At 43.0% G+C, this 118863-nt stretch overlaps 2 protein-coding genes across 4 annotated transcripts; both read right to left on the bottom strand.

Annotated features, from left to right (window-relative positions):
- Positions 1-657: 657 nt before the first annotated feature.
- On the bottom strand, positions 658-24498 carry CPLX4 (complexin 4). The gene is made up of 3 exons (XM_060119587.1): positions 24332-24498; positions 19264-19351; positions 658-885 (listed from the first exon to the last, which is right to left on the bottom strand). The coding sequence occupies exons 1-3, from the start codon at positions 24496-24498 to the stop codon at positions 658-660; spliced, it is 483 nt and encodes a 160-aa protein (XP_059975570.1).
- Positions 24499-27083: 2585 nt separating this feature from the next.
- LMAN1 (lectin, mannose binding 1) lies at positions 27084-63138 on the bottom strand. 3 transcript variants are annotated; one of them, XM_060118725.1, is made up of 14 exons: positions 62886-63138; positions 59534-59688; positions 59343-59450; positions 58517-58578; positions 57441-57540; positions 51632-51755; positions 49765-49823; positions 49230-49362; positions 47618-47811; positions 47417-47487; positions 32297-32450; positions 30609-30730; positions 30241-30303; positions 27084-29840 (listed from the first exon to the last, which is right to left on the bottom strand). In XM_060118725.1, exons 1-13 carry the CDS (start codon positions 63121-63123, stop codon positions 30267-30269), a joined length of 1557 nt encoding a protein of 518 aa, XP_059974708.1. In that variant the 5' UTR covers positions 63124-63138; the 3' UTR covers positions 27084-29840; positions 30241-30266. The 3 variants fall into 3 exon arrangements, with proteins under 3 accessions (XP_059974708.1, XP_059974709.1, XP_059974707.1); XM_060118726.1 differs by having other exon boundaries at positions 27084-30303; positions 47618-47808; XM_060118724.1 differs by having other exon boundaries at positions 27084-30303.
- Positions 63139-118863: the final 55725 nt, after the last annotated feature.

Raw genomic sequence — 118863 nt, forward strand, 5'->3', positions numbered from 1 at the left:
CCACCCAGATCCATTCTTCACGTGCTTCTAGAATGACGGTCTACAATGCAGATGCAGGCGAAGTCTAGTCTCTGCCTCCTTCTCATCTGCTACCCCATCCCTGCTCCTTGGCTTCATGCACAACTTGATGAGAAGCATCAACAACACCAAGAAGCCTGGAGTGAGAGGTGGTGTGATCTTTGACAGCCCTTGAGCCTGCAGCCTGGGCTCCCCCGTGGGCACCCTGACCTTCCACATCTTTCTCTGAAGGGACCTGGAGTCCTGCTAATTTTTGGACAGGGTGAGACCTTGCCCTCTAAGAAGGAAGTCACAGATGAAATGCCCTTTGCTTTTGTTTCCTCCTGGCTATCCTGAAGATCTTTAAGCAGAGGTATGTTCTACATCATTCACAGCTGAAAGGTCATGCTTCACCACATCTATAACTAAAAGGACAGTATGATTCCTGCTGTAAGGTGCTGGCTAATCGTTCTACCAGGAACATTGAGAACAAGCAAGCTATGTGTTTGTAGAGAGCTTTTCATGATGGTTTTCCTAACGGTTCACTGCGTTAAAGCCTATGCGGTTTGAAATGCTCCACGGGGGAGTGGCCACCTCCACCTGGACCTGGCCCCCTCCTCCACCCGGACCTGGCCCCCTCCTCCAGGCCTGCCCTGCCCCTCACATCACAGAGCACTTCTGCTCTGCTGTCTGCCTGATTTCCGTGAAGGTGGCCTGGGCTTTTTCTTTTATGGTGTCCAAGTCCATGTTCTGAAGGTTCTGTAACTGCCCGAGAATAGAATCCTTATCTTCCTCCTCTTCCTCATCCTCATCTACCATTTTCCGGAGATCTTCAGGCAAATCCACATCATCTCCAGCCATCTGGATTTGGTTCTCATCCATTTCACTCTGTGTGGCAAAACAGACACGGAGATAGAGAAGCCGTTCTAAAACAAACAAACAAATCCTGAAGGCAGCAGGGAGATAGAGGCCTGTTGCGGATGGATGGATGGATGGATGGATGGATGGGTGGATGGATGGATGGATGGATGGGTGGATGGATAGGTGGATGGATGGAGTGAATGGCACATTTGGCCATCTCGCAGCAGAGCCTGGGCCTGGTGCCAGTTATGGAGGCCAGACATCCCGGTTGAGATCCCTCCCCCCACTTTCACTGCACTTGGGTCGATTGGAACCTTCTAGCACAGGGGTTCTCAAAGTGTGGTCCCTGGACAGGGCAATATTAGCATCATCCAGGAACACGTTAGAAAGACAACTTCTCCGGCTCCACCCCAGGCCTACTGAATCAGAAACTCCGGGGTGGGATCCAGCAACCTGCATTTTAAGAATCCCTCTCCTATCCCGCTGATGCCCAAAAACTTTAACCAACTCCGCCTCAGGGCAGCTCTGCAAGCTTTGTTGTCTATCAGCCCCAGGCTGTTGTGACCCAGGGACCCCACTCTGGAGGGTGGGGTTTGGGTTCACAGGGCCAGACAGTGCTCCCTCGATCCAGCCATCTCTCTTCAGGGGCAACGTCTGTTTAACCATCGCCCCTTCCCTCCCTTCTACTAGATGCAGAATCACCTCAAACTCAGCTTTACATCCTTGTCACCTGGAAGCGAGCCTGGCGCACAAACCAGCTTATCAAGTGAACCGTCCAGCACCGTCTAGCCTTGCGTGTCGCCGATGCCTTACAATTTCCTTTTGTGGTCCTAGTTGTGGCTGTCCCACGATCTCTTAGTTCCTGCCGCCTGGCCTCTGAAATCCCTTTACCCTTAGGCTGCAGAACCCTTTGTTTTGTAACAGAGAAGAATCTAGAGAAAACGTTTCTCTGGGAAAGGCAAGGGTTTCCTTTCTCAGATGGCTGCTCTCGGATATAATTTTCTGAGAGGTCTCAGATATAAATTTCTGAGGTTGTAACGTGAGGCAGACTGGGCTTTGGGGACACAGAAGATTAAAAAGAGCACTAGAAAAGCGAGTGATGGGAAAGATCTAAGTGACCTTGTGGTCTAAGTGGTGGGAAAGATCTAAGCAGACTGTAGGGCCCCCCTCAAGGATGTAGTGACCAGCCTGGAATTTGTTACCAAAGGCATGAAAAACCACACAAAGGCAAAACGATCATCTTAGTCTTTTTTTTTTTTTTTGTGGTACATGGGCCTCTCACTGCTGTGGCCTCTCACTTTGCGGAGCGCAGGCTCTGGACGCGCAGACCCAGCGGCCATGGCTCACGGACCCAGCCGCTCCGCGGCACGTGGGATCTTCGCGGACCGTGGCACGAACCCGTGTCCCCTGCATCGGCAGGCGGACTCTCAACCACTGTGCCACCAGGGAAGCCCCGATCATCTTAGTCTTAATCAGACTGCACTGATTTGATTTGAGAAAGATTTGGGCACCTGCCAAGTCCCCATTTCTGATGCTCTGTAGCTCCAGGCTTCTCCAATGGCCTTCGAGAGGCTGGAGGCCACAGCCTTTCCCCAGAGCTCCTTCTTTTATTTGGTTCTCTGGGTAAAGTGACAGCAAGCCTGGCTCCAGAAACAGGTTGAGAGGCCGACTTTTTTTTTTTTTTAACTCAAAAAGATGTATTCTAAACATTAAAAGTTGACATAATTTGTTACAAAATGCAGCAAAGGGCTTTTGACATTTTCCCCCAAACCAAACTTCAGTTTAGGCAAAACCAATGTGAACTTCACTCAGGATGAGGTTGTAAAAACCCCCTCTGGGCAGGGTATGCCATCATGTTGGCGGCCCCAGGGCACCATCGGCAGGTGAGGGTGTGAGGCACCAGGGTGGATGCCTCAGCTCAGCCGTGATGGACAGGTTCCCCCATCGTGGCCCCTGCTCCGTTATTTTCCTTTTGCCAACACAGTTGAGCTAGCTTCACAGAGGCAGTTAGCCAGTCAAAGAGAGAAGTCTCAGTTTTGTCTGGAATGATCTGATGTGATATCTCTGCTGATCCTGTCCACCAGCTCTGCGCTCTTTTTTTGTGTTGTCCACACACGGTCGTGGAGCTCAGCGGCTCACCTTCCAACGTGAAACTTCTAGATTACCTGCCCTGCCCTACACAGAGTTCCCTCTTCGTATTTAACTTCGTTGCTTTCTTTCCCCACCTCGGGAGGCAGACTTCTGATGCTGAGAAGACGAGGATGCCTTTGGGCGGCGTGGTTCTCACCAGGCCCTCCCTGGAGACCCCTGGGAATGGCGACTCTCAGTGTCGACTCCCCAGGTGAGAGAAGCTTCTCTGTGCACTTGGCCAGGCCTCTTCCCTTCAAGGCGCTTAACGGATTAATTAGTTCCTCGTCAAACTGGTGTGGGGATTAATTAGTTAATCCCCAGGGGCTCCCAGCCAATCCTCCATTTCTGTTTATTTTTTATTTACCTACCCTGGAGGTTGCCTCCCTTTGAGGATGGACCTCGGGGCATTTTTACAGGGACGGGAGGGAAAGCAGGGCCTCCTGGCGATTCTCAGTCCACGTAAATGCGGGACCCCTACCCACACATACACGATTTGCAAAGGCATTGCTGAGAACTCTGGCACCTCCGCCCCTCTGGTTTGTAATAAGATCTCTGCACATGTCACCAGGTTCAAACCTGGACAGAGTAGCTGCTGGGGGCCTGGAGGGCCAGGCAGCTAGAGGGGCCAAAGGGCCAGCGAGCCAGCCAGTTGGTGCCCAAAGGGACCCGACGCACTCAGGAGGGCTCCTGGGCCGGTGCTCCCCAGCACCCTCTCCACCAGGCAGCTCAGTGCCCGGCCTCGCTGCTTTGGACCAGGTCGGGTTTATTTTTACCTCCTTCCACTGGCCCAGGGAAGGGAGGGTAGTGGGGTTCCACGTTGCCTCCCAACTCAGAGGGGATCTGGATCGGCACAACTTCTAGCCAAGTGGTTCTCAAAGTGGGGTCCCGGGGCCAGCCACAGCAGCATCTCCTGGAATCTTGTTAGAAATGCACATTCTCACCCAGACCTGCTGATTCGGAAGCTGGGGGCGTGGGCCGAGCCATCTGTGATTTAGCAAGCCCTCCTGGTAATTCTGGTGCTTGCTAAAGTTTAAGAAGCCCCGCTCCACACTCCTTGAAGACGGGGGCTGTAACTTACTCATCAGTAAGTCTCAGAACCCAGCCGAGTGTCTGGTGTGTCGCCACAGACGATAGATGTTTATTGGTGAGCCCGTTGTCAGGGACTATAGCAGCCTTAACAAGACTTGAATGTGCAGGCCCTCTTTCCTGTCAAGAGCTCTGTTTCATAGCTACTGACTTGTTTATCTTTACACTCCCGTGGAGGCAGTGCAGCCTAGAGGTCAAGCGTTGGTTTGAGAATCAGATTACCTGAGCATGAAGGTGACTGCCACCACTTACAGGCTGTGTGACCTGGGGCACCTAACACTACCTCTCTGAGCTTTATTTCCTTATTTATAAATTGGAGTTATGTTATTTGCCTAAGAGTTACAGAAGAGTAATTCAATGATAACTGAATTATTTGGAATAGATTAAGCACATATATAATTATATTATATATAATTAAAGGTAGATGCTCCCGAATGTAATAACCTTCAGAGGGAGGGGGAGGGGGATGTGCACTGGATAGTCTTGACTCTGCACGTGGTGCTCAGCCCTGTCAGAAGGCCTCGCTCTCCTGGCCCCTTACCTCTGGCCTGGGAATGAATCCTCCCTCCGTTCACTCCAGAGGCTCAGCGTTCCTAGCAAACTGGGCCTATTCATTTCCCTTTTAGCACTAGGCCCTCAGTTTTGGGAGAAACCTGCCCAGAGGGTCCAGCTCCCCTCACCCCTTGTCAGGCTCACCCTAATGTTTGTGGGACACAGAGGATAAATACTGATAGAGGTCCCTGGCTTAGACCTGTACCTCTTTTTTCCCCAGTCCCTGGCTCCATCCTTCCATGGGAAGCTTGTGTGTATGGTTCCCCGTATGCAGACCGCCACCCTACTTTTCAGGCCCAGTGGTACTCAGGCCAGCAGCTCAGCGTACCCTCAAGAGGACAGACCTGGTGCAGAGGCCTGGGCAGGCCCCAGCATGCATTTAGGCAGGCGGTTCAGGGCATTGGGCAGCCAGGGCCCGGGGCAGGTGGTGCTGTTTGTCCAGTCTAAGGGCGGCACTGGGTGTGGTCAATGGCTGTGGTCAGAGAGTCCTATGACCACCAGCCTTCTAGAAGGACAACGCTACTGACTGTCCGTCAGAAGCGCCATTGCTGCAAGTGATGATTCTAGTACTGCAATCAATTTTCTTGGCCTGCCGCCTGTACCCTGGGCACAGTGTAACTAAGCGTAGGACAACCAGGCAGGGCTAGTGAGTGGCTAGACGACCAAACGAAGTCCTCTGGAACCGAACCTGAACTCCCGGACTCGTTAGCACTGTGGGTCAGCTGCAGACCTAGGACAGGCCAAGGGTCCGGGTCCCTCCCATTTGCAAAAAGCTGCAGCCACCCCAGACCCCTATCCTGCAGAGTCGGCTATGACAGTGGGAAGACTGTGGGATTTAGAGTCGGGAGACCGCTTCTGTCTTTCGCCCCCTGCATGACCTTGGGCAAGTCACCTTACAATTTGATGCCCACCAGGAGGGACCCTCAGAGGATTACTGAGCAGATTGAACGAGACATATTGTGAAACGGCCTTGTAAGCATCTCAGCTCTGGACAAACAGTAGCTGTGGTTATTAATATTTTAGAGGACAGCACGGCGTCAAGATCCCTGCTGAAAGGATCCCTGGGAGAAAGAAGGCGTGCACAGTGAAAGAGAGGGTGGGAGAGTACCAGCCCGGGACAGAGCAAGCAATTCAGGCCCGTCTATGGGATTTATACAGGGGACCCTGGGCCTTGTCTCTCCTTTGCATGACAAGCCACCCTGCTGATAGGACCTTGTCTGCAACCCACACAATGAAAGTCTTTTCCTAACTTTCTGCTGCTCCAGGTTGGGAATGCTAGGAATATTTTGACAGAGTTGACGCATCAAGAAAAGGCAGCAATAACTCATCACAGCCCACGAGCACAAGTGCGGTTACAGCCAATACAACTCAGCTCCAGGGAGGGAGGGGAAGTTTGGCGCTGAGAACCGTGGTGTAGGTGAATAAGGGAATGAATGAATGAGGGAGGGAAAAAGTGAAGTGAACCAGCATATAAAGAGGAACTTACAGGCTATACTTCATTCTTCGGGGCTCTGTTTCAGAAGTCTTCTCTTTTCTAGAAAGCTGATCAACTTGCGATATTGTTTAATGCAGTTAAGAACTAATTATTTTTATGCTGGCTGACCAGAATCAGTTTTAATCTCCTGCTTTTTAACCAGATTTATAATCTTAATTGCCAGTGCTGAATGCCCCATTATTTAAATAGCCCCAAAGCCTGCATTGTTATTCCCTGTGACTGATTTCTGACCTTTCTCTGAAGGGTTAGCATGACCCTGGATTCAGACTTCCTGCATCCTAATCTTGATAAACTGGCCTTCATCTTGTACCAGACTGGAGATATGATGATAAACTATCTTACATGGTTATATGATCAAAAACCTGAGTATTTACCACTTAGAGTCCAGTCAGTCAAGCTTGGTGTACAAGCACACACCAGTTTGTTTGATACAAGGTAGATTTGATTTTTTTTTTTTTTTTTTTTTGCGGTACGTGGGCCTCTCAGTGTTGCGGCCTCTCCCGTTCCGGAGCGCAGGCTCCGGACGCGCAGGCTCAGCGGCCATGGCTCATGGGCCCAGCTGCTCCTCATGTGGGATCTTCCCAGACCGGGGCACAAACCCGTGTCCCCTGCATCGGTAGGCGGACTCTCAACCACTGCGCCACCAGGGAAGCCCGGTAGATTTGATTTTGGTTTTGGTTTGTTTCCTTATTTTTGGTCTACAGGATACCAAACAGCTGGGTTAATGGATTTCTTTCCCGTGGACGAGTTGATCTAATATTTGATGTTTTACCTATTTCTGAGGCTCACCCATGTGAGCAGTCACCTGTTTGCATAAACCACCCCTCAGTGTCCTGGTGATGAGTGAGGCAGCCACGCTGGCCCCTAGGCAAGGTGACGGCACCCCCTGGCTCCCATCCTGCCGGAGCTTACAAGACATTGGGAGGGTGGGGTGTCGATCGAAGGATACAGCCAGTCAACAAACACCTCTATAGAGAGGAAAAGGGGGCATGGCCTGCTTTGCCGAAAGTAAGGAGGAATTCGGGCTGGACCAGGAGGGAGGTGGGTGTGAGGCCCTTGGGGGCTCGGCTTCAGCAGAAAGCCTCATCCTTGCTCTGATCAGATGCTGCTGAAGAACTGAGTTTATGTTTTCTCCCCGGGGACAGTGGTTCTCAACCCTCTCTGTACCTCTGAATCCTATGTAAAGTGTCGAAAAACACGATGGTCAGGCCCCACCCCCATATTTGGCTCTAGGGATCTGTGGCAGAGACCCAGGCAATGGAGTTTTTAAAAAGCTTTCCCGGGACATTCTAACGCATGAGTTGGTGTTGAGACCTTGTCCCGGGCTTGCTAGCTGCAACTTCTGCTACACCACACCGTCTTTCCCTCTTTAGCTACTTAAAGAGCCCTCAGCACACCCAGAATGGGACAGAGGCTGTGGATTTGACTCCTCGAATACAGTTTACAGTTTTTTTAAAAAATAATTAATTAATTTGGTTGCGCCAGGTCTTAGCTGCAGCAGGCGGGCTCCTTAGTTGCGGCATGAGAACTCTTAGTCGCGGAATGCATATGCGGGATCTACTTCCCTGGCCAGGGATCAAACCCGGGCCCCCTGCACTGGGAGTGCAGAATCTTAACCACTGCGCCATCAGGGAAGTCTCCCAGCCATCAGCGTTTAATGTTTGATTGAGAGGGTGCACACACAGGGCCCCTCGTGGGATGAAATGTTCCCACTGTGTCCATCTTAAACTTCTTTCCTTTATGCAGACGTTCCAGAGGGACTCAAGAAGCTCTTAGAGGCTGGTTGTCCAAGCCTCTCCTTTACAGATGAGGAAACCGAGGTCCTGGGAGGCGAAGATACTTGCATAAATGTCTTTCTGCTTGTTAGGGGACAAGAAACCAGCCCTGCCGCCAGGTCTCGCAGGAAAATGTGGCCAGTGGGTCGGATTGGCTTGGAGTTGAATCTTGCCACTTACTGGCTGTGTGACCTTGGGAAGTGCCATTCCCTCTCTGAGCCGCTCTTCTTATCTATGAAGAGGAAATGATATCTACCCACCTTCCAGGGTGGCTGTGAGGACTAAGTGAGAAAGTGCGGCTAAGCGACACATCCAAATCCAATGACTCTTTCTTCCCTTCCCAGGCTCCCCCCAGGATCTTCAATCCACGGCTCTTTCAAGGGTGTGAGTAGAAGGAGCAACTGAACGAGGGCAGCAAAGGGAGGAGCGGGAAGGCACGGCCCCTAACGGGCCTCTGATGGCCTCCCCGTGCTGCCACCAGAAACAGCTGTTCAGGAGCAGGAGGTCTCAGTGTCTGGGACCCTGCCAGGCAGCCCCGAGAGCTCCTGATCTGAAGGAGGCGGGCGAAGAAAGCTTCACAAAATCGTATCTGTTTGTAAGAGGCAACTTTCAAATTCAGTTCTAATGGAGCTTTCAATGTACTACATTTAAAGAAACTCTACTGATAGATTTTCTTCTGTCTTCATCTTTGTTCAAAGTGAACGATGCCCTTAATACAGCAGACAAACACCAGGTGTAACTAAATCGTATAGCTCAGCAGGGAGCATGACATTATTTTTCAATGACTAACCTAGACTGACAATTCTGTTAATAGGATTAGGGTTCATTGTGGAACTGTTTTCTCTTATTAATTTGGCTTGACTTACATATACATTTTGAATAGACTAGAAAGAGGGGCACCTTTGTTTTTAGAGAAAAATCTTGTGGCTTTATTTAAAATGTATTACTTGTTCTATTTGCAAAAAAATATGACATCTTAATTATTATATAAAGTAATTCTGTATTTTATACAAAATCATAATGTCGAATCCAGTCTTGTTCTTTTCATGAAAATTGATTTTAATATAACTCTTATGGCTGATAGATTCCTTCTGCTATTTTTTGTTTGTTTGTTTTTGCTTTTTTTTTTTTTTTTTGCGGTACGCGAGCCTCTCACTGTTGTGGCCTCTCCCATTGCGGAGCACAGGCTCCGGACGCACAGGCTCAGTGGCCATGGCTCACGGGCCCAGCCACTCCGCGGCATGTGGGATCTTCCCGGACCGGGGCACGAACCCGTGTCCCTGCATCGGCAGGAGGACTCTCAACCACTGTGCCACCAGGGAAGCCCCCTTCTGCTATTTTCAATACTTTGTTCTTTGTTTTTCTTTTTTCCCAATAACATCGATCATTCAGCAAACCTTTTATGTGTGTGTGTGTGTGTGTCTATGTGTTTGTGTGTAGTCTGTGCATATGTATGTGTGCGTGGTGTGTGTGTGTGCATGCATGTGTGTGTGTGTATGTGCAGCTTCTACATGTCAGACACCATGCAAAGCCCTGATGACAGAGACAAAACCTCAGCCCCTTTGTTAAGAAGCACACAATCCAGCAGGTGAGAGTATTCAGGTTGGAGAGATGGCATAAGAGACATGCACTCAGGTATTACACGAGCACGGAGGAGGGGAAGGGGAGGGAGGTCATGGAAGTTTCTGGAAGAAGTGGCACTAGACCAGCATCTTACAGGAAGGAAAGAGGTCACAAGGAGCAGGGTGTAGGGGATGCGAAGCAGGAGAGTAGTATAGTCCAGGCAAGGGGTAGCAAGAAGTGAGGTTGGAAAGTTGGGAGCCACATCATGGTGTACAGGCCAAGGGGGCTGGACTTTATTCTGAAAAGTCATGGTAAACCTTCGTTGTTTTTTTTTTTTAATAAAAACGGGAGGAGGGGACTTCCCTGGTGGCACAGTGGTTAAGAATCCGCCTGCCAATGCAGGGGACACGGGTTTGAGCCCTGGTCCGGGAAGATCCCACATGCCGCAGAGCAACTAAGCCTGTGCGCCACAACTACTGAGCCTGCGTTCTAGAGCCCATGCGCCACAACTACTGAGCCCGCGTGCCACAACTACTGCAGCCCATGCACCTAGAGCCCGTGCTCCACAACAAGAGAAGCCACCGCAATGAGAAGCCTGTGCACCGCAACGAAGAGTAGCCCCACTCGCTGCAACTAGAGAAAGCCCTCACGCAGCAACGAAGCCCCAATGCAGCCAAAATAAATAAATAAATAAAACAAAAAATAAATTAATTTAAAAATATATTAAAAAAACGGGAGGAACAGAATCAGTTTGCATTTTGGAAACCTCACTCTGCAATTTTGAGGGGAGCAAGACAAAGTCAACAATCTACTTGACGTATTGTAGTAAAATTGCTGAGAAGTGACGAGCCCTGCACTTGGGGATGAGCTGAGAATGACTTATGAGTTGAAATGACAGTGACCTGGTGATTTGCTCCATGTGCAGCTGGAGGAGGAGGGACGAGGCAAGGGTGATTCCAGGGGGAGTGCTGGGGGGAGCCCTCGGTGGAGGTGGAGCCTGCAGGAGGCGCAGGGCTGGGGGAGGATCGGTGTCTGTCCTGGATCCAAGCTAAGAGGTGCCCGAGCAGAGGTGGACGCAGCGGTGAAATTTAGGGAGAAGATCTAGGAAGGCGGTATAGATTGGAGTCATCAACTCACACCTAAGTGGCAGCTGAAAGCAATATAAGACGCAGCCATTCAGGGAGAATGTGATGGCTTGAGTGGGACAAAGAGCAATGGAGGAAACACCCTGGGATATTCAGAAATTTGGGGGCAGTCAAGGGAAGGGTAACCCTTGAAGGAGACAGAGAAGGACCAGTTTCAGGAGAAGGAGAAGGAGAAGGATAGTATCCAGAAGCTGAGGAGGAAGCAATGAGCTAAAGGAGGCAAGGAAATTTCTGCCCCAGGAAGAACTGCTCCAGGAGGAGGTCCCCAAAGGAAAGAGCGGAACCATCTACCGCACTGAGACCGACCGCCGAGCGTCGGCAGGAGGAAGCCTTCGGCAGAGCAGTGGGAACAAGTCATTTAGGAAGATGCCCAGAAAGCCGCGTTCAAAGTGCTGTTTGCTTTAGTTGGGAGAGACTTGACCTCTTTTATAAAGGAGAGGCCCAGAGGGAGGACACGCTGAAGATACAGGACAGTCGATAATTAGTGGAATGAGACCCAAATCTAACATGAGCATCATGGGTTACTTTAGGCAGTTGAAGTCCCCTGATGACCTGGAATTTGAAAAGCAGAGGAAACCAACATAAGAGTGGACGTGAACGTCCTCATGACGGAAATACTTTCCTACACACGCGTCCGATTACTGTGATTTGATGCTTGCGCTTATTTGACTCCTTATGTGATGACTGCAGTGAAAAGTGGTCATCAAAAGACAAGGGTATGACCAACGGGGTTGACCTTGACGGTGCACAATGAACCCGGAGAGGCGGAGGCCTGTGCTGTTTGCCGGACACCAGGGCTACACTCCTCCTTTCAGAGGCCACATTTCCTTTGCCTCGTCGGCAATTGACTGAAACTCTTTTTTCACAGGAAACACCAGCCAAATAATTTCTTTAGCAAATACAGTTCTAATTCCAAAATGTGACATAGTTATCTTCATTAGACCTGACAGCTCCTGGGAAGACATTTTCCTCAAATCCGCTCTCCGTTGGGCCTGGGTGAGGGGACGGGCCCAGAATCGCCTCCTGCCGGTTATGTAACCGCTGTGAGTGACTGTGAGGAACTGTGAATGAGGCCCCCAGGGGTCCCCCCTCGTTAGCTGGAGGACCTGTGAATGTGTCCAACTGCCTGTGGGCTGTTAATACTATTAGTTCGGCTGTTTACCCAACATGGATTTTATAAGACGGCACCAGCGCTGAGGATTCTGCAAACCACGAGGGGAGGGAAGGTTGTTATCAGGAGCTCAGTAAGGTCCTGGTGAGCCTTGCTTTCTGCCCAGCACCGTTTTCTTTGTTAGACGGTTGTGTTCAGTTCTCAAGTCTGCCATCCTGGGTGGAGACACACGGTTTGGAGGGGGTGGGGGAAGAATGGAGCATGAGGAAGTACTGGGAAAAGACCAAAGAGGCTCAGAGGAACTTTGAGGCCTTGGGCAAGTCCCTTGATTTGCACGAGTTTCATGATGATGCATTGAGTGTACACCTATGATATGTGCTTTTCTGTATATCAAAAATGTTTAATAAAAAGAGAAATGCAGGGCTTCCCTGGTGGCGCAGTGGTTGAGAGTCCGCCTGCCGATGCAGGGGACACGGGTTCGTGCCCCGGTCCGGGAAGATCCCACGTGCCGCGGAGCGGCTGGGCCCGTGAGCCATGGCCGCTGAGCCTGCGCGTCCGGAGCCTGTGCTCCGCAACGGGAGAGGCCACAACAGTGACAGGCCCGCGTACCACAAAGAAAAAAAAAAAAAAGAGAAATGCAGCTCAGACCCTGGGACCAAGCAGCCAAAGCGCTGCGGCAGCGCAGGAACCCACACCTGCCCTGGGAAGAGTTTAGAGAGGCCAGAGGAAGGGGCGGAGTGTGTGCTCTCCCATGTGCCCGCCTATCCTGAGGTCATGCTCGTTGCTAATGACGATACCATGTCTGTCCTACTCATGTCTTTTTTTTTTTTTTTGCTGTATGCGGGCCTCTCACTGTCGTGGCCTCTCCCGCTGCGGAGCACAGGCTCCGGACGCGCAGGCTCAGCGGCCATGGCTCACGGGCCCAGCCGCTCCGCGGCACGTGGGATCCTCCCGGACCGGGGCACGAACCCATGTCCCCTGCATCGGCAGGCGGACCCCCAACCACTGCGCCACCAGGGAAGCCCCCTACTCATGTCTTTTGATGACCTTTTAAAAAAATAATTAATTAATTAATTAATTAATTTTTGGCTGCGTTGGGTCTTCGTTACTGCGTGCGGGCTTTTCTCCAGTTGCGGTGAGCGGGGGCTACTCTTTGTTGCAGTGCGCGGGCTTCTCATTGTGGTGGCTTCTCTTGTTGCAGAGCATGGGCTCTAGGCGCTCGGGCTTCAGTAGTTGTGGCTCACTGTCTCAGTAGTTGTGGCTCGTGGGCTCTAGTGCGCAGGCTCAGTAGTTATGGAGCACGGGCTTAGTTGCTCTGCGGCATGTGAGATCTTCCCGGACCAGGGCTCGAACCCGTGTTCCCTGCACTGGCAGGTGGATTCTTAACCACTGCGCCACCAGGGAAGTCCCTTTTTTTTTTTATTTTTAAACAGTCACCATGCTATACATTACATCCCCAGGACTTATTTACCTTCTAACTGGAAGCTTGTATTTTTGACCCTCTTCACCCAGTTTTTTCCACACCCCCCCCCACCCTCTTGCTTCTGGCAACCACGAACCTGTTCTCTGTATCTATGAGCTTGGATTTTTTAGGTTCTCCGTATAAGTGAGATCTCCACTGATCTTTCTCTGTCCGACTTATTTCACTTAGCATCGTGTCACCAAGGTCCATATGTGTTGTCGCAAATGGCAGGACTTCCTTCTTTTTTATGGCTGGATAATAATCCATTGTGTATATATATATATATATATACCATGATGACCATTTTTTAATCATGGTAATCAGATGAGTAATCCAATAAGTGCAGTAATCAAGACGGCGAGCCCCATGAAGGGGACACAAGGAATGACTGGGGAATCTGTTGCCCCACCTCCTCGCTGGCCCAGGCCTCCCTCAGCCCTGTCCAGGCTGCCATAAGGGTCCAGTACTGACCAGCCAGCCCCTCATCCCTTTCCCTCCAATTCACTGTACACATTGCCATGGCCTTGGCCTTTCCCAATCACAGTGATGCCCATGGGCACTGCCTGGCCTTCTTGGGCCTTTTTGCTCCTTATTGGAACAACTAGGAGATGAAAACCTACCCCTTATATTCCAATCATGCTTTTAAGAAGGCTTCCTAAAGGTTCCACTGTGAAGCGTTCCTCTGAATAATTAAAGAAAGACCTAAGAGTTACAGGCGGTTCCATACCAGCCAGCAGCATGGGCCCCTCCAGAGAAGCTGGCTTGATACAAATATTAGAACCAAAGCATGACATTCTGGGCCTGGGAAATGACTATCCCCCATGGTTGTCATTTCCCCAAAGTCATCTCCTCTCAAGGCTGAATATTCCAATTCCTTCAATGCTTCCTCGATCACAGTCAGTCGTTTTAAAATCTCTCACCATCCTGGCTGCTGCGGAGACAGCTACAACGCTTGGTTTTCTAGCTGTTTCCCTGCGTGCCAGGGGAGGATCCCGCTGCTCAGACGCTGCCCTCCCAGCCTGTACCCGTCGCTGTCCCGCAAGTGTGCTGCCACCTCCTGCTTTGTGACGGGGGCTCAGAGCAGAGCCCACCAGGCCTCTCCAGGCTCGCTAGTGCAGCGACCGCTTTAGAACAAAATGCACAATCTGGTCCTTAATATCAAAAGAATGGGCTTAAAAAAAAAAAAAAAAGTCGGGCTTCCCTGGTGGTGCAGTGGTTGAGAGTCCGCCTGCCAATGCAGGGGACACGGGTTTGTGCCCCGGTCCGGGAAGACCCCACATGCCGCGGAGCGGCTGGGCCCGTGAGCCATGGCCGCTGAGCCTGCGTGTCCGGAGCCTGTGCTCCGCAATGGGAGAGGCCACAACAGTGAGAGGCCCACGTAATGCAAAAAAAAAAAAAAAAAAAAAGTCACGTCCAGAAATTTCTTTCTGTTCCTCAGCACCACCATGGCCCTTGCTACAGCACACAGTCCCCGGGGAAGAACTGAGAACATCTGAGGGGCGGTTCTTCTGGGGCAGCCCGGGTGCATTTCCCTGTGGCTGCGTCTGGGGACACCAGGGAGCTGGAAGGACCCAGATTCCTGTCCCTGTGCAGGCAGTGGCTCCTACCATGAGTACCACACAGTCAGAACCTGGCTTGGACAGGAGTGGCCTGTCTGCACAGACAGGAAGCTGCCACCCTCGGGCTGATCTTGGCCTGGGAAAAGTGTCTGTCCCTCTTTGTCCCTTTCCAGCCATGGGCGCTGTTGAAGGCCCCCTGCACCCTGTGCCTCAGTGGGTGGGAGGAGAGCATGTAACCTGTGACAGCCACTCAAGGCAAAGGAAGTGGGGCAGGTCTGCACTCCAAGCCCAAGGCCTGCATTGAGGTTGGGGTGTCGGCCACATCTGGTGAGAACTGGACAAAGCAGAATATGATCCAGGTGACGTTTTATGGCATTCTTCCTATTAATTACCATTGTTATGAATAGAGCACATTGGATTAGATAGAATACCCATGTTCTTACAAAAAGGCAGGCAGTTGTATTGTTGGGGTTTTTCACACCATAAGCAGAGTCTTGCAACATTATGTGTAGCATCCATTTTTTTTTTCTTTTGCGGTACGCGGGCCTCTCACTGCTGTGGCCTCTTCCGCTGCGGAGCACAGGCTCCGGACGTGCAGGCTCAGCGGCCATGGCTCACGGGCCCAGCCACTCCGTGGCATGTGGGATCTTCCCGGACCAGGGCACGAACCCGTGTTCCCTGTATTGGCAGGCGGACCCTCAACCACTGCGCCACCAGGGAAGTCCCCTGTAGCATCCATTTTTACAAAATCCAGCCATGTTATACAAGCGCCCTAGGGAGGCCTCCACCAGAAAGTAAACTCTGCGGTGAAGGATGACGTGTGGAATGCTTTCAAGTCACACTATCACTGTTTACTTGAATTGTGTTGGAACTGCGTCAGCAACTCAAAGGTCTCTGGTCAAGCCATCAGCTGACACAGGGGCAGGAAAAGTGATGCGCCTGGTCCTCTGGGGGACGGATTCTGCGACGCTTTGCTGAAAGAGTGAGCTGTGCCGGTTTCCCCCAAAGTCTCAGATAATTTTAAACCATATGGAACTCCAAACCGCTCTAAAACTTTTGGGACACCTCAAATATTAAGAGTAGAAAGAGCAGAGACCTTGGGGCCAGAAGGAGCTACATTCAAATCCTTTTGTGTGTTAAGATGCTCTTTTGCGTGGTTGAGAGGCCCAAGTTCCAATCCTGGTTCTGTCACTCTACAGCTGTGGGGTTTTGCGAAGTCCCTTAGCCACAGCACCCCTACCACCATCCCCCATTGGCTGCAGTTTCCTCAGGTCTAAAGTGAGGCCGCGGCATTAGATTCTTACATGAACTCAAAGGTCTCCTTCAGGGTCTATGAAAACGTCAGGTGGGTTCTCGTATGCATTGTGCATTTGAAACAGCTGTAGAAAAGTGGGTACATGGGCAGCAGTGACCCAGGCAACGAAAGACACTGGGCTCCATCGTTAACAATGTATAGATTTCTTTGGGGTCCCCCTCCTCTAGCTGGCTTCAGGGAGCAGTAGCCTATGCAGATAGAGTCACTATCACTCCAGGGAGGATATGAATCTGTACGTTATGTGGCTATAATTCTCTCCTCTTCCCATAGTTTCTGTCGGAAAGGCTCTTGTTTCAAAGGACAGCTTGGCTCAGGGATTTGGGAATTATTTTTCTCTGAAGAGCATCAGACTCATTTTACAAAGCCTGAAGGTGTCCACCCCTGAGAATTAAGGTGAGCAAGACAGTGGACTCACGAACAAAGTTCAGATACTTGTGGTTCAGGGATCTCCAATTCTTGCCTTGTTTACAAACATCAGCGTGCCCACCCCAGGGCTCCAAGACCCCTGGTTGTTATTATAAAGAAATCAAACTTTTGTGCATAGAGATAATAACAGCAATTAGAGCGATCATCCATGGAGCTCTTTCCACTGGTCAGGCCCTCGCCTTGTCAGGCACACCTTATTATCTCAGACAAAGACCTCAGGAAGTAGGTATCACTGCTCCCATTTTATAGATGAGGAAATGGAGGCTCAGATATATTAAAAAACCATCTGAGATTGCAGATGTCAGAGCCAGAATTGAAAGCCAGTTCTCCTTATATCTTCACCAAACAACAGAACAGTCGGCAAAAATATATCCTCAACAACAACAGAGATACATATATTCTTAAAAAGCCCCACTTTTGGGACTTCCCTGGTGGCGCAATGGTTAAGAATCCGCCTTTCAACGGAGGGGACACGGGTTCCAGCCCTGGTCCGGGAAGATCCCACATGCCGCGGAGCAACTAAGCCCATGTGCCACAACTACTGAGCCTGCGCTCTAGAGCCCACGAGCCACAACTCCCGAAGCCCGCGCGCCTACAGGCCGGGCTCTGCAACAAGAGAAGCCACCGCAATGAGAAGCCCATGCACCTCAAGGAAGCATAACGCCTGCTCGCCACAACTAGAGAAAGCCCACGTGCAGCAACGAAGACCCAACGCAGCCAAAAATAAATAAAATTTAAAAAACACAAAAAAGCCCCACCTTCTGGAAGAGACACAGCCAGGAAGAGACACAGCCAGGTGATGGTGTGTGTGGGTGTGTGCGCAAGCACGCAAGTGCACTTAATTTCTGCTTCCTTCCAAACGAGATGTGTGGTGCTTTCGTCAGATGCACCGGAGGCGGGAGGCGGGAGGCCGGGGCTTCAGCTAAGCGGCATGAATCTGCTGCCACATTGCTAAACACAGCCCGGCCATCCCAGGGAGCGTCAGGAAATTCAGGAGGCAGGAGCGGAGGGACCGTGTTAGAAGTGCTGCACGCTCCCAAAATGCAGCCCCGGTGGGAAAAAGTACTAACCTGGAATAACGTGGGCAAAAAGCAAGGCACCCTTTTCGAAATTCATTGGTTGCAAATGAACATGAGTTTAAATTTTATTGTGAGTTTTCCCACCTCAGTGAGCACGTCCGTCTTAGGATCAATGTCTCCCGGGCGCGGGGCTCTATACCTCTTCAGTGGCTCAGCAGTGACCTTGCATGGGCAATGGGCTCGCTCCCTTTGTTTAGAGCTTGCAGCTTCTGAAGTCAGTTCTTCCAGGGATCTGCAGGGGACCCACTGAAGCAACTGGTTTAGCGGCACTTTCTAAACCGCCCAGCCTGCTGAAGCTGGCTCTCATTCCTGCGAGAGGACCATGTGCTTTGGAAGGATCTCCTTGGCTTCTCCAGGTGGAAGATGTTCTCTCAGGGGGGGTGCCCCTCTGGAAGGGGGAGTTGGACAGCCAACCCAGAAGGTGGAGGTGGAGTCGTTTAGAGGAGCTGGGCAACCCCCAGGTAGGGGGAAATGAGAAGCGAGTCGGGAGCAGGGAACTGGGCCCTTGGTCACCCCTGGATACAAGCCCTGGAGCAGTGCATCCAAGCCCTGTGCCAGATCATGTCAACATATCCTGTTCCCACCTCCCAGCCAGCAAAGGTAAAACAGTTGTGCAGTAGAGGGCACTGCAAGCAGTTTTTTTTTTTTTTTTTTTAATTTTTATTTATTTATTTATTTATTTATTTATGGCTGCGTTGGGTCTTCATTGCTGCGTGCGGGCTTTCTCTAGTTGCGGTGTGCGGGCTTCTCACTGTGGTGGCTTGTCTTGTTGCAGAGCACAGGCTCTAGGCACATGGGCTTCAGTAGCTGTGGCATGTGGGCTCAGTAGTTGTGGCACACGGGCTTAGTTGCTCCGCGGAATGTGGGATCTTCCCGGACCAGGGCTCAAACCCGTGTCCCCTGCATTGGCAGGCAGATTCTTAACCACTGCGCCACCAGGGAAGTCCCTGCAAGCAGTTTTTAGTTTACGAGTCAGACCCATGACTTTTGGAGACCAGCTACTTGACCAAAGCCCAAAGGTATTTGTCCTCTCAGCCAAGATGGATAAGATGGTGCTCGGTGATCACCATCACTGCTACATCATCTCCAAAAGGAAGGAACGGATTGTTCCTCTGAAGTGGAGGAAGAATGTCATAGAAGTTAAGACCCTGGGCTCTGTTTTGCCTGGCAGCATGGCCCTTGGCCGGAGGGTACTTACTCTCTTTCTTCCTCTGTTTCCTCTAAGAAACCTACAAGACGGTCCTGAGGATTAAATGAATTGATATGTGCAAAGCACTTAGAACAGTGCCTGGCACTTAGGAAGGAGCTCAAGAAATGTCAGCTGTGATGATTATCCCCATTGTGCATTTATATATAGATGTTCTATAGTCTTTAGATAAATTTACATAAACAGGTATTACTCCATTTTGTTGAGAGAAAATGCAAGTTCAGAGGTTAAAAGACTGGAATCTAGTTTTTATGAATAAGTTCAATGCTATTTTCACTATATCAGATACCTCAATTATGAATAAGGCATATACATATATTTATGTATTATATATATGTACATCTATGTGTGTGTATATACATGTTTTATATATATATATATATATATATATACATATATATATATACACCCATGAGTGTGACCCTTTGCTGATAATCAAACACTTTCCATTTCTTATTACGTAAAAAATGACTGGATGTTTACTGTGCTGAGTGTCTCACCTTTGGGAGTCTGTACTTTTCTCTGAGGTGAACTCTGAGGCACGCCCTCTCTGCCTTTTTTTGTGTAAAGGCAGCATCTCTTTCCATCCTAAAAGTAAAAGAATAGAATAAAGAATCAAAGGACGAAGAGAGCTAAGGCCATTCCAGCCCCTGCTCAGAGGAGCCAGACACTGGGACACACCTTCTTAGTTCCCACTGCCGGCAGACAAATGGGAAATAGGGGAGTTTTTCCTATATCCCCAAATTTCTGCCTCTCTGTCATTCCACTATCATAACTCAGTACAGACCCTAAATCCCAAAGACAGCTCAGTTCTGGGAATCTCTTTCTGATGCCCCCCGGGAGAGGGGCAGGGTGATTACTCCTGATGTAGTCCTGACCTCACTATGTTTCTCTAAGTACAACCTGGGACCACAAGCATCAGAATCACCCAGAGCGCTCATTGAGAATGCAGCTTCCCAGTCCGACTGCATTGTGGAGCGAAGCTACATTTAAAAAATCATTTTGTTTCTTATTTTATTATATTTATTAGGGGTTAACACATTTAGTTCTTCTGAAATGCTAGGTGTATGAGCTGATGACAAAGGATGTTGAGTGTTATTCTTGGGACATAAATTTTATTAATTTTTTAGTTAAAAAAATTGAAATATAGTTGCTGTACAATATTGTGTTACAGGTGTACAATATCGTGATTCACAATTTTTATTTTTTTGGCCGTACCATGTGGCATGTGGAATCTTAGTTCCCTGACAAGGGATCGAACCCGTGCCCCCTGCAGTGGAAGCGCAGAGTCCTAACCACTGGGCTGCCAGGGAATTTTCCCCTCCCCCCTTTTCCCCACAGTTTTTAAAGGTTATACTCCATTTATAATTATTATAACATATTGTCCGTGTTCCCTGTGTTGTGTTACAATATGTCCTTGATGCTTATTTTATACATAATAGTTTGTACCTGGGACATAAGTTTTAAATTCTACAGAACACTTATTTTTATGGAAAAAAATGTTTGGAGCAAACCCCTAGCATCTCCTTCTAGTTCCTTTCCTGATGCCCTTTATTAAACCCTTATGTGGACTTTCCACATATCTATTTAAGGTCCGGGTCCATCTCCACCCATGCTGCCTTGATTCCGCAACATTCCCAAAGTGGAAGACATTTTTGAGTTTTTCATTTTTTTTGGCCACACCATGCGGCATGCGGGACCTTAGTTCCCTGACCGGGGATCGAACCCACGCCCCCTGCAGTGGAAGCGTGGAGTCTTAACCGCTGGACCGCCAGGGAAGTCCCCAGTTTTGAGTTTTAAAGGATGTTCTCCTTCAGATCTCTGCAGAGCTGTGTTTCCACAAGACAGTTACACTCAGTGACTGAGAGTCTGAGATTCAGTTATTATTCTGTTCATTTAATTTCACCAATAAATTGTGATAGAATTCCGAACTCTGAGCTACAATAATGTGGAACTTTTAAAAAGCACTTGAAATCCTTGACAGCTGAAGCGGGGACATTTAAAAAACATACGGCAGAGAATCCAATTGTGAAATGTTCCCTCCGTAATCTTACCAAAGAGAGATGTGTTCTGGAAATGATGCCTTCGTCCAGGGGAGAAAACACACCTGCTCCTCTCTTCCCATTGTTGCCATTTATAAACCACCAAGTTTGCAGACGTTTTCTTCCCAGCGTCTCTCATAACCACCCCTTTCATTTTAACTATAGCAGCCTCACAAATGTTCCATTACTCCATACTGTATCTTGTGCAGTGATTCTTTAAATAGTAGTCTGTTGACTAAAGTATTCTATCAGAAGAGCTGGAAGCAGTGTTGTGCTGGCAAACGTATCTCAACCAGCTCTTTGGGGAAAGAAGCTGTTTGTAGAACTTGCCAATTTCCATGGTGTAAATACTCCCACCCGGGCGGATTTCAAACTATCAACTTGATGTCGCTGAATGAGGAATTGGGGAGAGATGAACACAATCAGCTTTCATGAGTCAGCGTAGGCTGCTGTAGGTCAGCTCCAGCATGTCACTGGCTGGAAGATTAATTTTTCTCAAGCACTGTTTAAATCAGCTCCTCTTGAATTCAGCAATCTCCCTGGGCCTCTACTGCCCGGCATGGAAACAGCAAATATGGTCTGTCCACTTTTCTCTATCATAAATACTATGCTGGGCCACTTGACTGGCCACTTAAACGGCCCTGGCCGTTTAAATGATCTCCCTGCTCCCATCATAGCCCCACAATTGAGAAGCAACACTTTTAACAAACTCCCTCGGAGATTCTTATGCAAGCTAAACAGGGTCACCTTCACAACACCGTCAATCAACCAGACTCCAGTAAAAATTTAAAAACATAAAATAAACAAGGTCACCTTCTAAGCCCCAATTTAGGTTCAGTGTTCCCTTCCTTCCCTGTTTGGAGGGAGGCATCCTCAAACAAGGTAGGGTATGGATTTCCATAATGCTCTGCGGGTGGCCTCATTGGACTTGTGATGGTGCTGGTTTGAAGTGGGCTCCCTCGCTCATGATGATCCAGAGAGAAGTGGACACCTTCGGGGATGTCTGTGAAGCTCACAGTCACCACCTCTTCTCCCAGGTGCCCAAAGAAGTGCATTATTGGAGGCTATATTTATATACCTGGCCCCGCCCTCTGGCTGTACAGGATTGGACCAAGCTGGATAAATGGACTTTCTTCTCTGGGAATTCAGGTTTGGGACTGAGAAAGAGACCAGTAGTGTGGCTCGAGCTGTCATGGGTGAATCTGGGGGATGTCGGCTGCCATTTTTCACTGGCCACGTGGTTTGGGTAGAGGACCAAGTAGAGGGCTGACTGCCCCGAAAGAACAAAGCAGCCGTCCTGAGGTGGAAGCCATGGCAAGAGATTGAAAATGAGGGCTCGTGGCTTCTCAGCACTGCTCTGGTCCTGGTTCAGGCCCATATGAGTCCTGGGGGGATTTCTGTTATGGGTTTGGTGAAGCATCTTTGCATGAAGCATGATTTGCCTTAAAATAAATTCCCTGTTTTCATTTTTAGGTGGCTAAATTGGTTTCTATTTCTTGACTCCAAGTTTTGGAATCATCTTTTTTTTCACTGTAATAGTTGCTCTCATTTATACATTTTATTTTTTTATTGAAGTAATATTGATTTACAAGGTTGTGTTAGTTTCAGGTGTACAGCAAAGTTATTCAGTTTTATATATATACATATACATATTCTTTTTCAGATTCTTTCCCCTTATAGGTTATTACAAAATATTGAGTATAGTTCCCTGATGCCTACTTCTTTATGTTGTATTCTATTCTAGGTGATGAAGCTCTTGAAAACTCAAGCAATGGACTGGAAGTCATGCCTCTTGCCATGAGAAAGCAGGCCAGCCTCACCGTCCTGCTACTATTGCTTAAATTGGTTGATCACATAAATGTATCACACACACACACACACACACACACACACACACACACACACACACACACACACACACAGCTGAGTAGCTGGTAGATAACCCAATCCACTGACTGACCATACCATTCGACTATTTCGGTCTTTCATCTGTCCAGATATAAAATTAAGGAAAACAAGGTCATTAGTTAATCAAACAGATGCCATATCTGTGACCAGATTTATTGCTGGGACATATTGAGTGATATTTTAATATCAGGTATATAGTCTATATTTCTGACCATTTTCTTTTTATTGGGCCCCTTGAGCTGAGAACATTTGGTGCTATTGTTCTGCTTCTGTTTCTTCATTATATGTTTTTTTTTTAAACATCCAAGGAATGATGTCTTTTTTTGCCTAAGTATTATTCTAGCACAAACATTATTTTTGCAGTTGCATTTTTAAAAAAAAACCAATCTTACATTTACCGCAGAGCCAAGCCTAATACATTCTAGGTAGTTTTATAAGTCACAATTTCTTTCAGGAAAAAATACAATAGACAAGGTTTCCATTAAATGCAGGCTTTTATGCTTTCTTAGTTTCCTCCAGGTCATTAACCCTTTCACCTCTAATCATCTTAGCAATAGGACCTAGGCAACTATTATGTAATTGATCATTAGCAAAACAGCCATGGTGGCAAAAAGAAATACTTTTGTAACATATGATGTACACTTAACTTCAAGATTGATGCTTCAATACTCAGTTGATTTAAGACTCAAATTAATTCTACCTTAAACTTTAAAAAATTACATCTATATTACACTTATTTAAAGATCAGTCTTCAGCAGTGAAAAATCGGTGATATTCACATTCCATAATACCCAACTGAAATGTTACTGTTTTATTTTTATTACATTTTATATAGCCAGAAGAATGTCCTTATTTTTTGGAGGTATATAGCCAAAGTATCTAGGGGTAAAGTATCGTGATGTCTGTAATTTACTTTAAAAATGGTTCTCTGTATCTATCTACGTTTCCATGTATCTATCTATGATTTAACCAGATAATCATCTATAAGCAAATATGGCAAAATGTCAACTGTCAGTTTTATGCCATAGGTATATATGGGCATTCATTATACTGTTGTACTCTTCTGCATCTTTAAATTTTTCGTAATAGGCAGTCCACACATTTATTCAGTCTTTGAGAAGCCAAGTTTTATGACATAATTGTCATGTTGCATTTTCTAGGCTTTTTTTTCTGCACATGTAAGATCAAGAACACTGTACTCTATGTTCTTTAAGGTCCTCTTCCAAGTGCAAAGTCTGAATTTTCACAATTTGAAAGCTTTCTACTTGCTAGGAGGGTGAATTTCCTGACGACTGTAAAGTTATTTAGGCACAGTTTTTCATTTGAACAATTGAGGTCAATTAAAATGTGTCTGGATCAGAAAGTGTTCAGTGGCTTTCAGGACAACATGCAGATTTATTTCGTATTTTTCATTTCCATTCATACAAGTAGGACATAGTAACTGCTGATGCTAGGAAATGGTTCACTTTAGCAGAACAGACTTTCCTCAGGTTAGAAGCAAACAGCACGAGGAAAGGCATCTAAAGAGCAAAGAGGTAGAAATTGGGGAGCTGAAGACAGTACGGCCAGAATGAATTTCTTTGTGCTTTTAAAAGGAAATGAAGTTGCATGTACTCACTTCTCCTCGATCACTTGCTTTTGGTATTCCTCATATTCCTCTCTAGTCATCCCCTGAGCTGCTGCAGGATCAGATGTACCTCCTTCTTCTTTTTTTTCTTCAGACCTGCCACCAAGTCCTAAATTCTTTACCTGATTACTTATCATAGTTTTCATAAGGAAAGCCATTGTTTCTGCCCCAGAAAAATACCAAAAACTCAGACAAAACCTGAAGGAACCCCCCCCCGCAAAAAAAACCTCTAAATATCTTCAACGACAGCTACACATTTAAAAGCAGAGGACTTTGCACAGGCTCATCTATTCAAGGGCATAATGATACAGAAGAGTGGTGTGTGCGCTGTAAGCTGGATTAAAGAGGTGAACTCCTTAGTATAGAGAGGCAGATGGTTCAGATTACTAAAGCATACAATCAGACGCAACCGACTACTTTCTGAACTAATACACTAAGCTAATTTCAGAGGGAAAAAAAATCCTTCACATTATCCATCCCTCTCCCTACCCATTTCTAAATTTTAAATTATAAGCCAGCAGGGCTTCATCAAGTGTTGGTTCAATTAAATTAATCAGAGCAGACTGATTATATGGCTGTAGTGGAATTTCCAAATTCCAGCCCTTGAGGACAACATCCTGTTGAAAACTGAGTCCAATGAGACTCAAAACCCGAAATGCTTCATTAAGCAAAAATAATCCTTTGATCCATCATTTTATCTCATTGGACTCTAAGTACTATGCAAGGATTTGCTTGAATTCTATACTGTTTCAGGGGTTACTGTGTCCTGTACATAAATACCCAACCGAGGCAAGTGTAAAAGGGCAAGCCAGAGGGGTCCTCCGCTTACATCTGGATTACCCTAGCCAGCTCCTGCGTCGTTACACTTCTGCATGGAAATGAGGCGCTGGATACTTTAACTGCTCTGATCCAGAAGGTAAGAACATTATGAGTCAAATCATCAGTGTGTATCGAGGTCACCTTTTCCTCTTACACGCAGTCACTTCCTGGGTGCTCTATTTAAGCTCACTGGTGTTACTTGGAGAAAACTTTTGACAATGTTTTGTAACACGGATTCTCAGTGGCTGTGGTTTTCTGCAGGTCAAGGGAGGAATTTGAGCATGGCTAAGACTTTAATCTATGTTAGTATCTTTCTAATTAAAGCACTCCAAGAGCAGGTGGGGCAGAGGGGAAAGATGCAGCCTATTAGTAACCTATGCTTATTATTTTATCTGTAGGCATGGGCCCTTTCAGGAAATAGATGACTATCCCTCAGATTGTACAGAACTATATAAACTGGATTTTTGCCTAAAATGCTTTTTTTTAAATGTATTTTAAGATCTGCTTTTCATCTTACTAACCAATTTAAATTGTTGCTAAAATGGTCTCAATTTGAAAGATTAACAAAGATTTAGGGTGAAATAGAAACTTTTCTCGGTGTTCTCTGATTGAGAATGTACATTCATACTTAGCTCCACTTCCACTTTAAGATGTGTTGCCTGGGACTTAATACATTCAAACCATGATCTCTAAATATTATTTAAAATAAAAATCCATTTTATAAGTTATTCTAAGTTATTAAATTATTAGATTATAAAATTATTAAAATTCCATTTTATTAGGAATTAGGAAATATGAATGGTGAGGGTTTCAATTCTCAACTCCAAAGCCAGTTGGTGAAGCAGCCTCTCCTTGTCCAGTCCTCTTCTGTCTGTCTGTGTGTGTGGGACGGGGGGAGGCTGGGGAGGGGTGGGTGTCAAGTATCACAGAAACTCTTACGTGGTAACTACATCAGTGTGACAAATGAATACTCCCTGGTGGTGCTTTATGAAATAAAATCTTCCACTGTCTTCCCAAAAGATAATTCCATTGGAAATGGGATCACGTCTTTAAAAACTTTTATTCATTCAGCAACTACTTGCTGTGTGTGGAATCCTCCAGAAAGGGAAAATAAATACCCCAGGTGAAACAGGACAACTAGGTGTTACCCCTCCAAAGGCTTCTCATCATACTTGAACAAAATTCCAAATTTTTACTATGGCCATGTCCCCAGTGCCCCAACCAGTGTCTAGTTTCCAGCACCCCCCACCCCCCGCCAGAAGGCTCACTGATCAGGCTTTAAGTTTCCTCTGATCTCTTTCAAACCTATCTAATTTAATTCTTTTATTTTGCATTACTCAGTATTTTCTGTGGGCTTATAGCACAAGGGTCCATTACGTTAGTGTCCATTTTCTGAAACCACTTTATAAAGACCATCTTTTACAAAGCTACCAACCCTGAGACAGAAGTATTATGAGGAAACGGAAGGTCATCTTTAGTAAGTGGCAAAGTCAAGATTTAAACTCGGATTTGTTTGAGGCTAAAGCTCTACTCTTTCCTTTCTAGACCACATGGACTCTCAGAATTGGAATTACTTGGTTGAATGGTGCTTGACAAAAAGAGGAAAAGATTTTTATAAAACTGCCATTAGTAATGACTAAAAGTCCCAGCTTAGCCACACTATTACCAGTATTTGGTTATTAAAGATGAAAACATCAAATACGTTGTTTTAATTATTTTGTGTTTTTCATTACCAGCAAGGGTAAGCATTGATCCATTATCATTTCTTATTCTCTTCTTATGCTTCCATGTAGACTCTGCAGGTGGTAGGCCACCTCGGGCAGAACGCAAAGCACGTGACACATGAAATACTATCACAAGTCGGGGCCTACTTGGGAAATAAATAAGTACTTATTACCCGAGACGAATGAAGGAAAAAAGTAAATTTACTAAAATATTTCTTTATTTGAATAAGGTCAATGTCATTTCTTAAATTCCAGCTAGCATCAAATTAACAATCAGAAAAAAACACTTGACAAAATGTTATCCAATTGAAATTAACAGTGGATAGAAAACCCTTTTAAACTTTGAAAGAAATATATTAAACAGGCAACATACAGATCTAAAAAGTTGCAAGTGGTGATTTTACATTGGATCTTATAAATTAAAAAATCCCCAATATAACCATTTGTTCACTATCTCCCTGCGATAAGCACATGGACAGGAAAAGATAATCACATCTTAATATTCACAACTGTCACTTATGCTCTTTACAAGGATTGTATCTCTGCAATGCAGCGGGTCAGGCAATCTCTTATTCAAGTAATTTTTGTTTTCCCCAAGTTATCAAAAGGTACAACTGTCTGAGATAAAATGTCACAAAAATCACAATCAGCAAAGCAAAAAGTTTTAGCAGGCCATCTTGAAGATGGGGGTTTTCATGGCTTGACCATGATCTGAAGATGCTTTTGTACGTTTAAGAGCTGTCAACCCAAGTACCAAGAGCTACAAGCAGCAATCTGGGTTTAGTTTGTAATTGCTAATAAACCAAGAGTTTTAGTAAAAAGAACACTAAGTAAAAAATTGTAAGTATAAGAGAATCAGTGCACATTCGCTAATGTCACTGACAATGAAAACGTTACATCAGCTCTCAGCTCAGCTTTGAAGTTAACAAGAGACTTCTGTTCACCCCCCATCTTAGCGCTCCTCAACGGCAATGTGCTCAGAATCACCTGAGGCGCCTGCTGAAGACTGATATTCTGAAGCCCCCACCCCTGAGTTCTGCTTCAGGTGGTTTGGAGCTGAGCCTGGAATCGGTATTCTTAACAAGCACTCCAGGATCCAGATGGACCACAGACCACACTCTGAGAAACACTATTATCCCTTTAATACATAACAAAATATTGTGGCCTCATAGAGTTTCAAGCTGAATAAAACATTCAAACAATTAGAACACAAAGAGGTACATTAAATAAGAGTACTAACCATTATGTTGAATATAATTGCATTTCTTTTTTAAAGTGGCATAAGCACAAAGACTTACACTAAAATTGTAAAATCAATTTTGTATTAATCCAAGGCACCTGTAAAATACTTGCTGGTGTGAGAGAAGTTAAATTCAATTATATAAAATAGTACAGAAATGAAAGAATCCTGGCAGTGACTGATTTTTCCGTAGAGCAAACATTTTTCTATGGAAATGAGCTACTTAAAGTTGACCATTTTGAGGAAAATAAACCAAATTTCCAATAATATGGTAACTTGTATGAACCGATTTACTGAGTGATTTTCAGCAAATTAAATCAGTACGAAAGAAAAGAAGGTTCATGCTCATACTCTTTTGTCCTGTCTTCACTTGTGTTAGGAATGATCAGAATGATTCCTCTTGAATTTTAGCCTGGAAAATGTATACTGCATAGGTCTAACATTTCTTTAAGTTCAGGCACACGTGACCATGGATTTTATAATACTGGATATTTTGCAACCTTTTATCTCAAGAGGATTTCCAAGTCTCATAGTCTACAACTGAAACATTCTTCTGAGGGTATTAATTTTTTTTCATGGAATAAGAGTAAATTCTGTGATGATGATGTCTCTGAAATATGAATTTCAAAATGCTAACACTACAAGGAAAAGTGCTAGCAAAGCAGTTCTGTGTTGGAGTGGCTGTCGGTACGAGAGTGATCGTTAGAATGTTCTTGTTCAGCGTCCCAGGATAAACGCTACTGTAAAAAAGCCGTGCTAGGACCGTTTGCATATGTAGTGCTAGTTAGGTATTGCTATAATGCAGAGTTCTTTAGAGGCTTTGTATGGATTTTTGGCAGTTAGTCCAGTCTGTAAATGACAACGAAGAGCACATTTATGAAGGCTGTGCAGAATTAAACAGTGCTGTTTACAAAACGGTACTATTTTCGATTCTGTGACAAATGAAAGGTATCGTTTTAGCTAGCTAGAAGAGGTAAAGTAAAAGAGTATTTTGAAGTCTACATCAGTCGTGAAAGCAAAATGAAATGTCATTTACAGACTGTTTCTACTATACCTTGAACTATGTACAACAACCCCTTCCAGCCTGATATTTCAAAGTTAACTTACTAACAAGTGCTTCACAATATCCTTAGTTCTGGCATTAAAAGAAAGAAATCAGAAGCACTAACACTATTTTTCAAATTTTGCCTTCAAAAACTTTAACACTGCTTCTACTATTGCCTTCTTGATTTCTACAAATATGCAGCATCACAAACGCCAGGTTGCATGGAGTGATGTAAATCAGAATGCAGTGGTAGTTTTTAATGACCTTAAAATATACTCAGGACATGCAATCTGAGTTGAATTTAGAGATGTAAACACAGAGTAATTTTCATAATATTGAACTGACACTGTTGGAACATAGACATTCAAGAATATGAGCAATCATGAAATGAACACATCACTAGGTAAAATACACATAAAAACCATTATCAGAGGAATGTTGTCACCTAAATGGTTTTTCAGGCAAAAAGCAGCTCTTAATTCTCCCCTCCAATTTCCTTTAAAAGTGAAATATATCATTGATAATCAGAAGGGAAAAAACACTTCAATAAACATTCTGAAGCCTATTATCCAGATCCTAACACTCTCAGACAAAATATTCTTTGATTTCAAAGGGAGCTGTATTAGACTCAAGGACTGCAGGACTGAGTCTTCGAGTAGGGAATTCTGGCCTCTAAAAAAAAAGGCTTTGGTTACAAAATACACATGATGGGTAGCTCTCAGACCTCATATTTTGGCGGGGGGCAAGAGGGCAAGGGTGTTTACACTAAAGATAGAAACTTCCAACATCAGAGACTTAGGGGTAACTTTCATATATGGGGGTGCCCCCTTTCTGTTATTTAACCTCTGATTTATCAATATTCTGTTTAGTGGCTGTATTCTACTGGCCAGAAATTCACTGAAATTTAAATAGATTTATGTACTATGCACAAATTTACATATGGTTGTCTTTAAGGTTTATTCTTATTCAAGTCAATGTTTAAACAGTTATTTTATACAAAATTTAATAATTTAGACTACGAAGCAATTTAAATACTTAAATTCCCTCAAAAAGACATTTTGTACATACATACATGATGTACACATACGAAAATGGTGGTCAAAAGAATTTTTTGGCAGCTGCTTCTTGCTGAGTCCTACGGGAAAAGAGAACAAAAAAAAAAACAAAACAAACTGAAAGAAGTTCTATATACTTTACATTGGAATGAAACAGGATTGCTTAAAATTAAAAATGCCTTTTGAAGTATGAAATACATGAAGATAAACATATGTCCTATACATGTACTCCCGTGTGAACTGAAATAGACTAGACATAATATTTGCTTTGTATGAACCTAATTTTATAGGTATTGAAAGTTCTATTATGGACCTTGATAACTTTACTGAATATCTCAAGTTAAATAAATACAGAAAAATGTTGGGTCAAATTTTAGAGACTTACCTATACATGATATAACCAATGAATAACACCGTTTGTACCACTACAAATATAACAAAGTGCACCGTAGATAAACACGATGGAAATGGCGGTAGTTCTGGACATTTCAGTCTTTCATTTGATGGCTATAAGGCAAAGAACTTTCTATTACAATTAGTCAAATCAGTATTTTAGAAAAGGAAATAAATGTGAAATCTTTATAAAACTCATGGTTTACTGTATAAACTCAAGTATTTTCATTAATTCATCTCATAATTGCCTTCCACCCTCTTAACTTTCACCACCAAACTTTTTGAAAGACCAGGCAATGTGGGAAGGCCTCCACTCTTTCACTGTCCCGTCACTAACTCATTGCTGTCTGGCTTCTACCTTCATCACAGTGACAATGATTTTAGTGTCCTTGAAGGTCACAGATCACCAATTCCCTCGACACTCCCAGTTTATACTTGCTGTACTAGAGTAATTATTAATAGCAGCATCCTCACTCTCAAGAGTGTTCTATTTCAGACAATTACACGGTTGCCCTACCAATGAACTACCTGACAGAGATAATGGCCTTTTCTCAGCTCTCATCCACCCCAATCTCCTAACATTCAACATCACTAATTAGTATTTTGGAAAATGTTTCTTTTCCTATTTCCATGATTATTCATTCTATTATAAGCAAGTAATTAAATACCAGGGACAAAGATTTCATCAAGGTATCCAGACAGAATGGCTTCTAAGGTTAGTTGTTCTCAATATGCTCAAACCTATGGGACAAAGATCTTCACTATGTATTGATATATACTGCCCACAGCATCAACTTGGCCGTTGCAACAAAGGCAAAAGTTGGGGGGAAATAAACTCAAACAGAACTAAGGGAATAGATGACAATGCTTTGGATGGGAGGTAAAATGGTCAATAAGAAAACTATTAAGCTATATTTGAAAAATTGGAAGGGAAGACGCAAATGCTACAAACATTTGTTAATTTTATAAGGGTTTTCAAAGCCAGTAAATAAGTTAGGAAAAAACTTATAAGTTCCAGGGATCTGTCTTCTAAATAATATCTCCTATGCATGTTAAACTTCAAAAATATGCTACCTATTTTTAATATTTATTGCCTATCTCCAAAAATGTAGATGGGACTTACACTACAAAAAAGACCTAATAAAGTAAATAAAACAAAACTTAAAAAAATGAACCAAGTAAGACAGGAAAGTAGCTGGAAAAAAACCAAAAATCTTGCCTAAAGAAAGCTGCTATCAGTCAGCCAGTTTTAGATCTGCACTTCCTGAACAGCCTAGACAGAGAAATATGAATTACCTGGTGCCCGTCTGTCTAACAAATGGGTGTGTCGAGATACATTTACCTTGTTCAGAGCCGTTTAAAGGTATCATTACTGATAACAAGAGACATGTTTTTAAAAGAGAACTTATAGAAAAGAACCTAGAACAAAAAAAGTCTGAGATTGTGATGATTCCACTAACTGGAATAGCAATTTATTTTTTAAAAAGTTCTATTCAACAGGCTATGGAAGCATGATGTGGAACATGTAGACATTTGAATCATACGGAGTAATCCTACCTTGAATATTAAGAAGGAGCACTGGCATTAAGTTAAAAGTTAAAATATTTTCAGTAGAATATGTGGTTTTCCTTTCCAAAAGAAGGCTGTGATAATCATAAACTAGAAGAAAAAAGAGCTCACCATATTTCGCTGCACTAAGTTATCTATGTCCCGCTTCACTATGTGGAGGTGCTCTTTGATGTCACTGAAGTGCTGGGTGGCCTCATAAACACCCCCTGCAGATCCAGGATGCTGTATGCCACTGACCAGTCTGACAGTTTCACTCACGGAATTCCTGAAACAGAAAATCCTTTTACAATGGAATCACTAGAAAGATGATTTTTACAGTCAGAGATTTCAAATGGTTAGATATATTTCTAAGCCCAATGCATCAGATCATTAAAAAAAGAAAAGAAAAAAACCCCAGAAACAAAATAAGTATTTTAAAAAATTGTCTTCAAGATTAGAAAATAATTTATAAAAACTAGATTATGCCTTTATCTTTTACTAAAGGTTGTCTAACCACAGAGAATAATACTAAATAATCTGTGTTAAAACCAATATTATAAATGGCTATTGAATAACATAATGGATGATACTCTTAATGAGCTTAAATCTTTCCAAGTGTTTAATGTTGTGCAGTAAAGGATTAACCCATCAGGCCTGGGCTGCCCAAACTCCGCACATTCCAAAGGTTTTCAGACCTGGCCCATGACTAGCCCCTGGGAGATAATCTCTATGCCCCTGGAATATCCTGCCTGTTAAGAGTGTCTTTGTCTACCTGGGGCCTTGGGCCAGGCCAACAATATGATTTATGTTTGTTTGCCTGAGGCCTTAGGCTGCAGTACCAGTCTGACCTCCAGGGGGACTGAAGATTGAGTAGTTAAGGTCAGTCATGTGGGTGCTCCATGCCTATATGACTGAGCCCTAATAAAAAAAAAAACCCTGACACCAAGGCTTGGGTGAACTTCCTTGGTTGGCAACACTTTGCACATGTTGTCACGCATCACTGCTGAGAGGAATAAACACTGCCCATGTGACTCCACTGGGAGGGGACAACTGAAAGTTTGTGCGCCTGGTTTCTCCTTAACTCCACTGTATGCACCTTCTTTCTTTGCTGATTTTATTATATATCCTTTCATTGCAATAAACCATGACTGTGAGTACAGCAGCTTTTCTGAGTTCGGTAAGCACTTCTAGAAGACCACAGAATCTAGAGGCGGTCTCAGGGACTCCTAAGACAAATGTATCAATAATTCAATTTCTCTTTACAGTTCTATCAGATGTCCCCTATATACAAACCTAGTGCTTCAACCAGAAGCCAACTAAAGAACATCTATCTGTTTCAGATATGAAGGAAAAACTGGTTGTATGGCACACTGAGCAATGGTGTGGAAATCTCCACCACGGTATCTTTTTTGAAGGGTAGTTCTGACTTCATACATTTTACCTTACACTCTGACTTCAGAATATAATTCCCATGTAAGATGTGATTCCACTATTCAGATGTAAGATAAAGAGCTCTATCACTGAGTATGCCATTTGGATATGAGTCTGTAAGCATGACAGTGTAAGAGACTACAATTTATTTTTTTAAATAACAGCAGAAACGTAACAGGGCTATTTATTAAGAAAGAAAAGAACATATCTGAATTTCAGTTTACCTGAAAGTATTACTACTGCCTTTCACCTGTCTTGGTCCTGATGTTCCCTGAGAATATCCTTAACATAAAGCCTCTGTGTCTGGGATGCTTCTTCTAGTCCCAACCCTTCCCTCCAAGAGGGAGGGTCTAACATGGAAGGGCTGGAAGGGCCCGTTCAGACGACTGCCTTTCCTCTATACTTTCCTCTCCGTGAGGCTTCCTTGTCAAATGCAACCATTCCCTAAACATCACACATACTTTTCTCCTTTGTATCTGTATACAGTCAGCCCTCCTTTTCTGTGGTTTCCACATCCACGGATTCAACCAACGATAGATCAAAAATATTCGGAAAAAAAAATTCCAGAAAGTTCTCAAAAGCAAAACTTGAATTTGCCACACAGACAACTATTTACATTGTACTTACAGCTATTTACATAGCAATACGTTGTATGAGGTATTACAGGCAATCAAGAGATGGCTTAAAGTATACAGGAGGTTATAAGCAAATACTATACCATTTTAGATAAGCGAATTGAGTACCCCTGGATTTTGGTATCTGCAGGGCCCTGGAACCAATCCCATAGATATGGAGGGAATACTGTATATGGGTTTTCTCCCTCATAGAGCATAAGCTACGCAAGAATAGTAATGTCTCTGATTTTCTGACAGCCTTCAACAGTTACAGTGCAATTTGGATGAATGAATAAATAAGTTATCTACCTTATTTCCTTGAAGCAAAATTTAGTTTAAAAAGTATCAATACAAGTTGGACTTCCCTGGTGGCTCAGTGGTTAAAAATCTGCCTGTCAATGCAGGGGACATGGGTTCAAGCCCTGGTCTGGGAAGATCCCACATGCCGTGGAGTAACTAAGCCCATGTGCCACAACTACTGAGCCTGTGCTCTAGAGCCTGTGAGCCACAACTACTGAAGCCTGCACGCCTACAGCCTGTGCTCCGCAACAAGAAAAGCCACCGCAATGAGAAGCCTGCGCATCGCAACAAAGAGCAGCCCCCGCTCGCTGCAGCTAGAGAAAGCCCAGCAAAAAGTTGCGCAGCAACGAAGACTCAACACAGTCAAAAACAAATAAATAAATTTATCAATAAAAGCTTTGCTAGAAGAAACCAGCAAAGAAAAGAAACTCAAATATTAAAATTACTTAGAAATAACAGAGTAGGTCAGGCTGAATGTTAAGTATAATAAAAAAATCTTCAAAAATTCTACTTGAGTTATATGAGCAATGAAGAGTTAAAAACTTGCTACAAAATATCTCAAGTGCTTTCTGAATAAATGACATCTGTTGATTAAAACTTCTTTGAATGGCATACATACTCAAGGAGATTCATGTGAGTCTAAGCTTTTCCACTTAAACCCAAATTAAGAATTATATTCTACTATCTCTAAAATACTTACCAAGAATAAAGCATCCCAGAATATACAACCTTCTCACATATCTGCATTTTAAAATATTGCTTCCCAGAGCATGAACTTGCTTACATATACATAAATGTCTTTTTTTTTTTTTTTTTTGCGGTATGCGGGCCTCTCACTGTTGTGGCCTCCCCCGTTGCGGAGCACAGGCTCCGGACGCGCAGGCTCCGGACGCGCAGGCTCAGCGGCCATGGCTCACGGGCCCAGCCGCCCCGCGGCATATGGGATCCTCCCAGACCGGGGCACGAACCCGTATCCCCTGCATCGGCAGGCGGACTCTCAACCACTTGCGCCACCAGGGAGGCCCTACATAAATGTCTTTTTAATACACCAAGACTGAGTCATCATTCATTCATTTGCCTGTTGATTCTGCTAACGTTTATTTGCTACATGTTACGAGCCAGGCAATTTTTAGGGATATAAACTGTGCGAGAAAAATGTAATTCCTGCCCTGCTGAGACTCATAGACTAGCAGGAGAGCAATATGATAGAGGCACATCTAGAGTTCTATGAAGAAAGATGCATTTAACTTAGTTGGGCCCCCACAGCTGAGTGTTAAAGGATAAAGGAGGGCTCTGTGAGGATGGGATTGGGACGGAAGGAGGGCATATGGAGCTTAGGGAATAGGTCAAGTGAAGAGGGCTGGATAGAACACCGGAGAAAAAATACCTTTTAAGGAATAATGGAAGGATGACCAACAAATGAAGAAAACTAAGAAGCAGCAGAGGCCAAGAACATCAAGAGTAAGTGGTATGCTAGAAGCCTTGGGGAAAGGTGTCAATTTCTACAGAAAGTCCAGCAGGATGAGGACTGAAAGGTACTCATTACAGGGCACCACTGACTGCAGAAAGAACAGTTTGGTGCTTTCAGGACAAATTACAGTGGTTTGGAAGCGAAGACAGGCAGTGTGGTCTACTTCTTTAGAAACTCACTGAAAAGGAAGGACAAAGAGAAGCAATAGTAAAAATAACAGAAAGTGTCAATTAAAGGTTTGTTTTGTTTTGATTAGTTTTCAATAATGGAAGAGCAAGCCCTTTTGTATGAGGTGTAAGTTAAAGGTAGAAGACAGAGCAAGGGTCAGAGAAGTAGAACGAATGGGATCCAGGGCTAAGGACTGGCCTGGACAACAGCTGTGCAGATGGAGACAAGGGTGGGGAGGGAGGGTGCAGCACAAAAGAGGAGGTGAAGGAGGAGACAGTGTCATCTCCCAGGAAGAATGTCAACGGCAGGCTGAGTTATGGGGCTTGAAGAGAGTGGTGAAGATCTTGAATGAGATCAGTGACGATACAGAATGAATAAAGATCACTAAATAGCTTAAATATTCTATCACAGGGACAGGCTGAAGGTACAGAAGATGATAATTAAGAGCAAGATCCCAGAAGAATGTGTGAAAATATTCATGTGAAAATGCCTAGCACAGTACCCAGAATGCAATAGGGACTCCCAAAATTTGGTAAAGGTAAATATGAAATGCTAAATGCTGCCTGCTCACCAAAAAGAACTTATTAAAAAAATTACAACCAATTAATAACACAGCCAACACATACAAATAGCAAAGTTCAAAGAACATTAGTAACTCTGTCCACTGAAAAGGCCCAGAAGCAATGACAATCCAGTAGCATTAAGCACGACACTGTCTTTAAATACCATTTCTCACTAAAAGACCAGGGCTCCAAAGAAAAATGCCTTTGACACGTGTGGGACAGAAATATACAAGAGAAACCTGGAAAGTCTTACACCTGAAAGGAAGGAAGCTACCAAAGACTACTGCGGTTGCATCAGAAGGATGCAGAAGCTAACCTGTAGGGACAGCTAGCGCCCAAAGATCAAACAATCTGAACGTCAATTATAAAGACTAATGTAAAACAGCAAAACATGTTAAAACTCCACGAGTTGAAAAACAACCAAACAAACATCACCTCTCACTATCTCATCATTTAACCCTGGTCACTGCCAGGGGACCAACTCGTTATTCTAAAAAATGATAAAAAAGAATCAAGTATTTATCCTGCCTTTCCTGAACTATTTCAGGATAACAAGTAAGTAATCAGAGAAACTCTTTTTAAATGGAGAGGCAATTTTAGAATAAGAGTGTCATCCTTCTTCAACCTCTAATGAAATGATGGATTTAGGCTACGGCCGTCACTAGCTAAAACTTAGGCTGATGGAGGCACTTTATAATGAATGGCTCAGGCTGACAAAATCTGGTTATTAGTAACTGCTGGACTGGGTGATGGGGATCTGAGAGAAGGCCCTTATATTAGCCTCAACTTTTCTGTACGTTTAAAATTTTCTATAATTAAATAAAAATTGGCAAGGACTTATGGTATGCTAAAAATAGCACCTGGGAGTACAGAGATAATGAGAACTAGTTTTGACTGTTTTCATATCATGATCTTTTATCATTCAGAGCCTTTTCCCCTCTTTCTGTAAACTGGAGACAACTGAACTACATGCTTCTGCTAAAAAAAATTCTATGATCCCCTAAGAGCTTGAAAATCCATGAAGACACAAACCACCCTTTCTATAAAAGGCAAATATTTCCAATCTCTTTGCATTTTTTTCTGAAGCTTATTCAGAAGAAAAAGCTTTAGAGGACAAATTCAGAAATTTGAGTTCAGTTTTTACATTAACTTATTGCATGCATGACATCTGTCCTTCATTAATAAGGGGGAATTTACATGGATTGCTAACTACCCCAAGTAAGTGTTTGCATGGATAATACAACTGGATGGCTAGGCTTTGCTAACCACTAACTGAATCTTAAGATGTTCTAGTATTACTCTTAAGTAAAACAAGCACAAAACATATCTAAAGCATGCTACCATTTACATCAGAAAGAAGGAGATCTAAGAAAATACATATGTGGAGAAGAAATAGAGGAAGAACAAACCAGAAATTAATGGGATGAGTTACCAACAGGGGGTGGACGGGAAAGAGCTAGAAAGGAGAGAATGGAAGTGGGGCAGCAGTGATGAAGAGGAAGTGACGCCTCAATGAATATATTCTGGCTCCTAGAACCATTGCATTCACATACCCTTCGTACACCCAAAATATAAACACTTAAAATCAACCAGGAGGGACTTCCGGGTAAGATGGCGGAAGAGTAAGACGCGGAGATCACCTTCCTCCCCACAGATACACCAGAAATACAGCTACACGTGGAACAACTCCTACAGAACACCTACTGAATGCTGGCAGAAGACCCCAGACCTCCCAAAAGGCAAGAAACTCCCCACATACCTGGGTAGGGCAAAGCGGAGAGATTCCCGCACAGAGAAGCGGTGCCGAGCGGCACTCACCAACCCGAGAGGCTTGTCTGCTCCCCCGCCGGGGCGGGCGGCGCTGGAGCTGAGGCTCGGGCTTCGGTCAGAGCGCAGCGAGAGGACTGGGGCTGGCGGCGAGAACTCAGCCTGAAGGGGGCTAATGTGCCACAGCTAGCCGGCAGGGAGTCCGGGAAAACTCTGGAGCTGCCGAAGAGGCAAGAGACTTTTTCTTCCCTCTTGGTTTCCTGGTGCGCGAGGAGAGGGGATTAAGAGCGCTGCTTAAAGGGGCTCCACAGACGGGCGCGAGTCACGACTGAAAGCGCGGAGCCCAGTGACGGGCGTGGGACGCTGGGGCTGCTGCTGCCGCCGCCAAGAAGCCTGTGTGCGAGCGCAGGTCACTGTCCACACCGCCCTTCCGGGAGCCTGTGCAGCCTGCCACTGCCGGGGTCCCGGGATCCAGGGGCGGCTTCCCTGAGAGAACGCACTGCGCGCCTCGGGCTGGAGCAACGTCACGCCGACCTCTGCCGCTGCAGGCTCGCCCCGCACTCCGTGCCCCTCCCTCCCGCCGGGCCTGAGTGAGCCAGAGCCCCCGAAGAGGCTGCTCCTTTAACCCTGTCCTGTCTGAGCGAAGAACAGACGCCCTCCGGCGACCTACACGCAGAGGCGGGGCCAAATCCAAAGCTGAGACCCAGGAGTTGTGAGAACAAAGAAGAGAAAGTGAAACCTCTCCCAGCAGCCTCAGAAGCAGCGGATTAAAGCTCCACAATCAACTTGATGTACCCTGCATCTGTGGAATACATGAATAGACAACAAATTATCCCAAATTGAGGAGCCAGGAGTCAGTGCTGTGCCTCTGAGGTGGGAGAGCCAACTTCAGGACACTGGTCCACAAGAGACCTCCCAGCTCCACATAATATCAAACGGCGAAAATCTTCCAGAGATCTCCATCTCAACACCAGCACCCAGCTTCACTCAACGACCAGCAAGCTACAGTGCTGGACACCCTATGCCAAACAACTAGCAAGACAGGAACACAACGCCACCCATTAGCAGAGAGGTGGCCTAAAACCATAAAAAGTCCGCAGACACACCAAAACACACCACCAGACGTGGACCTGCCCACCAGAAAGACAAGATCCAGCCTCATCCACCAGAACACAGGCAGTAGTCCCCTCCACCAAGAAGCCTACACAACCCACTAAACCAACCTTAGCCACTGGGGACAGACACCAAAAACAATGGGAACTACGAACCTGCAGCCTGCAAAAAGGAGACCCCAAACACAGTAACATAAGCAAAATGAGAAGACAGAAAAACACACAGCAGGAGAAGGAGCAAGATAAAAACCCACCAGACCTAACAAATGAAGAGGTAATAGGCAGTCTATCTGAAAAAGAATTCAGAATAATGATGGTAAAGATGATCCAAAATCTTGGAAACAGAATAGACAAAATGCAAGAAACAGTTAACAAGGACCTAGAAGAACTAAAGATGAATCAAGCATCGATTAAAAACACAATAAATGAAATAAAAAATACTCTAGATGGGATCAATAGCAGAATAACTGAGGCAGAAGAACGGATAAGTGAGGTGGAAGATAAAATAGTGGAAATAACTGCTGCAGAGCAAAATAAAGAAAAAAGAATGAAAAGAACAGAGGACAGTCTCAGAGACCTCTGGGACAACATTAAACGCACCAACATTCGAATTATAGGGGTTCCAGAAGAAGAAGAGAAAAAGAAAGGAACTGAGAAAATATTTGAAGAGATTATAGTTGAAAACTTCCCTAATATGGGAAAGGAAATAGTTAATCAAGTCCAGGAGGCACAGAGAGTCCCATACAGAATAAATCCAAGGAGAAATACACCAAGACACATATTAATCAAACTGTCAAAAATTAAACACAAAGAAATCATATTAAAAGCAGCAAGGCAAAAACAACAAATAACACACAAGGGAATCCCCATCAGGATAACAGCTGATCTCTCAGCAGAAACTCTACAAGCCAGAAGGGAGTGGCAGGACATAATTAAAGTGATGAAGGAGAAAAACCTGCAACCAAGATTACTCTACCCAGCAAGGATCTCATTCAGATTTGATGGAGAAATTAAAACGTTTACAGACAAGCAAAAGCTGAGAGAATTCAGCACCACCAAAACAGCTTTACAACAAATGCTAAAGGAACTTCTCTAGGCAAGAAACACAACAGAAGGAAAAGAACTACAATAACGAACCCAAAACAATTAAGAAAATGGGAATAGGAACATACATATCAATAATTACCTTAAATGTAAATGGACTAAATGCTCCCACCAAAAGACACAGACTGGCTGAATGGATACAAAAACAAGACCCATATATATGCTGTCTACAAGAGACCCACTTCAGACCTAGAGACACATACAGACTGAAAGTAAGGGGATGGAAAAAGATATTCCATGCAAATGGAAACCAAAAGAAAGCTGGAGTAGCAATTCTCATATCAGACAAAATAGACTTTAAAATAAAGACTACTAGAAGAGACAAAGAAGGACACTACATAATGATCAAGGGATCGATCCAAGAAGAAGATATAACAATTGTAAATATTTATGCACCAAACATAGGAGCACCCCAATACATAAGGGAAATATTAACAGCCATAAAAGGAGAAATCGACAGTAACACAATCATAGTAGGGGACTTTAACACCCCACTTTCACCAATGGACAGGTCATCCAAAATGAAAATAAATAAGGAAACACAAGCTTTAAATGATACATTAAACAAGATGGACTTAATTGATATTTATAGGACATTCCATCCAAAAACAACAGAATACACATTTTTCTCAAGTGCTCATGGAACATTCTCCAGGATAGATCATATCTTGGGTCACAAATCAAGCCTTGGTAAATTTAAGAAAATTGAAATTGTATCAAGTATCTTTTCCGACCACAATGCTATGAGACTAGATATCAATTACAGGAAAAGAGCTGTAAAACATACAAACACATGGAGGCTAAACAATACACTACTTAATAACGAAGTGATCACTGAAGAAATCAAAGAGGAAATTAAAAAATACCTAGAAACAAATGACAATGGAGACACGACGACCCAAAACCTATGGGATGCAGCAAAAGCAGTTCTAAGAGGGAAGTTTATGGCAATACAATCCCACCTTAAGAAACAGGAAACATCTCGAATAAACAACTTAACCTTGCACCTAAAGCAATTAGAGAAAGAAGAACAAAAACATCCCAAAGTTAGCAGAAGGAAAGAAATCATAAAAATCAGATCAGAAATAAATGAAAAAGAAATGAAGGAAACGATAGCAAAGATCAATAAAACTAAAAGCTGGTTCTTTGAGAAGATAAACAAAATTGATAAACCATTAGCCAGACTCATCAAGAAAAAAAGGGAGAAGACTCAAATCAATAGAATTAGAAATGAAAAAGGAGAAGTAACAACTGACACTGCAGAAATACAAAAGATCATGAGAGATTACTATAAGCAACTCTATGCCAATAAAATGGACAACCTGGAAGAAATGGACAAATTCTTAGAAATGCACAACCTGCCAAGACTGAATCAGGAAGAAATAGAAAATATGAACAGACCAATCACAAGCACTGAAATTGAAACTGTGATAAAAAATCTTCCATCAAACAAAAGCCCAGGACCAGATGGCTTCACAGGCGAATTCTATCAAGCATTTAGAGAAGAGCTAACACCTATCCTTCTGAAACTCTTCCAAAATATAGCAGAGGGAGGAACACTCCCAAACTCATTCTATGAGGCCACCATCACCTTGATACCAAAACCAGACAAGGATGTCACAAAGAAAGAAAACTACAGGCCAATATCACTGATGAACATAGATGCAAAAATCCTCAACAAAATACTAGCAAACAGAATCCAACAGCACATTAAAAGGATCATACACCATGATCAAGTGGGGTTTATTCCAGGAATGCAAGGATTCTTCAATATACGCAAATCAATCAACGTGATACACCATATTAACAAACTGAAGGAGAAAAACCATATGATCATCTCAATAGATGCAGAGAAAGCTTTTGACAAAATTCAACACCCATTTATGATAAAAACCCTGCAGAAAATAGGCATAGAGGGAACTTTCCTCAACATAATAAAGGCCATATATGACAAACCCACAGCCAGCATCGTCCTCAATGGTGAAAAACTGAAACCATTTCCACTAAGATCAGGAACAAGACAAGGTTGCCCACTCTCACCACTCTTATTCAACATAGTTTTGGAAGTTTTAGCCACAGCAATCAGAGAAGAAAAGGAAATAAAAGGAATCCAAATGGGAAAAGAAGAAGTAAAGCTGTCACTGTTTGCAGATGACATGATACTATACATAGAGAATCCTAAAGATGCTACCAGAAAACTACTAGAGCTAATCAATGAATTTGGTAAAGTTGCAGGATACAAAATTAATGCACAGAAATCTCTGGCATTCCTATATACTAATGATGAAAAATCTGAAAGTGAAATCAAGGAAACACTCCCATTTACCACTGCAACAAAAAGAATAAAATATCTAGGAATAAATCTACCTAAGGAGACAAAAGACCTGTATGCAGAAAATTATAAGCCACTGATGAAAGAAATTAAAGATGATACAAATAGATGGAGAGATGTACCATGTTCTTGGATTGGAAGAATCAACATTGTGAAAATGACTCTACTACCCAAAGCAATCTACAGATTCAATGCAATCCCTATCAAACTACCAATGGCATTTTTCACAGAACTAGAACAAAAAATTTCACAATTTGTATGGAAACACAAAAGACCCCGAATAGCCAAAGCAATCTTGAGAACGAAAAATGGAGCTGGAGGAATCAGGCTCCCTGACTTCAGACTATACTACAAAGCTACAGTAATCAAGACAGTATGGTACTGGCACAAAAACAGAAATATAGATCAATGGAACAGGATAGAAAGCCCAGAGATAAACCCACGGACATATGGTCACCTTATCTTTGATAAAGGAGGCAGGAATGTACAGTGGAGAAAGGACAGTCTCTTCAATAAGTGGTGCTGTGAAAACTGGACAGGGACATGTAAAAGTATGAGATTAGATCACTCCCTAACACCATACACAAAAATAAGCTCAAAATGGATTAAAGACCTAAATGTAAGGCCAGACACTATCAAACTCTTAGAGGAAAACATAGGCAGAACACTCTATGACATAAATCACAGCAAGATCTTTTTTGACCCACCTCCTAGAGAAATGGAAATAAAGACAAAAATAAACACATGGGACCTAATGAAACTTCAAAGCTTTTGCACAGCAAAGGAAACCATAAACAAGACCAAAAGACAACCCTCAGAATGGGAGAAAATATTTGCAAATGAAGCAACTGACAAAGGATTAATCTCCAAAATTTATAAGCAGCTCATGCAGCTCAATAGCAAAAAAACAAACAACCCAATCCAAAAATGGGCAGAAGACCTAAATAGACATTTCTCCACAGAAGATATACAGACTGCCAACAAGCACATGAAAGGATGCTCAACATCTTTACTCATTAGAGAAATGCAAATCAAAACTACAATGAGATATCATCTCACACCAGTCAGAATGGCCATCATCAAAAAATCTAGAAACAATAAATGCTGGAGAGGGTGTGGAAAAAAGGGAACACTCTTGCACTGCTGGTGGGAATGTGAATTGGTACAGCCACTATGGAGAACGGTATGGAGGTTCCTTAAAAAACTACAAATAGAACTACCATATGACCCAGCAATCCCACTACTGGGCATATACCCTGAGAAAACCATAATTCAAAAAGAGACATGTACCAAAATGTTCATAGCAGCCCTATTTACAATAGCCCGGAGATGGAAACAACCTAAGTGTCCATCATCGGATGAATGGGTAAAGAAGATGTGGCACATATATACAATGGAATATTACTCAGCCATAAAAAGAAATGAAATTGAGCTATTTGTAATGAGGTGGATGGACCTAGAGTCTGTCATACAGAGTGAAGTAAGTCAGAAAGAGAAAGACAAATACTGTATGCTGACACATATATATGGAATTTAAGAAAAAAAAAATGTCATGAAGAACATAGGGGTAAGACAGGAATAAAGACACAGACCTACTAGAGCATGGACTTGAGGATATGGGGAGGGGGAAGGGTAAGCTGTGACAAGGTGAAAGAGCGGCATGGACATATATACACTACCAAACGTAAGGTAGATAGCTAGTGGGAAGCAGCCGTATAGCACAGGGAGATCAGATCGGTTCTTTGTGACCGCCTGGAGGGGTGGGATAGGGAGGGTGGGAGGGGGACGCAAAAGGGAGGGGATATGGGAACATATGTATATGTATAACTGATTAAATTTGTAAAATAATAAAAAAAAAAAATCAACCAGGATGTAGGAGAAACGCAAACACTAACAAAAAACCTAACTGTATTATAAAAGAATATCATAACCATACTGAAGACAGTGGGGAAGAAGAGAACTAAACTAAGTACCTGGAAAACAGTGTCTGGACTAGATACTGTAAGGCTAGAGGCAAAAGGAGATTTACATAAATCCATCACTATATGTGTTTCTCATAGGGATATGGCTTAATAATTTGAAACCACTTTATGTATACTTTATGCACACACTAAAACTATACCAATAAGTGAATACATTATAGATAAGAACCAGGTTTCTCCCTATTGGAGAAACAATTTTCAAATAGGGGAAGGAGGAAGGCTAAAATCAGCCCTTCAGTTTTCAGTTCAGTCTAGTCCAACCAAAATCCAAAGTATCTGTATAATCTCGTGGTTTAAAATACAAATGTAGAGTAAGGGATACAAAAATATGTGTATATGTGTGGATTAGTATACAGTCACATATTCCCTAGACCTGCCCGCTGAGAGGGCCTAGAAGCAATGGCACCCCAGTAGTAATGAGTATACCTAGTGCCCAGATCTTGGTTTCTAAATACTTTTCTCCAATAAAAGGAACCAGGGCTCACTGAGAAGTGGTTGATTCTAGAGCTGGGGCACAGAAAACACAAGATGAGCTTGAAACATATTACAGTACCAGAAAGTAAAGAAATACTTTAAAAAGATGGGGGTTTGTTGAAAGAACACAGAAGCCAACCTGAAGGAGTTCCTAACGACCAGAGCTGGAACAATTTCAACAACAAAATAAATAATGATAGGACAGGATGATAACCCACAGAATAAATAATCCATGAGTCCACACTGATATAAACAGATTAAATAAGTAAATGGGGGAGAAGGAGTAGTGGTCCTTATAGAATGCCAGTAAATAGATATAGAGGGAATGATGGAAACGGAAGAACCAGCATTTGGTAAACACCACATTCTTGTTTCAGATAAAACATCAATGGAGGCTGAAGCTAGTGAGCCAAAGGTTAAAGTGAAACAGGATATTTACAAAGACTCAAAGTACCTTTCTCCAAATCTTTATTAACCACCAAGGGAAGGATAGTAACTTTAAAGTAGAGAAACCGGGAAGAAACAATATCCAAGTGATCACAGCCAACATCACCAGTAATAAGACATACCAACATCATGAACGTGATGCACTGTTGTATTCTTGTCAAAAATGCAGAACCTCCATCCAGTCATCAGTAAATACCAGACAAACCCAAACTGAGGAACCAAATTGGTCCAATGAATTAATCAATGTTCTTGAAAATTGCCATGGTCATGAAAGAAAAGGAAATATGAACTATTTCAGACTGTAGAAGTCAAGAGAAATAACTAGATGCAATGTGCAATACTGGATAGGATCTTAGAACGAAAAAGGCACTGGTAGAAAACTGGTGAAATTTGAGTAAGATCATTAGTTTAGTTAATAGTACTGTACCAGTGTTAATTTCTTCATTCTGACAATTGTACTGTGGTTATGTAAGATGTTAACATGGGATATATGAGGGATATGTCCTTATTTTTTCTTGTAATGTCTAAAGTCTAAAATTAGATCAAAATATTTTTTAAAATGTTATATTGATCTGGTCTGTTTCTAAAACAGTTTAACTATTCATGTAACATCATAAATATTTTAATCATGAGTTTAAAAAACTTGAAGATTTAAAAAAAAAATGCCAAACAGTACAACTGAAAGAAATACAAATTTGCAGTTACAAGTTAGGCTGCCTTAATCTCTAGGTGTTAAATGTTATCACCTTCTGTTTAACCTCATTTGGTTTAATTTTCCAGTCCTAAAGAACTCACCTTAACATTCTAGTTTGTCATGCACTGTACTGGCTGGGGCAGTGCCCTAACGTATTAGCTTATGACATGTGACATGTTGGCTGTTTCTCTGCTTCAGGCATTGAATGCTAATTATCTGATAAGTGAATCCTTTTTAAAAACCTATCATTCAATGTTCCAAGGACAGTGTCTCCTCTCTGCAGCAACCCTTTGCCCAGGCTCTCTTAGGGTACAACACAGGATGAAAAAGAGGTAGTCACACATAGCATATTTCCTTCAAAATGGTTTCATTCCATCAAAAAGAAGTTCCGGCATCAGGTATGTTTGTTCTACAGACTGGTAATACTATGCCTGCTTATTCCTCCAGTTATTTTTCCTAGGATTGTTATGTATTGCCCATATTCTTTTTATACTTTAGAAATGCACAAATGCTGTCAAACAACTGTGACAAAACGTTTTTGTTTTTTTTTTTTAAAGATGCTAAAGCATCTTTTTCTTTTCTAGCTTGGAACAAATAAAAAAAATTTAGACAGGTTTCCTAAATATCAAAAGTCCCCGTATACTTTACATTCCCCTATTTACAAAATAATGTAGGACATGATTCTTACTCATGCTGCAGTCTTACAACAATAATGTGCTTGCATATCTAGAGAGGTCATGAATTTAGGATAAAGGTATCACGCAATACTCAGACATTACTTTCGTATACTTACTTCATTTCATTTACTTGTCTCAGAATCTCATGCTGAGTGTTCACAACAGTATCCAGTTCTTGTTGAGTGGTCTGGAGAAAAAACAAAAGATGACCACCCAGCTCAATAATCCCCATTCTCTACAGAACATACAGCTTTTCTTTTCTACCTCTCCGCCACCAAAGGCTAACTAAGGCATATCTGCATATTTTCAAAGCTCACCTGTCCATGCTGCCCTGGGATTCCTGCTCCTCTTTTAGAGATCTCCTCCGTCAAGGAAGAGACATACCTTCTCTGTTCATCAAGAATCATATCTAACTGTCGGTTCAGCTGCTTGATTTCAAGATGAATACGATTCTGTCCTTCAAAGATTTGTCTCAGCTCACGATCTCCTACACTCTCAAATAATTCATCTGCTGAAATGGAAATTACAGATCAAAATTATTAGAATCACCTACATATAGGTAGTTTTCAAATTACTGTAAGTGACCAAAGCACTAACATATACTAGAATAAGAACATCATCAACATAGTGTTATGATCTTCCCACAGTGTTAAACATGCATGTAATTAATTCAATCGTGATTAAATTACTAATTGTTTTCACCATCTCTGGTGGTTGAATACTTATTATAAATTAGGTCTGAATTTTTTCACCTAAAAATTATTTTGTCTTTTAAATAGACTGTGTGATTCTATTTACAGGGGCAGGCAGAACTAATCTAATTTCTTAATAGAAATCAGAATAGTGGTTGCCTCTGGAAGGGGGTTGACTTGAAAGAGGTAAGGGAACTTTCTGGGGTGATAAAAATATTCTATATACTGATCTGAGTGATGGTTAAAGGAGTATACACATTTGTCAAAATTCATCAAACTATTCTCTTAAAATTTATGCATTTTACTTACATAAAAGATTAAGAAATGGAGTTGAGAACAGCTGATTTTCCTTTTATTCCTGACCATGCTTAAATCAGATCGTTTCATTCAAACACTTACTACAATAAGCTTCAGGATATGTTCACAAATCATATGTGATGTTTAAAACAAATCCGAGGAAAAAATAAAACTTACCTTTCATTTTTATCTTCATTAAATCTGAATCACGCTGTTATTCATTTATATTAACACACTACTTAGTTCAAAAGCTAGCCCCAGGCTTTATTAAATATAGCCTTGATCATCTGTGCTCATAGGGAACTGAGATCATAAAAGTTAGCAGATTATATATAGACCCTCTATTTGGCCTTAACTTGTTTTGTTTTTTGACATGTAGCCCATGGAAGTTCTTAATTACATTAGCTTAGACTAATATTTAAAATTTTTCAACCTTTAATGTCCAGAATTCTGTCGAGTAGTAAGAGGAGTAGATAATTACTTCACATTACTCTCGCAAGTCTTGACAGTTTTCAAGTGTTAGCTCTATATTACTAAGGTAATTGTGTGTCACCAAAAGGAAAGAAATAAACCTTGGATGATTTCATTCAACAAAGTCTCAACTACTACGTCAGCACCGCTGTTGGTTTTTTAGGCTTAGGGGACACAGAAGTAGACACAGCAAACAAAGACCCCTGCGCTCACAGAGCTTACACTCCAACGGTTCGCTGTCCACATCACCCAGGTACTCCTGACTGCACACTTCACTAAGCGATACTCTTCCTGGTAAAAGCATCAATCTCCGAGCCCTTTAAAGACTGAAGACTTGTTTAGAAGTTATTTCCTGAACTTACTTGGAACGTGCCAGACCACAGAGCAAAGGTAGACTGAATGGAGTGCCGGGTGACACCTAAGCGCCACAGCTATTGCTGCAGCGGAGGACAGTTCTGCTCCAACTCACCAGGCTGCCCTTGAAGGTCAGGGTGGTCCTTCTGGAATTCCTCCTTTTTTTTATCCAGTTCTTGTTGAAAGTGCTCAAATTCCTCCTGGTACTTTTCTTTTTCTTTTTCAGAAATTTCTTTATCTGGTGAAGGCTTTTTTGGAGTTTAAGAATAGATCATTAAAAAAATTAAAAAGAAAATAATAAACCTCAATATGTTCTTTTTCTCATTTTAACTACTCTACCACTAGCTGAAAGGTTAATTTACTCTTGCTACTAATATTACAACAAAAACTAAAAATAGCCACTACCATTTATTGAGTGCTTGCCAGAGGGCACTGTCTTTAATGTTTACAACGTTAAGGTGGCCAGTACAAACATCTGTTTTACCAGTGAAGAAATGGAGCGTTACAGAGGTTAAGTAACTCGTACCAGGTCATAATGGCAATATCTGGCAGAAACAAGATCCAAACCTAGGTCAGTCTTCTCAAGTCTTCAGCTACGAGGCAGTACCACTAAACCACAAATAAACTTTTGGAAACAAATGAGTACTTACTGGCTCTTTCCCAGGCTCAGTCAACTGGAAAGTCAGAAAAGAAAGGACATCATGGTCATCTACAAAGTAAAAAAAAAAAATGTGAAAAAGTTCTGTAATAGATTATTTTTATGGTTGTGAATTTACTTTATAGACACCTGTTGCTTTAAAATAATAATCAATAAGGGAAATAACAAAAATTTGCTCTAATTTGGTAAAGGCAACGGTGCTCTGTGAGCTTAGAGACAAAAATTCATCTGACTTATATTAGAACTAGGTTGGAATTCACTTTTTAAAATCCTAAACCAGAACATTTAGCTGTGTTGAACACATGATGGATGTTTAATAAATGTCTGATAAGGGAATGAACAAACAAATAAGGGTCAAAACAAGCCCAGACTCCTAATTCTGGCACCAAGATCCTCCTTTATTTTTCCACAAATCTCCTTCATGCACTGTGTCCCAGTCAAGTGAGACAAAATCCTATTCTTCAGGTATTTCCTGTTCCTATCTGTCTCTGAGTCTTTCTTATACTGCTTACCAGTTCCAGCCTTACTTTCCTGTTTTAACCATGACACTGCTCTGTCCTGGATTACTGGGACAGTCCTGATTTATCTGTGTTGCCCTGGCATTACTAATAGCATCTCCTGTTACTCCCAAAGCATCTCGATTAGAATATAATTACTTTTCTATATATCATTTATATTTGTTTCCCTCATACAGATTTTATTTCACCTAAAATCGTATTAAAAAACCAAATTAGGGGCTTCCCTGGTGGCGCAGTGGTTGAGACTCCGCCTGCCGATGCAGGGGACGCGGGTTTGCGCCCCGGTCCGGGAAGATCCCACATGCCGCGGAGCGGCTGGTCCCGTGAGCCATGGCCGCTGAGCCTGCGTGTCCGGAGCCTGTGCTCCGTAACGGGAGAGGCCACAACAGACAGTGAGAGGCCCGCGTACCGCAAAAAAAAAAAAAAAAAAAAAAAAAAAAATCAAATTCATTTCAAGCTGTTTAAGCTAAAAACAGCTAACAGATCAAACCTCGTAACATCGAACTACAATACTCATCCTGGCTAGTTCACATCCACAAAGCAAGAGAGATGAATTTCCACTGCAGCAATCTCTTTGCTTTCTGCTACTTTTATGGAGATCTAGATATATAGCCAGATTAAAGAGAAAATTGTAATACCATAGTGTAGGTTAGGTAACATTAGGAGAAGTCATGCAGTGTTAATAGAGCCCTGGACCCAGGAGCCAGAAATCTAAACCAAGTCCTGCCTGGGTCTGATTTATTGGCCATGTGATCTTTAGAAAGCCCTTTAATCCAAGACTTGGCAAAGTCACCTAAAAATCGGTTACATATGATCTATCCTTTCTCCTTCCCTCCTTGTTCTATTGTAAGGAAAAATTCACATATTTGAAAATAATAAAAATATTATACAATATGAACACAAGATGGTATTAACATCCAATGATAAGTTCATTTATCACCACTCATGGAAAAAAAAAGGGTAAGTATGTCTTCTTTAAAGTTTAGCCCCCAATAATATTTCCTCAGGCTACCAAATTCATTTAAATGTGCTGTGACAGCTCTCAGGATCCTAAAACACTTGGCAGTTAACCTTTTAAATGTCTCCTTCACTATAAAATATCGCACCCAAACTGACAGTCTAATTTACATAATTGCACGTAGCCCCAGCCAACTGTAAGCCTACAGAAAGTAGAGAAACAGCAGTCCCAAGAGACCCAAAAGACTGGCACCCCAGATCATGGAAGGTTACAACCAGTCTTAAAAGGTTAAAAGCAAACAATGCTACCCATCTCCAAAATATATTATTCCCAATAAAATTCAATTCAAAACCTTTCAATATTAAAAGATACCAAGATTTTACCTGCAAGACCTCCAGTTGCAGCAGATATTCCAAAATGCCCCTGTGCAGGGATAATCATATTTTCCACTTTGGTGCAAAATTCATAATCATTTTTGTCCGGTGTGAAGCCATTATTGATCATTACCTAGAAAGACAAACTGTAGCTATAGCTTTTACAAAGATCTTGTAAAATGAACCTCAAGTAGTCAGTTTATGACTATTTGATCTTTATATTTGGTCTAATAACCACCAAAAAGCTATCAGTTTCAAATCATTATGCTGTATACCTTAAACTTACAGTGTTGTATGTCAATTACATCTCAATAAAATTGGAAGAAAAAATGAAAAATAAAAAAAAATTTTAAAGCTGTAATCCCTTGTCCATTAAATAAATTCACTTATTTGGTATCATTATACAATGAGATAGTTCACTTCAGAAAGTGGTTTTTGCCCTACTGTGTGTCAAAGGCTTAAAAATAAAAATCTGGTCACTTTCCATGAAAATCTTTCTAAAATAGAATGTGGTTCACCTTCTCTAGAGAAGACTTAAGGAACCAACCATGATTACTTTCTCTTAATGGTTCCTACAGAAGAGGGATCAGGCTTGGTCTGAAACTCCAGTGACAGTGCTACAACGAATAAGTTAAATTGACAATTTTTACTACAGCAAGTTGAGAATTAAACAGATTGCCTCAGCAAGCAGTGAGCTCCTCTTCATTAAATTAGGGGGGTAACTGGACTGTACTAAGTCAGCAGAGTCAGCAAAAGTGACAAGTCACATAGACAAAAAAAGGCAGAAAATGAAAAAAACAGAAAGACACATAAGCTTCTATGCTGCCCAATGTATTTTTGAAATAATGACCCTATATGTCTTAAACGAACTTTGGAAATCTAAGCAACCACAGGAATCCACCTGGCACATGAATATTCTTCTCATGAGCCCAGTCAAGCAGTGGTCTGGCCTCTTCAATACCTTTCACTTCTAGCAACCCAACCACTAGCCCCACCCTAAAGAAGAGCCACGGAGATAGAGTGGAAGCAAAGGGAGTAGGTACACGGCACCAGAGTAAGGGCACTTCCATCATTACCTCCAGATGCAAAGTTTCGTCAGTGACACTTAAGATAAAATCATACAGGTAAAATGTGACAGTACTTGATCCAAATTTTTAGCAAAAGAGTAAGGGACAGGGCAATATGAAGGGTTAATCTCTATATAATGTAGGATGGCAACATGGGAACTCCTACCAATTTTTAAAAAATCACCTGCCATTTATTGACTAATATTAATATTTGTTTCCTCTGCTCAGTAATGTTCCTATTTGAGTTTATGGCATGCACAGCTGATTCTCCTACAGTCTTTCAAATCACCAATCAGTAAGACATTTGCCTTTGAGAGATAAAAAAAGAAGTGTTAAGTTAATCATGTTCTAAAATTAATACTAAGACCTTTCAACTGTTCAATATTTTTTCCTTGAGCCCTAAGAAATTGAAAATCCATCAGAAGTATTTACTATCCAGTTCTAATTCTTTAAACAAACAAAAAAAAGGTACAATATGTTCGCTGCACGATGAGTTTGGGGGAACCTTAGGGCTGTGACTGTACAGGTACAATATATGCACTGATTAATGCCAGTAACGCTGCTTTGAGATTACTGATAACATCCCTTATTCATCTTACAGTTTCGACCCGTTGTTAAATACCATGCTTGCAGTATTTAAAATCTTGTTTTGGAATGCCCTGGCGGTCCAGTGGTCAGGACTCCACGCTTTCACTGCTGAGGGCGTGGGTTTGATCCCTCATCGGGGGAACTAAGATCCTGCGTGCCACACGGCGTGGCCAAAAAAAAAAAAAGTGTATAATATCTTGTTTTGACATATTTCCTCCACTAACAGCATTTCTTTTTCCCCTTGCTTTGTTTTTCCCTCCAAAGCTCAAACAACTGGGAGCTAAAGATGTAAGTACATTTAATAAACATTTCTTGAGTACTAAACACGGGCACAATATTAGGGAGTATAAGGAAGGCAGGATACAGCGCCTGCGCAGAGATGTGTACAGTCATATTGATGAGAAAAGACATACAAACCATAATTAACTAGCAAGTCAAGACAACATATTTTAAAGGGCAAATAAGCACCAGAGGAAAAAAAACACTTAAGAGTTTAAGAGACAGATCATTACGAGCTGATGTTTGGGAAATCTGATGGAAAGGGATCCTGAACTAGTATGTTCAAGAATGAGCACGACTCTGCCAGGTAGAGAGGAAAGGGGAGAGCATTACAGGAAGGGACAGCAGACGGAGCAAGCACACAAAGGCCAGGACCGTTAAGTCACAACCAGATGTCCTGCCAAGTCTCTCTAAAATGTATTCTTCAGAACACTGGCTCTATAGACACTCACAGATACGAAGTGAAAAGAGAATTCCATGGCCCAGTAAGCCTAAAGAATGAGGGGTTTAATAAAGGTTCTTTATTTCGGGACTTCCCAGCGTCTTTAACGTGCTTGTATGCACAGACCTCCCAATCTTCTCTGACCATGGAACTTTTTTGGGGGTTCTTCAGGATTACTGTTTTGCGAACTGCTGGTAGGGCTGACGGCCTCACTGCGTGGGGGCGTGTAAGCAGCCTCCCTGTGATCTGGGTACTCGGGTGTGTGTCTGTACTTGCCACGGTTGGTATCTGGGTTCTGCCACATGAAGGTAAGCGTGACCTACTGATGCCCCTGATGAAACTGTACAGGATGTATAATAATTCCAGCGGAACTCAAATCCAAGTTAGTCATAATAGACTGGACAGTGCCTCTATTCTGAGGTCTCTAAATTAGTTAGGAATTTAAGACTGAGCCAATAAAAAGTTTTCCAAATAACTGTCTTTTTCAGAGTTTATACAAAGGAGTGCAAGGTTGGCTCATGATTTAGGGAAAAGAAAGATGTATACAAGATATTCTTTACTTATAAGCATTATATAACCAGGTATTGATGGCATCGTTAAAAATGCAATGTTCACATGGTATTAGTGACCTTAGTTATTATAACTGCCTGCTGGGTATATCCACCTAACCTAAATATTAACCCAAACTCAATTTGTCTACAACTAAACTCCTTACCAACTGTCTGCCTTCCCACTCCTCCCTCAAACACAAAGAAACGTGCTGCTTTTTGGCTAGTTAATGGTACCATGTAGTTGAACACTGGCCAGAAATTCAGGAACTATCTTTGACTCCACAACTATATTCACTCTCCCAGCCCCAAGCCAACTAGTACTAAATTCTGTAGTCTCCACCTCCTAATCATCTCTTCTCTTTCCTCTACCCTCGTTCAGACCACAAGTGGAGTCTTGCCGCTAAAATAGTGCTGGGTTCAAATCACAGTTCTGTTACTTATGTGGTAAGACACTTCCAAGTTACTTAAACTCTCCCATATTCAACTTCCCCATTTATAAAACGGGGATGCCTTCCCCATAGGGCTGTTGGAATAAATGAGAAATATTTGCAAATGATATATATGATAAGGGGTTAATATCCAAAATATACAAAGAACTCAAACAAGTCAACATCAGAAAAGCAAAAAAAACAGATTAAAAAATGGGCAGAGGACCTGAATAGACACTTGTCCAAAGACATACAGATGGTCAACAGGCACATGGAAAGAGGCTCCACATCACTAATCATAGGGAAATGCAGATCAAAACCACAATGAGACATCACCTCACACCTGTTCAGAATGGCTATTATCTAAAAGACAACAAATAACAGATGCTGGTGAGGGTGTGGAGAAAAGGGAATCCTTGTGCACTGCTGGCAGAAATGTAAACTGGTACAACCACTATGGAAAGCAGCATGGAGATTATTTCTCAAAAAATTTAAAACAGAACTACCATAGGATCTAGCAACTCCACTCCAGGGTACTTATCCAAAGAAAATGAAAACACTAATGAGAAAAAATATAGGCACCCCTACGTTCACTGCAGCATTATTTACAATAGCCAACATATGGAAGCAACCTAAGTGCCCACCAACAGATGAATGGATAAAGATGTAGTACATATATACAACAGAATATTCCTCAGCCATAAAAAGACTGAAATCTTGCCATTTGCAACAACATGGATGGACCTAGAGGGTGTTATGCTAAGTGAAGTAAGTCAGAAAGAGAAAGACAAGTACTGTATGACTTCACTTATATGTGGAATATAAAAAACCAATGAACAAACAGAACAAAACAGAGTCATAGACACAGAGCACAAACAGGTGGTTGCCAGAGGGGAGGGAATTGGCAGGGAGGAGAGAAATAGGTGAGAGAGAGTTAGAGGTACAACCTTCCAGTTGCAAAATAAATGAGTTACAGGTATGAAATGTACAGTGTAGGGAAATCAGTCAATAATTATGAAATATCTTTGTATGGTGATAGCTAACTAGACTTATCACTGTGATCATTTTGAAATGTATAGAAATACTGAATCACTACATTGTATACCAGGAACTAACAGTGTTATAGGTCAATTTTACTTGAAAAACAAACAAACAAACAAACTTATAGCACTAGATTTGTGGATACCAGCAGTAGGGGATGGGGGTGGGCGAATTGGATGAAGACAGGCAAAAGGGATAAACTTCCAGTTATAAGAGAAATAAGTACTAGGGATGTAATGTACAACATGGTAAGTATAATCAACACTGCCGTCTTACATATGAAAATGGTTAAAAGAGTAAATCCTAACAGTTCTTATCAGAAGGAAAAAAAAAGTTTGACATTACTATTTTATTTTTAAAATTTTATTTTACATGTGCAGTTTTATTTCAGCTTGGAAATCATGCACAAAATATGATCTAATAAAAAATTCTAATCTAATATAAAAAATTTTTTTCTAGTTCTTTAATTCTCTATATGAGATGATGGATGTTCATTAAACTTATTGTGGTCATCATTTCACCATGTATGTGAGTCAAATCATTATGCTGTACACCTTAAACTTCTACAGTGCTGTATGGAAACTGTATCTCAATAAAACTGGAAGAAAAAAGAAAAAGTGAGAAACTGCATGTAAAGTACCAAGTACAGGTCGTGGCTCATTTACAGCAAGGAGGCTAAAATCATCCTATTTTTTGCTCCTTTCACAAATACCATTATAAAAACACTGCTGCCTAAGTCATCTTCCTCAATTGTAAACCTGGTCATTTCACATTCCTGCTTAAAACTCTGTAAACCGTTCCTTACAGGATAAACTACACAGAGGGCTACAAGACTTGTTACTGGCAACCTTTCAACCTCACTCTCCAAATCTCCTCTACCCTCCAGCCATACCAACTATTTGCCTTTCCCAAATCTTTCAACAGTCCCGACGCCTGTCTTCTCTGCCTGGAATATGCACCCCATCTAGGAAACTTCTCCTTCTCCTTCAAGGTGCAGCTCCACTCTGAGAAACTGTTCCTGACTTTCACCTCTCCAGCCTGGCAGAGTTGCAGGATTCTAACCTCCTGATCCCTTAAATTTATCACACAGCAGACTAACATTACATAAGCATAATGTTACATAATGTCACCTCCAATAGACAAGCTCTTTGGAGAAAATGACCTTTGTCTTCTTCATACTTGTGTGGCACACAGTAGAATGCCTAAACATTCACCGACTAAACACAAACCTACTGGCAAATGTGACACCACGTGACCACTTACACCGAGCTTTGCAGCCACTTCTGCTCTCTCAGGGTAACACTGAGGAGTATGCGAACAATATCCAAATGAAAAACGCATTGAATTTCTATCAAAGATTCAGAATGAGAAGTCATACCAGAATATTGTTCATTTGATTATCTCTAAATGCATGTTACTTACTGTCAATGTTTTCTGGTAATACGTAATCTTTGCCCGGACAGGATAGGGTTTATTACGAAAGTCCCTTTGGCAACTTGCTAAAGCTTGATTAGCACCATCACTATAGTGTGAGGGAAAGGAAGACAAACAAGAAACTTAAAGCTTCTCAATATGTTAAAAACTCACTATTTAAAATGATTAATGTCCAGAAAGGTCAAAACAAAATCAAGTTATGACAAAGCTTTGGGACATTTGAAGTTATTTATGCAGAAAACACCAAGTTGACACGTGAGTTTTTCAGGACCCTGGATAACAAAAGGAGCCAACGTTACCACGGCTGCCTGCCGGCAAGGGGAAGGGATACTCCTCCACTCCACAAGACTAGGGCAGGGGCAGGGTCACATACGGTGCTTTCAAAAACGCAGATTCCTGATCCCACCCTCAATCAGCTGAAGCAGAATCACAAGGGGGAGGCTTGGACCTCTTGTTTAAATATTTCAGTGGGTGGTCATGATGAACTACCAGAGTTACAAATCACTAAGGTAGGAAAGTAATTTTTCTTACAGTTCACTGACTGGCTAAAAGGTAATCCCCCCAACAAACATGTGAAAATTAAAAATGTACATACCTGATTCATACACATTACAAATATACTAAACACTCGGAAGTTTTGTAGCCCACTGAGAATCTTTTCAATACGGCAATACAAAGGCTGAATGACAGGGCACACGTTGCTTAGTCATTAGGTTGGTTAAGGCTCTGAACTTTATTTTTTAAAGACCCCTCTTAATAAAGATGAAAAAACATGACTACTGTTATCACCAAGAGCCAGGAATGTTTTATCAACCTTTAAAGGTACTATTTAATTTCAGGTTAACTACAACACATTTTTATGTTTGAAATCTAGGTGGTCCACAGAAAGAACTTAAAAACAAAACCAAATTAAGATAAGACCTTTCCACTAAGTTACAAAAGACATCTCAAGGAAAAGAATAATCTTACTTCATCTGGAAAATGTTCAGATTTGAAACAATATATTTTATAAGGTTTCTAAAAAGAAGCTGAAATCAGGAACAATGTAAAAAATATACACTTACTTTTGATGGTCATATTGGATTTGTCCATTGTTGCCTATAATCACTATCGCAGGATTATTTTTCTATAAATAAAGAGAATGTATTTGTTTTAAAGTCTTTAGACCAAAGATCACTCTGGGTGTGCTATAAGTCCTCTTACACCTCTAAAATCCTAGGACACTGTGAGCATGGGACTGGGGTGGGACTTATGGGAGCTCGGTAACAGGAGGACTAACATGGCCTCAGCACTCAAGGAGCTCAATGTTAAAGCTCTCCTTTAACTTGCTAATCATGACCTCGGATAATCAGCGGACAAACTACTGACTGAAACAGTGATCATCAGTCTCAGGGCTGCTAAGGACAAGTTAATGTTTCCAATTCTTAAGTACATTTTGCTCTTAACTGTTTTAGAGAAATCGGCTGATCAAAACGTGTGATTAACATATATGAAAACATATCAACATGGGAGCTGGCAGTAGTTATGCACATATTTTCATGAAAACAAACAGTAATCATCTTCTAAACACTAACCACCTACATCTAAATGACGCACGCTGATCCATCAAAATCATTAAGCATAAACAGGGTGATGGGGAGGTGGGTACTGAAAAGTTCTCAGACCCGAGGTTCCACCGTTACCTTAAGTTGGTAGATGACAAATCATGAACCCCTAGCTTTAAATTTATAAATTCCCAGCTACATAAAGACTAATCATCACACTTAAAATACAGTTTGGGGAGTCCTCTACTATTAAACTGACAAAAGTGTTAAATAAGCTATATTGTTCACAGCCTAACTTTGTTAGCAAATATATTAAAATGGGTAACAGTCCTGAAAACAAACATACCTTTCCATCATTGTCAAAAGAATCAAAAAATATGCCAACACCATTCCACATATCAGCTGATCCAAACACAGGACCCTCCAAGCCTTGATTTTCTGTATACCAAATTGCCTGTAAATACATGACGCGGGACATTTAGAGACTAGTGGTTTTTGCATGTGTACAAATTTTCCAAGTTAAAGAGATTACCGTACCAGGCCATCAGCTCCAATTCGACCTCTTCCAGTCACTCGAAATGTCACCTCAACCTCCCAGTTCTCAAAGGCTGCTTTTGTCTTTGTCCACACCGATCCTCTTTGGCTTTTTAAAGATGGTGCTATTCGAATTTGATCTGAACTTGGAATAGCATCTAGAATAGAAACCAGGGAAGAAAAGTTTTGTTATAATTAGATAAAACTCAATGAATCACCACCAAACTGTTACATATACCTACTGAGACCTAGATTTAACTCAGTTACCTATATGGTAACTTTGTTAGGAAAAAATTTCATGTCGACAGTTTCAGCTTTTAAATTTTAGTGGGTTTTGATATTCCCCTCCTATCTTTGGAAGAGTGCAATATCTCTGCAAAAAAAATTAAAGCTGCAACCAAACACTAAAGATTCAAGGGGCAGCAGGGAGGAAACTACAGCTTGAAAGGCAAATCAACGATTTAATTCTCATGATATTCTTTTTCAAATACCTGAAAAATTTGCATATTTTCTTTTTTAAAACTGCGATTTTTTTTTTTTTACCAGTTTACAAATGTTAGAAAGCTCAAACAGTGTGAAAAGAACATACCACTAGGAATCAAGAGACTTATTCCTAGTCTCAGTTCAGCTGTGTGACTTTGAGCAAATAATTCTCTTACTCTCTCGGGCTCACCATATGTTCACCTGTAAAATGAAGGGGCTAGGCTCAATCACTTATATACACCCTAAAAGTTATATGTAAAAATTTGAGCATATATACATTCTTCTAGGGAGAGGGTCAATTAACTGAATTTCAAGTCAATAATCAGTTCTTCAGCATCAGGAGATTCTCAGAGAGAACAGTGATCCCCCAAATGATGGTCTGCATCTCCATTCACTTACTAGCTGTTTGATCGTAGGCAAGTTACTCCATTTCTCTAACAACCTCATAGGCATATAAGTGCTTATATAAGTGCATATAAATATTTCAATAAATGTTAGCTCTTCCTATTATTGGACTAGATAATGATTAGAGCACCTTTGAGGTCTAAATTTCTGGCACACCTTTTCAGATATTAACCAGTTCTGACATTCTGACGTCCACGCTGGGACATAACTGTATTGTCTCTTTACAGGTAGGAAAAATGGACTAAAAGACAAGTTGAGATATTTTAGTGAGTTCAGCCACTATTTGTCACCATCACTTTCACACACTTAAAGGTTTGGGGCAGTCATCACAGAAAAAGCCCTGGATATAGAAATCAGAAGACCCGGATTTGAGGACTATTCTGCTGACACTATCTATGTAACCTTTTCCAAGAACCCTAACCTTTCTGAACATCAGTTTTTTTCATCTATAAAACAGATAACACCTGCCTTGCCTACCAAGGATCTAATCAGAGCATGAAGAAGGTGAAAGAGCTCTGAGAGCTATAAAGGCTTACAAATTGCTGTTATCATTTTTGTCCTTATGGACCCAAGGATGTGTACTGACAGTACAAAAGAACATGAGAGTTAAGGAGAAGAAACACCATAGATTTGGTCTTAATTTGGGGATGATGTAAGGGGACACGTTTAAACTAAATCTTAAAAATTTCTCTATTTAAAAAAATTGTTTTAAATAATGGATCTCAGGGCAAAATGAAAGGGGAAAAAATGATCCGTGGAGTTAAGAAAGCTGTGAGACTAAAAATTACAGTGGTAATGAAAGCAAGGGATACCCATAAGCAGTGATTCCCAGAGTCAACAGACAGAAAAGTCACTAGCTAAAATTCTAATCTCTTTATTTCAAATTCAATCTAGCCATACAACTTTCATTCACCCAGGTATATTATCTGACATTTCTGCAGCAGAAAAGCTTAGTTGGTTATAGGTTCTGAAAAGGAAGTCAATGTGACTAATTTTAGTAGTTGAAAAAGAAGAGCAAGCCGGCAATGGAGAATGGCAGAAGCGAAAAACTGTCAACACATTTACCACCACTACTGAAAAATTCATCATCATTCCAAGAAAAGAAACAAAAATCCCCCAAACCTGTGTTTCGTACACCTGCATCGTCTTTGTGTATTCAAACAATGTTACCTGGATAACAGTTGCCCAGCTACATACCCTTGATGAGTGGGCATATAATAAATATCCGCTGAGTAACAAAATGCACTCCACTTCAAATATTTAATGACTTGGTCATTAAGTCGAATTGAAATGTATGCCTTTTAATTATATATTAATTTCAGTGAAATAGCACTTCCTAAAAGTGTGCTTCCTATTCAGCAACTACTTTCTAGAAATGGAACATTTTGTTTCAAGCACTCGACAATCTAAAACGAGGTATAGAAACCTTACATAAATGATTGCTTAATAACACATAAAGATGGAATTCAAACTGCCAGTGCTTCTTACCCCAGATAAAGGCATTTGCCACTTGTTTCAAAGGTTGCATCTGATGGTCACTGAACAGAGTTTACAGCATGCCAAGTGCTACGGCTGATTCCTTAGTCAGAGGTGACATATCCGCACTAAAGTACAGATATGGTTTCTTTCACATATGTAAATACCTAGCAAGGCTCTCTTACCCACTAACAGCGCTTAACAGTGCCAAACACATAAAATCGGTAACACATGGAGCACAAGTTATTTCAATTCACCCCCCCACAAAAAAACTAAAAACAAAACAGCTGTATATATAATGCTATTCTTAGCCTCAAGTTCTCAATCAATAACCCCCCTCCCTTCTTCTACTAAATAAAGCAACGAGTGTGACTATTAAATTACCTACTGTGTTAATACAAGAGAAAAGATCAAAGATCACACCAAGTCACTGAGAAAGGCAAACTTAACGTACAGTTCCAAGAGGGTGAGAAGAATGTCCTCTGACATAAAGACTTAAAGATTATTCTAAAGCCAACACATGCCACCTCTAAAGCCGTCAGGGGGCATCGGGTACAAACTAGAGCATTACCCACTGCTAACACCGGAGGAGAAAAAGCAGGGGAGGGCCGAGGGGGAGCGGGAAAGAAGGTGGAGGGCTGCCAGACCAGGTCTCAGGTTCGGAGGAGACGTGGCGTTGGGGTGAGACGTGATGCCCAGAAGCGAGCTCAAGGGAGTACTTGGAAGTGCGGGAACTAACGAAAAACCTCTAGCCCAAACGGAAAGAACAGACAACATCAAAGAAGGGAGGAGGAAGGTCGGGTGGAGAGAATGTGGGAAAGGCTGGGGGGCTGGTGGAGGGAACCCTGCGGACCAGAGCCGGCGTGCAGGCGAGGCTGCTGAGAAAGGTCCCCTCCACCGCGCATACGGGGTGCAGCGGGGGAGAAGGTGAAGAGGAGGAGGCTCAAGGCGGGGAGGGGACCCGGGCCCCCCGACCTCTGCCCTGGCTTACTCCCCGCGTGGGCCCAGAAGGGCACGGTCCCGTCGCTCTGCACCAGGTGCGGTCCCTTGAAGCTGTATTTGTACTCGAAACGCCGATGTGGCTGCGCGCCTGGGGTGCCCGTGGCGCCGGCAGCTGCCGGGTGGCCTCCTACGCCGTCGCCCCCGACGAAACGACAGAGCGACAGCAGCAAAGCGCAGAACAGCGGCCGAGCTCCGGCCCGGGGACCCCTTTGCCTGGATCCCGCCATCTTGGATTCTGGGAAACGGGAGGCCGGCGGAAGGAGGAGGGGGCGGGCGCTGCCGCCGGCCAACAGGGCGCTCCATGATTGGCGGAGCCCGGGGGACCCCGAGGGCAAGGGTGAGCTCCGCCCCCAGCCTCCGCTGTCCAGGAGGCTGCTGGACCCAGAATATCTGTGGGCGGGGTCTGGGGCGGCAAGGTCCGCCCGCTCCTCCTATCCTCTCCCAGGGCGGGAAAGGGACTGCAACATACCCTTCCCACCTGATGTGGAGTGTTGGAGGAGCAGACCCGAAGGCCAGGAGCTTCCTCCTGCCTCCTAACATACTTTAGAATTCTCGAGCCCTGACATGGAAGCCACCTAAGTGTCCATCGACAGATGAGTGGATAAAGAATATGTTGCACATATATACAATGGAATATCATTCAGCCACAGAAAGAAACGAAATTGAGTTATTTGTGGTGAGGTGGATGGACCTAGAGTCTTTCATACAGAGTGAAGTAAGTCAGAAAGACAAAAACAAATACCATATGCTAACACATATATATGGAATCTAAAAACAACAAAAAAAAAGGTTCTGAGGAACCTAGGGGCAGGACAGGAATAAAGACGCTGACGTAGAGAATGGACTTGACACGGGGAAGGGGAAGGGTAAGCTGGGACGAATTGGAGAGTGGCATGGACTTATATATACTACCAAATGTAAAGTAGATAGCTAGTGGGAAGCAGCCGCATAGCACAGGGAGATCAGCTTGGTGCTTTGTCACCACCTAAAGGGGCGTGATAGGGAGGGTGGGAGGGAGACACAAGAGGGAGGGGATATGGGGATATATGTGTATGTATAGCTGATTCACTTTGTTATAAAGCAGAAACGAACCCACCATTGTAAAGCAATTATACTCCAGTAAAGAGGTTAAAAAAATAAAATAAAATACTTTAACTATTAAAAAAAATAAAAAGAATTCTCGAGCCCTGACACCTGTGGACCCACCACATCAATCCTCCCTGACTATAATAAACCTTTTCAACATTAGGTAGAAGAAAGGCATTCCTTTTGATGTGATACCCATTGTTCAGTAGCTGGTTTTCATTAGGTGGACTTTGCAGAATCATGTCTTTCCAGAAACAAGGCATAATCACGAATACTAATGGTCCTAGCCCCTGAGCTCCACCAACCTGTGTTAGGACATTTCAGACTGGGAACCAGCAATCCACAGGCCCGGAGAAACCTAAGATCTTTTTGTTGGTGTTGAATCAGGTGTGAGTTTATCACTCAACATTTACCGTTCTCAAAATCTAATCCCAAGAGCTTTCCAAATTTTGAAACCATAGCAATAAGGCATTCAAATGAAACTGAGTTTAGTTTTGGTAAGAGGAATAATGTGCTGTGAAGGGAGGGAGAAATAGAACCAGGACATTTGAGATAGTATTGGTCTTTGATTCAACAAATAAGTTCTGCATTTTAAAAGGGAATCTCCTTTGCCTTACCTAGAAAAAAATATTGTCAAAATATTCATGATCATCCAGAGTTTTTTCATAAATGTCTTACTGAATTGTTTTTCAAATCTGAGAATAAGCAGTATGATTTAAATAGCTTATTTCATTAGCTCTTCTAGTGTTCAGCAGGTGCTCTGTGCAAATTGTTCCATTTGTAGATTTTTTTTCTTTTTTTCTTTTTTTTGGGGGGGGGCCGAGCTGTGTGTGGGATCTTAGTTCCCTGACCAGGGAACGAACCCACGCCCCCTGCAGTGGAAGCTTGGAGTCCTAACCACCGGACCACCAGGGAAGTCCCTGTAGATTTATTCTTTTTTTTTTTTTTTTTTTTGGCGGTACGTGGGCCTCTCACTGTTGTGGCCTCTCCCATTGCGGAGCACAAGCTCCGGACGTGCAGGCTCAGTGGCCATGGGTCACGGGCCCAGCCACTCCGTGGCCTGTGGGATCTTCCCGGACCAGGGCACGAATGCGTGTCCCCTGCATCGGCAGGCGGACTCTCAACCACTGTGCCACCAGGGAAGCCCCCTGTAGATGTATTCTTGATGTACTTGTGGGGAGAGGTGAACTTCACGTCCTCTTATTCCTCCATCAGGACCCCTCTCCTTGTTAGCTCTTAATGTGGGCTGTACCACATTAGCCCTAGGAGCTGCCTGCCCACATTATTTTAACTTATTTTTCATTGGCCTCTCAACTTACCTCCAGATTCATGGGCCATTACTATTAAATCTCTTTCTAGTGCTCAAATCAAACCTTTAAGTTGAATATGGATTTATGGCTCCCCATTCTTCAGTCTCCAGATGTAACTAAATGAATGTACACTCCTCATTACCACCTCAGCAATAGCAGGAACAAACGTTTAGTGTCTGTATAGTACCTGTGGGAACAAACATTTAGTGTCTGTAAAGTACCTGTGGGAACAAACATTTAGTGTCTGTATAGTACCTGTGGGAACAACATTTAGTGTCTGTACAGTACCTGTGGGAACAAACATTTAGTGTCTGTACAGTACCTGTGGGAACAAACATTTAGTGTCTGTACAGTCCCTGTGGGAACAAACATTTAGTGTCTGTAAAGTACCTGTGGGAACAAACATTTAGTGTCTGTATAGTACCTGTGGGTCATTGCTCTAGTCTCTTCAGGGTTTTCAATTCATAGGATTTAATCAGTTTACCTCCAATTCTTTCATCTCTGTGGGAACTAACTCTATGCCTTGCATAGAGTGAAAAATCAATAAATGTTAAAGAAATGTTAACGTTTATCTTTATGGCAAAGACTTAATGAATGCTTACTATATACCAGAAACTGCACTAAACGCTCTGCACATATTAACTTATTTATTTTATTTAAAAAATGTTTTTATTGAAGTATAGTTGATGTACAGTATTATCTAAGTTACAGGTGTACAATACTATATAGTAGTCACAATTTTTAAAGGTTATACTTCATTTACAGTTATTATAAAATATTGGCTATATTCTCTGTGTTGTACAGTACATCCTTGTAGCTTATGTTATACAACAGAATATGGAAATACTTGTTTCTCCAGCCTGCTGGGCATCTAATGAGAGGTAGGTAGAAATATTTGAGGAAGGAGTCACTTACCAAGTCAAAAGATAAAACCTTCTGCCTGAAATGTGTATGCGATGACGGAGAGCAGCAGCCATCTTGTGACCGTTACGAATGATGGTCCAGGAAGCCAGAGGAACCCCATCTTTAGCAATTTTCTGGAGCCCCTCTGGCAGGGGCGTTTTGCCTATCTCCAGACTTCTATCTTCTGAGATAAGACTCTCACTCATTTAAGCCACTGTTTCCAGGTTTTGTTACCTGCAATCCTAACTGGTACCATAGCTCACATGCATTGAGTGCTACTATGTATCAGGCACTGTTCTGGGTGGTAAATATACATTCATTCATTTAAGAGGAAATTAACCCAATGTTTTCATTTACTCTGCTGCTAGCTGTTTCATGTATAAGAAACAGTCCTCTTAACGTACTTGACTACCTTCCCTAACATCACATGTTGGACATCTTAAAGGCTCTTCTCCAAGTTTTTGCCAATTATAAACCAGTGATGAAGCACAAAGGCTTTGGAGTCAATTGACTGGGGGGTGACCCTTGGTTTTCCCAGCGTGTGGTCTTGGGCAAGGTGTTTAGCCTCTCTAAAGCTTGGTTTCCTCATCTAGATAGGGGAGATTCATAACAGTACCTATGCCATTTAAAATTTTCCATTTGAGAAAGAATTCACTGCCTGGAACCCAGTAAGGTCTCAATAAACGTGAGCTATTCTGGTGACATCTTTTCCCTCTTCCACTGATAACAAAGAGAAGCCTAACTCAGCCCCGTTAAATCAGTCACATCACGGTTGCATTCATCAGGAAACGCAGTCCATCACTTCTTCCCATCTCTTATTTTCTCCTCAAGGTAAGAAAACACACCCAAGTTGCAGTCAGGTTTGAACAGTGAACACTGAAGAACTCGCGACTTCATAGTAATGTAAACTGCCCGACATCTTTTAGGTAAGTAGCAGATAGTTTATGAATAGCCTCAGAGTCATGCCACAGATTTGGAAAGAGCAGAGCTAATATGACTAATTTGGTCTATTTTAATTGTATTACAAATGCTATAGTAGTTAGTGCTAAAGAATTTGCCACTTACATTTAAATTTGCAATTTAATTTCTTCATGGTTACCTTTTAGTCAATGAATAAAATACAGGTAAGAATTGCCTTGGATGCAGTTTAGGTTAGGACAGAGAAGGGAGAATGATGCTGTATTTGACACAGTGTGTGTCCACATCGGTTGTCTATGTATTAATATGTCATGTGTGGGTTAGGTATCCATAAGCTATCAAATAATATTTGTCTTAAGCAGTCGGTGTATGTGAAGATACTTTTCTTGGTCCTGTGATGTTCAAATAGACTAATTGACCCCATTCCAACCTTTAATATATAATTTTAAATTTGGAATTTCACCAAAATGTGAGATTTTGGTAAAATGTAAAATGTAAATTACATCTTGGTAAATGTAAAATTAGGCCTGACACTTGAAAGAAGATATGTTGTTCACCATAAAACAACTGTTCAACTTTTCTTCATATATGAAAAGGTCAGTCATAATATGACCCTTTATACTTCCATTGGGACAAAACATTATCTTTCATTCCTTTGACAACTTCAAGGTAAAGTTAAGAGGGGGGGAAAAAGGGAAGAAATAGTAGGCAGGAGAACAGAAAGCAAAAGAAGAGAGAAAGAAATGTTTGGAGAGGGGAGGAAAATGTTCTTATCTGAACTGTGATATCCTGAACCATTTTTGACCACAGAATAAATATTTGTAGATACTGATTTCCCAATGCAAAATGACAAAGACCAGTAAAGGGAGGTTAAGCAAAACATTTAAATTGGGAGTCAAAGTTCGATGTAAAGAAAGGGGACATTAAACATAGATAGGGAATAATCACACCCCTTCACTATATATTAAAGAAGAATTGAACCAGAGCTTTTAGGAGTTTATTTCTCCATTCGCTGGAGATACAGACTTTTGCACACATTTGGAATGCTGGAGTGTATTCAATATGGAAACTGAAAGAAATCTCAGTGACATGTGAGGCAATAACAAAAATTTGTCAGCTACTGGCTAGCTCAATAAGTAAAGGATTTTTAATTTAATTCTTTCCAAGTTGTGGCACCCATGGCAAGATGATGCTGGAAAGAGAATAATTTGTTAATAACAAATCTCCAGCAATGCCAATCTCCCACCAGACCAAAAAAATGCTTTAAGCAATTTAGGTCAGAATTAGGGTTTTTTTCCTCTCCTCTCTCCAAAACAGCAGGCATATAGTAAAACCATATTATTTCAAACTTCCCACTTTATACAAAATTAAATTCCAGGTGAATTAAAAATCTACACGTGAAAAAGCAAAATTATAAATCTTTTAGAGGAAAATATAAGTGAATATATTTATGACTTCAGTGTAGGAAAATATTTCTTTCAAACAAACACAAAAGCTCAACTCATAAAGAAGAAATATTGGTATACTCACCTACTGAAAATTCACAAAAACTTTTATTCAACAAAAGGTGCACTAAACAAAGTGGAAGAAAATGTCACATACAGGAAGAATATAATTTCTATGCATAAATCTGGCAAGGGATCAGTATCCAGAACAGAAGAAGAACTCCTTGAAATCTATAAGAAAAAACATACATCCCAATTAAAAAAAAAAAAAACAAAGGATTAGAATTGGCCATTCCCCCAAGAGGAAATCTGAATTGCCAAGAAATAAATGTTAAGATTTATCCCAAGTAATGTGAATTAAATCAGAGAAATTGAAATTAAAACAATGGGATACCATTTCCTAGTTATCAGACTAGTAAAAATTTAGAAGTATGATAATATCAAATACTGGCTAGTATATAGAGAAATGGGAACTTTCAGACACTCCCCTCACCAAAGGCACATATTCTTGTTAGCAAAGAGTCGGAGGTGAGATCTATAGTCCATGAGACACTTCAGTAGCTTTAGAATTCGATATGATAATCCTCATTTTTGCTTAAGCTAGTTGGAAAGGATTCCACTTAGTTGCAGCAAAAATGGTGTTAAAACTACAGTTATGTGTCAGTTCTTTGCTTGCATTAGTGGAACCTCATAATGACTTTGAAACAATTGTATTTGATAAGAGTAATGAAAATGGTATTGTCTGCTTGCTTCTTGAATGTGATTATCCATTCATGCATGCATGCGTTTATTCCTATTTACTCATCAAATAAAATTGAGTGCTCCCATATATATGGAATCTAAAAAAAAAAGGGTCTGATGAATCTTGGGGCAGGACAGGAATAAAGACGCAGACATAGAGAATGGACTTGAGGACACGGGGAGGGGGAAGGGTAAGCTGGGACGAAGTGAGAGAGTGGCATGGACATATATACACTACCAAATGTAAAACAGATAGCTAGTGGGAAGCAGCCGCATAGCACAGGGAGATCAGCTCGGTGCTTTGTGACCTCCTAGAGGGGTGGGATAGAGAGAGTGGGAGGGAGACGCAAGAGGGAGGGGATATGGGGATATATGTATACACGTGGCTGATTCACTTTGTTGTGCAGCGGAGACTGGCACAGCATTGTGGGGCAATTATACTCCAATAAAGATGTTAAAAAAAAAAGAAAGCCGCTATACTTTGAACTCCCAGTTTCCTCTAGTGCAGCGGTCCCCAAACTTTCTGGCACGAGGGACCGGTTTCATGGAAGACAATTTTTCCACGGACTGGGCGTGGTGGGGGTTGGTTTCGGGATGATTCAAGAGCATTACATTTATTGTGCACTTTATTTCTATTATTATTACACTGTAATATATAATGAAGTAATTATACAACTCACCATAATGCAGAATCAGCGGGAGCCCTGAGCTTGTCTTCCTGCAACTATATGTTCCCGTTTGGGGGTGATGGGAGACAGTGACGCTGAAGTGTGTTGCTTATGTCCATCTACTCCGTAATCTCGTTTTGGTTGCTGTCACTGCAGAAAACCCTGCTTCACAAAGATAGGATGATGGAAATGGAAGCAGGCTTTTCAGTGCTTTTGTGGCAGTCTCAGGATATTCTGCCGTGACTTTAATCCAGAACGTACGGAGATTTGAAGTTGTCTCAAACATACTTTTAAGGCCACCGTCATGTGCGATCTCAAGCAGCTGATCCTCTTCTAGCATGGACAAAGTCAATTCACCAGGTTTATTCACAAATGGGTCACAGATCCATTCCTTCCCAGTTCGGGGGGTCTTTTGTGGTTGGGAAGTAATGCTCAAACCCTTTTGAAAGCTGAGATAGATGAGCAGTCTTGAAGGTTTCACGGTTTTGTTGGATAGCTGGTTGCCACATATTATACCAAGTGGGCTTGGAGAATGTGAATCACCTGTTGCAATGAACCTGTAATTTAAGTAGGACTCTTGGTAATTTCTTTTAAATGCAGCTTTCTTTTTGTTGGCAGCCTTAGAGTCTTCTGCTGCCTAATCATTGGGTCGTCCCCCTTTTCAAAGAAGCTCTGCAGCAACATTTGTTTTTTTACCCATTTTGGCTAGGGTTAGCTTGTGGGCTCACCATAACTGTGACTGAGACAAGTGCGCAGTGCGGGAAAGAGGCGCAGATGGAAGTGGTAAATAAAATAACGGGCAGGCCATGCGTGGACGAAAATAAGTGTCGAATTCTGACTTAAAGCCTGCCACCAGATGCAGCTTAATTGTCACTTGCCACTCACTGATAGGGTTTTGATAAGAGTCTGCAAACAATTGATTTATTATGGACTCTGTGCAGTCAAACCTCTCTGCTAACGATAATCTGTGTTTGCAGCCGCTCCCCAGGGCTGGCATCGCCGCCTCAGCTTCACCTCAGACCATCAGGCATTAGATTCTCATAAGGAGCGCGCCACCTAGATCCCTCGCATACGCAGTTCACAGGTTTGTGCTCCTATGAGAATCTAATGCCGACGATGATCCAATAGGGGGCGGAGCTCAGGCGGTGGTGAGGGTGATGGGGATGAACGGCTCGCTCGCCGGCCGCTCACCTCCTGCTGTGCGGCCTGGTTCCTATCAGGCCATGGACCAGTACCAGTCCATGGCCCGGGGGTTGCGGACCCCTGCTCTAGTGGACTTTTTGTTTGTAACAGCCCCTCTCAACTTTCCCTTCTCCTCAACAAAACGTTTCTTCTCCTTTCTTTGCTGGACTTGCATGTGGTTTACTATAGTTGCGTGTCTTGAATTGCAGTTGTTTTCTGCTCCCAAATAAACTTGCTTTGCTGGTATAATAAAAAAAATATTGAGTGATCCGCTATACTAGAGGCAAGGTAGTAGGAATACAACTTCCTGGGAGATTTCAGACTTCAGCTTAAAAAATTGTTATAAATCGTTAAAAGAGGCTTCCCTGGTGGCACAGTGGTTAAGAATCCGCCTGCCGATGCAGGGGACACGGGTTCGAGCCGTGGTCTGAGAAGATCCCACATGCCGTGGAGCAACTAAGCCCGTGCACCACAGCTACTGAGCCTGCGCTCTAGAGCCCGCGAGCCACAACCACTGAGGCCCACAGGCCTCGAGCCTGTGCTCTGTAACAAGAAAAGCCCATGCACTGCAACGAAGAGTAGCCCCCACTCACCGCAACTAGAGAAAGCCCGCACACAGCAACGAAGACCCAACTCAACCAAAAAAAAAAATTTAATAAATGGGATGCTTTCAGCTGCACGAATGAAAATACTCAATTTGAAATGGCTGAAACAACAGGGAAACCTGGCATTGGGCAGAACTGTAAGTTAGAGGTAGGTAGGGATGCAGGAAGGTATAAGCCATCTCTGCTCTGTATCTTGGAAATGTCTGTGGCCCTACCTTGCATTGACTTTGTCCTCAGGTTTCTCTCCAAGTTCTAAGATGGCTGTTCCTTCCTCATGTTCCATGAGAGATAGAAAATCTCTCTTCCAACCTTGGAATAAAATTTCCGCCCTTCATTTGATGAGGTCCGCTTAGGTTACATGCCCATCTTTGGAACATTAACAGTAGACAGGGGAAGACCATGCACTGACTCAGTTACTGGTAGAGAGCATGGGATTAGGAGGTGTGGTTAGGAACAATGGTTCTCAAACTTTAGTGGGATTCAGAATCACCTGGGGAGCCCCACGCCCAACATTTCTGATAACATAGTAGGCTGAGGATAGGATGTAAGGATTTGCATTGCTAACAAGTTCCAGGTGATGCTAGTGATGTTTCTCTGGGGACTACGTGTTGAGAATCACTGGCCTAGACAAATCATGATCTATCTTGGGAGCTGAAGATGGGGTCGGCTCCCGAGCCACATGGGCTATATGTGTGAGGGGTGAATATCTAACCAAAGCCGGGAGCTCAGTTCAGAAGGAAGAAAGTTGAAATGCAAGACTGGAAGGCAACCAACAATGTCTCCACTGTTTAAGCAACAACATGATAATGTCTTATAGAGTTTATAGATTACTAAGGATGCAAAATGAAAGAGTGATCTAGGTTAGGAGGATGTGATAACATGATTATAAGAACAAAGAGTTTTCAGTTCAAGATTACACTATCGTTTAAATAATCAGTTTTTAATCAACAAGTATACAAGTATATATACAAGTATATATATTCTTTTTCATTGTGCTTGATCACAGGATATTGGATATAGTTCCCTGTGCTGTACAGTAGGACCTTGTTTATCCATTCTCTATAATAGTTTGCATCTGCTAATCCCAAACTCCTAATCCATCCCATATCCCCACTCTCCCCTCCCCCTTGGCAACCATAAGTCTTGAACAAAACTACTTTAAAACACTGTCAAAGAAAGTCTCAGTTTCCATGGGTAACCACTCCAAGATTTACCAAACCTCTCTAAAAGCAAATCACTCTGATGGCTTATTGAAGGTGCCATAGTCAAAGTCAATTTCCTGGTTTTCCCCACATACCATGATTAAGCTATGAACAAATGTAATTAAATGATTCTCATATAACCTTTCTAATAATTCCTATTCTGACTGCTACAGTTGAACAGAATGAGGGCTGCGTGATGCCTTATACACAATAGATGCTTAAATATGTTTAAAGGTGATACAGAGCTGAGGAATATAATCATGAACACACAAAGCTGTATATGTAATCAGTCAAGCATTCTGATAGACTAGGATTTTAGCAGTTTGCAGACAACTCCTTCAGGAATCTGAATGAATTATTTGAGGTGCCAAATCACCAATGATGTTTATTTCTAATTCGATTCAGTTCACCTTCCTAAATGCTTTTTGGATGGATGCCTGTGAGATTGCAGGCTCTGTACTATTTTGAGTTTGATACTTTAATGATGAGGACTATTAATAATATTTAAGATTTTAAGACAGTTTTTTTTAATCTTCTGGAACTACACTCAATAATTTCATTATAGTCTAAATGAATGAAAACCTGGTAATGCTAAATGTATGCTTTTATGACAAATCTCATTCAATACCTGCACTTACTCATATTTTACTTATTTCCAAAGCCATTTCAAGAGGCATCCCATTAGGTGCATTCTAAGAGTCTCTCCTTTCCACTAATCTTGCTTTGAGGTCTGTATAATGTTAGGGAAAATACTATAGGGCCCCAACGTTTTCCCCCAAAGTGTCTGTTTTTTTAAAAATAGTTTCTTCCATTCCCTTGTTTGTCCATAACTGGTCCATGAAGCCTTGTAATTGAGTAAATGCATAGAGTAAAAATCTGCAATTATGATAAAAATATGTCCTTAAATTGAAAGCATGAGTTATCAAAGACAAATGGGTGCAGGCTCCTGCACCAGAATGAATCTGCTCAATATTGACATAGCGAATTGTCTGGAGGAGATTAAACTGCAACTCGAAAAGCAGGCAGAGGAACAGTGAGTGACAGGGGCTTTATGGGGGGGCAGTGCCTCCCAGTGGGAGAGTTCATCTTCTTCCTCAAAGAGACGCCTTCAGGGATCATGTAACTTGAATTCCCTGTGAATTCAGTGTCATCTTAGCTTGACCAGCTCTGGAAGAACATATTAACCTCCGCTTGTGATTTTCAGAAAACCATTCTAATTTAGCAAGTAATTAAGGGTCACATGCAGGATAAAGAGCTAGATAATCTTGGATTACCCACAGGAAGCTTTGTCTCCAAGGCAACCCCCGATGGAGGGGCTGTTAATTCGAAGGCCAGTCGGTTAATGAACTGGGAATGGTAACTGGCTCTCAGACCCGGTCGAACCAGGGACATGGAAATAACAATTATATTGCTATTGAATGATTCAGTGGTAGAAAAGAAATGCTTCAAAAGCCAGCAGAGGCAAAACATTTCAAGAAAGGATATAATTGTCACTGTTCTGCTAGACCAAGCCTAGGGATCTAAAATTAGCTTATCTTGAATTCAAGCTATGCCAATCTTTATTTATGAATTTTAGCCTCATCTCTAGCTGAATCCTCTGGTTTCAGTGCTTTCTATGACCTAATTACCCCACAGCCTCATTTCTCCAGAGGGGCAGCCTCAGTAACCCGACCAGGCTGGGAGAGTGGCCCAAGGGACCTTTGGAAGAAGAGACAAAAGTGGCATTGTCCATCAGAGTCTTTGATATCTCACGCTGGGCTAAAAAATAAGATAAAGTTGCACAGATGAGCACCCTAAGAGGATTTTTAGGCCAGGTTGGTAAAGGTGGAAGGGAAGCCTGCAGCCGACCTAATGAGAGAGGCTGGGATAAGATGAGCAGAAAAACAAAGGCAGCCCCACTCGGAAAACTCAGAGGGACAGAGTGGAAAATTGAAGTGCCCTTGCTGATTTCTTCCGGCTCCTCTCTTTTTGTTTTTCCCAATGGCCAAGTTTGGGTCTTACGTTCTCCATAAAGCTTTCTACAACTCTTGAGCCCTTATTTACTTCTCTAAACGTTCACTGAACCACATTTCACACTCAACTGTATATTCTGTTTCAAGGCTTGTTAACAGTTTCACCTGCCCTGATTTTGTGTCTCTTGGCTTGTAAGTCATGGTATATTTATTCAGTATTCTAGAAACGTGTACTGAGACTCAAGGGTGACGTGGGCACCATGCTAAATGCCGGTGATACAGAGACAAATAAAATGTGGTGTCTGACAGAAGGACCTCACAGTGAAGGGAGTGAAAGGCAGGTAAGCGAGCAGAAACGTGTCGTGAACTCTGAGAGGGATGTAAACGCAGCTGGACGTACCTCTGGTGCCGTGTATTCTTGGATGTTCCGTAACAAGAAAGAGAGCTAGTGACACGAAAGATGATTTATCACCAAGGCCAATGGCATGGTTGACGACAAGACCGTGAAGAAAAGTTTTGAGGACATACTGGCAGTGAAAACTTTTAGCTCATAATCACCAAGTCAAGAAAAAGAAGAAAAGCAGAAAGTAGTGAATTTCTGGGTTAAGGTAGAAAAGGGTAAGGAGCAAGGAAGATATTTTGGTGAAGATTTACTCTAGCCTCCTTGACAGGAATATAAGACCAGCACGATGTGTTTTCAGGGTCTGCCGAGGTATACGTCCTTCTGAGCTAAGTCTTCCATCAGGACGGATTTGAGTGTGTGAGAGAGGAAAGTGAGCCCAAACCGACCAGGTGTAGATGACAGGAAATGGAAAGAGAATTCACTTTAAATGTGGCACTAAATTGGAAAAGGACAGGTTTCACAGTCATAGGGAACTAGTCGTAGGATTCCATGAAATAGATGTAAAGGCTGATGGGATTTATGAAGATTGGATGTTTATTTAGGAAACTGTTTTAATGATAAAAGAATGAAGGACCAATTGTGACAAAAAATGAGAAAGACCAAAGGACATCTATGGGAATCCCTTGGTGGTCCAGTGGTTAGAACTTGGCACTTTCGCTGCTGGGGCCCAGTTCAAGCCCTGGTTGGGGAGCTAAGATCCCACAAGCTGGGTGGTGTTGCCAAAAAAAAAAAAAAAAAAAAAAGAAGGAAACGTATCTGACAGAATAAAGCTCAGAATGCTCTGAGGAGGTGAGACCCAAGTAAGATCACTGAGGGAGAAGCAGGGCACCAAAGAAGGGCCAAAGAAATTCGGGGTCTTCAGGCCCAAAGGCAAAAACGAGAAAATGAGATGCCAGCTCTACCGAGGGAAATTGAAAACACTTCCTTGTATAGTGAAGGCACTCGAGTGGGGAAAATGTGCTGCTTTATTAGATGGGGCACAGGAAGCTCAGACTGGAAAGAGATGACTCAGCTATGTTCACGCAGCCACGTGAGTTTACAAAGGGACGTGGAACAGGCAGAGGTATACCGGGGCATCTTGTTTTCCTTCCTCTGAGTATTTGTAAACAGCTATAAAAGCACTGGGGTGGGAAGGGAAGTAGATTGAGAGCAGAGACAATGAACACACCTGTTGGGATGTACAGTCGGCCCTCCACATCTGTGAGTTCTGCATCCTTCGATTCAGTCAACTGCAGATCAAAAATGTTAGGCGAAAAAAATTCCAGAACGTTCCAAAAAGCAAAATTTGAACTTGCTGCTTGCTGGCAACTATTTACATCGCATTTACATTGTATTTACAAGTATTTACATAGCTTAATTTAAATTGTATTAGGGGCCTCCCTGGTGGCGCAGTGGTTAAGAGTCCGCCTGCCGATGCAGGGGATACGGGTTCGTGCCCCGGTCTGGGAGGATCCCATATGCCGCAGAGCGGCTGGGCCCGTGAGCCATGGCCGCTGGGCCTGCGCATCCGGAGCCTGTGCTCCGCAACGGGAGAGGCCACACAGTGAGAGGCCCACATACCGCAAAAAGAAAAAAAAAAAAAATTGTATTAGGTACTATAAGTATCTAGAGGTGATTTAAAGTATATGGGAGGATGTGTATAGGTTATATGCAAATACTGTGCCATTTTAGACAAGGGACCTGAGCATCCTTGGATCTTGGTGTCTGTGGGGTTCCTGGAACCAACCCCCCTCAGATACCCAGGGATGACTGTAGAGGTAAACTGAAGCTATTTGTCTGTTTAAATGATCTGGAAGTATGCAGGAAGATGCTCCAGGCCTGTCGTTAAGGTAATAATTTATAACCTGCTCTGGGTTAAATTTCAGATGTGCATAGCCACAACTGAAAACCAGGGAGATGTGCAAGAAAGGCCTGAAACTGTAACCAACCCATTCATACATGCAGTAAGCATTCATTGTGCACTTATATGTGTGAGCACAGCTCTAAGCATGAGGGAGAGAGCAGTGAACCAGACAGAGGAGGCCTCGGTCTTGTAGAGTTTTACACTCTAATCTGGGGAGACAGACAATAAAACTACCAACAAATTTTTAAAAAGAAAGCTTCAGGGCTTCCCTGGTGGCGCAGTGATTGAGAGTCCGCCTGCCGATGCAAGGGACACGGGTTTGTGCCCCAGTCCGGGAAGATCCCACATGCCGCGGAGCGGCTGGGCCCATGAGCCATGGCCGCTGAGCCTGGGCATCCGGAGCCTGTGCTCCGCAACGGGAGAGGCCACAGCAGTGAGAGGCCCGCGTACCGCAAAAAAAAAAAAAAAAAGAAAAAAAGAAAATTTCAAATTTTGATATCGATAAATGCTGCAAAAACAAGGAACAACAATAACAAAACAAACAGAAATGGGGCTGAGAGTGTGATTGGTGGGGCTGGGTGGGCAGGGCGACCCGGTGCTTTAGGTAGAGGGCTCTGGGAGGGCCTCTCTATGGGGGACACATCTGATTGGAGGCCTGAGGGATGGAGAGGCAGCCAAGTGAGGATAAGGGGCAGAGTGTCCCAGGCAGAGGGGACAGAAAGCACAAAGTCCCTGGGGCGGGAAAGGAAGCGCGGAATGACTGGAGTGTGACCCACTGAATCAGAATCTGTATTTTAACAAGATCCAAGGGATGAATGGGGGTGTGAAACTTTGAGAAGCACTGCTCTAATCATATTTGTGTTTTTAAAAGACTCTAAGATAGGGCTTCCCTGGTGGCGCAGTGGTTGAGAGTCCGCCTGCCGATGCAGGGGATATGGGTTCGTGCCCCGATCTGGGAGGATCCCACATGCCGCGGAGCGGCTAGGCCCGTGAGCCATGGCTGCTGAGCCTGCGCATCCGGAGCCTGTGCTCTGCAATGGGAGAGGCCACAACAGTGAGAGGCTTACGTACCACAAAAAATAAATAAATTAATTAAAAGACTCTAAGATAAACCTATGAAGACGGTTATAATTTTCTTAAAAAAGGAAAGTGTTGTGAGAATGTGGAGAAACTGGAACCCTTATACACTGCTGGTGGGAATGTAAAATGGTGCAGCCGCATTAGAAAACATTTTGACTATTCCTCAATAACTTAAATATAAGTTACCAGATGACCCAGAAATTCCACTCCTGTGTAAATACCCCAAAGAATTGAGAATGGGTGTTTGGAGAAAACCTTGTACATGAACCTTCAAAGCAGCACTAGTCACAATAGCCAAAAAGTGGAAACAACCTAAATGTTCATTAACTGAAGATGGATAAACAAAATGTGGTGTATCCATATAATGGAATATTATTCAGCCATAAAAGGAAGAAAGTACTGATATGTGCTCCAATATGACTGAACCTTGAAATCATGCTAAGTGAAAGAAGTCAGACACTATAGGTCACACAGTGTATAATTCCATTTAGATGAAGTATCCGAAGTAGGTAAATTCGTAGAGGCAGAGGCAGATTGGTGGTTGCCAGAGGAAGGGGAGAAGGCACCTGGGGAGTGGCTGCCTAAGGGGTACAGCGTTTCCTTTAGGGGTGGTGAAAACGCTCAGCAACTGGCTAGTGGTGCCGGTTGTACAACAGTGTAAATGGACTAAATGTCACTGATGGTAAATTTTATGTTATGTGTATTGTACCATAGTTTAAAAAAATAAAAGACTGTAAAAAACAAGAGTGGAAAATACACTGAATGGTATTTCCTCAAGGGACATTTGTGTGTTTAGTGGGCAGCTGCCAATTGTATTTCAATTTTTTAACATTTTATTAATGACCTGGACACTAACACTTTAAAATGCACGTACATTTCTTTAAGAAAACATCACACAAATAGACCTGTTGAAAGCTAAAAGTAAAATGAACTTGTTGGCTAAATTAGGTCAGAATCAAGTAAAAGGCAATTCTGTGAGTTCATGCAGGAGAAATGAACAATTGCTAAGGGCAGGAAGGTGAAAAAAGGTACAAGAGATTAAAATTGAGGGGTCAGCGAGCATGGCCAGAGGGAGCTTTCTGGACAAACAGTCAATTTCAGTAACTGGACTTGGGTATCAGGGAACCACAGATCACATAGAAAGCACTGGGCTCCCTTGCTATTCTGTTCAGTATCTCTGGGATACTTTCTCAGATTGTGCTTCCAACTGTGGGGTTTGCAACCTGGTAAACTGGGAAACAAAGGAGAGCCGGGAATTGGTTAGATCTAGATTATGAACACCTATGAAGAGAAGTTATCACATATTGTTGATCTGTTTGTCTCCCCCTCCCCCCTCCAACTTTTGTCCTGTCTCCCGGTCGCCTACCACCACTCCATGTCCTGAGAGGCAGTAAAGCCTGAGAGCTCTGGGTCGGGAGTGGTCTTGAATCGTGCTACCACCGGTTATTGTGTGTGATAACTGGGCAAGTCACTTAACCCTTTGTGCCTCTGTCTTCTCATCTGTAAGATGGGGGTAATGATTCAGAGTTGTGAGATTTAACTGAGTGAATACATGGAAAAGATACGGAACAATGCTTGGAGCTTAGGAGTCCCTCAATCCCGTTAGCTGCTCTTATGATTACTCCGCTGGGCACTGGGATTATGGAGAGAGTAAGATGATCTCCCTGTTAAGGAAGAGCTCGTGTCTTCTGGGGAATCAACTACAATGCTGCCTGGCAAACATGAAGGAAGAGGTGGGCACGTGGTGCTCTGGGTCCCAGAAGGACCTTAATTCTGCCCAGGAGGAAGTGTGAGGGATCAAAGACCAGGGGGCATCTGAGTAGATCAGGAGAGGGATGACAATCGTCATAGCCAAAGGGAACCATATGTGCAAAAATTGGAGGTCTCTAAGACCTGGTTCCCTCAAGGAGCTGTGACGTTCGGTGCAGCTGACATAGGGTGTGAGGGAGGGATCCCCAGCAGATGTGCTGGAAAGGCCGCTCTCCTAGCTTCTGGCGGTTGCTGGTAATCCTCTGCATTTCTTGGTTTGTGGATACATCATCACTCCAGTTTCTCTCTCTGTGTTCATGTGGTCATCTTCCCTCTGTGTTTCTGTGTCTAAATTTCCTTCTTCTTATAAGGGCACTAGTCACTGATCAAGGTCTACTCTAATCCAGTATGACCTCCTCTTAACTAATTATGCCAGCAAAGACCCTATTTCCGAATCAGGTCACGTTCATAGGTACCAGGGTTTAGGACTATAACATATCTTGTGGAGGGATACAATTCAACCCACAAAAGGGGCTGAGCAGTTAGAGCACAGGAGAGATGCACACAGATATTCATGGATCACTCTGGAGGTTTGAGGTGGGGAGACTGGAGGACCATGAGATGCTGGAGGATTAGTTAGGAGTTTATTGCAAAACAATAAGTGAGAACAGCTGAGGCCTGGCCAAAGGCCGTGTCTGAGAATGCCAAGCCATCAAAAGCACTGGCCAACCCAGTTGGAACTTCTGACAAGCAGAGTTCACAGGCCGTGGGTAATGTGTTCTTCCACAAGGAGCCATAACGTCTGGTTCTGACCTTCACTGATGATCATTTCCTACAGCCATTATTTCATTAGGTTTGATAAGATGCTGCTATTCTAATTCCATCATTTCTTCTTCATTTATCAGTTGGATGCTTCTGTAAAAAGAAACATCTCATCATCTATTTACTTTGATCTACAGTTCTTACAAGGGCAGGAGAAATGCTTGATTCTTTCCTTTTTTTTTTTTTAAACTAATTTCAAGCTAAATAGTTTCCAGGCATCCTCCAAAAATGACCTATATCTTTTTTTTTTTTTTTTTTTTTTTTTTTTGTGGTATGTGGGCCTCTCACTGTTGTGGCCTCTCCCATTGCGGAGCACAGGCCCCAGACGCGCAGGCTCAGCGGCCATGGCTCACGGGCCCAGCCGCTCTGCGGCATGTGGGATCCTCGCGGACCGGGGCACGAACCCGTATCCCCTGAATCGGCAGGCGGACTCTCAACCACTGCACCACCAGGGAAGCCCCTGACCTATATCTTTTTGTTGTTGTTGGCTATCACTGTTTTTCTGTTTGTTTGTTATCATTTTGAACTCATGACTTTTTTTTTTTTTTTGCGGTATGCGGGCCTCTCACTGCCGTGGCCTCTCCCGTTGCGGAGCACAGGCTTCGGATGCGGAGGCTCAGCAGCCATGGCTCACGGGCCCAGCCGCTCCGCGGCACGTGGGATCTTCCCAGACCGGGACACGAACCCATGTCCCCTGCATTGACAGGCGGACTCTCAACCACTGTGCCACCAGGGAAGCCCGAACTCATAGCTTTTTAACATATCTGATGTGTTTCATTTTATTTTATTTTTTAACATATTCATCCACTTCAGTTATTACCCTTAATGATGCTCAAATCATTCCGGTGCCTCCTGAGTCCTGTTGATACAGTCCCAATAATCTTTGATAGTTTTCTTGCTTTCTGAACTTTTCGAATCATGGAATCTTAATTTGCATTTCTTTTATTAGTAGTGATGTACAGGGCTTTTCATGTATTTAATTGGGTGTATTTTGAGTTTGCAGCTAACCAATGCATGGGCCAGGCAGGTGGTGGGCTGTTCTTAAGAGCCCTGAGCTGTAAACCAGGAGCCCTGTTCTCTAATCTGGCCATTGGGATGACCTATAAGGAAGTCACTTATCTTTTAGGATCATTTCTTCCTTATCACATTGGGGGGGAGGGTGCCTCTATAATCTTTAAATGTCCCTTTCAATCTAAAATGCTGAGATCTTAATTCCTGGATCTCATGTGCCCCAGAATTCCTATAAAGATGTTTATCCAATAAAGTCAATTGAGTAATTGCATTACAGAGTTCAATTTAATTTCTGTCTGGGAAAGTTATTTTACCAAATTTATTTGTAAAACAACAAAAAATTGTTAGATCACATGTTCTGATTTTTAAAATTATTACTAAAAAATATGGTCCCTCACAGATGTAGAGAACAAACGTGTGGACACCAAAGGGAGAAAGTGGCGGGGATGGGTGGTGGTGGTGGGATGAATTGGGAGATTGGGATTGACATGTATACACTGATATGTATAAAATAGATAACTAATAAGAACCTGCTGTATACAAAAATAAATAAAATTAAATTAAAAAATTAAAAAAAATATATGGCCCCTGAATTGGTAGAGGCTGCATTGATTGACCCTCCTGCTTGCCCTTTCAGAAGCTGCAGCCAACTGGCAAATAGCTTGTCCAGCCTCCTGCTGAAGCATCTGCTGAGGCTGCGCGCCCTCCCTCCCCCAGCCCAGTCGCCCTCCATCCTCAGGTTGCTCATTAACTCATTAGAAGATGCTTTGATAGCAGCTGTGGGGGAGGTTCTGCTGTCTGTAGCTCAGGGTTTTCGAAACACCTGCCTCAGCGTCACCTGGAGACCTTGGTAAACGTCTCCTACAACATCCGCCTACTAGGGCATCACACACGGTGCTTTTCTTCCACAGCATTTATCACAGCACCGGGAATCAAAGCACTACTTGTGCAAGTCTTTGTGTAATGCCTGCCTCCTGCAGTGGACAACAAGCTCCATGGGGGCAGGCTGTGTCAGATTTTGCTTCTCTTCCTAGCCCCAGCACTCAGCTTGGGCTTTGGCACCTTGCAGGCATCCCAGTATTTGCTGGATGCTGAATGCATGGGTATGTGAGTGACCAAATAAATCAATCTGATGGAGAGCCAACCAGACACACAGAGACTTTCCTCTTGATGTACGAATTGTCCATGTAAAATGAAAGAAGGACTTGTCCCCAAATTAGGGCTGACGTGTAGGTCTACGTGTCAGTATACGTGTGTAAATGCACGTGTGTGTATACAAAGGAAGAGCTTCAGAGGAGGTGGCCGGCCGGCTCCTGGTCCTGTGGGGCTGCGTGTTCTTAGGGGAAGAAAACGCACTGAGCTGGGAGGTCGAAGATCTGGAGTGTGGTTGCACTCATGGCGGCCCGGGTGATTGTGAGCACATCACGTCTCCATCTGCAGAACAGGGGCACCTGTAGGGATCCTTTTAGTGCTGTGATCCTCAGATTCTGCATGTGAGGAGAGCTGTCTCACCGAACCAGAGCCAAGATGCTGGCAGGCTGCCCCCTCTGCCCATTAATGCCATAAATGATGTTCATTGGAAATATCTCCCCCTAAACCAAATGCTTCTTTAGCTTTCAAACCAAATGCTGCATCTCTTTCCTTGCACATCATTTTTTTTTTTTTTTTTTTTTTTGCGGTACGCGGGCTTCTCACTGTTGTGGCCTCTCCCGTTGCGGAGCACAGGCTCCGGACGCACAGGCTCAGCAGCCATGGCTCACTGGCCCAGCCGCTCCGCGGCATGTGGGATCCTCCCGGTCCGGGGCACGAACCCATGTCCCCTGCATCAGCAGGCGGACTCTCAACCACTGCGCCACCAGGGAAGTCCTTGCACATCATTTTTGCCTTTTGGGACTTTGCTTGCCAGGTTTTCCTCTCTCATTCTCAGTCTCCTTGTGTCACCTTTAAATTACTGACCCCCAACTGCAGTGCCAGGCACTGTTCCAAGCACCTGATGTGGATCAACTCATTTCATGTAGAGTGCAATCCCACAAGGTTCTGCGCATGTATTTACAGGCCGACCCAAGGCATGTCAGTTTTGTATGTCATTGGTTGATAAGCTCTAGTGTGGCTGGATTTTACATTAAGGCCGCATGTTTTGAAAAGGTAACTTAAACATTTGAATACTTAGGTGGGAATGGAAGACATCCTGCAGGGTCACTGCCCTAAAGTCAGTTATAATGTGTCAGGAAAGAAACCTTCAAGAAATATTTGACAACAATATGAGATAATATAAAAAGTGCTAAATCCCTTGGCATACTTTGCAAGTCCTCCAAGCCGTCAGGGAAGGGAGAGTTACATGGGAGCCCGTGTAACCCACGTGCTTGATGCTTATCTCTAGTCTCCATGGCACCTTTACTTTCCATGAGGTCCTGTGACACAGCAGGAGCAGGCAAGCCAGGTGTGGTGCCCTCAGGAAGGTGCTTCTGGAAGAACACGCTTCCACAGCATCTCCTCTTCTCCCTGCCACACACTCCATTCTGATTTCTTTGCTACTTAAAAAAAGTAGACAACATTACCTTGAATGAAGATATTAAAGTGCTATTTTTCTTATGATAAAAATGATGAAGCTGCATTCTAAAGGTTTGGAAAGCATAAAGGGAACTCCAAAAAAACCCCACAAAAATCAGAACACACCCGACTCTTAGAGGTACGGTGGGTAAGTTAATTCTGCCTTCTTTTCCCCAAGTCATATTCCTTAAAGATATTTTCATAACCACGTTTCACTCTATGCCTGTGATGTAGAGGAAGGTCTGAAATGAAGGGTCCTCTCCGCAGCCAGAAGAAATGGCAGGTCTCATCCAATGGGCTCAAGAAAAACTTCCGCTTTGAGAGGAGGGTCAGCATGATGCAGGCCTGTCTCCATACTAATTTCTCTCTACAATTTTGAAAGGGACTCAGAGTTGGAACGTAAAGGTTTTAGCCTGAATTCAGGTCCACGATGGGAATTAAAGGGGCAGGAACAGCCAAACTAACCAGATTATTCCCCTTGTAGCTAATCTGTGAAGATGCTTTGGAAAGATTTTTACATGAAATACCTCGGTTGCTCCCCTTTCTTTCCCATCAAACCTTTCCCTTTCACCCTCCTAGATCCACAAAAATGACAACTTTATTTTTTGTCAAGCTACACTTTATAAGTTTTCTTTCTTTTTTTTTTTTCTCATTAACTCCACTCCCTCGGTCTCCCCAGATTTTCCAATGATTAAAGTAGTGGGCTTTTAAAAAAGGCCTCCAATTAGCACCTCATCAGCTCCAATTAGAGGAGACAAAAGCCGTGTAAAGATAACTCAATGAGAGAGGCCCGCACAACCTCATGTAATCACTTAAGACAAGCATCGGGCATTCTCTTTGCTAACTGCGCTGGGCCTATTCACCTTTCTTTCTTCCTTTTGGATGCATTTAAGACTGTTTTGCTGGGAAGACAGGCCTCCCAGGAGTCTCATAATTCCTCATTCAGAGGCTACCTGTTTACAGCTCACAGAACCCAAGGACCTAAACAATCCTATATTGTCTACCTACTGCTTCCTTAAACTTCAGCATCCTTAATGGCCAGTTCTCTGTGACCACAGCATCAGTTAAAGGCTGGCTTTATACTCACTGAGTGTTCGCCTTGTACTGTCTTCTAATTATACGGGAGGGCAACAATGTATTTTTTTTTTAGGAGAGTTCTTTGGAGCAGTTAATTTGGTGCCTGTACTAAATGCCTCCAAACATTAATTAGGGTGGAAGGAACCCTAATTTCCTCTGCAGCTTTCAGCTTTCCCCTCTACTTACTTCCCTTGTATTCACATAGGCCTGGATGAGTCTCCATAATGAAATTACCTCATTAATGCCTTTATTCTTCCCAGTAACTCATTCAAAACCAACCATTTAGCTTTAATTTAATGCTGTCAAAAGGAAAAAGGTGCATTCATGGCTTTGATTAGCAAAAAATTTTCCCCCCTAAGGGGCGGACAGATTTAAATTATGAAGATGGTAAGTAGTAAGTTATAATTGGGTACAAGCAGCACTTCAGTGAAGCTTAAACGCTTTCAAAGCCAGGCCTGGCCGGTCTGCAGACTATTAACTGTGTCCAGTGCCTTGTTCTCACTATTTGAATTGATGGCAACTTAACTATAAAAAAGAAAATGGGGTTTAATTTTTGTTTAATACACAGTGGGGTTGTATTTACCCACAGAGCAATAGCTTTTTGATGAGCTCAGCCTTTGTTCTCCTAATAATTTATTATCCATGCTTTCTAACATGAGTCTTGAAGGCGCCGTGCATGTCCCTGTTTCTAGGCGAAAATAAACCCTTAAGTGCACAGACTGAGCAAGCGGGTTGCTGACCTAACACCTCGGCGAGGGCAGCACCAGGTACATGAGCTCTGATAATATGTTTCATAATGATTTTTTAAAAGTTACAGCACTTTGGGGATTTACTCCTTAAAAAAACTCATTCTTAGATGTTTTCTTATTTGATGCAAGGATCCTGTGAAGCAAGACTTAGATATTAAGTGCCTGGTGAAAAAGCAGGGGTTCGGGGAGTCTGAGGGATTTACTAAAAAAACATGGTTAGTGGCAAGTGCAGGACCAAAAGCCACTACACCTCAAGCTTGGGGTAACAGGCAATACTCGATTTTGAGGACAGAGCTACTTTTTTGTAACATCCAGAGCATCAGGTATGTTTACATTGGCTCAATCTCAATTTGTATATAAAGAAGACAGTTTACCTAACTAGGCTATACTATCCTAGGTGGAATATATATATAGTATCAATCACAGAAACACCTGGTTCGTTGCATGTCAGTGAATCGCAAATGGGCGGAGAGGGTCTTTCTGGATGCAAAGTTGTATTCAATTATTAAGCACAAGCAATGAGAGAGAGAGAGAGAGAGAGAGAGAGAGAGAGTGAGAAAGAGGCCCAAGTAAGACCATGTAGCCTTTTCTTTCAAAACCTGAAATTACGTGACACAACCATCAAAACAATATAGAGGCTCAGCGGTAAGTGTGGGACTTAGGGTCAGATCTGCTTTAAACATCTCACCTCCATTGTGAACAGGTTACTTCTATTTTCTCAATCTGAGTTGATTCATTTGTTCAATAAGGATAGTAAAACCCATTTGTGAAGATAAGGAAACCCATGAAAAGAGTAGACCTTAATACAAGTGGCTTGCAAGTGTCAGAGAGTAAGTGCTGGGGAGGAAAAACTTTTCCTCTACCCTCTTAGATTCTGTACTTGAGGCCTGTAAATAAATCTGACAACGGCTAGATTAACAAGAGAAAAGTCAGATTTCTATTCACAGAAAACCGTGACTCAAGGAGGAATTGGGGGTTTATATACCATTTTAATAGGGGGTGGGGAGGGGCACTTCTGGGAAAACAAATGACTTCTTAGAATAAGGTGGAGGGAGAGGGGGAAAGGGCGCTTAAGAAAAGCAAATTACTTTTTGGAAAGATAAATGGGCTCATGGGAGAATAGATGGGAGATACAATAGTTTTGTGGCAATGCCTGTGGTGCCAACTGTCCTCCTCTCCAAGAAGAGAATAGAGTCGCTCCAGGGAAGAGAATTTATGACAATTGAGTGCTTTTAGGTAGATAAGGGGTTTCAGGAACTTGAATGCTTTCAGTTCAAAATAATTTTTATGCCATAGTGGCTTATTCTGGACCCCTTCATAAGGAAAAAATGGTATTAATAATAACTATTTATTGACCCGAGCTAAATGCCTTCCATACCTTAGAAAAGTCCCAAGATGCATCAATTCATGTAGTTTTGCATTAATTCATATATTTTTTTTTGTTGTTGTTGTTTTTTTTTTGCGGAACGCGGGCCTCTCACTGCTGTGGCCTCTCCCATCGCGGAGCACAGGCTCCGGACGCGCAGGCTCAGCGGCCATGGCTCACGGGCCCAGCCGCTCTGCGGCATGTGGGATCTTCCCGGACCGGGGCATGAACCGGTGTCTCCTGCATCGGCAGGCGGACTCTCAACCACTGCGCCACCAGGGAAGCCCTCATATATTTAATAGTTATCGTTTACAAGATATTTTAAGTGACAACTGTTTTAAAACCACCAGATATTAAGCATGCCATTATCATACTTTATACGTTTCTGAACACTTGAGATTATAAAATACTTGGACAACAAACAACAAATACAAGTAGTTCTGACCTTGTAGAAAATACCAAGAATGGGGAAAAATTTTATTTTCTACATCAGGTCTATATAACTCTATCAGGATAATTTGCACATAGATAATTTGTGTATGTGAGGACTGATATTTTTCTGGCCTTCAGTTAGAATTCACTGGGCTTGGTCATTGTTGAAATGGCCACTGTATGCTCTTGATCAAGACCCTATTTTCTTGATTTGCAAACATGAAACACTCAGGTTTTGGAATATCTGGGGAACGAACACCAGATCTTTTTTTTTTTTTTTTTTTGCGGTATGCGGGCCTCTCACTGTTGTGGCCTCTCCCGTTGCAGAGCACAGGCTTCAGACGCGCAGGCTCAGCGGCCATGGCTCACGGGCCCCAGCTGCTCCGCGGCATGTGGGATCTTCCCGGACTGGGGCACGAACCCGTGTCCCCTGCATCGGCAGGCAGACTCTCAACCACTGCGCCATCAGGGAAGCCCCGAACACCAGATCTTTATGCTAACTTCTCAGGGAAACTTTCGTTCATGTTAACGACCAAATTCTTTTTTTTTTTTTTTTTTAATTTATTATTTATTTTTGGCTGTGTTGGGTCTTCGTTTCTGTGCGAGGACTTTCTCTAGTTGCGGCAAGCAGGGGCCACTCTTCATCGCGATGCGCGGGCCTCTCACTATCGCGGCCTCTCTTGCTGCGGAGCACAGGCTCCAGATGCGCAGGCTCAGTAGTTGTGGCTCACGGGCCAAGGTGCTCCGCGGCATGTGGGATCTTCCCAGACCAGGGCTTGAACCCGTGTCCCCTGCATTGGCAGGCAGATTCTCAACCACTGCGCCACCAGGGAAGCCCCCAAATTCTTTTATTTAAATCAGCAGAGTGGCTTCTCCTTCCCTATTTATGGTTACAGCGTGTACATGTGTGTTTGTGTGTGATATTGGAAAAGGTTAGACCTCAGCTGACTTGGATTGTGAGGCTTTCTCTCATCCTGACGTGTCAGACACAGTGATGTGGCCAACACACCTCATTAAATGTAGTATGATCTGTAATGGGCACATCCTGGAGCCCTGCCCACATTTCCCTCACTCCAATAGTGCCGTTTTTAGACTTGACCTTGGGCTTTTGATACTAAAAGGGAAGGATTTGTGAAGAATCTTTTAATGCACTTCCTCTTAATTTAGGACCTTCTGTTGTCACATCACTAATATCAATAAATTATTACACAGTGTGATCTAGTTCTAGAATTAGAAACATATTGTATTAGGAATGCATTCTATATACGGTTCCAAATTGCTTGAAGGTCACTGGAAGATAGACACTGTAATGGATTGACTTACATTTCCCCCAAACAGATGTGCTGAGGTCCTTACCCTCAGTATCTGGGAATGTGACCTTATTTGGAAATAAGGTCATTGCAGATGTAATTAGTCAGGATGAGGTCACACTGGAATACGGTGGACGTTAATCCAGTATGACTGGTGTCCTTTTAAAAAAGGACTATTGGACACAGAGGCAGACACACACAGGGAAGATGGTGTGAAGGCACAGGAAGGATGCCACGTGAACATGGAGGATTGCAGTGATGCAGCTCCAAGCATCAAAGCTTGCTGGCAAACAACTGGAAGCTAGGAAAGAGGTCTGGGACAGATCTTTCCCCATAGCCTTCAGAGGGAGCACCCCTGCCAGCACCTCTCTTTTGGACTTCTGGCCTCCAGAACTGTGAGCTAATAAGTTTCTGCTTTGTAAGCCACCCATTTTGTAGTACTTTGTTATGACAGCTCTGGAAAACTGATAGACTGCAATATAAACATTTTTAGAATTGATTATCTAACCTCGTTAGAAGTAATGGGCTTTACTGCTATGTCATCATGATCATTAGTAATAGTAATTTATCATATAAATTATGTTAATATGCTTTTAGTAGAGCAATATTTAGTTTTCATTTATGTAATCCTTTTCTTCTAAAGATCTTCAAGCCATAAGTTTGATCATTGCTAGATATTTATTAGGAAAAAAAATATTTCTGAGGCACTTCTCTGACACTGCCCCCTTCCCCCCCCCCAATCAAATGTCATATGTACAGGCTCCTTCAGTGTCTTGTCTTTACTCTGTGCTGTTCTTGACTATCGAGAATCATCAGGTGTCAAGGTGACCTTCTCACAAACAGGAAGTCATTTTCATCTTTCATTCTTAAAATGAAGATAATATATGTACACTTCAAAAATTTATAGGAGAAACTATATATTTATAACCATTGACAGAATTAGGAACCAAGGAGTAAGTGAAACTCTTCTCCATAAATAAGTTGAGAAACAGAGTTGGAAGTGTCTAGTTCAATGGCTGGGACATAGTAACTGCTTAATAGATACTCATTTTCATCCTTCCCTCTCCTCTGTTATACAACGGGCCTTTGCAATAGGTGTAACAGAAACAGAAGTCAGGCAGCAAATCTACTTGCAATCAAAGAGCTATGTAGCAGGTGCTTAAACACTTCGGTAAATTCTTTAGACAAATTTAAAATACAGGTGGTGTGAGCTTGTGGGTACATCAGAGCCAGGAGTTTCAAACAGGACTTTAAAAAACATAGATTAGGGCTTCCCTGGTGGCGCAGTGGTTGAGAGTCCGCCTGCCGATGCAGGGGACACGGGTTCGTGCCCCAGTCTGGGAAGATCCCACATGCCGCGGAGCGGCTGGGCCCGTGAGCCATGGCCGCTGAGCCTGCGCGTCCGGAGCCTGCGCGTCCGGAGCCTGTGCTCCGCAACGGGGGAGCCCACAACAGTGAGAGGCCCGCATACCGCAAAAAAAAAAAAAAAAAAGATAAAAAACATAGGTTAGGGACTTCCCTGGTGGTGCAGTGGGTAAAACTCCACAGTCCCAGTGCAGGGGGCCCGGGCTCCATCCCTGGTCAGGGAACTAGGTCCCGCATGCATGCTGCAACTAAAAGATCCCACGTGCCGCAACAAAGATCCCTTGTGCTGCAACTAAGACACAGCGCAGCCAAAATAAATAAATAAATAAACAAGTGAATAAATATTTTTAAAAATTTTATAAAAAACATAGGTTAGACATACCCAGTGCACGTGGATGTGGCCTTTTCCAGCTCTGAATACCTGTCGCCATGTTGTTCCTTTAAACACGATCTGCCTTGTATACTATTTGTTTATGTTTGTGAATGATCTCCTCTAACAGACTGTAAGCTCACAGAGGGCAGGAGCCATTTTATTCATATTTTGTTTTGGTCTATAATGACCTCACTTTGTATCCTGTCCCAAGTATTCTCATGCCTACATTTTCTATGTTGTTGACATGTCTATCTTCTCCAATAACTTATGAACTTCTTAAGGGCAAGTGTAAACACACAGGGACATTCTTATTACCACGTCCTGCTCTGGGGCACTCACCAAATTCATGTCCATTTCAAAGCCACTCTTGTTTTTGGCCAAATCCTCCTGGACCTGTGCTGGTTTCCTCCCTTGTGTAGGGCCAGGAATGCTATAACTCCATGATTGTATTGCACACAAAGTGTTTCCACAGCATAACTCAGTACTGGGCATCTTGTAGGTCAGTACATAATTGTATGGATTACGGTTTAGCATATTAGCGTTATAAGTTGTGCAGTCCTGTGACATTTGATTTTCATAAAAGGTCAGTCTATATATGGAGAACAATGCCATGGTTGTATGGCAGTGTAGAGAGTGAGAGTAACTGATGACAAGTGATACATACTGCTTTACTGCATTTCTCCTGTCCTTATCTAAACAATGAAACCAAACATGCTAGCCACCCTTAAAAAAAATACCATATTGGGCTTCCCTGGTGGCGCAGTGGTTGAGAGTCCGCCTGCTGATGCAGGGGATGCGGGTTCATGCCCTGGTCTAGGAGGATCCCACATGCCGCGGAGCGGCTGGGCCCTTGAGCCATGGCCGCTGAGCCTGCGCGTCTGGAGCCTGTGCTCCGCAACGGGAGAGGCCACAGCAGTGAGAGGCCCGCGTACCACAAAAACAAAACAAAACAAAACAAAACAAAACAAAACAAAACATATTTATCTTACAGAGGATAATTTTCCAATGACTAAATAAAACTGTGAGCCTTCAGGGGTATCCATCTCCTTTGCTTGAAACTGGCTCATTTGATTCATACTAGATTAAGGGCCCGTTTTGAAGAACATGGAGACAATCTGTAATTATGCCCTGGAAAGCACACAATTTCACTTTCTTCACCATGGCTGCACTGGAAGGAACACTGAACACAGACCCCCTTCTCCTCTCCCCCACCTTCCTTCCTTGTTGCATCTGGTCAATTCTAACAAACATTCCTAATGACCAGGCTATATCGGCATTACCTAGTCAAGTAGCCCATTCAGTTTGCTCAAAAGAGCACAGACATAATCAAGCATTTGGCTGAATGCACAATTCACACTGAATAGGGCAAATATTTGGATTCAAGTATAGGTCAGCAGCAACCAATTGAAATATTGATAAAGGAAGCCTGTGGGAACTAAATGTACATAAAAGAAGGAAAAAGGAAAGAGAAAAAAAGGAGGTCCTTAAGGGGTGAGCCGGGGCAACAAGACCACAGGGGCGATTTCTCTCTTCCACAAGACTGTAGGTGGCTTAGCTTGGGGAGTTAGCAAACCCAGCACTGATAGCCTGTTATTCTAGCTTTGGAAAGCAGTATGTTCAGTTTTGTTTGGTTCCAAAGTGGAATTCATAATTTCCTGAGAAAGTACTATGAAACTTTCTAATAGGAACCCCCGGCCCCTGCCCACATAACTTTATTAAGAGAATTAGGCTGGAGTCTCTTTGTGGTTTTTTATATTGTCCTATTCAGCCACCGGCTTGCACTTGGGTAGGTTTTATTGACTTGAAAACACTCCAGAGCACTGAGGCTCCCCTGGTAACTTCCTTGGCTCCAACCCCCATCATTCACTCACCCGTGACGCTCAGCAAATCCAGACGTCTGTGGCCCAAAGTAAATGTTTGTCACCCTCACAGCCCATGTATAATGCCTTGCTTTATGGATGGTTTAATTCTCAAACATCCACTCTGCATGTGGGCATTAATGCGCCCCAGTGCCACACTCAGCCACGTCCTCTTCCTCCTAAAAGGGTCAGAAATCCCAGTCTCCGACTTCACCAGAATACTTAGCTTTCTTAGCATCCCCCCGTAGACTGCTCTGAAGGTCCAGCCCGATTTTCCCCAAGGTCTTCCTTGAAAACCTCCAGGGAGCTGTGATTGGGCAAAGAGCCCTCTGCTGTTCCCACCATCTTGCTCCCCTGCCCTTGGAACTGCAGTGGCCAATAGGGCAAAACTCGGTGCCTCTGGCACTCAGAGCTTGGCTGAACTTGGCGGGTGGAGAGAATCATCTGACGTCCAGGGTTCACCTGTGTCCAGCCTACACACCCGAGGATGGTAATGTGCTTCTGAGAAGAAGGGAACGTCCTGAGCTGGCTTGGCTGTGTGGAGAGCAGGGTAAGGGAAATGGTTTTGAGCCTCACGTCATTTTTAGATGAGACAGAAGTCTTGAAACCTTCGAAAAGCACACATGGAATACACAGCTGACGTCTCAGAAATTTCTTCCAAAACCCAGTTATGAGATGTTGGTTTATTTGGCATTCAATTAATCAGGCCTCTTTATTAAACCTGGAGTTGAATTGGAGTTTATTGGATGAAGACAACTGATTTTTAGAACAAAGATCCATAACATCCTGCCCTGTTACATTGTGCTCAGAATGGTGTTCTGTAAAGTTCTCTGTAGTTTTCTTTTGTGGTGTGTATGACATTTATCTAAAAATTGGAATGTTTAAGAAGTCTTCCCACACTCAGTCACTTCAGATAACGTATTGTCTTGGCCTCATATTCAATGGATAGTTAAATATTAAGTATAAGTATCTCACCCCAAACCACAGGCCGGTGGATGGAGAGGGTCCGAGTGGTTGCCGTGGAGTGTGCACTTGGATTTCTCACTCAGAAGACTCTTGTTCCCTCCCCACATGCATGCATGACATGCATGGCTTGGGCTCCTAGAAGCCTGGACAAGAGGGTGTGGGTGAATCAGTAAAACTCATCATCACACCTTGAGAAAGAGACTAAGTCTAGACTGGAGGAGTAGACTGATGGGTGAGGATCTGCACGCAGCCGTCATGCCTTAGCAAGACTGTTATGACCGTAACGGGCAGAACCCAATCAAAGAACAAAGTGAAAAAGGTGTGGTGAGTTATCACAAGGACAAAAGAGTGTCTTAAACAGAGCAGCTGGGCCTCGGAAGGAAGAGGAATCATGAAAGGCAAAGCCAGAAGGAAGGCAGGCAGAGGGTCCTCAGCCACTGCCCACTCCTTCTGGGGCAGCGTGGTCTACAAGCTGCCTCTCCTGTGGATCCTTGGATATCAGTGTGACTTCAGAACAGAGACGACACTCACATTATGCTGATTTCACCTATTTTCTTTAAGAAAGGGAAGGTACCACACCTTATCCATTCTAAGAGGCCTTGGGTTATAAAATCTACCATTAACTTAAGTATCACTAAAAAAGAAAAACCACCACCCATTAAATCCTGACACCATCCTAACAATAGTCCTTTGCAAGACACTATTTGATTGTCATTGGCCTCTTATCGCTTTGACATTTCTTTCATCCATTCTGAGGGATTTGGCCCTTTCTTCTCCCTGCTGTTGCATTTCTTGGAGCCTGGTAAGCCACCCTCTTGCATGTATCTCAGTAAACAAGAAGTGACCCAGCTTCACTTGCTCGTGGGTATCCATGATTCTTAAATCTTTGACAGTGATTAACGAGAAAATATAGAATTGTGGTCATATTGCTATCAAAGAATATTTGCTTTACTAATAGCAAATCCACACCCAGCTATTCTAGTTCTGTGCCTTTTTCTGGACACAATAATGTTTTAAAAAATTTTAATTAATTAATTAATTAATTTTTGTCTGCGTTGTTTCTTTGTTTCTGTGCGAGGGCTTTCTCCAGTTGCGGCAAGTGGGGGCCACTCCTCATCGCGGTGCGCGGGCCTCTCACTATTGCGGCCTCCCCCGTTGCGGAGCACAGGCTCCAGACGCGCAGGTTCAGCAATTGTGGCTCACGGGGCCAGTCGCTCCGCAGCGTGTGGGATCTTCCCAGACCAGGGCTCGAACCCGTGTCCCCTGCATTGGCAGGCAGACTCTCAACCACTGCGCCACCAGGGAAGCCCCTGGACACAATAATTTTTTGTTTCAATGTCGGATCAGAGTGGAATTTTTTGGAAGCCATCTTAAAGGGCACATGAGTCCCAAGGATGCATATAACTCAACGGAAGTGATGATGATATGAACAGTGATAAGTTGGCAGACGCACAGGTAATGGCAAATACGTGAAGACTGTCACCTGGTTGACAGCAATTATAAAATGCCTTTGATTTGTTGACATCCAATTCTGTAGATGTTAAAGTGGGAGATGATGTGCATTTAAAGAGTTGATTAAATATGGTATTTGCATGATGGGTGTTGAGAACAGAGGTGTACAAAGGGGACAATGACCCAGGTTCTTCTAGAACAGAACTTGGCAGTGCTGTGAGGATGCAACTAGCTGGGAGGGAGTGTCCACTCCTGGTGTTCAGTGTAAGCCAGGAGCTTTGCAATCATGGTATCTCCCATGCCAGGTAAATATTAAGCCAGGAGCTTTAATGACCCATTTCTGTGGGCCCCATGACATGTCCTCAAAGTAGACATTAGGACCTGTATTTACAGTTGAGGAACTGGAGCTTCAGGGAGGCCAAGGGCCTGCCCAGATCACACCATCTGTGAGTGGCAGGGAGAGGTTGTGGAGCTTAGGTCTGTGCTTTCCTCATACAACGCTGGGGGCGCGATGGGGGCTGGTGAAGGGTTTGCAGACAGTTCTGCATGAATGAATTAACCACACAAAATGGGGTTTCACTAGGGCCTGGACAAATCAAAATTTAAAACTGATGCTTCCTGCAGAGATAGTTGAGATGAATGTAGGTGATAGCTGAATATTCCCTAGCATATCTTGGGCAGAGAGCATACGAGACAGTGGAGAAACCCTTTGATTGATCTCTTGGGGTCCAGAAATTTATGCCATATATATATATATGTACAGCTTTGCAAAATATAGATACGAAATCAAAGTAGGCCGTCTATGATTTGGCAAGGTTCTAAAACCATTCTTAATATTTAGGGGATGAAAGGACCTAGTCACGACCCTAAGTTGACCTTCACATCCTCTTTCCATCCTAGGAACATCTTTTTTTCATTATTATCGCACATGTAAAAATTTGTGGTAAATGCAGTTGGACTGTGTTTAACAAATGTAGAAGCCTCTCATGGTCAGGAGTAGTTGGGTGGTTAATTGAGAAAGTCCATCAAATCATAGACTTTTAAAAAAGTAAACATTTTCATTTACTTAAAGCATAGACAGGTATATTCACACCAGTTTTGTGATGTAAACTGATTGTCTTTTCTTTGCAAAGCCTCCATTGATGAGAGTTCTTTATCACTTGTTTTGCACAAGTCACATCCTTAATGTATTGATGATGACTGCCAGTTTTGGTTTCTCTAAAATGCAGAGACATTGCAAACAATAAAAGAGTAGAATTATACTACCCATAACTATTAATCAATTTCCCCTAAACTTCCATAGCAATCTTACTCATATCTGATTTGATCAAAAATGTTTTAGCAACTATTTGTTTTTACCAAGTCTCTTAAAGTAGTCACATTTGTTCTCTTTTTTCATGTACTCCTTTGTTTGTAGATTTAGTCAACATTTAATCAGCTACATTATTACGCCAACAGGTACTTGGGATTACACTTGCTTCATGACCTGACAGCTCTCAGCCAGTCCTGGCTCCTTCCCCACTTCCTCTCACAGTCTTTCCTCTAATAGAATCCATGCCCATCGAATTCCATCTTTGCATCTGCTTCTCAGAAGACCCCCAACTGACACAGCACATAACTGCATTTATTGTAGGAAAAAAATGATTGCAGTAGAAAAATACATAATAACTGAAACAAAAAATCAATTCAGCTTTCAGATTTCCTGAAATCATAATCCACATTAAACACAATCTACATAGGTACCTTCAGTGGTGAGAACTGAAAGCCTGAAACTTGAAGTATTCTTAATTAAAACAAAAGCTCACTTCTCTAGTATGTACTATTGATTAAGCCAGGAAACCGGACTTGTGTGTTTACTAAATGCATTTCTGTTAATATAGACATATAACCCCATTATGGGAAATTGGAAAAAAGAGGAAAGAAAAAGGAATCTTGGCTACTAACTAAACCATCGTTATTTTGGTGAAGGGTGAATTCATGAATTTTGGAAAAGTTTTACAAGGATCGGAGCTCATAGGATTGTGAATTAACTGTCTAGTAACCAGACCATTCAATTAACTAGAGCCCAAGCCAGGAGCTCCTCGACATCCCAGATTGTCAAACAACCCCAGAGGCTGACACAGGGCGTGACCAGCCCTGTTCTGTGGGGATCTGCTGTGGGCCTAGCTTCCAGGCCTTTCCTCAGTAGCCTGGAAAGGTAGGGTAGGTAGGGTGGAAGGTGGCCCAGGGGAATGAGGCAGGTGTCCTTTTTTTGCCTACAATTCCCAGGCTGATTGTGCTGGGCTGCAGGGCTGTTCCATCCGAGATCTGAGATAGTAGCTGTGTCATCACACAGGAATCTAGCCCAGAGCCACCCATGATAGACCTCTACTCTGTGCTGTAATGAAATCTGGGACCAGGTGTGCAAAAGTCATGGATTTTGCAGTTGGGAGAGGTGTTAGGTAATTACCTGGAGAAGCTGATGCTTTCTAGGAGTTCTGGAAGGCAGCTAAGGGCACTCGCAAGCTTTGGAGGCACTCCTGGGCTTCACAATGGCAAAACTGCCTCCTAGGAGTTGTTTAGCAAATTATGAGCGGTGTGTGTGTATGTGCGCGTGTGCATGTAGGAGGGGTCGTTGTCACAACTAATGAAGAGCCCAGAACCTAACTTTGTTTTACAAACGAACCCAATTTGTCTTTTATGACTTTAATCTGTAATAATTCTATCTAAATTACGGAAAGATTATACTTACATTTGGTTGGAGTTTTACTGAGAGTTATTCACCAATGCAATGCAGCTAATGGTATTTTGAGTCACAAACATTTACTCTGTAGCTGTCATATTTGGGTGGGTATATGCACAGGCACAAGCCTCGAACTACCTCCTTTGGTCTTCTAGCTGAAACTGTATCATTCACATATTTAATACATATTAATTTATTATAATGATTTTGCTTATACTTATGCTTCATATTACTGTTAGGACATTAGAGTGATTAAAATATTATCTGTGTAGATAAGTTGTATTCTGTACATTTGATTTTAGGATACTATAGGGGAGATTTTTTTTTTTTTTTTTTTTTTTTTTTTGTGGTACGCGGGCCTCTCACTGTTGTGGCCTCTCCCGTTGTGGAGCACAGGCTCCGGACACACAGGCTCAGTGGCCATGGCTCACGGGCCCAGCCGCTCCACGGCATGTGGGATCTTCCCAGACCGGGGCACGAACCCGTGTCCCCTGCATCAGCAGGCGGACTCTCAACCACTGCGCCACCGGGGAAGCCCTATAGGGGAGATTTACATGCTATTTGTTATAAAAGGGGGCCATTGGTTCTGATAGTGTGGAGAAGTGTTATTCCAATTGAACTTGCAGCTCCCAGCAATTTTGCTGTGGTGGAATCACATGGAAATGGCTTGTCCTCTGGGCTATCACTGCTATGGGCTCTGCTCTGGCACACTCTAGTGACTGCTCAGGTGCTGGCCCTCCTGCAGCTGTAACGCAGGTGCCCTGACCTCAACCCTCCACTCTTTATGTTGGTCCAGGGCTTACCCAGCTTCTTGGAGCAGGACAAACAAGGCGATGCTTGTTGGATCGTGGAAAGTTAGGTGCTGGATTTAAACTCATAAAATTCTGAGGACTGGCATAGGAAAGGTGGCCCTATTTAGGAAGCTACCTCTGAATATCCTCTTCCAGTCTTGAATCCAGCCTAGAATATCAACTTCCCTTCACCAAAGCAGGCCGAGAAATGGAGAGTGAACATATTCTCCTTGATTCCGAAAGCAAAAAAAATCCCCCAAAACAAAAAAACACAACTTCATTAAACCCAGGCAATTAACAAAGTTTTCCTTACACACAGAATGTTAATTGATAAGAAGTTGGGCCCTGAATAAGCACCTCTGAAGCATGCCCAAGAGCCTGTGGAAAAGCAATAGATATTTGGTCTAACTGCCACAGTCATGAACAGCGACAGACTGTATCTACGGGGGCGCCCGGGGGCTTGGTGTTTAAGTGAAAATCTCAGACTGTATTTCAAAGCTGCTGTTGCCGCCTCCTGCCAGGACCACTGCCTTGGTCTGACAAACATTCAAGAAGGGATGTAACTTTGTCCCCAATGAAAGCAGCACAGAGGCAGCTGCTTGGTGGGGATGTGACTCAGGCTAGCTGCCGTGAGGCTCACCGTGCGATTCAATTGCTCCATCTGCCGAGTCAACTAGGAAATGCAGAAGACACTTGGAAGGGAAGGGGGAGAAATCAGGAAGGGAAGCAAAGCCCGACGTGGTAACTGTGATGGCCCACATAATGAGCTGGTCATCACGTGTGTGAGTCAGAGAAACCCATACAAGGAAAACATCGTTATATCCATTTCACAGGTGAGGAAACAGCAACTCAAAGAGGTTGAATTACTCTGCTCAAGTTCACACAACTGTTAAGTGACGTGCTTGACTTTTCAAGGCCTTCCACTGACGAAAGTAGGGGAAGCTAATGTTGTCGGTCAGGGTGGCTGGTATGTTCACCAGAAGCTTCTTTGCCATAGACATCTTGGCTTCAGGCACTTTGGCTGCAAACATTTTTGTTGCATAAGGAATTGGCTGTAAGGCAATTTTGCCATGAAAGATAGAATAAACTGGTGGATGGTTTGGTTTGACAGTTTGTTTTCAACTAGTTGAAATGTGTTAGCTTTTCTTCTAGTTATTGACGTTATTGATGTCTTCCTGGAGCTGACAGATGATGATGATTTGCCCCAAGAGTTGCTGTCTTACTGTGAAACACACTACAAATTGGAGGAGAAAGAGGCCGAGGGCCTTGAAGGCACAGAGTTGAACCCACAAAGTTCCAGTAGAACTTTGGAACATCTATCAAGGGGCATGTGACAATGTGCCAAGAACAATCCATGATGTAGAGGCTCTCAGCGTAGCACAAGGCTCAGGTGCCAACACGCAGCCTAGTGTTTGGAAACTGATACCTCTCTTTTTTTAAAAAATTTTTTTATTAAAAAAAATTTTTTTTAGCCGTACCACACAGCATGCAGGATCTTAACTCCCTGCCCAGGGATTGAACCTGTGCCCCCTGCAGTGGAAGCACAGAATCTTAACCACTGGACAGCCAGGGAAGTCCCTTTTAAAAAATTTAAAAAAAATTATTTTTTTTTTTGGCTGATACCTCTCTTAATGAAGGAAGAAATTTTAGTGAAAAATAAAAAGTGTGATGTTGGGAGTTCCCTGGTGGTCCAGGGGTTAGGATGCTTTCACTGCCAGGGACTGCAAGCCGCATGGCACCATCAAAAAAAGAAAAAGTATGATGCCAAACAAGGAGATGAATCAACAAGCAAAATAATAATAATAGTGATAGTAATAATAATAATAATAATAAAAGACTTGGAAGACAAGTGCTTAGGTACAACCCCCAAAATAAAATCAGTTATTTGTATTGTCATGAATTTACACCCATTTCAAATGCACCCAAATATTTTGTATTTTGCAACAGTCTTTTTAATTTCATCATTCATTTCTCATGTTTCATTATATTCTTTTTAATGTTCCTCTTTTATTTTTCATTATTTTATCTTTTTAAAATTGAAGTATAGTTGATTTACAATGTTAGTTTCTGGTGTACAGCAAAATGATTCAGTTACATATATATGTATATATCAGTATATATACTCTTTTTCAGATTATTTCCCATTATAGGTATTATAAGATATTGAATATAGTTCCCTTTGCTATGCAGTAGGTCCTCATCGTTTATTTCATTATTTTATCTTTTATGGCAAATTGCCTTATGGCCAATGAGTTATGTGGTGAAATGCTTGTGGCAAAGATGTTTTTGGCAAAAGTACCTAGAACCATCCATCGGGCACTCTGTTAAATAATTTCACTTGTCTTATTTAGTACCCAAGCCTTTGAAGTAGGTGTTCTCCTGATTTTTAGAAATGTGGAACCTGAAACTTAGAGACATTAGGTAACTTATTTGAGGTCCCAAAATCACTAAATGGCAGAATTCTGCCTGGTTCTGAAGCTTGGCCCTCATAAATGTAGAGTTGAAGGTGGGCAAATAGAAACACAATAATATTACCCCCATAAATAAGGACCATTACTACATTAATTCTGGATTTACCACCACTCTTACCATTTTCTAATGAGTGGATATACTTTGTTTTACACAGCACAGAGAGATGAGAAAAGATGTGTGTAGATAGAACCTTGGTCAACTGAACATTTTGGAAAGGATGCTCACGACTGAAATAGATTCCACTGCAAATTGTTTCGATGAAGGGAATAAATCTGTAATTTAGCTTTTTTTAAAAAAATGGATGTTCATATTTTGCATTTGCTTTCAATTAAAAAGATAAATTTCACATTATTTCATGTATATGTTCTCCTTATACAAATGAAAAAAATTACAGGTAAAGTCATATGACTCCCCTCCATACTTTCCAAGTACACTTCCCAGAAGTAAATAGTGTGCATCTGTCGAGACCTTTTTCTTTTTTTTTGGCTTTAAGATCCTTTTATTTATCTATTTATTTATTAGTTATTTTTTTATGATCCAGATATAGGATCCTTTTATACTTTTAAAACTTATTGAGAATTCCAAGGAACTTTTGTTTAAGTAGGTTGTATCTACGGATGTTTACTGTATTGGAAAATAAAACTGAAAAATTTAAAATACAAGCACACACAATCATACATTCTATTAGCCATTAGAGCTATGATGTTATCACATATCTTGTCTCTGGAAAACTCCACTGTACACTTAAAACAGAATGAGAATGGAAATAACGTTTACTGTTACTGTGAAAATAGTTTTGGCCTCTTGGACCCCTTGAACGGTTGGGTCTTGGGACACCAGGGATCCTCAGGTGACACTTGAGAACCACTGCTTTAAACCATTTACAGAGCTCATGGATGTGAAATGATAAAGGGGCCTTTGTGATGAAACAGGCTTTAAAGTTTCACTTTTACATTTCTTGCTTATTTCTTTGATTTGTCTTTTTTAAAAGTTTTTTCTTTTTTTTTACACAGCAGATTCTTATTAGTCATCAGTTTTGTTTGTTTGTTTGTTTGTTTGGTTTTTTGCGGTACGCGGGTCTCTCACTGTTGTGGCCTCTCCCGTTGCGGAGCACAGGCTCCGGACGCACAGGCTCAGCAGCCATGGCTTACGGGCCCAGCCACTCCGTGGAATGTGGGATCTTCCCGGACCGGGGCACGAACCCGTGTCCCCTGAATCGGCAGGCGGCGACTCAACCACTGCACCACCAGGGAAGCCCTGGATCTGTCATTTTTGACCTCCAAATAATTCTCTTAGTTTCCCACCAGGTCAACCAGGCATTTAAAAACATGTTTTAACGTTTTTATCCATCATGTTAAGGTTCACAAAAGGAGTGTTTTGTCAGAATATCTACTCCAAAATATTCCTGGAAATGGGAACTCCTTTTGGTGGAAGATGAATGCAGAAGTTCTACATGACTTCCCCTTGGAAAGAAGTAAAAATTTCAAATGATTGGTTTAACATAATCAACATTTTTGAATATATCTCCCCAATACTCCTCATCCTAAAATGGCACAAGATAGGAAAGACATGAAAACTAAACAAAATGTAATCCTGGCAGGAATTCTATGTTTAGAAAAAGAAAATATTTAGCAGTGCTGTCCCTCCTGCCTGAACTGGTAAGATGCTGATACAAATTTGGAACTATCCAAATTAGTTCTCTTTGCTCTGACACATTTTTTAAAAGTTCGAAGTCATCCTTCAATAACTTTTAAAAAATTAATTAATTAATTAATTAATTTTGGCTGTGTTGGGACTTTGTTGCTGCACGTGGGCTTTCTCTGGTTGCGGCCAGTGGGGGCTACTCTTCGTTGCAGTGCACAGGCTTCTCATTGCAGTGGCTTCTCTTGTTGCGGAGCACGGGCTCTAGATGAGCGGGCTCAGTAGTTGTGGCTCGCGGGCTCTAGAGTGCAGGTTCAGTAGTTGTGGTGCACGGGCTTAGCTGCTCCATCACATGTGGGATCTTCCTGGACCAGGGCTCGAACCCGTGTCCCCTGCATTGGCAGGCGGATTCTTAACCACTGCACCACCTGGGAAGTGCCCAACCTCCAATAACTTTTTATCCCACCAGCAAACTGCAGGGCTACGGAATGAAGACTATATGTACCCACACATCAGATCTGACTACAACAATAAACTTTACTTAAGTAGTTTGGTGCTTATAAAGCCTTGATGCATGTGCTAATTTTCCAAGTGGTATATATTCAAGAGTAGATTTGTGTCTGCTCTTGCCAGGACACAGTTTCACAATACCTCTGTTCTTTAAAACAAAAATTGATTTGTTCGTTCCCACCCCCCTCTTTCACAATAGCATAGCTAAACCTTAGCTTCTTTCCCCAAACCTTCCCTCCCAATCCCACTGCCTCGCCTTCACCAGGACTGCCTTTGTCCCTGGGGACAGGCCTCCGCAGAGCTTCCTTGAAAGGACCATTTTCCTCCCACTCTCACCGCTTTTAAACATGGGATGCATTCTGAAGGATTCTGTCTCTTTTCATTCAGCTGTCTCTTCTTCACTTCTGCTTTGGGGTAAAGTACCTTGACACACGTTAATTATTTTGGTCTGGTTACACTTCCTCTGGTCAAAGAGAAGACTAATATGGAAAGGAGACACCCATGTATTATTTCGATCTCTAGTCGACAGCAGGGGTTCTGAAAACGTGACTCATAGAACTTGTTAGAAATGCAAATATTCTGGTCCTACCCCAGACCTACTGACTCACTGGCTCTAGGTGTGGGGTGAAACAGCCTGTTTGAACAAGCCCTCCAGCTGATTCTGATTCCCAGTCAAGTTTGAGAGCCCCTGGGCTAACATCTCCCTTTCCTACTTTCCTTCTCTTACTAGGTGCATATTCAGTCCCTCTCAGTTGCCCCTGTAGGTGCTGACAGGTATGGGAGTCTCTTACAAAAGCTGGGACTGGGGAAAGCAGATTCCCAAGCAGCAAGCGTGCAAACACGTTAAGTTGTAGAATTTAACCACCTCCCTTCTAAGATTAGAGCCTTTGAACGGGAAGAAAAGCAAGTCTGAGAGCAAGCAGCCACTCAAAGCTGCTCAATGCCACAGCCAGAGAAAGTAAGATAGCTCCAGTCCCCTTTTCAGAATCCATCTCACTAATCCTGGGGCAAAAGGTGAGATGCTGGATGACTGTTGTCCATCTCTGACCTGAGGAAGAGTTTTGGAGGGTCTTCTAATTGGGTTTGAGGTTTTGCTAATTTTCACTGGCAGAGAATTTGTCTGTTGAGGGTTTTTTTTTATCATATCAGATTGTTTGACTGCACATTACGAAAAACTAACAAATATCAGTAATTCTAGTGGTTAAAAGAGATGGCACTTCACGTTTCCCTTGCACACAAGGCCAGAGGTGGGCTGCCGAGGATTAGTGTAATGGCTCCATGATCATCAGGGACCCTGGCTCCATTTTCTTTCTGCTTTATCTTCCTTCATGGTCCAATTCACAGTATAAAATGGCTGCTTACCTCCTCAACATTACATCTAAATCCCAGCCAGCAGGAAGGAGGAAAAGAGACTGTCTCCTTCCTTTAAGGACACCTTCTGGAAGTTAAACATAAAAGTTTGCTTATATTCATTGACTGGTACCTTGTCACATGACATCTCTAGTTACCAGGGAGGCTGGGAAAGGTAGTCTTGATTTTGGATGGTCACAAGCCCCAGCTAAAAACCAGGAGTTTTATTACTAAGGGAGAAGGTGAAGGACAATTAGCAGTCTCTGCCTCACAGGTCCAATTCTAAGGGCTATATGTCACACCTGTATCACTTCTGGCTTCCCAGGTATATCCCAGAGTCTCTTACCTGAGTTTTTTGGGCCAGTTCTGCGGACAGACTTACCTCTCTGTCTTTCTCACTTCTAATTAGATTTACCAACCAAAGGAATCACGTGGGTCTTTTGGGGTGGTGAGGAAGTTCAAAACTGGCTTATTAATTCTTTACATTATTCCACGCAACTCACTTTGGAGACTTCTCTGAGGCTGCAAGAGTCATTTTCTGATTCTCTGGAAAAGGACACACTGTCATGGTTCTTTCTGTCAGCATGGAAGCAAAGCAGTCTCTGCTGGGTCACAGATGTGATCATGAATTTGGCACGGGTTCCAAACACCATCAAGTGTATTCTAGGAACTTGGGGCAGATCTGCTCAAAAGCTCCCATCTTTGTGCGTTAAGTCCCCAAACAACTCTTTTTTTTTTTTTTTTGCTTTATGCGGGCCTCTCCCTGTTGTGGCCTCTCCCGTTGCGGAGCACAGGCTCCAGACGCACAGGCTCAGCGGCCATGGCTCACGGGCCCAGCCGCTCCACGGTATGTGGGATCTTCCCGGACCAGGGCACGAACCCGTGTCCCCTGCATCGGCAGGCGGACTCTTAACCACTGCGCCACCAGGGAAGCCCCCAAACAACTCTTAATGTTGAGGCCTTGTGGACTTTCACGTAGATTAGCATCATCACTCTGTCCCCGAGGCTGTCCATCCTTAAAATGCTGCTGGGGTATATACTAACCACTACTAAAGCCATTTCCCTGGACCATTAGGTCTCATAAATACTATGTCTCACAAATCTCTCTAATTTCTGATGGCAGTTAGCTCACGTGAGAGGTTCTAGATACTGCTTAACTGTCGTCACGACCATATGGACCCACTGTTTAATGATCACTCAGACCTGGGAGGATGTGCACAGTAAAGAATCAGGACTATTCAGCCTAAGTCATCCTGCAGCAACCAACAACCCCAACAGAAATACAGTGTAAAGTATTTCAGGCAACAAGGGAAATTACTGGCTCACTTAACTGAAAACTGCTGGGGTAGGTCTTTCTTTGGGCATTTTCCAGGTCTTCAAATCCTGTTGTTTGGGGTTTTTTTTTCTCTCTCTCTCTCTCAGCTCTGCCTTCCTCTATGTTGGCTTCATTCTCAGGTGGGCTTTCTCCATATGGCAGAGAAGATAACTTGCTGCCATAAATGGTAGCTCTTTGGGGTCCTCAGTAGTATTTAAAAATATAAAATGGTGCTGAGATTAAAAAAGGTTTGAGAACTGCTGGCAACCATATTTACTAATGAATCAATCACTAACAACCGAAAGTCTCATCCATCCATCCATCCAATTAATCACTATTCCCCTACTGCGTTCTAGGCACTGCCTGGTAGCAGGGATTATATGTGTGTCCACCTCTGTGGGAAAAGTGGGGTCAGCCATACCCCAGCCATATCAATGGGTTCTCCAAAGGAAAGACGGATTTTGTTACGAGAAAGAGGAAGACTTGCTGGGTAACCATCAACAGCAGAGTCCACCATGGCAGGTGCTGTATTTGTTTACAGAAAATCAAAGTTTCCAATTCATTTAGAATTAGAATTTACTAAATTGACCAGTTAGACAGGAAAAAAAAGGAAAATCTTTGGACTCTTTTCCCATGAGACCCAGAGTCCCACTCGACCCCTGTCCCTTTTGTCTGGGGCCAAAGGTAGTGGAGAGAAGCTGGGACAAATCTGTGGGGCCTGGTGGTGTGGAAAGAAGCCTGAAGCAAATTCCCTGTAAAGACTTTTGAGCTTATTGAGGCTTGAAAAATTCTTTTCATTAGGGACCAAACCTAGTCCTAAAGTTTTTGCCTCTGGCCATGGAGATGGTCAAGAAATGACTGTGACAAATCCCCAAATAAACAGATGAGTGCACTGGAAATTTTTAGAGGAAAAACATTGCCCAGAAGTGGCAGGGAAGGGTGTACAACTCCGCTTCTTCCATAGATATTGGGCTCATTATGTAAGGAAGAAAAACAGAGAATAAAAAAACAAGAGAGATGGGATTTCTTTTCACGCCAAGTGTATGGCTCTGATTTCTCCAGGACAGAGCCAATTCTGTAAAGTGGGGACCCTTCTGGAAAGGACGCTCAGAGCTTCCCCTCAAGTGACAGGCACCTACAGCTCAGGTGGGCACTGGACTGTGATCTCTGCCTTAGGCTAGATAATGCTTCCATTGGATAACCAGCAAATGATTTTTTTAAGCTATTAAATCTTCATGCAATTTTGAAGGACGTTTTATTACAGACATTTTTTACTTTCAAACATACAAAAGTAGAGGGAATATTATAATGAACAACTATGTACCCACCACTCAGCTTTCACAATTATCAACCCATGGACAAGTTTCTTTTATCTATAGTCTCTCCACCCCATGGGATTATTTACAGCTATCATATAACAGACATCATAGTATTTTAAGTAATTTTTTAAAAAAGATTTTAAAAATCATGAAACATACCTTAAATATTTTAAAGGTGTCACTGACTGACCTCCACAAATTCACAAAGGAGAATTGGATAAACCTGGCCAGAAAATAATTCTTTTCTCTTTCCCACCCCGCCATCCCCCAAAGTGAGTCAACTCAGTCAAGAATCATTACGGAGATATTTGGACATCCCTGACGCCAACAGCATAATCTCAACTATGGGCCCGAGGTCCAAGAATTGAGAATCTTTGCAGGCAAATCCACACGTACATGTGTTTCTCCCTCCCGTTTTGAAAACTAATGACCTCAACATTGGGTTTGCCACGCACATCTTCCATTTTTCACTTCCCCTGGCATTCGAAAGAAATCCCTGCCTATGTCTGGATTTCCTCACATGCATCCCCCGGGCAACGTTAGTTGTGAAATACCAGAATGGTTACAGCAAAGACATCTCTCTTTAGCAAACAGAGCCCAGAGTTCTGAGGGATGGTGCTAACGGCGATAGGATGCTGCATTGCACGAAGATGAAGGAACATGTCTATTTTTTCAGATCTACAGTTTCTCCGGCACTTGCTTTGGATGGTGATTGGACCCATGTATACTTAAAAGATGAAAACAGGTGATCTCCATGCCTAACTACAATAACTGAAGTAGCACCCCAAGGAAGTAGCTATAAAGTGAACTTGAAAGTACTTATTAAAAAAATGCATCTCATCTGTAACTGGTTTGTTGAAAAGTCTAAATTTATTAGGGATAGAAAGTGTTTTTTTAACTTTTGTTGAATCCCCTCCACCCCCCCACCCCTTTTTTTTTGGTTGTGGCTCTTTTCACGAAATCTTGACCAAATTCTAACTTTCTCATCAGTTTTAGGGTTTAAGACCAAGCCCTGTTCATTGAAAACACTTTAAACCTGAACTTGACTTAAAGCTTGGCTCTTCCCTCCTTCCCCAACTCCAGTGGAGGCCGGGGCTGTGGGCCCGGCGTCTTGGAGGGGATCAGGGATTTGGTTCTGAGGTTCCTCCACACCCTGTCTCCACTAATTCAAGCTCCTGGAGGGTTGGAGCCAGGCAGGAGGTGTGAGGGCTGGCTTTGGTCACTGTCACATGTCAGAGTGGGGAGGGGACCCTGCTACTGGGCTCCCACTCGTCTTCTCACTTCTGAGCTCCTTCACATGCAAGCGGAGGGTGGCTGGAGCATCCCCAGCTTCTTCCCAGGAACAAGAAACCAGGGTGCCTGCAAGCTCTGTGGGAGAGGCTCCTCCCACCAGCAGGTGAGGCATCTCTAGGTATAAATACATCTCCTCTCTTCAAGGCAGCCATGCCCAGCACCCCTCTCTTCTTTTCCATGGTGGTTGGAGGTGTAGCTGGAAAAGGAAAGCAAACCCTACCCCTAGCCTCCTAGAGCATCCTCCCATGAATGCTTGTGCCGGGCCTTGCTTGAGTGGCAGGAACAGCACAGGCCCGTGAGCCCTGCAGCTCAGCACACATCCAGCCAGAGAACAGCTGCCCTCGTACATTTTAGAAGCACCTACATTGTTAGGGGTGAGCCTCTTGGAACTCCCGTTCACTTGACATTAGGGGTGGGAAACTCCCCTCCTGGCCCCCACGGGTAGGGAATAACTCGGCATCAAGAACACCGTATTCTCTGCAAGTCTGTCTGCACTTCCCTGTCTCCAGCCCTCCTCTCCCACAGTTGGGGGTGTGTGGGAGGCAGAGGGAGAGGCATCGTCCTGCACAGGAGCTGCAAGCCTTGTGGGGAGGCGGCTACTGCCTGTTAGAAGATGCTCACCTTGAATGTGAGGGTTCTTAGTACATTTTGACCTCAGCTTTGGGTCAAAGCACAGTCTTGGTTCAAAAGGAAAATTCCACGTCCTGAGCAGGTTTTGCAGCTTGTTAAACCCATCTGTAAACACACACTTAGTGTGGAAGAGGAAGCAGCAGGAGAAGCATGTGACAGGCTTGTCCTGTTGGCCAGTGTGGTTGCTCTTCTATAAAATGGGCGAGAGCAGGTGGTGGTGTCTAGAATGAAGAATCCAGTTCCGAATTGTAAAGATCCTTGGGAAAATTTTGTACAAAAATAAAAAAGGTGATGGGGCTTCAGTACGTATTCACACAGGCCGGTGATTTCATTCACTAGACTACACCACCCCATAAAGACAGGGACCAGAGCTGGTCTTGATATCGATTATATATCCAGTGCTTACCACGGTGCCTGGCACACAGAGGGCAGTCGATGCATTATCTGTTGAAGAGTTGAATGCATGGAAGTAATCGGGGGCCACTCGTGACTGTATCCTTAACAACTAGTTGCTACCTGCTAACATTTTCTGAACTCTTAATGTGTGTGCATCAAGTACTGTTCTAGGTTCCCCGGAAGCTATGAAGATGGTCAATTCCTGTCCTCAAAAAGTTTATGATGAAGGGTAGGAAACAGGTTGGCATGACTGCCTACTAAGAGTGCCTTCAGCTTCCATCTGGGAGAAAGCAAGGACCCGGTCTTTCAAGACAGCCAAGAGTGGGAGGTAGAGAAGCCTCCGGCACAGCTCTGACCCGGATACAGCCCTGATCCGAATTGTTGCAAGTGAAGCTGAACTCATTCCTTCCTGTTCCCCTACTGTGACATGGGGGTCACCCAGCTACAATGGAAGTGACTCAGAAGCCTCCCAATTCACAATGATTGTTAGTGGAGAGAACATTCATTGAACTGGAAGAGAGGTGCGTTTGAGATAACAAAGCTCATGGGTTGCTGTCTTGCATTCTCTTATAATCCTCCCTCTTTCCCTGGAACTAGCCATACTGGAGTTTAGCTCTGAGATTAGTTCTGTTTTTCCCTCCTCATTATATATTACAAATTCCCTCAAAATTGTTTTCTGTTTGGGTCTTAATGTAGAGTCAGGTAACTAACTTTTCCATGTACCTGCTGGTTTATGGATAAACAAGCTCTTGAAAGCGGTAACCTGAGTGGACGGCCCCTAAGAAGGGAAGTTAGCGGTGAGAATTTCAGACTTGAGGCAGACTCATGGCAGGGGGCGGGGACGGGGGCGGGGGGAGTGGGGAGGCTTGGTATTTGGGGTTGTCAGTTGCAGCTTCCCCATTCCCCCAGAGGGTGGTCCTTCACTCCTCTGAGGTCCCCACCATGCATCCAGGATCCACCTTCACCCCCTAGCCCTGAGGCAATCCAGGGCAACTCTCCCCTGAGGAGAGTAGCCAGATTCTCTGGTCTCACTGGAGACTTTGGGAATCAAGTAAAAGGCAAGAGACTGAACTGCCCGAGGGAGGGATGCCCTGGTACCTCTCTGCAAAGTGGGTGTCGGGAAGGAGCACAGCTGCAGCCCTTCAGTCCCCTCTGACCACGGACAGGCCACCAAGTGGAACTCCAAGTCCAGTCATCAGAGAACCAAGCGGAGGAAGACCCAGGTGCAACAGAGTGAGTGTTGATAACTCAACAGAGCCTTGCTCAGAGAAAGTGCTCTCTTCCACTGACCATGGATTTGATCCTTGGCAGAAAGACGCCCCTGTAGCTGGGAAAGCCAATTCCCTAGGGCCACTTTCACTTATTTGGAACACCCAAATCAAATCCTGTCCATCTAAAGGCTCTCATCCCACATGGTGTGAATATTTACATATAAAGCGTGTGTCAATCTGGCTGGTGGCATGGACCGCAGCAGCCAACAGCACATAGAATAAGCCTGGAAAGAAAAATGTACTTGGCGGCAGTCCTTGGAAGGCTCTTCCAAGGGATCTCTGTTTGAAATGTTTTCCAGCTGTGATTTCCTTTCTGAACCATCTGAGCCTAATTCAATTTGTGGCACCTTTCTCCTCTCCAGATTTTTGTCAGAAGGCAAATTACCCGCATATGGCTCTCCACAATCATATAGATGGTTTTGCTGGTTTGGGCTGAGACCTTTACTGAATTGTAAACAAATGATCCTGTTGGTACAGGGGAGGCGTATTCTACATGACGTGGTCTTTCAGTTACATGGCGTGATGGCAGACTAGCAAGATGCTCGGCATTATCTCCAGAATTCTGGGGGTAAGGTCAACAGCTGTCTCCGAGCTGACTCAGGGCAGATCCACGTGAATTACCGTGTTTCTGGGGGAGCAGGGGGAGACAAAGCAGAGAGCGCCAAGAACACCCATGGGTTACAGTTAAAAAACAAAACAAAACCAATGAAGCTTGACTTTGGAAACAGTTCCATCCTTATATATCGTAAAAACTACTTATAAAACAAAACATGACTCCAAAGATACAACTTTCCTTCTGGCTTAATCATTTCCCCATCCAGCTTCCACTCCCAGCGCGGTTGGCAGTGAGGTTAGAGACAGAAGGGGATAAAAAGCCACAGAAAAGAGACTGAAGAGGTTAGAATTCAAAACGTAAGTTGTCACCTTGCCAGAAACGGACAAGAATCTGGAGTCCCTGACTTGCCTGGGGATGCTGGTGAAGACACCACGCCGCGTGGGAACAGGAGGCAAATCCAGCTCAGCTGAGTCGACCGGCTGCGTGGACTTCAGTTCTGTCCTCCCATCTCTGGGAACCATCCTCCCAAGTAACAGCAACCTGCACAAAGCTTGTGTTTGCCACCCTCCTGTTTCCCCACCAGGGTCTCCATTTTCCCTCCAGACATTTTCTTTCCCCTTCAGCTGGCTTTCAACTTGATTCCTCATAAAACGTTAATGGCGAGGTAAGTTTTATTTGACGGTATCTTAGGATGTGCCATTTCCCAGGGAAGCCATGTTTTCTTTAACACAGTAGCAGGCACAAGGGATTACATTACTGAGATATAATAGCCATATGTGCATTCCTGACTCTCTGTCAGAGTCCTAAATTAATCGGATTCTCTCCTGCTCCCATCTAAAGCTCAGAGCAGATACTCCTGTGTTGCAGATGGGTCTTTGCCACTCACAGTGTGGTTCACGGAGCTGCAGGGGTGACATCACCTGGGAACTTGTTAGAATGCAAATCTCAGACCCCAACCTCGCCATAACCACTGGATCAGAATCTTCACTTTTGTAAAGTCCCCCCGCTGATCCATATGCACAATAAAGTTTGAGACGCAAGTGGTCTAAGCAAGCGGTTTTCAAACTGTGGGCTGCCACTCGTTAGTAAGTCATGAAATCAATTCAGTGCTTGCGACCAGGATTTTTAAAAAAATGCAGTCATAGAGAGAACATATGAGTGCATCATATGTAGTAGGGGTAAATCTTGTGAAATTTGTTTCAATTATTGTAAGTGTTGGGTCAGTGGGTAAAATGTGTATTTTTCCAGTGGGTCAATGTCAAAACATTTGAAAGCTGCTGATCTTTTTTTTTTTTTTTTTTTTAATTTATTTTTGGCTGTGTTGGGTCTTTGTTGCTGCCCACAGGCTTTCTCTAGTTGTGGCAAACGGGGTCTACTCTTTGTTGCGGTGAGTGGGCTTCTCATTGCAGTGGTTTCTCTTGTTGCAGAGCACGGGCTCTAGAGCGCAGCCTCAGTAGTTGAGGCATGTGGGCTCTAGAGCGCAGCTTCAGTAGTTGTGGCGCACGGGCTTAGTTGCTCCGTGGCATGTGGGATCTTCCTGGACCAGGGCTCGAACCTGTGGCCCCTGCATTGGCAGGCGGATTCTTAACCACTGTGCCACCAGGGAAGTCCCGTGAAAGCTGCTGATCTTATGATCTGGTTGGTTACTCCTCAAGGCAGTCTAAGCTTTACCCTTTCCTTAAGTTCACCCATCAGACATATACCTGCAGCATGAAATTAACCCCTCTGACAGCTGGACGAAAACATGCTTTCTTAGGCTCCCTCACTTTCACCATGAAGCTTTATAAAGAAATGGTTTTGTATGTAGGTCAGTGATAAAGACTCATTTGATATATTCCTTCTAGAAATAAAAATCTTTCCTGAAAAATAGCATGTTTCCTTCTATTAGATAATGTGTTATTTAATCTATTGTATTTCTTTTTGAGTCTTAACTCCCAGTTATCTTTGGGCCATATCCAACACTACATAATAGTCACTATAATTGTTTTGTAAGTCTTTCTTCATTACCTTGAGAATATATGTTAATAGTCTGTGTGCATTTGCCGGTCACCTCATATCAGAAGGTCAGAAAGGTTAATTCTTTATAGATTAGGAAATTGCATCATGGAAGCAAATGGTGATCCTGGTCTTCTGCACCATGGAAACCCATTCTGTGAAGTCATGTTTGACTCCAATGTCGGGGGAGAATGTGGGCTGGGTGGCTGAGTTATATGTATCCTACAGGATTAATCAGATGGTGAATTAATGTGTTTTGAAATATGGCTCTGTTACAACTGTTTTAGCTGTGTGACCCTGGGCAAGCGATTTTACCTCTCTATATATGAAGGATAATAAAAGTACCTACCTTATAGGGTTTGGGGAAGGCTAAATGTGTAATTCTATCAAATACGCTATAAAATGTTGCTGTATACTGGGCACAGTGGCAGATGCTGGGAAAACAGCAGAGAGAAATAGAAAGTTCCTGCCCGCTGAGTTTCTAGTCTAGCAAGGGAGCAGACACCAGACAAGCAGCAAGTTCTCACAGAGGGAGACAGTCAAAAAACAAGGAACTTGCTTCAATAGTCTCCCAATGGGTTCCCCTGCTTCCACCCTTGCCCCTTCAAAGACCCTCCACAGGTCCAGAAGGAAATGCAAAGTCCTAAGGCTCTACTTGGGCTCTGGCTGCCTCTCCAAGGCATTTCCTACCACTCCTCCCCCCGCCTTGCTTATTCTTTTCCAGCCACATTGACCTCTTGCTACTTTTTGAGCACCCCAAGCAGGTCCTCCTCAGGGTCCTGTGTGGATCATTCTCCCCCAGGATCTCCACATGGCTCACCTCTCCCTTCATTCAGGTCTCTGCTCACAACCCCTTTGTTGGTAAGGTCTTTCCAGAAGATCCCACATAAAATAGACACTCCCACCCTCCAGCACTCTATTCCTCTACCCTACTTAATATTCCCCCATAGTTCTTTTTAATACGGATACATATTATAATGGCTTATGTGTCAACTTGGCTAGGCCCAGTATTTGGTATCAGTATCCAGATATGTGAGCAAACGTGATTCTAGATGTTTCTGTGAAGGCATTTTTTTAGATGAGATTAGCATTTAAATCAGTAGACTTTGCATAAAGCAGATTGCCCTCTGTGATGTGGGTGGGCCTCATCCAATCAGTCAAAGGCCTTAATAGAAAAACACTGACCCTGAAGAGGGAATTCTGTCAGGAGTCTGCCTTTGGAGTCAAACCGCAACATCAGCTCTTCCCTGGGGCTCCAGGATGCTAGCCTACTCTACAGTTTTAAGGCTTGACAGCCTCTACAATCATATGAGCCAATTCCTTAAGTCTTTCTGTTTGTGTACATACACACACACATACACATCTATACCCATCCATCCATCCACCCATATATATATATATATATCCTATTGGTTCTGTTTCTCTGGAGAACCCTAAAACATGGATCTGTTTGTCTTCCTGGACCAAGAGACAAACTCCATGACAGCAGAGACTTTGTACTATCACTGCTCTATCCTTGGCCCTCAATAAACTTGTCTTGAATGAAGGGAGCCAGTAAGAATTTCAGATTGGAAAAAATGCTATTAAAGGAAATAAGCCAGGTGACAAGAGTCAATGGCTAGGGAGAACATTTTCTTCTTGTACTGGGTTGAATAGTGTCCTCCCAAAATTCATGTCTACCTAGTACCTCTCAATGTGATCTTTGTGGAAATAGGGTCTTTGCAGATATAATTAAATTGAGATGAGGTCATAATGGATTAGGGTAGGTCCTCATCCTGTAAGTAGTGTCTTTATAAGAAGAGAAAACAGAGACACAGAACACACGGAAAGGAGGATGCCATGGGAAGGCACAGGGACACAGAGACATGGAGGGAGAATGGCGTGTGACGTGGAACCCTCACAAGCCTCCCCCTAAGGCATCTCCAATGATCCCCAGAGTTTCTGGTTTGAAAACCCCACCACAGGGGTCCCAGAGGATCCCCCCCATCTGGGGACGTGGGCCTCTGAGACTCAGCTTCAGTGGAACCCGGGCCCTCAGACCTTGACTCAGACTCAAATGTTGGGACCTCAGGAGGTCCCAACCTCCCCCAGGAGGTGACCCATCCAGAAGGCAGATTCTGGCTCCTCAGGGAAACATGTCTCTCCATCACCTCGTATCCATCTGATAAATAGACTACTTCTTCAGGACTGAGCATCAGGATAAAGCACAATACAACCACATAAGAAAAATAACTTTGTTATTAGGCATATATAATCTTATCAAAAGTATTTCATAGCATCACATCCATAATTGAATACTAGCTCAACTGTTAATATGGACCTGTTATAAATAATGAACATAGCTACTGAAGTATATGACTAGCCACTGGAAATAAAAATAGAGTCACGACACACATGGAATTCCCCAGGGTACTTGCTTTGGGGATCTCATAAAGGACACTGAGGCCCCTGGGGGATGTGTAAAAGGGTCTTTTTTCTATGATATCCCTAAAGCAGTAATATTTGTTGCAGGAGCATGTGAAGTCCAAGGTTTTATGCGTTAACAATTACGGTCATGTTTGTGTTTTTTCCTCAAATGGAAAATTATTTTTTGATTTGTTGTGAAACATGCATGCTGATGGTGCCAGGACAGATTTCATCTATTTCCTGAACTCATTATTAATAACTTTAGATGGCTCTGTTCTTCTAGTTGTTTGGCCTGGATTCCTGCAAATAAATTTCCTTTTTAGGAAAGGTTAGTTGAACGATGTTAAGGTGATACTGCTGCTCCGTGACTGGCTGGAGTGGGGAGAGGGGGAGGGACACTCGAAGTATGAGGAGGGGTTTGCTATCACCCCAAGGAGATGCCTGGTGCCCAGTCACGAAGAATATCCTCCCCCTGTATGCCTGGTAGCAGGCTTCACGAGGCCGACAGTAGTATGAACCCTAGAAAGGGAGCATGGCCAGAACCTGGGGGCCCTTCACCTGGTATCTGGTGGAGTAACAAACCCCCAACCCCTGGATGCCAATGTGTATTTGTCATTTACCTATTTGGCTAGGAACACACTTGCCTGAGTTTATACGGTAGAAATGACTTTAGTTGACCAATTCATTCTGTGGCAGGTGTTAGAATTAATACAGAAGGAGAGACAAGACAGCATTCCCTTTGTATCCCCATAGGCTTTGGCATCATAAAGCTTATAATTTCTCCCTGTAGAATTGGAAAGGGAGGAGGATTTTCTTAAACTAAAATGTATCCCCTCCTTGCACTATTCTGAACAGGAGAGTTTTATGCCCATTGCTTTCCGAAACAGAAGCAATCTATGAAGTCCTATTCTAAGTTCTAGTTATCAGGGTGCAAAAAATTGAAACCAGCATTTCTGGGAAAGACTTGAGGAGTGTAAAAAGACCTTTCTTCCCCATGACACATGAAGTGGATTACCAAAACTAGCAAATTTTATGCCCTCTACCCCCAAAATCCTTTTCCATTAGGTTCTAAGCAGAAGTCCTGTTTAGACAGTGAAGCTTTGGTTTTCCACCCATAGCTAAAAGACACATTAGGAATAACAATGCCTTATTATGTCTCATCTTTGAAAAATATAATTTGGGCAAACAGAGTACATATTTAGTCCTATGGTAGTAGTCCAAGTTTTGAAAACCTGAGGATAAATAATTATTTTATAAGTTGACTTGATCCAGCAGATTGAGATGATAAAATACAGGTTACTGTGTGTTTTGTTAGAAAATCTTATCCAGAATCGTCTCGCAAATCCCAGATATTACCACCTTCCATTAATTCTGTTAATATATTAGCCTAGCCTCTGGCTAAACATGCAATTTCGTTGCATTTTATGAGTACTCAACAACAGAGAAGAAAATTCTATTTCTACATACAGTTCATTGTTAAAAAGGTAATTAAATTCTTCATTAAAAAAAAATCAAAGATGAACCTCATCATTTCTCATAGAGCCTGTGCATGATTTTTTTTTTTTTTTAGCATTCATCCATCCACACACTTTAAATACTGCGTTCCACAAGCAGGCAAGCGTTAAATATATATACCAGATAGGAATCAACAGCTGCTCAGTTCATCTCTGCGAACCTGTGGCTGGCGAGGGCTTCTGCTGTGAAGGTTAGACTCCGGAGAGGCTGAAGGGGGGCAGGAAAGATCCTAGAAAAGGAGCACTGAGGATACGTTTGCTTTCAGCTGTAACATTTTGGTGGACAGTCACCGGGGACTTTGAGTGAGTAAGAGACAGCGGAGTCAAGTGTTGGTGAAAAACTCAGCCACCGGCTGGCTGATTGGAGCCCTGTGTTTCTAACAGGATGGGGACGAGAGAAGGAAGGCTGGTGTCACCTGAGATTTGCAAACACAAGCCCTTCCTATCGTTCTGAAGAAAGACTGAAAAGTGGCAATATAAACACCCACGGTGGTTGTCTTTAAACAAGCTCTCCCAGGACAGTGAAATGATGTAGGCTAAAAGGAGATGGAAAAAGAAAATTAAACACAAACCACCCAGAAAGTCATGGAGACACTGCAGGGTGGGAAATGGGAACATGAGCAAAGAACAGTTGTAACAGTGGTCCTTTGTGAAGCTCAATATAAGGGCAAAGGTCTCCTGAACAGGTCGATGAAACGTCATTCTGGGTGTCAAACGACAAAGCCACAAAGTGAACCTGAAGGAGCCTGTAAGCTGCCCATTAAAACCAAGAGGTTCCCCAACAAAATTACAAAGTGGCAGATGCTCCTGCCCCTCCCTTGAGCACTCGTGCTCCTGTGGTTCCAGAGAAAGCCTTTTCCGGAATGTGTGTCCTTCTGGGACCCAGAAGTGTAACAGCAAACACTGACTCCAGGGGAGGTTTGGGAACATACTTTTCCAGCTGCTGCCTGTATTTGCCAAGGAAGGGAAATCAAGAAGACCTGCAAGAACTGGAACTTGGACTAAATTATGGAAAATTAAGGAAAAAAGGGGAGGAAGTTTTTAGCAAAGGAGGAAAACTGTTGTTTTTCCCCTCCCTCATCCAAGAAATCTTTCAATTATGTGTTAGTCTCAACACGCTGGCAAGCTTGGCTGGCCCCTGACAAGGGCTTCTAATTCCCACAGACAGCAAACTTACCTGCCTCTGTGATGCAGCAGGTCCCCTGCCCAAGGTTGTTGGCCAACAACCATGGCCAACAACCCGAGCAGGCAGCCTCTTCCAGCCTGAGCCCCACTGTACACCAATTCAACCTGGATCACAGCCTAATGGCACCTGGCGGGCACCCGGTCACAGCCAGGGAACTCGGCACCTCTCCCTAAGGGTCAGT

This window comes from Mesoplodon densirostris, chromosome 15 (assembly GCF_025265405.1).
Source record: "Mesoplodon densirostris isolate mMesDen1 chromosome 15, mMesDen1 primary haplotype, whole genome shotgun sequence".
NCBI lineage: Eukaryota > Metazoa > Chordata > Mammalia > Artiodactyla > Ziphiidae > Mesoplodon > Mesoplodon densirostris.

What these genes read in the sequence shown, in the direction of transcription:
- CPLX4 (XM_060119587.1), bottom strand. Translation starts at nt 24,498, where the DNA reads ATGGCTTTCCTTATGAAAACTATGATAAGTAATCAGGTAAAGAATTTA. An exon ending in AAGCAAGTGATCGAGGAGAA is followed by an intron (nt 19,352 to 24,331) that starts GTGAGTACATGC and finishes TTTTACTTTTAG; the next exon opens with GATGGAAAGAGATGCTGCCT. An exon ending in AAAAGTACAGACTCCCAAAG is followed by an intron (nt 886 to 19,263) that starts GTGAGACACTCA and finishes TTTGCCACACAG; the next exon opens with AGTGAAATGGATGAGAACCA.
- LMAN1 (XM_060118725.1), bottom strand. Translation starts at nt 63,123, where the DNA reads ATGGCGGGATCCAGGCAAAGGGGTCCCCGGGCCGGAGCTCGGCCGCTG. An exon ending in TGCAACTGGAGGTCTTGCAG is followed by an intron (nt 49,824 to 51,631) that starts GTAAAATCTTGG and finishes TTTACTTTGTAG; the next exon opens with ATGACCATGATGTCCTTTCT. An exon ending in ACTTAGTGCAGCGAAATATG is followed by an intron (nt 30,731 to 32,296) that starts GTGAGCTCTTTT and finishes TTTGCCTTATAG; the next exon opens with CCATCAAATGAAAGACTGAA.